Source organism: Micromys minutus, assembly GCF_963924665.1.
Source record: "Micromys minutus genome assembly, chromosome: X".
Taxonomy (NCBI): domain Eukaryota; kingdom Metazoa; phylum Chordata; class Mammalia; order Rodentia; family Muridae; genus Micromys; species Micromys minutus.
In genome coordinates this window covers 56301317-56445495 of record NC_137970.1, presented here as the reverse complement: position 1 = coordinate 56445495, position 144179 = coordinate 56301317, and the positions used below count along the sequence as shown (strand labels likewise).

Genomic DNA, 144179 nt, shown 5'->3' with positions numbered 1-144179 from the left:
AGAATCAGGAGTCAAATATGAAAATTTAATTACAAAAACCCAATATTTAAAAAATATATGATGTTGTGCATGGACACATTTGTAGTTATGCTGGGTCCCATGCAACCCATGTCCCACATTGGACAAGCCCTCAAGCTCATAAATGATTTAACATAATACTCTCAGTCCATACAGATACTATATTAATTACTCAGCTCATACATAATTTAGTATAATCTTAATCAATAAAGGTGCTGTATTAGTTGATGTGACAAAATGGCTGGCAAAAATAGCGTATGGAAAGAAAGGTTCATGATGGCCCACATTGGGAGGGTACAATCTATAATAAGCCATGGAAAGGATGAAGCAGTTGCTTGTGCTGAATCCTCAATTAGAAAACAGAGAATGGTGAGTGTTAGTGCTCAACTCACTTTTTTATTCATTTCAGGACTCCAACCCTTTATAATTGTGCTGCCTACAGCTATGGGGAATCTTCCCAGTTAATTTAGATAATCTTTGACATGTTTATCTACAGACTTTTCTCTTATGTGATTTTGTATCCTTTCAAGTTGACAATGAATATTAACTATAACTAGCATGCATGAAAATGAACTGTAACTAAAGTGTCTTATCACTCTAATTATTCCTCAGTGTAGATATGAGAGTAGTATCACTAAAGTCTGGTTTTGGGCCTCTGAGAACTGTACACATCTTTGACACCATCAGCAAGCTACTGGATGAAGGACATTACTTCATAAGCTCCAACTTATCATTTCTTGAATATATAAAATGATCATTTAACTTTTCCCTTGCCTGATGCCAAAACACAAAAACCTAGTCATTTATTCGTGTGATCAACAAGTATGTACTGAGTGCCTATTATGTACTAGTGATTGTGCTAGCATTTTGAAATATAATCATAAATAAGAAAGGCAGGCTAACAGTGTTGGTTAGTGTGTTTTTAACTTGACACAAGATATACTCATTTGGAAGACAGCATCTCACCAGATTGCCCAGTGGGCTAGTTAATGGTACATCTTCTAATTAATGATTGATACAGAAGGATACAGATCACTATGGGTGGTGTATCCTCTTGGCAAGTGATCCTAGATTGTATAAGAGAGCTTGTTGAGCAAGCCAGCAGGAGAAAGCAAGTAAGCAGCATTTTTCCATGGTCTCTGTTTTTGTTCCTGCCTTCAAGTTCTTTGCCTTCTTGAGTTCCTGCATTGATTTCACTAATTGCTAGACTTACCTGGAAGAATAAGATAAAACTAGCTCTCTCTTTCCTGAGTTACCTTTGGTCACGGTGTGTTATCATAGCAATCAAAATCCTAAGACCTTACCTCATAGAAATTACCATCTAGTGAGGAAAGTAAAGTTAACAAGTATGCAATACATAATTTAATGTCATACATACAATGGTAAGTTATATGAGTAAAAACTAAGGATGAGTAAGACTGCCAAAAGAAAGTGTTATCTCACTTAAACAGGGATCAACATAGCATATTCCTTTACACAGTATGCCATTTTGTTTTTAAAAAAAAAAATCTAAGGGGGATCAAGATATAATGATGAAACATTCTGTGGTCATGAATTTTTATTATTTTTAAGGCTTAGAAGTAATAGCAAACCTTACACAACCCTAGTAGCCACTCATAAAACTTATTACTCTATCACATTAAATATATTTTGTTTACTTTTTAGCAAGCAGTCTGGAGATGTAAGCGCAGATTGCCTGGTAGCCTTGTAGTTATGGTACAGTTGTATCAGATGTCAGAGGCCCATAGTTCAAAGTCATTATCTCCTGATAGGAAATAGGAAATAAGAACCATTTGTTTTTGTATACGATGTTTTAAAAGGATAGCATGATATAGGTAAGAATATGAGAACATCTCCCTTGTCCATTAGAAAGTATAAGATCATGAAGGGTTTGATTTCTTTAAACAAATTATTATTATTATTATTATTATTATTATTATTATTATTATTATTATTTAATGCTCAATACATGGAAAAGTGAAGAGAGAATAATTAAGCAACTCCTCATAGCTCAGATTGAACAACTGTCAGTACTTTGTCACAAATCCTTACTATAAATGTGTTTTTTGATTTAATATTTCAAAACAAACCTCAAATGTCACACATACTTACTCCATTGGTATATTTCAATATATAACTCTTGAGTTATTCCTATGTACTATATTTACCCAGCCCATAATTAAGTCTTACTATTGGGACTTTTGCTAAAATCAATGTGCATATCATATAAGCACAGAAAGCAATATAGCTAGAAATAATTTAGTTTTCTGTAAAAAATGTATATTTGAATATTGACTTTCACACATACAAGCTTTGTGATGTTAATGTCTCTATGATTTGATTTATATTTTAAAATTGGAGTAATAATCTCTTCTAAACTTTTTGTAGATTTTATATGAACAAATATATTTTGTTTTTAATTTATTTCTGTATATAGCTTACAGCTGTCATTCGATAAAATGACAGTGTTGGATGTTTAATTTAAAAGAGGATAAATCATATCTAAACATCTAAATGAGTATTACAAAAAGTAAAACCCTGATTGCCAAATCTTTATGCTAATTAAAGTTGTTTATATGAATTGTTTATCAATTTCTACTTTATTTTCAAAATGATTATTTATTTATTTTTATCAGTCATACAGACTCAACCCCTCGTTTTTGATTCTGAAGATTAAATGAGATGACATATGTGAATATAACCATTACAGTGCTAGTTTCATTGAAACTTAATAAACAGAAATTGGACTTTAATTTAAAATATGTCACTTTATATGTTTCACTTTGTTACAACACTAAAATATTCATGTAGGGTGCTTTCATCCTTTATTGTTCATGACATACACAGTTTAAAAATATCACAGGGGATGTTATCTAGGGACTAGTCTATGAAGAAAGTGAATACTTGACTAAAACACTAAATAAACACATGGGGTCTTTTTATAAGTCCAATAGTTCTACTGTAAAGAATTATGTTCCCTGGTCTTTTAGACTATCACTGTTAAGCTTTTTCCATATACAGATTACTTTTAAAATTTGAGGATATTGGTCATTGTCTTCAAATGAGTTTGTACAGAGCATACAAAGTAGCATCATTACAAGAAAGTAGTGATTTACATGCAGGTCTTACTCATAAGTCTATGTTGCCATCTTAATACCGGTTTTGGCCTAGCATTATTTTCAGTTCCATACTTTACATATTGTGTGAGTATCCACTTTCTCTCTCATATATGATCACTGAATTTGAGTCTTGATTTAAACATTCAGGCATAACGTTATTTAGGCAATACTCATGTATTCCTTGATCCACATGATATGCTAAAATCACTTGATCAATGTCATCCAGTACTACCCATCTAAAAACAACTTTCTCAAAAGATACATCTTTTAACCCGTGATTCCCAAGTACTCAATGGTGTTTTCATTCTTGCTGAAATAAAGATTTGAGTAAGAAAATAGATAGATGTAAGTAGGAAAAAATAAATTATAATTACTAAACAATTTAGTTACTTCAAAATATTTGATCTGTGAAAATATTCTTCTTAAATGTTTTAAAGGTTAATTGGTAAGATATGTTTTTATTCCTAATCACAGATGCATTTTCTGGTTGTACCTCATATTTTCATGGTAAGCAAATTAAAATTAACTAATCTTACTGAGTTAACTTCAAAATACTACTCTGTACTCTTATCTTCATACTCTGTCTTGGTATATGCTTAATGGTATTCTGGTCAGTGCATAACGAGTAGATTTTTAATGATGGGGTAGGCCTCATTTGGAGCACTGGCTGATTTTTGTGTTACAACCTCAACCAAGGCTGCATTTTACCAGAATGAAGTCACTAGAATTGAACTTATGAAGAGATGGAAATAATCAATTCTCCTAAGCAGCTATTGGCAGGCCCTAGCACATCTCTGCCCACTTAACAAACATCAATACTACCTAGGGGTCCTATCATTTCCACATATGGGCTTTGTCCAGATTTGTGGTATCAAGCACCTGTTCTGTCCAATGGATGTCAAATCAAGTTGAGAATTAGTCAATTAACTCAAGAACATTTTTCTTGCACTACTACACTGGATATTGTTTGGCAGATCAGAATTATAGCATGATGTCCACAGATGTGAAATATCACTGATGGTATTTCTTTCCCAGCAGTCTGGACAACATTTTTCAATACTGTGAACACTACTAGCTGGCAAAGAGGAAGTTTCCAGCTCAGTTCCACCTTTGTCCTGTGTAGTGCTTTACCATCTATTCCCAGTAACCAAGATCAAAGTCAATAAATTTGTACTGCTTTGGGAGCTTCCAGAGTCTTCTAGTCAGCTATTCACAGAGAGAGGAACCTCACATGTAACACTGGAATATTTTATTTAAAAATCTGTAGCTTCAAGAAACAGTATTATCAATCCATGGAGGTTATTTCTGTTCAAAGTATTTTTTACTTGGTTTATACAGAAGCAACTTTCCATGTGTTTTTTCACATACCATTACTGACTTCCACTTTTTCTCATCCCTTGCACCTTCTCCAACCCATTAAAATCCATTAAAACTACCCCTAGATTTCCTCCTAACTACTTTCATATCAAATGCATTTACCAAATACATATTTACTTCCCCTCACTGTGCCATTAAAGACATTTGCCTACACATACTTCTCATGTTCTGTTGACATTTAAAAATACATATTCCAACTTAAATACATAATCCTAAAAGTTTGAATGTTAGCCTCTGTATTTAGGCCTTGGTTACTTCAAGCAGTATAATACCACCACATTCCATTTATGTATCTGGAAATTTAGTAATTTATTTTTCTTTAATGCTAACTAGAATTTTATTTTGTACATGTACCACCCTTTTATTACTATTCATTACTTGATGGGAATAGAGCCTGATTCTCATTCTAGCTATTGTGAATAGAAAGCAATAAATGTGGTTATGCAGTTGGGTTTTGTAGCATTCTTTGGGTAAAGGATATGTCTTATATGGCTGGGTTATAAGGTAGTTCTAGATGTATTCTTGAAATTTTTCCACACTGATTTTCATAGTGTGTTCCACTCCCAAACAAAGAGTAAGGGTTTGCCTTTCTTTACACCCTTGCCAGTATTTGTTAGCCTGTTGTTTTTGACAGTAGTCATTCTAGGATGAGATAAAATCTCAATGTAGTTTTAATTTGCATTTCCTTGATAACTAGAGAGGTTCACATTTATAGATATTTATTAGTTTTTTTTTATTTTTCATCTTTTGAGACTATCTGTCCAGATCCATGGTCCATATTTGGTTGAGTTGTTTATTTTTTTGATGTTTAGATATTTTGGCTTTTCTGTGCATTCTAGATATTAATCCTCTGTCAGATGGACAACTATCAACAATTCTTTCCCATTTTGTAGATTGCTCTTCACTGACCATTTCCTTTGCTTAACAAAAGCTTTTTATTTTTGTGAGGTAAAATTTGCCAATCGTTTAACTTATTTTCTGCACAGCTAGAGTCCTGTTTAGAAACTCTTTGCATCTGTCTCTCTGTCTGTCTGTCTCTATCCATTCATCCATCTCTATATCTATCTATCTATCTATCTATCTATCTATCTATCTATCTATCTATCTATCTATCTCTCTCTCTCTCTCTCTATCTATCTCTATATCATACCTTTATCTTTAGGAGTCTCAGTATTTTGGGTTTTACATTGAGGTCTTTTATCTATACAGAATTGACTTTTGTGCAGAGTAAGTGAAAAAGATCTAGTTCCATTCTTCTACAAATAGATATCCAGTTTTTCCAGCACCACTTGTTGAAGATGTTGCCTTTTCTCCCAAGGCCACACAAGTCTTAGTATGCAGCTTTGGCGACATGAGGCAACAATTATGAAGGATTTTCATCAGCACCAAAAGTAGGCTATATTATTAATTGAACATGTTAACTATTAAAATGGTTCTGTTACAATAATTTCTGAATCCTAAATAGAATGTCTATGCTACTAACACTGAGAATTACACATAAGTGTACAGAATGCTGTCTTGTATCATACCACTTGAGAGATATTTGATTATATTGACTAACAGCTCAAAACAACTAATTGTCATTTGATTCCTATTCATCATGCTACCAAAAGTACTAGGTTGTTAAAGTGGAACCATAGGAAAGTGATCAACAAAGGTTATTTGTCTAGATAGCACAATACATATCAACAACCTGAAGCTGAGTAGAAATGTTTATGGAAGAAAAAATAATTAAATAATTTTATAGGACAAGTTTGTAAAACAGTGATATAATATTTTCACACAATCTGTGTAATGCAACTGGTAGTATGAAAATGTCATGCAAAGTTTTTGAAGATTTCATTGCCAAATAATTTTGCTACATGTCATTTAGAAAATTTACTCTAATGGGAAAATGATGATCAAGTTTGGAAGAAAGATTTTTCATCTTGATTAGACAGCCAAAAACACTATATTTTTTCTGGGTTTATTGTTGAAGTCTGACTGCTACAAACAACTCCTTTTTGGCCCACATGTATTTCATTGCAGACAGATGTTCCTGGTTATTTCCTCCCACCTTCAAGACTCATTGGGATTATTAAAGCTCCAACTCAAAGCTGACTAGCTTCTTTTATTTATTAGATCCACATTGAGATTGGTATTTCTTTTCCTTGTATATTTTGTTCTTTAACGTCTAGTATTTCTTTATTCATTAATTTGCATTGATTTCTAATTGTTTCTTTGTTTCATGTATCAAACTGACATTATTTGTACTTATTTGCTTCAGTCCCCATTTCACTTCTTTTCTGATTGACTTTTGTGTTTGCTTAATTTTTTTCTGCTAATCAGATCCTAATGCTGTCTGTCCTCTCAGGAATTTGTCTATTACCTGACTCTTAATCTCTTTAACTGTGTTCTTTTTTTTTTTTTTTTTGAAACCCAGCCTAAATATTTCTTTATCAGCAATCTTGAATATTGTCATCTGTTATTTTTCCCAAGTACCTACAATTTGTACTTTGCTTTTTGATGTGGGATGTTGAGACCTTTCTATTATATATTTACTGTGTTCAGGTGAATTTAGAACATTAATTCTACCTTGACTTAGCTCTAGTCCTTGAAGCCAGCTCATCTTGTCAAACCTTGGCTCTTCAACCTGTATCTACTATCTTAAGTTGGAAATGACCTGGTTGTTTAAAAATCATTTTCAAATGATTGTCAACTCTATCTTATTGAAAGATATAGTTTAGTAAATTATTAATTCATTGGCTTTGGGTAATAAATTTACTTTGTACTTTCCTATACTTTTCCACACTGGTAAATAATGATGCAAAAGGAGTACAAAATATATGATGGATTTTACTTTATTAAATATAAATATTTCAACACTTCATTACTTTTGCTCATTTAAAAGTTTAATTGACTAAGGACTTTTATTTTAACTGGTTGAGGTTCTTCTAATCACATTGTTTGGAAGGTGGTGGTGGAAGAACTGGGAGGGCAAGGGCAGGCTGGGATATAACTAGAGAGAACCTGTCTCAGAAGGAAGACTAGATGTGTTGATAACTAATAAGGGACTTGTCTATCAAGTGGAGAGCCTGGGATTTATATTTTAGCACTAGATAAAATATTATTTATCCTTTGCTTTTCTGTCTTCAACCTTCTCTGAACTCTATACACAGTTTAGCACAATTAGCCTTTTGCAATTTTTTCATATTTATTTTACTTTATATGTATAGATGCCTTACCTGTATGTATATCTGTGTACCGTGTGTGCCTGGTGCCCACAGAGAAGAGCATCAGACATCTGGTACTAGAATTACAGACATTTATGAGCCATGCTACATGTGAGTCAGCTACATATATGATAAAATTCTACAAATACATTGCTATACACTTGATAATAATTTACATTTTATAGTATCTGAGAATGGAAGACACTGAGAAATCAAGAGTTGATGTGAATTGAACTATGTTTGATAAAAATCCTAGGAGATTTTTTTTTGAGGATCTTTAATTCTCGAGGTTGAACCACACAGCTTTTGGTGGCTTTTAATTGAATCAAAGTTTTCTGTCTATTTTTAAAGTGTTTTATTTTCAGCCTACTTAATTTCACACAAGTTCTTACTATATACTCTTCATTGGTCAATCTAGTTTGATTTACAGCATATACATACATACATATATATATATATATATATATATATATATATATATATATATTCAGTTGACTATTCCTTTCTCCTTTAAGACAGTTGCTTTTTCTTATCTTTGTATCTTCTTTTAACCAACAATCAAATTAAAATATTAAGATAAAATGCTTCCCATCTTATTGATGCCTTCATTCACAAAACAATGTAGGTTTTAATGACAGAACATATGATCGTGTATTTATTTTATTGTCAATATTATTACATGCTAATTCTATCTTCCAAATGACATTGCAAATTCTGTAACAATGACTGACCAATAAATTCTATATCTCTCATATCACCCAGCAATTTGGGGTAATGCATCAAGCGTTGGCAATTTGACATAAGGCTTGCCTTTACTCTTTCCCTGTAATTTACAATTGATCACTCAGATTTTTTTGACCAAACAGGGATTGAGATTAATTGAATTAAGTCCATTCTGATTAAGCCACAGTCAACCAGTTACAAATGAGTACACTCATTATTATTGAAAACATTCCAAAGGGTCTTTGGAAACATTGATTTTAATAACATTGCTTATACACCTATCAATTGAACCTTTATGCTATCATTCAGTTTTGGTAATAGGGAACAATTTTGTTCAAAGCAAATCTCAAGTTTGAAGACCAGGCAGCACTTGACTCAAAGGAATGTCATGAAACTACTATAAGCATAGAGGTGCTGGATGTTCACAGCTATCCAGGGAGAGTTCACAGCTATCCACTGAAAGGCCCCGCCATAGATTCAGCAGATAAGTGCCAGGAAGAGGAAGCCCAACTACAGGAAGCCACCTCTCCTCCCCTCCCTCCCAACTCTTGGGTTCTGGGCTGAGGCCAGGGACTGTCCGGAGCTGATCTCGGGCTCCCATTGGTCGCTGTCTTTTGTGACGTCACGATCATGATGAGAGTTGATGATCGGACCCGCTGATTTCATTGTCTGAGGCGGCAGTGGAGACCCAGGAAAAAAATCTCGCGGATTTCGCCTACTCTGGCCCTGGTCTCATCTTGGATCCTCTAATCTTTTCCGTGACCGCACCACGCCCGAGGTAAGTGCCTAACCTGGCTGTCTGTGAAGGGCAAAGGAGGACTTTCAAGACCCTGGGATAATGTGCCCAGTAGGGGGCCCGTAGGGTCTGTGGCCTAAAGATAAAGCCAATAAATTGGTGCAGTTTCTGGGAAGCCAACTGCCTCTACTCTCCTAGCAAAGGCTGGCAAGAGCGTGAAATTAGAAAGGAGCAGAGGAAGGGGATAGTGTGGGTATTGCCACAAAGTGCAGGACCTTGCTCTGAAAGAGGGCGATGGCTGGGACATACTCCTGGCCCGATAGTAAGAGAAACTGGCGCCTCTGCTTCTAAAGAAAGGACAGGATTGAATTCTACCACTTCTAGATTTCACTGGACAGTAGATTTCTCATAGTCCCACTCAAACGCACCGAGGACGCTGCGCCTGCGCAAAACAGTCTGATTAGAGGGGAGGGGGGAGGTTCACTGCAGGGAGAATGGGCTTGGAAACTGCGCAGGCGCCTTTTCTCTTTAGCTGGAGGGGGAGGGGCTGAGCTGTGTCTGAACTAAATAAGCGAAAGGTTAGGGATTTGGCCTTGAGATGTTTCAAGTGCCCTTTGAAGTGAAGGGATCTGCTACTGATTTTTGCATCTGGCCTACTAAGTGCAGTCAGCATCAAAATGAACCTGATAAATTCAAGAAAACAAATTCTTAATTTCCAGATACGTGGAAAGGAAGGAACTTGATGAATTTGCAGACTATAGTTCTCAGATTAAAAACAAAAGTTTAGGATGGGGGCAGGGATTGGACACAATTTTTCAAAAAACTCCAACTTTCAATCTCTAAAGAGCTTAGGTTGGATATGACATTCAGCCATTTGGACCATCACTTTGGAGATTCAGAAAAATACATTTAACTCGCCCGTCTGTCTTTTTGTCACTTTAGCCCCATCGCATAAATCTTTAGCCTCTATCTCAAATTTGGTATTTTCCTTTCTTCTTCTTCCGGGGCGTTTCAATTAGAACCATCTAAGTCAAATTTTATTTTAAGAGACTTTCTTTAGCATCCATTCCTTGGGACGGACTGTGTCACCCCACCATTTGGAGAAACGATTGGCCTCTGTCCTTCGTGAAAGATGGGGTAGTTGGGTTATTAGTCCCCTCCACAATCTCCTCGTTTATTCCCATTTTACAGGAGAAAGTGGGATTTTCTTTAATTTTTAAAATGAAGATCTTGTTAAGTATTGGCAACTTTTCCTTTATATGTTTTCTTACACCATTCTTTGCTCACTCCTCGGTTTTATCTCTTACACTCCTCTGGTAACTAATGGAGCTTCCTAGCCGGGATACACCTTTCACCATACAAAACTTGTCTGTCAGCACTACTTCAATACTGTTTTCTCTCACAATACCCTTGGCTTCCCATTATCTAGTTTTTTCAAGCCACTTCTCGTTATTTTTAGACAAAACGAAACCCCAATCTAGCCGTTTTGAATGGTAGCACCTAATTTTTCTTCAATGTAAATTTCCCTAATGTTTCATGAACAATTTTGCTTCTCCCACCACTATTATAATCCTTTCCTGGGTGACTTTCTATTTTACATAATTTAAGTCTTGTCTTTCTGTTCAAATTAGATGTGCAATGCAGTGGCTCTATAGGTCACCTTTCCTAAAATTCTCACATCTGTTCTTTAATTTGTCACTTTCTTCTACCCTTTCATCTACCATCTTATTTTGTGCAGTGTGTGTGTGTGTGTGTGTGTGTGTGTGTGTGTGTGTGTGTGTGTGTGTGTTATTATGCACTCTTTAACTGGACTTTATATCCTTGAAGACTGGGAACAGAGCAGCCAGTTCTTTACCATCTTCCCACACACCTGGCTGACTAATGAAAACAGCTATAGTCCTTCACTTCTTTTTTCCTTAGAAAATAATCCCCTGGGGAGCTAAGTAATATTGTTTGGAGAGAACTATACACACACATAAATTTTAGTCATTATTAGTCAGGCAAGGACTCCTCTGGTGACTAAACAAACCTGACTGTGAGTCACGGAAAAGGCATAATGGAGATACCTGTTTCATGAGTGGCTTTCAAATATGCCATAAACAAGACCAAAAGCATCATTGGCTCAGAAGCAGATTTGTTTGTAATTCTTTCTGTTGGAAAGATACTGCTTAGAGACATCCCACCACTCTATACTTCTTTCTAATCACATTATGTCCTGAATTGCCTCTTGAACAATTTGCTACTAATCACTATTTATTGCATTATACTTTCAATTACTATGTTAGATTGACTACCCTTGACAGATCTGACAGCTGATCACCATAATGGTTGCCACAATTGCGCATATGTATGTGTGTGTGTGTGTGTGTGTGTGTGTGTGTGTGTGTGTGTGTGTGCATCCCTTGGGAATAAAATTTAATTGTTTCATAGAGCAGAATGATAGTGTAATCATAGTTTATTATAGAGAACTGTTTTTACATAAACAGTTTTTTTTTCAATTCTTATTTCATTTTAAGGCACCATCCCAATACTTTTTGAATATTGTGGTTTGAGATCATAGCTTAAAAACAATTCAGAAGGATATTACAATTTAGACATTTTAAAATAATGCTAATAGGTTATTGCAAGTGAACTATGAGTGCTATTTATTATTAAGGAATGTTCTTTTACTTTGACCTTTTCTCCTACTATATAAATTATTGAGTTCTTTCAAAGCAGTATTAGCTTGTCGACAATAAATATAGTAATTAATATCATTTCCTTAAATGTTCATTTGCACACCAATAGGTTATTCAGTTAGGCAACTCTGACTAAAATGCAGGGCTTAAGAGTGAACATGCTTTTTATTTTACATTGTTAAAAATAAAAGATCAAAGAAGAAAATGTGTCATGTGTTTTGATGTTTATCTCATGGTTCTTATATGTAGAGAAAAATATAGACTTTTTTCATTTAAGTTGTAAACTTTGAGTTAGAAGGAAGTTTCTAATGATAAGCCAATTTTTTTCATTTTACATAGAATAAATCTGAGGCCCAGAGATGTGAAGCACTTTGCTAATATTAGTACCAAACATTGTGTACTTTCTATACACTATCATAATCTTATACCATTTATTGCATTTAAATCATATAGCATGCCTTTCAAAAAGTTGCTAATATTATTTTTTCAATTTAGATTGAGAAACTGGGAGCTCGAAGTAGTTCACTTGCCTAGATTCATAGAGCTAGGATTCAAATGTCACAGTCAGGATCCAACTTCTATTCATGATCAATGTGCCCTTGAGAAAGGTAGCATGATGAATTCTTAGAGACTTAACTAGGATCTGACTCTCTGGCCCACTGTGGTATGTGTGTGTGTGTGTGTGTGTGTGTGTGTGTGTATGTGTGTCTTTTGAGAATAACTAAACAAAGATACTCATTTTGGATTTCAACTTGCAGTTTAGACTCTGAAAAGAGAAATGATGGCATGAGACAGGTGTGTATCTTCCATATTATGTGTGGAATGTCAGTCATGTGTAACCTTAACCCAATGGTGTGTGCTTATATTTGGTTTCCATAACTCCAGTTCCAATGACCCTTTTTGGCTTTTACTGATATAGACATGTACAACGAACATGTGCATATACACAAGCAAAACATCCATAAACAAAATAAATAAAACTTTAAGAAATGCAGTGCCTTAACTATAAAAGATTACAAATTTTGCATGAAATTATTTTTTAAAACCACTGAATTCATTCACTTTCAAATTGTATTTTAAAGAGGACATTAGCATTTTAAACAATGGAATCCTCAACATGGCAAAAATGCGAATTGCTGATGTTTAATTTGTAGTGGAATCGGTTAAAATTGAAATTAGTGGTGACATGTAATTTTACTGAGTATACTATATTTAGATATACTGTGTGATAGAGTGATAGAAATACAAATATGTATGCCATAGCAATTAATAAAAAGATGCCATGAATTTGAGGTAGACTAGGGAAAAGCATATGAGAAGGTTGGAGGGAGAAAAGAGAAAGGAGAAATGTAATTAAATTTCTCTAAGGGTGTATAGCACCCTCTCAGAGTGTGGTACACCTGGACCTTAAATCATTAATAATCCAAGAGCTAAGAATATAGCCTTGGCAATTTTGGGTATTCAAAAATCATATGTTTAATCTATACACACCAAGAAAACTCTGACTGTTTCCATGTTCCGTTCTGTCCTACATGTACTTTATGCTTATGGTAACTAGTAAGATTTCAATGCATACTATCAAACCTCTAAAAGAATTAAGTACTGACAAAAATATATTCATATAGTGTTATGCCAAAATGCCTTTAAAAATCTGTACATGTATCTCTCTTTTTAAAATAAAGTTGAAAGAGAAAAAAATTTTAAAAATTTAAAATATAAAAATAAAAATTGCTAAATGTTAAAAAAATTACTATTTCAAAACCAAAGGAGGAAAAAAGATTTATACTTCAAAAAAATTTTGTAACAGCTAGGGCTGGGATTTACCTCAGCATTGGAATACTAGCCTAGTAAAATTATATTTTGAGTTTTGTCCTCAACATTAGACAGACAGACAGACAGACAGACACACACACACACACACACACACACACACAAGGTAGAAATTTTAGCATTTTCAGAAATTGTTACAGGCATCCTGGAACCTTTCCCTTTTTTTTTTTTTTTTTTTTTTTTGGTTATAAATTATCTAACCTCTTCCATGTAATAGCACTTTCCTGGAACCTTTTTAACCATCAGTAATATCAAGGCAATAAGTTAAACTCATCTGTATAAGTAGAGTCATCCTTGTCCCTAATAGTTAAAAAACCTGTCAGGATTAACTACAGATATGATAGTGTACCATTTCTGTCAATTAAACGCTACATTTTCCTTCTTCCCCATGTAAAGGTGTATAAGAGTAGTTGCTCTACTTTCTTGGTCCCTTGTTGTTTTACAGTAAGCTTAATAAGCAATTGAACTGATCTATAACCTTCACTCCTTTTATTTTTCAGAGTGGCAAAAAATTCAGGAAACCATCTCCTTAGTTTCTCACTCTTTGGAATGGGAGAATTTTTCTTGATGTGTTTTAAGTGGTCTTGCAAACATGTGACTTACATACCCAGTAGAAACTTTTACCATAAACAGCCATTTGGGGGGTTGTTTTTATGCATGGTCATGCAATTAGTAAGTGGTAGAACTTGGACAAGCTCAATGCTTCACTATTGAAACCCACTTTATTTTTCAGATGTTTGCACAAGTATATGTTTGTGAATATGTGCAGTAATCTCTCTCTTTTTTAGCCTGTAAAGTCTATAAGTTTTCCATGTTTTTTTCTCAGTGAATACATGTTTTTCTTACAAAAAGAGGTCATCATATAAACCCTCATGGTCTCACATGGCATAAGGTAATAGATTCACATTCTTTACTATGTCAAAGGAGCCAGTGGCGAACACATTCCTTCATTGAGTTTTATGAAACATTACATTATTAGATTATATGCTTTCAACTACACTAATTTATTGCTTTAATACTTCGCTATCTGGTTAGCTGGATCTACCCTTTGTGTATTTTATGATGGACTAGCTGTAACATTTTAGAAAGTAATTATCTGTGACCTATCCTCAAAGTAGTTTTGCCCTTTTATAGACTAACAACTTTCCATGTCAAAATCTTCACAAAAGAACATGATTGGTAGAGACCTAGGAGACTGTAAAATGTGAAATAAGAAATATGTTGTACATTAGTGGGAAGTATCACAGTAGATGTCTGAATCTTCAGCCTTGACTCATCTTTCCTAAGGCAATAGCATAACCACTTGAGTTATTTGTTAATATATGCTACTTATTTTATTTAGAATCCCCACCCTTATATTTAATACTGATAAGTAATGTTACAATCGTGGACATATTGAAAAAGTCTGTGCTTGCTTCATTTCTAGTTAGATAAAAAAAAACAAAACATTTCAGACATACCTCTAGCAATATTAAATCATTTATAAGTAAATTGACTTTTCTGATTAGGTTTGGTGTATTTGCATCTATTAAGCCTTTGGTGGTCAAAGAATGCTCTATAGAGTGGAAGCATGACCATCACATTGAAAGGGCTTAAAAACTGAACATTTCTGACCCTACCCAGATAACTGGCTCATCATCTTTATTTTAGCAAGATTCCCCCAGGTGATCTATATTTGCATTAACATCTGAGAAGCACTGTTGGAAACCAAAGTCAGAATTTCTTCACTACCTAGACTTTTGAAACCTGGTGATCATAGACAAAAAAACTGAATTTTTATATACTTTCATAAATGTAAAGAAATATGAAATTAAAGTATTTTCCATCCTACATTACCTGACTGATTTATATAAGCTTCCTTCCATCATGAAGCTGATACTGTTTCATTAGGAGAGTTATAATTATATAATAAATCAAATTGTTGAGTCTAGATGGATCCACTTATTTTGATGATAGCAGTGGCCTCACATTTAAAATGATACTTATCATTATATGTGACTCATAGACAGAATCAACAGAGCTACATAACGGGGCTCTGACAGCATTATTCAATGAGGAAACTAAACTGTTTTTCTGTTTGTTGCTGGGGTATAGTACCATAAAATTAGTGACTTAACATAACATAAATTTGACATTGTGGAATACTATAACCTCAGCACTTATGAGACATAGGTAGAAGAATCACAAATTTGAAGCCAGCACTGGCTTCTTAGCAAGATCTTGCCTTGCAACAAACAAAACTTATCCCATAACTGCACTGTGCTATGAAAATGATAATTATCAAATGATTCTCACTGTATTAAAACACTTTTTTGTCAATAGAATTTTTATTTTGGGGATTCTAGGGGAAGAATCTATTTCCTTGCTCCTCCCGACTGTTGGAAGTTACCCACATTTCTTGTCTTATAGCTTAGAGCTGACCGTGATCTATTAGGTCTCTGACATTTCATCTTTCTTGAAGCTGTTATGGATCCATCTTCATGTTTAAGGTGCCTTGTGATTACATTTAGCCCACTCAAATAATGTGGAATATTTTTATTTATGGTTGATGACTACCAATCTTAATTCCACCTGCAAACTTAATTTACTTTTACAATGTAACCTAACATTTGCAAGTTCCTGGAATTAAGTTCTTTCTTACTTTCCCACTCTTTTATTGGATATTCTCTGTGTTTACATTCCAGAAGTTATCCTCATTGCGCCAATCCTATCTCCCCCCCCCACTGCCTCCAGGAAGATTCTTCCTCTCCCAACCTCCCTCTCTTACCTCAGCGCCTTGCCATTCCATTACACTGAGAAAAAGAGTCTTCACTGGAATGAAGTCCTCTCCTTTCATTGATGCCAGAGAATCTTATCCTCTGCTGCATATGCACCCGGGGCCATGAGTCTCTCCATGCAAACTCATTGGTTGGTGTTTTAATCCCTGGGAGCTCTGGTGGGTTTGGTTGGTTGATAATGTTGTTCTTCGCATGGGGTTGCAGACACTTTCAGGTCCTTCAGTCCTTTCTCTATCTCCTTCATTGGGGTCCCCATGTTGAGTCCGATGGTTAGCTGCAAGCATCCTCCTCTGTATTAGTATGGCTCTGGCTGAGCCTCTGAGGAGGCATCCATATCAAGTTCCTAACAATAAGTACTACTTGGTATCAGCAATAGTGTGTGGGTTTGAAGGCTGAATATGGAATGGATCCCAAGGTGATGCAATCTTTTGATGATCTTTTCTCCAATCCCTGCTCCTCTATTTGTTCCATCCCATTACTCTGAGGTAGGATTTGTCTTTGTCACTGAGGTTTGTTTCCTGTATGCTGCAAAATATTGGGTCCGCCTTATGTATCTAGTTTATTAGTTTGTGTCTTTCTATTGGGGAATAGAGTCAATTGATGTTGAGAGTTATTAGGGACCAATGATTGTTGTTTCCTGTTATTTTTGTTGTTAGAGGTAGAATTGTTTGTTTGGCTGTCTTCTTTTGGGTTACTTTAAAGAAGATTACTTTCTTGCTTTTTCTAGGGTTTGGTTTTCCTCATTGTGTTGGAGTTTTTCATATATTATCATTTGTAGGGCTGGATTTGTGGAAAGATATTGTGTAAGTCTGGTTTTGTCATGGAATATCTTTGTTTTTCCATCTATGGTAATTGTGAGTTTTGCTGGTTATAGTATCCTGGGATTCCATTTGTGTTTTCTTAGGTCTGTATGACACCTGCTTAGGATCTTCTCACTTTCATAGTCTCTGTTGAGAAGTCTGGTGTAATTCTGATAGGTCTGCCTTGTATGTTATTTGACCTTTTTCCTTTACTGCTTTTAGTATTCTTTTTGTTTGTTTTGTGCATTGCTGTTTTGACTGTCATATGACACAAGAAATTTCTTTTCTGGTTCAATCTATTTGGAGTTTTGTAGGCTTCTTGTATGGTTATGTTCATCACTTTCATTAGGTTAGGGAAGTTGTCTTCTATAATTTTGTTGAAGGTATTTACAGGCCCTTTAAGTTTGATATCTTCCCTCTCTTCTATATCTGTTATCTTCAGGTTTCATATCATTGTGTCCTAGATATCCTGTATGTTTTGGGTTATGAGCTTTTTCCATTTTGCATTTTCTTTGACTCTTGTGTCAATGTTTTATATGGTATCTTCTGCCCCTGAGATTCTCTCTCTTCTATCTCTTGTATTCTGTTAATGATGCCTGAGTTTATGACTCCTGATTTCTTTCCTAGGTTTCTATCCTTAGGGTTGTCTCCCTTTGTGATTTCTTTATTGTTTCTATTTTGTGTTTAGATCCTGGATATTTTTGTTCATTTTTTTTTACCTGTTTGGTTGATTTTTGTGTTTCCTCTGTAAGGACTTCTACCTGCTTACTTGTGTTGACCTGTATTTCTTTAATTTCGTGACCTTCTTATAGTCCTCTAACATCCTTATGAGTTGTGATTTTAAGTCAGAATCTTGATTTTCAGGTGTGTTGGGATATCTAGGACTTGCTGTAGTTGGGGGAACTGGGTTCTCATGATGCCACATGGCCTTGTTTTTTTGTCGTTTAGGTTATTGGACTTTCCTTTCATCATCTGCTTATCTCTTGTGTTAGCTGGTCTTGCTGATTTTGACAGTAGGTTTACCCTCCTGTAAGCCTGTGTGTCAGCACTACTTAGGGACCAGCTTTTTCCCAGCAGGATATAAATACAGAGAGCTGTGAAACAGGGTCAGCATAGGGTGCAGACAGAAACTAGAAGGATCTTGTCTCAAACTGCTTCTTGATTCCTGTGTCCTTGAAGGCTCTGGTTGGGTCTCTCAGAGTAGAAATGGTGGCCTTACCTGGGTTCTCAGGTGTGTCAGCACTTCTGTGAGACCATTTCTCTTCCAGCGGGATCTGGGTACAGAGAGCTGTGGCAGGGTCAGTTTAGGATGCAGGCAGAAACCAGAAGCAGCAAGTATCTTAAAAGCTGATAAATTATTATTGATGAAGCATTCTGATTTCCCAGGTATTTACTTGTGTAAACATTTTCCCCCTTTGGTACAAACATTTTTAATTTCATTAGAATTTAAACATTAGAGCTGGGCATCGTGACTCATATTGGTAATCCCAGCTCTCAGGAGATTAAGGCTTCAGTATTGCCATGGATTTGAAGCAAGGCTGTGCTATATATTGAGTTCTCAGCCAGTCTGGGCTACAAAGTGAGACTTTGCCTCCCCCAAAACAAATAGACTTGAATATTTTAAGTGTAACTACCCCTATGTATGCAGGTATTTCTGTAGTATCAATTATGTAGGTTTACATATACATAACTTGGCGTTACAATGTGTTTGTATACCAGAATAGATGTAAATGTGATTTTATGAATCTGGTAAACATGAATAATTATACATTTAAGTTATTTTAAATGAATTCAGTAGACACTTTTTTATGCTTTGAGGGATATATGCAGTAAGATTGTTTATAATATCTCCTGTTTCATAAATGACAGAAACAATTATATTTCTAAAAAAAAGACAAGAGGTGTATATAGGTCATGTCAGTATATAGGTCATGTCAGTAAATTGTGGTTCAATAAACAGATAATGAATATATTTTCATGCTATTAGAATATGTCAGATATCCAGTAGTAAACTTTATACATAAAGGATTTTGTAATTTAATTTTTATAACATCTGTAATGCTTGTAAGTTAGTAGTAAAATAAGCTAAGTAGAACAGTTTGGTTGAGGAGAAATTTACATGTAAATGATACCTAAAAGTTACAGATTTGAGAGTATTTTACATGTGTTCAGATTTAAGTTTGAAACAACTATTAAGTGCTATAATTTTATTCAAGTTTTCTTAAATAAAATTTAGCTTGTTTTATTGTGATATCCTTTTATGTTCGATATTTTTTACTAAACATTTGTATTCTTTGATATTAAAATAATAAACTCTTACAGATAGGAAGAATAGGATCATTCTTCCTTTTGTTGTTATAGTATAATGCTATATTTTCTTTGAAGTATTATGCAAATGGTATAGGAATGGAGTGGTATATGTTAAATTATTCCTAATCATGATAACCCATGCCTTTAACCCCATGACATGGGAGGCAAATGCAAACGGTTTTCTGAGTTTATGGTTGGTCTGGTTTATGGAGCTACTTCTAGGACAGTTGGGGCTATGCAGATAAATCAATAAACAAACAAACAAACACGATTTAAAGTTTAAGAAATGGCCTTTATATAGCACATTATACCTTAGCAGTTACTTTAGTGAAGAAAACTTGTCATGAGACATTTTTTATATCCCCACTATCCAGGTGAAGATGTTCAGGCCCAAGAGTTCAGTTATCTCTTCCAACTCTGTAAAATTACCAAGTAGTATTAAAGCCCATTGAATGCAAAGATGTCTTGTCTCCTAAAATGTCTCCACTCTATCCTAAAAGGCCACATGAATTTTCTACTCACAGCCATGATGAAATAACACTAGCAAGATATAGACATTAATCATAAATGTATAAAAACAAAACAATCACTATATATATATATATATATATATATATATGAATTAATGTACTTTAGGCCTATGACAGTAGGCAGCCCAGGTCCATGATTTCTGATAGATCAACAACCATCAAGATGAGTTCTTTCATCATTCCAACTCATTGCCTAGGGAACATTTAAATGATAGGTCAGAGAAAAACAACTCAAGCATTCTTGTTTCTTTGAGATGAAGAAACATAGTTTAGAGTTAAGGATAACAGTTTAGGTACCTTTGAGGGCAGAGGAATAAAAACAGTGATTCTGCACAAGGGAGGTTATCACACATAGATCTCAGGAGATTCTGTAAAGAAATTGCTCAAGTCTTAAGTTGAAGACTGATCAGTTCAAGTGAACAAACTGTTGAAGACAGAGAGGAGAAAAACATCACTAGAAACCCACAGGCCAAACTGTCTTCAAAGTTCACATAAGAGGCAGACATGGCAGCACCAGTGATTTCTGTACTTGGGAAGTAAAAGTAGTAGGAGCAGGAACTTAAGACCATTTTCTGCTACATAACACATTCAAGGACAATTTGGACTACATGTGACATGGTCTATTAGTAAATGTACAAAGTGTTCACTCACACAGGATCAATAATAATTAATGTTCCATCTAACCAAATTGGAAAGTCCCCATTGCATGATGCTTTTAGGAGGGTTCTCAAAAGGCATTATCTCAGTAATGGAGCAAAATGACTCTAGAATGAAAGCAATTTTATATTTGCCAACCTCAGGTCTTCAGACTACTTTCAGGTAACTTAAATATTTCCCATAGCAAAGTCAAAACATACCTAAAAACTACAAATATATTCATTAGAAAACAATAATGTTCATTGTATGTAGAATTAGCTGAGAATTCAGTATATTAGAATATACAAAGCAGGAAGATGTATACCTCACATTTCAAAGAGGAAATAATTAAGGCTCCTTAAGGAAGAAAGATAGGTCCCGAAGACTATTTAAACCACTGTTGCTATCACATTGTATATGTTTATGAAGATTAAGATGCAGTAGAATGAGACAAGAAATGGAAGCTATTTATAATGGTTTGTTTTGAAATTCTAGAAATGTAAGAGTACATGAAATGAAGGTTGTAACATGAAATGAAGATTGGGTGTGGTGTCTTAGCATTTTGAATTATCCAATGCTAAAATACAGAGGAACAGAAAATATGAAAGGCAGAAAAAGGAATGGGAGTATATACTTTAATTATAGGGATATATAAGTAAGAGTGAGGTACCTCATTGGAAAAAAAAAGATGGAAATCAGTGAAGCCATAACTTTTAAGTACTTAAACTAAAAATAATCTAAGTTCTGAGAATGCAGCTTACTTAATAGAGTGCTTGTTTAACATGAAACCCTGTATGCAATTTTCAGTACTGCATAAACCATGTGTGGTGTAGGACATTTTTAATTCCTGTTCTCAGGAGGGAAAGGCAGGAAGATAGGAAGTTCAAGCAAATCTGATATGATATCAAGCAAGTTTGGGATCTTCCTGGCCTACATGAAACTGTCTCAAAAAAAAAAAAATCTCCAGAAACTTAGCCTCCAAGATGGCTTAGCTGGGTGGCCTTGAGCACAGACCTAAACACCTGTTTGCGGATCCCACAAGATGGCAGGAGAGAACCAACTCTATCTAGAGAGCTATCCTCTAATCTCAAGGCAAGTGGATAGAAAGCAGAGAGGGAAAGGGGGAAAAGGGAAGGAATGAAGAGGAGAGGAAGGGATAGAGAAAGAAGTAAACTTTTAAAAACCTATAAATGTTAAAGATGAGTAAATAAATAAATAAATACAAGTGCAATGAGATCTTGTTCTTAGGGACAAAATGAGTCTTTGGCTGCAGAATGAGCCCAAGGTTATCCTGAAATACATGAGAGTCTGTTCTGAAAAAAAAAAAAAAAAAAAGATCAACCCAAATTCCTTATCAAAAAATGTCAAAGCGAAATAAATGTAGTTCGCTTATGAAAGAGAAAAATATTTCAAAAACATTCTAGCAGCAGGTGTACTCCATCAAGATTATTAAAGTTCTTTTTAGAGAAGAAGAGAATGAAAGCAAATTGAAATGTGGATGTTGTAATAGTAAAAGTAATACTGAAAATATTACATCTGTGGGTGAAAAAATAAAAGAAAGATTTTTCCACTTAAAAATCATATTAAGAAAGCACTCCTTAATTTTTTAATGAAACTTTATTGAGAGCTTTAAAATGCAATGAAAGTACATTGTTTGGCAGTAAAATAAAGGCTAGTGGAAGGAAAAATTAAAGGGTATCATTGCAAGATTCTTTCGTATGAAGTATCATATAATTTAATATGGCAATAAGTTCAACAGGCATATACCACTGTCTCCAACGAGTTAACTAAAATAAGGGAACAAAGAGTGATGACCAAATATGTTAGAATCGCAAAACAATGAATACAAGAAATAATAAAAAAATGAAGAATGGGTTAGACAAATAGGAAACAATTAAGCATATTATACACTTAAACTTAAATATATCGATGTTTATGTCAATTAAAAACTGTCAAAATAAGCCATCTAGAAGGCATAACCTGCCTATAAGCAACTTACTTTAAATACAAAGACATAGACAAATTGAAATGAATGAAAAGTATACCATGAAAAGAAAGCTGTATCACATAAGAATTAAAAAGAAAAATATTATTATGGATAAAGATGGCCACTCTTCTTAATAAAGGGATCAGTTAATTAAAATAATATAAAATGCTTAAAAATTTGTATAAAATATTAGCACTCTAAAATTTGAAACAAAAACATATAAAAGAAACTGACACTATTGTATTCTGAGAGCTTAATACCTTTTCTTAGTATTTGCTACAAATGTAGACTAAAAATCAATTACTTTTTAAAAACATAAAGGGCATTCTCAGTCAGGGTAAAATAGTTGATTAGTATATTCCATAAAATAATAATAAAATACATCGAATCCTAAGGTTCTCATAGAAATTTGATCAACATGGATATTTGTGGCTATCATACTCTCAAAATTAATAAAACAAACAAAAACCCATAGAAAGGATATTCTCTAGTCATAGTACAGTGAAACTGATCATCAGTAATTGAAATATTTGGGAGATCTCTAAATTTTGGGAAACAAAACATTATACCCACTACCAGGAAAAAGAAGGAAGTAACATTTAAAGGCAGAAATATATGGAACAGAAAAGTATTTAAGAAGTCAACATGCTATCTTTGAGAAAAGAGTATACTATATATAAATGTATATAGGATTGTAAACAGAAAACTGATTAATTAAACATAAAGCTAAAATCTATTTAAATGATTCAAAATAAATTGGAAAATCCTAGGTGTGGTTGCCCTCATCTATATCCTGAGTACCTGAGGGGTTGGTTTAAGAAGATCTGGAATTCGATGTCATCTTCAGCTATATGTGATTTTGAAGCCAGCCTGTGAGAAAAACATACATACATTCATCAACTATTACAGGATCCCAATAAACCAACAAGTGGGAAAGGAAGTATCAAAGAACAAAATGTCAGAGTCAAACAATGATTAAGTAATATACATTAGTCTAATTATTTCAGTATATTGAATACCAGTGCTCTAATAACTAAAGACATTGATTGCTTGCCACGTGGTGGCGACACGTGCCTTAATCTTGGGAGAAAGAGGCAGGGAGATCTCTGAGTTGGAGGCCAGCTTGGTCTCCAGAGTGAGTTCCGGGACAGCTAGGCCTACACATAGAGAAAGCCTGTATCAACAAACAAACAAACCAAAACCAACCAAAGAAAAAAGCTAAAATAAATAAAAAAGACTCAAATTATCTGCTTTATAAAAAGGACCACTTTATATTATAGTGACAGAAAATGTTATATTGAGACATAGACATACAAAAAGCCTGAAGTATATAGATAAATATAAAGTATAGTGGAATGCAAACCAAGGAAAAACACAGTATAGATGGCCTATAGAAAATGACTATTGAATAAAAGTTCAGTATACCAAAATATATGACAACATTCAAATGTCCATGTGCTGAATGACAGGTTTTTAAAATACATAAAGCCAAACCTGATATAAATAAGAATAGAAAAACATCATAACTGTATTTTCAGACTTCATTGTTTCAATAATCGATTTAAAAGATAAAAAAAAAATCAGTAAGTATATAGAAATTTCAACAATATGAGCTAATGTAATCCAATTGACATTTACAGAAACATTCAAGGAACAGAATACAAAGGCCTTTAACTGTATGTGGGACATTTAGCTAGAGAGAATACATAAAAATTAAAACTTCCCAAAGAATTTTAGAAGTGGACAAAATCAAGCAGATTTGGAAGGAAATCAGTATTTAGAGAAATGACTATATAGTTTCCCCTTTTTATGTAACTCAAAGAATATTCTCTGCTTTCTCAAGTAAAAATCAATAGCAAAAAAATATGATACCCACATATTTTAACTAAAATATAAATAAAGAAACTTTGAAGTACCTTAACCTGAAGGTCAACTTGAAATTGCTACTACAATTTGCAGAACATGAATGAAATACTACTTAGAAATTGAAATGTATAATAGTAATTGCTTATATTTGTGAAAAATAAATCTCAAAACAATGGTATAAAGTCTTCCTTAAGAATTTGTTTTAAGTGTAAATTGAATCCAAACAAACCAGAATAAAGGGAAGAGCAAACAGTAAATAGAGAAGAAATTAAACATAAATGTAAATGAAGACAGGAAAACTTTGACAAAAATCAATGAAGTGAAAAACTAGTCCTTTCAGATCAATATAAGTGATAAACTTCTTGCCAAGCTCACAAGAAAGAGGAAAGAAACACATTACCAATACCAAGAAGGAAAAGGATAAATCACTGCAGACTCTATAGTCATTATACAAGTAGAGAGGAAATGGAATAAATTAACCCTTTGGAATTCAGCAATTTAGATTAAATGATCCAGTTCCCTGAAAAACAGAAGACCAAACCCACTCAAACGTCTATCATTTAGATAATATAGGAATATGATTTGCATTTTAACACTTTACAATGATAGCAACCGTGGTTTTATTTTTAACATTTGTGTGTGTGTGTGTGTGTGTGTGTGTGTGTGTGAGAGAGAGAGAGAGAGAGAGAGAGAGAGAGAGAGAGAGAGAGAGAGACAGAGAGAGAGACAGAGACAGACAGAGACAGACAGAGACAGAGACAGAGAGACAGATGGAGAGTGTGTGTGGGGGCGGGTAGAACATATGTGGAAGGTGTGAAGGATAATTTTCAGGAGTTGCCCAGCAGTATGGATCCCAGGGATCTAAGTAAACAGTAGGTCATTAGGCTTGGTGCCAAGTACTTTTATCCTCTAAGTTATCTTGCTCACCTTTTATAGTTTTATCTGGTAATTATAAACAAATATTTAAGATGAAATATAGCAGTTCTATGTAATCTCTTTTAGAATATAAAGAGAAAAATTTATGCTGTTACTTATTCGAATGGTAACAATGTTAAATATAGTACAAGAGAACCAGGAATATTCCCCCAAAATACAGACTCAAAAGTGGTGATAGAAATATTTATAAGTCAACACAAGTGATATATAAAATCAAATACCTGTACCACAACTGATGTTTACGTTAGGAATGGAAGTAGTTTTATCATTTCAAAATCAAATAACATAATTTACCATGTCAAACTATTAGAGACAAAAAATACTGTCATCTCAATAGATATGCAAAACATTAAAAAATTAATCATCTACTGATGATACTGATGGTGTTACATTTAATGAAAATACAAGACATTCTTATTATCCTAATAAGGTTAATATTGATAATGATATTGTGTTTAATGGTGAAAGACTTAATATTTGCCTCTAAAATTAAACACAAGGGTGAAATGTTACACTTATTAAGTAAAATTAAAAGAAAATCATGCTGTAGTTCCTAACCAGTGTAGTAAGGCAAGATAGAGAAATAAAGGGCATAAATATTGGAAAAGAAGAGAGCCTGTGTATACGGTATAAGTTTAGAATGTATACCAAGCACAAAATAAAAGGCTTCTGTAAGTAGTGTGTGAATTGTGTAAAGTTTTCAACTGCAAAGTCAATATACCAAAACAACAGTATATCAATAAAATACCAAAGAACAACTGGAAATGTAAAAAATGAATAAAATTTACAGTAACACCCTACTGGCAAAGAAATACAAAATGTGGTTTACAAGTATTTGGTCTGTAAATTGAAAAGCCAGAAATTGGGCTGGAGAGATGGCTCAGTGGTTAAGAGAGCTGACTGCTCTTCTAGAGGCCCTGAGTTCAATTCCCAGCACCCACATGGTGGCTCACAACTATCAGTAATGGTATTTGTCGCCCTCTGGTGTGTCTGAAGACAGCTACAGTATACTGTGTAATAAATAAATATTTTTAGAAAAAGAAAAAACTAAACAAAAACCAGGAATCAATATGTAACTAAATACATCAATGAATTAAGAAACATAATAATGCTAAGATAATGGATTTCATTAAGCTGATCTATAGATTCAGTATAATCACAGACATAATCACAGCAAGATTCCAAACTAATGCCAAAAATTGTATGTAAATGCATTGGGTATAGAAGAGTCTTATTCAAGCAAAACTAATATAAAAAGTCAATAAAAGCAGAAAATTAAATAGACTTCATCAAAATTAGTCCGTTAATATATTTTTACATATTTATATATATTAACAACCCCCAATATGTTGAATATGTTTTTAAATTTAACTAAAATATGATTACATTATTTCCCCGTTCCCTTTCCTGACAACCTCTTCCACATTCCCTTCTTTTATCTTCTCTCAGGCTGCAGCACCTCAGTTCCTCTCAAATTCATATTTAACAATTTTTAATTTGAACATATATTTTTGATAAATTATATTTTGATTGTGGTTTCTCATTCCACAACTCCTCTAAGATCTTTTATACCTTCCCATCTTTCTTGTTTATATAAGTATCCTGTTCAAATATTTCCCAAATACTTTAGGTATTTTTTAAATCAAAAGCAATTTTCAGTGTTCATTGTATATACTGGATTATATATGCTTTATCAGAAGTAATGTCTTAAGGGCTGTCTTTCTATTTGATATCACTTTTAAATTAGCATTTTAAAACTCTAAAATATTAAACAAGAAACATAGATGACAAGTTAGTGTATGTGCATGTTCAACATCATGAACCAAAAGAAAAATACAAAGTAATCGAACCATAGTAATGTACAAATCACACATTTCCAAGCATATTTTCAATAGTCTTGACAGTAACAAATGCATATGAGGAAATGAAGTAATGTACCCTTTAATTAAATATTGCATTTGAAAGCATATAACTTAGACACATAAGCACATGACTCAGCAATACCACTCTTAGGTATTTATGCAAAAGAAGTGAATACTTGTTTGTATGCAGAAAATTGCACATAAATTTTCTTAGCCATTTTGTATATGATTGCCAAGAACTTGGAAGAACACAGCTGTTCATCAGGAAGTGGATATTTTAAGGAAGGCATATTCACATAATGAAATAAAACTCTGAAAGAGCAAACTATTGAAAACACAAATTAGCCTGAAATACAATATTCTGAATGAAAAGAACAAAGCTCAGAGACCATGCTGTGTGGTGTCATATATTTGGAATTCTTAGTGAGTGATTCAAACTGGGGTAGCTGGAAGCATTGATTACAAAGAGGTAGTGCAAAACATATTTGGGTGAGCTTGAAATATTTTATATTTTGACTACCATGATAGATTTATGACTGTATACATTTGCCTTACTACAACCATACTTTCAAAAGAGTGAGTTTTGCAGCATGAAATTTAAAACTGAATAACAGTAATGTGTAAAAAGGACAGTGCTAATACAGACATATTTGTTGAAGTTATATGTTGCTTTTATTAGGCTTGAATCCATTTTATAAACAAAACACCAATGGCTGACCTAAAACTCAAAATTTTAATGCTAAAAATGCATTATATTGGAATTAGTGATGTATTTGTCTACTCATCTTATTTATAAAAGTTTTAAAGATTGAATAGTTAATGAATTTTTAAATAAGCAGTGAGAGCATTATTTAAACATTGGGCTTTAGGTGTGGGTTTTAAATAGGGCATCAAATATGTAAAAGCAGTATATATCAGGATTTATATGAAATATTTCTACCTGAATATACAGTATGGGTATTAGGAATATCTAAGGACGAAGTCATTTCTAGAAGATAAATGCCTTAAGCACTCCTAAAGCAACAGATTTCCAATATTTAGTCATTGCTCTGGTGGTTTGAATATAATATACTGAGCATAATTTATCTTTTCTCATTAGCTCAGAGTCCTTATTAAAACACTGAATCTTGAAGCTAAAAAGAACATGAGAAATTTGATCCTTGAAATTAATAATTTAAGGACTTATTTATATTAACAATACAAATTATGTTGTTGAGAATTTGAGAAAAGTGAACTCAAAATGTTGTCTTGTAGGAACTGAGATTAATTAGTAGGCAAGTCAAATTGTGCAGCCCAGCATTTTACAGACCCAGAGCAGTATGCGCAGGAAATGAAGTGATTTGCTGAATAGTCAGCAGCTCAGCTTAAGTAGCATCCAGGCTGCCTTATTCCTATGGTCTGCTCTGTGTTGAGTGGATGAGGAGATGCACAGAATATAAAACTAGAATCTTGAGGTAAGACTAAATGATCTATGATTTCAATAATTAGTCACCCACTTCAGACTCTCTCCCCATGCTAATGCAATGACCGATTCCATGCAACCAATGGCATGCCATTTTTTACATAGATTATTTTAAGAGAAATATTTCTGATTATTGTTTTGTAAATGGTAAATAATTTTGGCCATGTGTTCATTTAATATAGACAAATGTAGCTATGATGGGTAGAAATAATAACATCTTTTTCAGATGGGTGATCTAGCTAGAAAAAATATAGTTTCCTTCAGTAAAGTGTCTTTTGCTGTTAGTGCTGAATTTAAGGAAAAGACTCAAAAAGTCCTTAGCATTTCTATATATTTGTTTGGTGTTCAGTCACTTACATTTGCATATTGGTTATCAGTGGAGAAGTCCAGCTGTTCTTTATATGGTAAGTGTAATGATTGTAGCCAGCCAATAGGAAAATAGTTTATCCTATATTTCAAGGGAGGTATGCTCACACTTGCGTATCAGCTGCATCCTGCAGTGTAGGATTTTACTGTAGATGATGCTGTAAAGGAGGGGGTTAGACTGATTTTCCTAAGTTGCATTCATAATTTGAATTCACTACCCTCAGAATCCATTCCAGGGTACCTTTACTTCTAAATCAGATGAGATATTTCAGGTATTTGACTTCTGTCTTCTGGATCTTCTTCTGATTGTGGTTGAACCAATTTAGGGTAAACTCTGAGAGTTGGAAACCATAATAGTACAAATTGCTTTGATGGACACTGTCCCTACCTCACTGGTGCAATCATCCTTGAGTGTTTGGTCAAGTTGACATCCACATTACTGAACATCCTTCAGAACTCTCTTACAGAAAGTTAATGGAGGTCTTTATTGCTGGATGTTCCTAAAAGAAACTCTACATTCATTTCTCCTGAAACCTCTCCTACATCTAATTTTCTTTAATCAAATCTCTTAAAAGTTAGAGAAGGGTTTGTGTGAGCAGGGAACAAACTTTAAAAACTCAAAAACAAAAACCAATAACATACTGTAGTCTATGATTACACTTTTTGATTCGTGAATTTTTATTGGATGGATTTAATATTGTAAGTATTAAGAGTAGGGAAAAATAATTTGTATTTTGTTATTGATGACCTTTATTGTTTCAATATACTGTTTACTAGAGAAAATGTTGAATTTGACTGGTAGCATTTTTGTGGCAGTTTTCTAATTCAAGGAATGATTTCCTTAAGACATTCTTTCTATGTGACAATTTTTTAACAGAAATCCAAAGTTCCCTTAATCAAATTACAAATGTTCTTTTAAAAAAATGCACCACTATAACTCATCCTTTAAAAATAGTGTTTGACCTGCCATTTTCTTGTGCGATACAGAAAATTCTTGGCCTTTTGTATTAAATATCTTGTCCATTGTCAGGAAAAGTAAACGTACATTGTCTAATTTTGATGGTGTTAATTTAATTTAATAGGACATGGTTTTAGTAAGTTATTCGTGTTTTGAATTTCCATTTAGAAACTATAGTTGTTAAAATTCTAATCCTTAATGAAATGTTTCATTGAGCTGAGTGTGTTTGTGAATCTTTGTAACACTAGCATTTGGTAGAGGCAGGGAGATAAGGAGTTAGATGCCAGCCTATATACTGCATGAGAAACCATCTCAAGAGCAAAATCAGAACAAACAAAATATTAAAAAGAGAGGTTTTAAAATACACGATAAAATTTCTTTTATCTCAGAATGAGGGGAGAAAAAAAAAGTCCCCTTGCTTCTTAGCACAGCTTCTGACTGTTAAGACATATGCCAGATGCTATTCTTGACAAAGACCAGTGAGTGTCCCTGTTGATAATTGACTGTATATGGCTAACACCATCTCTGGCTTTACTCGCCATAAAGATTTATTTCCGTGAAAACCATTTTTCCCCGTGTACTGACATAATCCAGATAAGAGCTTGACTCTTCTCTCTTCTTTTTCATTTTCTATGTTTCTGTCTTTGAAATTTGTGCTTTTCCAAGCAAATTAAATGTTTATATATATATTTTCAGGGGGGGGAGCTGTCTCCCTTTAGCCCACAAATTACTACCCATTACTGAGGATTAATTAATTTAAATAAATTATGCAGCTTAGAAACACTGAAATTGTACCAAAAACAAAAGTGTTCAAAATCTACACCTACCAAATTTTAATCCCAATTTTCAGAGTATCTTCTTTTATTTTTAGATGAATCTACGTTCTGTATTTACTGTAGAGCAACAAAGGATTTTACAGCGTTATTATGAAAATGGAATGACAAATCAAAGTAAAAATTGCTTTCAGCTCATATTACAGTGTGCACAGGAGACTAAGCTGGACTTCAGTGTAGTCAGGGTAAGTACTGAGGTCTTGCACTTGAATTTATAGCTTTTTAGTACAAATGATATTTGCTTACTATAAGAAAAAACAATTCAGGGTATGAAGTACTAACTTTATGCACAGCTTCATTTCCCTGATGTAAAAATACTGTTTTGATAAATAGAGAAACCCACCTAGTATCTATTTATTTTTATAAATACCTTGAAAACACTAAAACCCTTGCAGTATGGAGTTATCTCTTGTATAAATCTTTGAACTAATAAATACCAGTAACATTAGTTACAGATTGTTGATCATATGCTTTATTGAAACTCAATCTGCACAAGGCCTCCAACATGATTAGTGAAACAGATTTTCTGAAGCAATTATAATTACCTAGCTCTTTTGCTGTATTTAGAATTTTACCTCAGACATTTAGGATTTGAGAATTTCTTTTCAGGAAAGTACAATTTGGTTTTACGGTTATATTTTCTTTCTAAGTAAAATGTATATATTTAATGGTTAGTAAGTATGAGACAGGGAATCCCAAAGGAAAAAATTATTGCAACCATTTTTATTCTGTGTAAAAAAAAAAAATCAGATCTGCTCCATATTCCTGAACAGCAATGAGGTGATAGAGAAGAGGCAAGTGATAAATTTAATAGAACTAGTGACTGATTTTATTGGATGCATTGGTCCTTTCATATTTATTTAAACATTCTACAAATTCTTTTGGTGTGGAACCATGCTGTTTCAAAGATGAGCAACTTTCCTGTCCATGACTTTAACTAGGCTAATTTTGGGAAAAGAGGGTTATATATTTTTCAAGTTTATTTTGTTGTACAGTTGTACTTTTAAAGACACTAGAGTAAAGATCTTTAAATGGAACTGTTTCTAAATTATTTTTTAAGAACTTAAGAATTTATACACTTTCAATGAGGAAATTATGCCATGAATTATAGAGGAAAATATAATTGTCTAAGATGAACTATCAGACTCACATTTCTATAAAAACTAGAACTATCTCCTTTCATTAGCTCTAAATGCATCATTTAAGTTAAAAATAATAAAATATTTCAGGTTGATGGAAATACTGTATACAAATAAACTCTTCTTCCAACTGATATTTTCTTGGACTTTCCCCTTTGTCTCACCATTACTTTGAAGTAAATCACCTTCGCAGGCAGCTGAAATGTGGACCACCTTTTATATTTCAAATTTATTACTGAATTTTTCCCTTCATAAATAATGTTATTATTTTTGAATATAGAAATTATATATTTTACTGCTCGTGGAGTGAAAATCTAAAACAATGATAGTAATAGATTTCTATTCTTAGAATGTAGAATTGTATTCATTCTTTTTCCACTCAGAGCAGAGCAGTTTATATGTTTTAAAATCTACAATCTCCCCCCATCTTTTGCTGTTTATGTGTCCCACTTGAGAGAGATCTTTACTATTTTAATATAAAGTTACTGTGTTTTTTCTGAAAGTTTTAAGTCTATTATATTAGTTCTTACTCTGTATGTAAAGTGAACTTAAAGGGCTGAATAAAATATCCAAGTTAAAATAATTACGGTGAAGTAAATGGGCAAGAGAACACTGAGTTGTAGAAAAAGGTTAAGTGGTTTAGAACATAAAAGTGTGGAATTGCTATAATGAAACCCATTCTTTTGTGTGCTAACCCCTCAAAGCTGAAAAAAAAAGAAATATTTTGATGTTAAGTAATGGTAATGCTTATAAAATGCTGATAATATTAAATATCTCTATACTTTAAAAAAAGGAATTTAAAGTAGTACATTTATAAGAGAACTGGAAGAGGACTTTATGACCTCCAAATATTGACAATTCAAACATTTTCTTTTCTTTTTTTTATGTATAGTCTGCTTGCTAAATCCTCACCTTTGATTCTCATTATCTCAGTTTGTCTGACATGTTCTTTATTTTCCTTTTGATGAATGAGGCATTAACAAGGGCTGAACATTTATATCTGATAAGCATTGGTAAATTTTACTTTTTATCTGATCAGCTTTGGGTAAGGTTTAATTTTTGTAGTCCCCAAACAATGAATTTTTTCTTATTTACAACATTTTAGGTAGAAATATTTCTTAAGTATATATTTTTGTACTTTTCTTTGATAGGAAACTTGAAAAAATATTGTACTCTTTGTGTTTTGGTGTTCAGTGATATCTTATTAAGAATTTATTAGCATATGTCAGTTATACTTAATGAATTTTATTGCATTGTTTTTATGCTTCCCCTTCTGGATTAAGAGTGTTGTAATATTTTAAACACTCTATGGCTTATTCAAGTCCACTGCTGAGCTAGGTGACGCACACACAACTGCTGCACAAGTTCATGGCCAACCTGTCCACGTGGCCAACAGTATGTTTTTTAAAAAGCTGTACAAAAGTATTAACTTTGAAGATTTAAGAAAAGAGATATTGCCATACAAAAGTCATTAAAATCAATTTCGTTTTACAAAATACAAAATTTGCACAAATATAATCACATTATTTTTTCCCTCCCTTCATGTCCTCTCATGTACGTCTGCCCATTCTCCTTCAAACCCATGGCTTCTTTTTGCATTTGTTATTGCATGCATATAATTGTGTCTATGCATAAATATTTCTGACTATAAACTGTTCATTCCAAATAATTTTATTTATATGTATGTTTCTCGAACTCTGGCATTAGACCATAAATTTGTGTGTTCTTCCCTGGGGAAGAATACCTCTCCTGCTTCCAGGTTTAACCAGTTGCCTATAATTCTTTATATACCGTTGAGGCCTAGTATTTTTAAAATAAAGCGTCTAGAATCAGGTGTGCTTGGAGACACACCTGTAATCCTAGCACTTAAGAAAAAAGGAAGGACTCAGGAGATCAAGGTCAGCTTTGGGCACATAACATGTTGAGGCCATCCTGGCCTGCATAAGAGCCTGTCCTAAAAATCATAAGCATTAAGTGTACAGTGAGAATTCTTCAGGACTAAAATATAAACTTTACTGCTTAGGTCATTTTTTTTTTGTTTTGTTTTGTTTTTTTTTGTTTGTTTTGTTTTGTTTTTTCTCCTGAGATTTTAATACTTTACAAAATTTACCCCAAGTACTTTATTTCAATCAACTGGGAAACATTCTTACTCTCTGTACTAATAATTTTAATTTTAAATCACCAGTTCGAACAGCAAGGCATAGTCATGTACACCTATGACCTTAACAAATGAAAGATGAAAACAGGGTATTTAGAAGTTTGTACTCATCCTGTGCCACATAATAAAGGACAGTCTGGTTACATGATAGCCTGTCTTGAAAGAAATATAAATCACATATCTAAACTAATAAACAATAATAGTGCTATAAGTATCTCAGCTACATAAGTGCAATTAATATACTGATTCTTTTAATAATTGAGCTAGAAATATAGTTCAGCTGATAAACCACTTGCCTAGCATGTAAGAAGTCCTGGGTTCTATCTTCAGCACCACATAAATTGGGTGATGTGGTAAAGCCCTGTAAAAAGGTAGACAGGGGCAATCACAACTTCAGTGTTGTCCTTGGCTACATAGGCTAGCCTGTGCTACAGGCCTTGTATAAAGGAAATTAGAAATTATTAAATCAATAGAAAAAACAGATTTTCAAGATTTAAAATTGTAATTGCCTTGGTCATGGAGCCAGTATGACAAGGGAGGTATTCTTCTCTACTCATGTCATGTAATTTGGTAGCCATATAAGTAAGCACATATACGTACCCCAGAATGGTTTTCTGTTTTAATAATGATGTATTAAAAATAAACCTAAACCTTAATACTGGTTTGCTTTCAACTATTCTTCCAGCTGCCTACTATATACCACTTAAATCTTATATCTATTAATGCTCTAAACCTGTAAGAAGGATAATTAAGGAGTCTACTTAGAAACACAACACTTCACAGTGCTGCTACACACATCATTTGGGAAACTAACTGAAAACTTTGACTTGAAAATCTTACTAACATTGGTCAATGGTTTGGCTTTTGAAATGGGCTAATGGTGCTGTTTCTTTATCTTACTAATATGGTTTTACATTGTTAATCAACAAAGTAATTAATAAGCACAGCTTCTTGCATAAAACATTGTGAAGCATAACATTTAGATTCTTTTTTGTTTTGTTTTGTTTTGCATTTTTAAATAAAATTTGTAATCCAATGGACTTACAGAAGAAAACTGCACTGGGAAAACCAGTTTCGTAAATGAGTAAGTGTTAGGAAGTCAGGGAGAGGTCCAGTCACGGGAAGATGGAGTGGAGTGGCAGGTCTTTGTGCAAGTGCTACGTAACACATCCATGTTGCAGGAGCAGGGTCCTGTAGTAATGGAGCGCGCTTATGTGAATGAGTGATGGTACAGAGTCTGAAGAGGAAAGTGATTTTTCTTTGAAAACACATTTTTGGCACAGATTTGAAAAATGTATGTCACAGAACTTTGATTTAAGTCAATATTATATGTGTGTGTGTGTGTGTGTGTGTGTGTGTGTGTGTGTGTGTATACAGTATATTCATATATACACATCCCAAGTTCTGCACACCAGACCAAGAAAATTCTTCTGTTCACTTTTACTCATTCTGAAAGCATTGTTAGAATTTCACAATGGGACTCATTGAATAGCTAGCTAAAATTATCACTCCTAACAGTATATCTATCTTATATGAAGAAGCAAGATATGATCACTGTTTTGCACACCCAAGAATACTAGAAAATCTGATCTTAGAATATTTTCATCATTGTTTTTCTTCGCCAACATCTTCTGTATCTCCTTTTCTCTCCCCAAAGACCAGTTTTCCTCTTTAACATAGTTACTATCATCTTTATTCTGATTTTCTTTTCTTTTTCTGTCCTACATGTACTTTATGCTTATGGTAACTAGTAAGATTTCAATGCATACTATCAAACCTCTAAAAGAATCAGGTGCTGACAAAAATATGTTCATATAGTGTTATTCCAAAATGCTTTTCAAAATCTGTACATGTATCTCTTTTTTAAATAAAGTTGTAAGGAAAAGAAAAGAACCTTTTTTTTTCTTCTTCTAAATCTAATCCTGTTTCATCATTGTCCTTTTAGTCTTCCTCCTTCATTTTAATCAGTCTCCTTTTCTAGTCTGATAATTTTTAATCCTCTTGATTAAAAAACAATCCATCTAAGTGTGTGGTTTTCTGTAGCAGCTCAGAATTAACTTTATACCCTCCCAGTTCTATAAGTCAAGGGAGAGCTACTATACTGTGCTCCTGAAATTTGTTACTACTCAAATTGAGGTAGGATAGTTTTGGACATTTCTCTTCAAGGACTTCCAAACTCCCAGAAATCATGTTGCCACTAAGTTCTAATTTCCCAAGTATAACCCGGGAGTCTGTGCCACTTCATCTATGGTGGCTTTACTCAGAACTGTAGTTATTTAAGTGCCATTTGCTACTTCGGTTTTCCAATTGGCACAGAGCAATTTATCAAAACTATTATACCTCTTCTAGACTCTCTTTTTGAACCCAGTGTTCTGCTTCTGCTAGTCTGCTAGTATTTTATTCCTTCCTACTTACTTTTCTCCCTCTCACACTACCAAGGATCCTTAATCACTTTAATGGATTGGAAATGAATAAAAAGAAATGCAAATATAAACTCACATTGCCAGTAAATGGGTTTGGAGGAAAAAAAAAAGAATACTAAGTGGAGTCCAGGGAGTGGGAACTCATAACAACTACCTCCATTTTCTTGTCCACAAACACATACACACATCTTTAGTGGTTGCTCAGAGACCGAGTCTGCATCCTTCCCCCACCTCCTTTTCAACAAGCACTGAATAGTGTATCATTATCAGGGAGCCCTATCATCAGGAACCTTTATTAGTACTGACTCCACTTCTAATTTTTTAATTTGTGGGAAAGTATAATACTATATTTATTTAAAATACATGTAAAATTGGAGAAAGCGAGCTACAAGTTAGTATCACTGAGTTAATGAGCTCTATCGATTGATCTTGTGACATCTGTATTGACAGTTTTCGAGACAAATAGGTTTCTGGGTTACTGAACTTCTGAATTTCAGATACACATGATATTTTATTGTATTTTACTTTGAAGTGTACATAATATATCAAACTAACATGCTTTTATTTGTCATATACAGCTATTGTAAACAATAAAATTGTATAAATAAGACATGGTCTAGAAATGTCCTCTAGGTATAATAAATAGTTCCTGGATTCAAACTTTACCAATTTACTGTGCTTTTCCTATTTTTTAAGTTTAGTGGTATATATTTTTAATGTAAGAATACATCATTTTAATGCAATTTTTAATTGAAAATATAGAAACATATTTTAGATATTTGTGTTTATGAAATTCACCTTTTGGGAAATTAAGTTTATGTAAAAAATGTTTCAGATCCTGCTTTTCCTGTTGAAGAAAGTCAGTGTGAGTTTACAATTCCCACTAAGTCAAGTGAAGCAAAGGGGAACATTCCAGTTTCTGGAAGCCTTTCTTTATTGAAAATATCATGAAAATCAGATAGGGGGCTGGAGAGATGGCTCAGTGGTTAAGAGCACTGACTGTTCTTCCAGAGGTCCTGAGTTCAATTCCTAGAAACCACATGGTGGTTCATAACTATCTGTAATGGAATCTTTTGGTGTATCTGAAGACAGCTGCAGTGTACTTGTTTACACTAAATAAATAAATCTTTAACTAGTTCAGGAAGTTCTAATCACTTTATATGGGGTGATGGAAGAAGAATACATTTGAGATCAAGAAGAATCCACCTGGAATTGATGCTATTTGCTGACATGATATTTTCCCCAAAGCTATTATTTTTGGACTTCAGTTTCTTCATTTATATAATTTAAAAAGTAGCACCTACTAAAATAGCTATAATATATAAAGAATAGTCATTGCAGAATCTAGTACAGACAGTATTGCAGCAAAATTAATGTGTGTCTATGCATTGTGTAAGCACTGAAAATTGGGTAATTTGTGAGGTTTTCTAAAACACATCATTAAAAATTTACAAAACTAAACCTTACATCACTTGTATGTGAGACTAGTTTATTTAAGAATTTCATTTACTCATTTTGTTTAATTCTTAAGAGATTATAGTGTTTTAGTAGTTTATCATATGATATATATTTTTTGAATATAAAGTTGTATAATCACATTTGGACTGGAACGCTTTTATTGTGTATTTTAAGAAGAACCATGATTCAGGGAAATTACACTAAGGTAATTATAATAAATTACTTATATAAAAGAATGTATTTTATAATTAAGTCCTAAATGCCAACCTATTTTATTACTTTTATTTATAACTTTTTATGTTTATAAAGGTAATACATATTCATTGTATAAAACTTTTTAAGTAGAGAAAGTGCAAAAGAGGTAAATGACTACCATAAATTAGCAACAAAGCAAAACAAAGGCATTGTGTAATCAAGTTACTGTCTTTATAGAAAACTGCTTTTACAAATCAGTTTAAAAAGATAAATATTCATATATATATACACACATACATATCCATCTCTATACATATATATGTATATACACACACATATATGAGCTATCAAAATAATATAGTAACCACAAAGATCCAATCAAAATATTTACTTTTTATCAGTTCTCAGATTAGTAAAAACTACAGGCGATTCAAACTGGAAGTTTGAAGGAAACAAAATTTTGGTGTGTTGGAAGGCACTTAGAAAATACAGATTTTAGCTATTTATCTTCCAGTATTGCATGACAAGAAACCACCAACACAAAAATGTATGCAAAATAATGTATATATAAATAATGAACATTTCTGAGAATAATATAAATAGTAGTATGACATAAACCATGTTATTATGTATATCTATACAGTACAGGTCATTAAGCCTGACTATTATGTATGCATGTTTGATTAATAATACAATGAGTATTTTCTAATGAGTTAAAGAGCTGACCTTTAGTGTGCTTTCAGTTTTTGTTATTATAAGTATATGATGAATATTAGTTAAAATTTCACCTACATCTGTGCCTACATTTCAATAGTTATTAGCATATAGAAAATATGCATAGTAATGAATTGCACCATGACATTTTATATACGTAAGTAAATAATGTATTTTATCCTTCACCTCCTATTCCTCTTCCCTGTTCACCTCCCATTCCTGATGATCCCCTTGCTCTTTCTACTTCTACCTTCATCTCCTTTTTCAATTTCTTTTTGCCTGTTCCTTTGACTCTTTTTTATCTTTTTTGATGACTGTAAGTTTCACTGGGGCTGTTTTCAGGGTACTAGGTAAAGAATTACTTACAGAAACATGAGCCCATTACTAGAAGCTATACCACTAAAGAAAAAAAAAATGTGTTTTCCGTATCCTAGAAGCTATTAATTGCCTATAGATCTGCAGGAATGGTTGGAACCTGGTAAGCCCTTCTCATGGCTGTTATTATCTGCTTATAGGTTGGGGAATAAAGGGTGAGCTTAAGTCAGTTATGTGGATATCCATCTGCTTTGACCAGATATGAGTCCTGCCATATAGGAAGGACTCTATTAGTGTTAGTCACAATCCTGTGGCTGGGGAAGCTATTCCTGTTATTTTACAAAATGGATACTATGTCTGCATCAAATTGCTGTGTAAGTGACTATGTTTATACTCAGATTAATGTTCCCATCATTTTTGGTTAGAGATACTCCTGTTTGCTGTTGGCAGGGGTAAATGTAGAGCCTTATAAGTGGTCAAACTATAACTGTATTTTAAGCTATATTGCTAGAATATTATTTAATGGGTAAACGGCTATAAACAATTTTAGAATTCTTAAACATTTTTGCAATTCTCAGTTCATATTAATTGGATGGATCTTATGGCACAGAGGAGTAGTAATATGTTCTTACTAATGTTCTCAGGTTGCTAGTCTTTAATCATGTTTGCTCTTATACTTTGGTTACTTTGTCTTTTATTGGATCTTTTCCTTTTGCCTGTGTGTAAGGCTTTGTTTCTATGATAAGAATGCAATTTATCATTTAGAAATGGTTTTCACTATGTTTGTTATTAACTTTTGTCGTATTGCCTTTTTTTCCTTTTCAGACGTGGGTTGGCAATAAGCGAAGAAAAATGAGTAGTAAAAGCTGTGAATTGGGAACAGCAGGAACTGTGTCTGGTACCTCATTGGCAGCTCCAGACACTACAGTCAGAAATGTGGTTAATATTGCCCGCCCTTCAAGCCAGCAATCCTCTTGGACTTCTGCCAGTAATGATGTCATTGTAACTGGTATGTACAGTCCAGCAAGCTCATCAAGTAAGCAAGGCACTACAAAGCACACAAACACACAAACTACAGAAGCACATAAAATTCCTATTCAGAAGGCAGCCAGTAAAAATGATACTGAATTTCAATTGCACATTCCTGTTCAAAGACAAGTAGCACACTGTAAAAATGCTTCTGTGCTCCTAGGGGAAAAGACAATTACTTTGTCAAGACAGACAAGTGTACTAAATGCTGGAAACTCAGTGTACAATCACACAAAGAAAAGCTATGGAAGTTCTCCAGTGCAAGCTTCTGAAATGACAGTACCTCAAAAGCCATCTGTGTGCCAGCGCCCTTGCAAAATTGAACCAGTTGGGATTCAAAGGTCATATAAGCCTGAGCATGCAAGTCTGGCATCACATAACTTATGTGGGCAAAAGCCAACCATTAGAGACCCTTGCTGCAGAACACAAAACTTGGAAATTCGTGAAGTGTTTTCATTAGCAGTCAGTGATTACCCTCATAGAATTCTGGGAGGAAATACCACACAGAAGCCAGGCTCAGCAGAAGGAACTTGTTTGTCCATTGCAATGGAGACTGGAGATGCGGAGGATGAATATGCCAGAGAAGAAGAGCTGGCATCAATGGGAGCACAGATAACAAGCTACTCGAGGTTTTATGAAAGTGGCAATTCCCTTCGAGCTGAGAACCAAAGTACAACTTTGCCTGGATCAGGAAGAAACCTGCCAAATTCACAAATGGTGAATATTAGAGATTTGTCAGACAATGTACTGTATCAAACTAGAGACTACCATTTGACACCACGGACCTCAATGCATACAGCATCTAGTACTATGTACAGCAATACTAATCCATCACGGAGTAATTTTTCTTCACATTTTGTATCATCAAACCAACTGAGGTTATCACAAAACCAAAACAATTACCAGGTAAGGTATAAACTTATTTTATAAAGATTTTTATAGGTGTATTGTTTTAAAAACTATGGTTGTATACAGTTATATCACAGCCTAGGTCACAACTCATATCTTGAAATAATTTGAGGCTTTTATTTGAAAATGTTAGACTGTGACCAATATCTTGAAGAATGGTGTGTTTTATCAAGTTTTAAAATGATAAGGACTTTAAAAAAATAAAAGGAATATAGATATTAAATAAAATTTATCTGACATAAAAAATTTGTTCAAGACATGGTACTTTATAGGACGCATAGAAGTTCCCATGTCTAAAATAAGATTATATTTTGTTAAGTACCCAATTGCCTTCCTTGGATGCATAGGTAGGCAAATGAATCAACCAGCACTCTAGATATTAATGGTTGAGAACTTAGAATGGTTTAGCCAATTCATTTGTCTAAAAGTAGACAACTGATTAGTGAATTGAGCATTAATAAAATAATCTTTCATATGGTGCTTATTGGTAAAATATATATGTAGAATAAGACTTTTAAGAAACATTAGACTGGGAATCAAACAGTATTTACTTCTTTACTGTTTAACATATTCAATTGTTTAGTTATGTTTCAAATAATCTCATTTTTAAAAGATTTAATGCATTTCTATATATTTATATCTATAGATCTATATAGAGAGAAAGAAAGGGAAGGAGAGAGAAGAGGGAGGGAGGGAGGGAGAGAGAGAGACAGAGACAGTGGGTGAGGGCGAGAGCGCATGCCCACACGCACTGGAGAGAACACTGCAGTTGTTCAGATACACCAGAAGAGGGCATCAGATACCATTATAGATGGTTGTGAGCCACCATATGGTCATTGGCAATTGAACTCGGGACCTCTGAAAGAGCAGTTAGTGATCTTAACCTCTGAGCCATCTCTACAGCCCCCTTAAATAATCTGTATAACTGCAAACTCTAAGTCTACCTCTGAACCTTTCTTAAGGTCTTCTCCCTAAAGGGGGAAAAACAACAACAAAAACAAATGTGGATTTTGAGAATATGAATAATAGAATGTGGATATTTGCTGTTTCTCTGCTACTGGCTAGACATCCTTATCTGTTCGACCACAATACTGAAGGAAAGATGCTTCTAGGATACTCAGAATTTAACACACCATTTTCTCCTAGTTCTTTGTACAATTTTATAATTCAAAATGGGAAGCAATGTCTGATTGTAGTGGTATATATAGGTAGTCACTAAAAGCTCCTAGCCATTCTAATTTTCATAACAAATTCTAGGCCAGCCTGGGCTACATAGTGAATCCCTGTCTCAAAACAAAAATAATAAAGGGAAATAGTAAGGGTAGGGAAAGGAAATTTTTAAAAAACAGTAGTCAGTTACTTCTTATTAGTATCTGAGAATCTGATCCGTAGTAACTTCTTATTGAAAATCAATTCATTTCTCTGTTTATTCTTTACCAAAAAGCATACTTAATGTAGTGTTCAATTATACAATTAATATCCTCCTCACTTTATATATCTTCATTTCTTATCCTTTTTGTTTGCTTTTATTTACAGTTTTTTTTAACACAAGGACTTGATACACAGCTCTAGCTGACCTGAACTGTGTATGTAGTAAACAAGCCTGGCCTCAAATTTGCTATTCTTTTGCTTCTCCTCCTGTGTATTTCAATTATAGAAATATGCCACCATTTCCTGACAGTGTTGTTAGTTATAATAATAATATTTACTATTTGTTGAAGGACTTTCTAATATGTCAGCCCATGATTAGGCACTATCTTAAATGCAAACTATTGCATATTAAATGTAAATACCCTGCTTCTCGTTTGTTTATTACTTGTTTAGAGTATATTTTTTCTCTACCTTTAATTGCAGACTATTGGTGTCCTTGAATCTAAAAGAAGTATCTTGTAGCCAAAGGATTTTTGTATTGTATTTTTATTTTCTCTGTTCAGCCACTCTCTATTCTGACTTGAGAATCAAATTCATTTACACTTAAAGTAATTATTGACAGGTAAAACCTGGCTGTTCTGATAGGTTAGTTTGTAGTTTCTTCTATTCTTCCTGTCTTTATAACTTCATTTGATATTTAATTTTTTGTTAATAATATGTGTTTATTTTTTTTTTTTTTTTGTCTTTTGTATGTCCGTCAGAAGGTTTCTGGTTTTTTTTTTTTTTTTCCAATTACCATAAAATCTGAAGACAATTTCTTAAAGCTTTTTTTCTAACGAACTCAATGCATGCAGCTTCCCTTGAACTATTTTGTTAGATTTTTTTTCTCTGAATAGACACTAGTGTCCTGTTTCTTTGCATATACTAAGGCTTTTTTAACATTGATAATTTGGGGAGGGGAGAAACTACCAGTTTTAGTAATTTGACTTCCTGGAGACATTCGCTAGTGAGCCTACCATACAGTTTCAGGTCTTTTCAGCCTTTCCTAGGTTTTCACTGCACCCTTATCATTGAAACAGTCACTCTGCTTTAAAGACTGGGTTAAAATATTTAACTTGTCCGAATCTCACTCTTATTTCGTTTTTTCTTTTGTTTTAAAATTATTTTATAATCTTTTTGTGCCATCCAGACTTTATCCTCTTCTCGGTGTACCTTTCGACTGTTACTCATCCCATACCTCTGCCTCCCCCACTGCTTCTTGAAGAAGATGTCTCTCCCAACCTGCCAGGCCTCCCTGAGAACTCTAGTTCTTGAGGGATAGGTTCATCTTCTCTGACTGAACCCAGACCCTAGTGTCCCCTGCTGTGTACATGTGCTGGGGACTCATATCAGCTGATGTATGCTGCCTGGTTGGTGGTTCAGTGTCTGAGAGATGTGTTGAGAGGGTCGCTCTCCTCCTCAGCTTCTTTTAGCTTTTCCTTAATTCAACTGCAGGGGTCAGCAGCTTCTTATTGGTTGAGTGCAAATATGTGCATCTGACTCTTTCGGCTGCTTGTTGGGTATTTCAGAGGGCAGTCATGGTAGGTCTCTGTGAGCTACTCTGTAGCCTCAGTAATAGTGTTCAGTCTTGGGGCCTCCCCTTGAGCTGGATCCCTCTTTGGGCCTGTAGCTGGAACCTCTTTTTCTCAGGCTTTTCTCCATTTCCATCCCTGCAGTTCATTCAGGCAAGAACAATTATGGGTCAGAGTTTTTGACTGTTGAGTGGCAACCCAATCCCTCACTTGATACCCTGTGTTTCTGCTGGAGGTGGGCTCTACCAGTTCTCTCTCCCCACTGTAGGGCATGTCATTTAAGGTTCTTCCCTTTGAGTTTTGAGAGTCTCTCACAACCCAGGTCTCTGATACTTTCTGGAGGGTCCCCCAACTCTCACTTCTTGAGCTTGTATGTTTCTATTCTTTCTGAAGAGCCAGTAGTTATTCGTTTTTTCCTCAGTCACTAATGTCTTTCTCCAGGTGTGCACATCAGTTTCCCCCTTCAGAGTTTTACATCCTTTCAGCCTAAGTGCTTCGCTGCCCCACTTTTGGATATCTGAACTTCCAATTCATAGAGAAAGAGACCCTCAGACATTTGCAGACACATTACAGTAATGAAAACATTCCATCAAATTAAGTCTGCTTCTTGTTCACAGAAGAGACTAGGGATTGGGCCAAAACTGCTCTCATGTCATGTCACACTAAAATACAGTTCTGAAAATGGTTAATAAAAATACCCTACATTTTACAACCACTTTTTTGTGGCATTTTCTTAGTCATTTGCTTAGTTGCTGTAGGTTTTGAACTGTTTTCAGAGCTGCCACAGTGCTGGTTTAGTCCTTTGCTACTTGCCATTTTGTTTTGACATCGGGACCCAATATAATGGTGACTTGGAATTGCCTATATAAGCTTGCCTCAGTTTCGTAATCCTCCTGACTCAGACCCTCCAAGTTCTAGTTATGTGCTTTGAACTCCAACCTATCAGTTGTTTAATATTGTCTTAGCAGAACAAATTTCTGGAGCTTCCTGGCTCTTATTGTTGCTAACTTCAACCTGCCCTTTGTTTTCAAATTGTAGTTACTACAGTAGAGCACATAAGGTTAATGCAACAAGCAGCCATTGTGCCTAAGAAAACAAAATGAAACAAAAAACCCATATTTTGCTTCAATAAGGGTTGTATGCAAAGTAGGGATATGGTAAAAACACTAGGACAGCCCTCCAAAAATGGAAGTTTACTAACAAAAGCAGTGGATGTTCCATTGCTTCCTGGAGCTCTGATGAATAGTCGTGTTATAAATTTACTTCCTTTCATTTATAAAATGGTATTGAAAAATTAGTGCTACCATTGGGCAGGTATAGTTTCTGAAATTAGTAATGAACATTTATATTTTCTCAAATGTCTTTTTATGTGAGCAAAATTAGATAATAAGGTATTCTGGAGGGTTTAATTTCAAAGTTGTAATTGTATACTGCTACATGCCTTCCAATCAGAAAAAAAAAAACTCTTTCCAGATAAAGTTTATATCATTTTGCTTATGATTTTGCAATACTTTACAGCCAGTATTTCAAGAATTGGGAATGAAATTAGTTTTTAATGTTATATTTGAGGACCTTTTCTGATTTTAATTAAACATCATAGAATTCCAAGTTTCTCATTATTTATTTTTGTAGCTCATAAAATTTAACCACTGAAATTATGTATAAATGAACTCAAAATATCATCTTGGTTGTGTATTAGAAGGATTTTGGTAGGCTTATAAATGTTCCTAAGCATCATTCTATTATCAATTAATGGGAAAAAGATATCTATATCTGAAGCGCATTAGTTGCTTATCCAAAAATGATAACATTAATAAATAATTTGTAAAGCTAATCTACTTCTCAGAACCCTGATATACACTGGGTAGGGGGGAAGTGGAAAAAATTGATAATGTGCATCACGATATTGTTTCTTCTTTATTTCTAAGCAACTTCCACTCAAAAAGACAAATACCTAATGTTCTTTTTCATCCGTGTTTCCTAGCCTCTAACTGTTAAATATGTGTATAGAAGAGGTCACACGTGTTGGATGAACTAGGAAGCTACAAAGGACTTCATGAGACTGGGAAAAGTGGATCTTTAAGGAAGGGAGTGAGGAGATACTAGAATACTGGAGTGAAAGACAGAATATTGGAGTAAAAGCCTATACTAGGGCAAGGGAAAAGTAGGAAGATGAGGAAGGAATGGGTAGAATAGCAATTAAGAAAAATTAAGTATGTCTAAATGCCTCTTGGGAACCTGTTAATCTGTTACTTTGTGAGCTGATTTAAAATATATATAAACTAATTTTAAAAGTAAAATGTTCTTTTCTACCAGAAGAAATTTCTCCTCCTGTCCCTATGTTCGTACTCTATAAGAGTATTTTGCTTGTTGCCATGCTTAGCTTTTCGTAGAGTTTCAGAAATAGCAAGTGAACAAACAGTGAAGGCTATAATTAATTCTATTAATTGAGAGAGTATTTATTGACTTCCTATCACATGCCCAGTAATATTCTCATGTTATACACCTCATAACCTAAAAAAATAAAAATAAAATCTAGAGAACTTTGAGAATTAAGCATTATGATTGGCAGGCATTGGTGCTCATCTAATACAGGAACAATTGAAGGAAAGCTAAAATTTTGATTTATGAATTTCTTACTGTTGACCATTATTGCCTAATTGTTTCAGTTAATCAAAAAACATTTAATGAAATGCTAATTAATAAAAATTTAATTTTCCTAACTCACATAAAATAAAACATATTTTAGTTTGTAATTTCAGTGGTTTGAAATTTTAAAAATAGGTTATCTATCATGTGTATAGAATTCTTTATAGACGTCATAGATATCTATTGCTGTGAAAAAGGTCATGACACAAAGCACTTTGGGGAAGAAAGTTTATTTGGCTTATACTTCTGTATCACCATCTATCACTAAGGAAAGTCAGGGCAGGAGTTCCAGCAATAACCTAGATGCAGAAACTGAAGCAGACGCCATGAAGGATACTGCTTACTGGTTTGCTTCTCTTGGCTTGTTCAGTTTGCTTTCTTAAATGCTATAGGACCATCTGCCCAATGATGACATTACCCACAATGGGTTACACTCTCCTACACCAAAAATTAGTCAAGACAATGTCCTATAGGCTTTCCTACGGACAAATCTTATGGAGGCATTTTCTCATTTGAGGTTTTCTTTTCTCAGATGAGTCTAGCTTCTGTCAAGTTGACAAAATTAACACAATTGACCCTTTGTCAACTTGGCACAAAAACATATCACTATTAAACTATAAGATTTTTTTTCTTGTTTGTCTCCCAAATGTCACGTTACTATTAATATTACAATATAAAACATAGAGTAACTTTAAAAGTTCCACAGTCTTGAAAAACTTCAACAGATTAAAAGCCAAGTTCCCTTTGAAAACTCAATGTCTCTTTAAAATTTTAAAGTCGATAAAATATTCAAGGTCTCATAACTGTGGGTTTCCATAAAATAAGAAAACATTCTAAATCCTTTATAGCTCCAAGAAGTAAGAACAAATGTATAGTCACAATCAAAGTGAAGCAAAGCTGACATCCAGCAGTATAAGTCAAATCCTGTAGCTGAATGTCCCAAAGCTAGAATTCTCTCCTGATCTTCTGGGCTCCACAGAACCTAGGCAACTTCCTTTCTTTTTTCTCTGCCATCCACAGCACACATAGCTTATTTCATAGACTCAATTTGGCTCCATTCTACAGCTATTTCTGTCCTTGGTGGGCATCTGCTGGCACTGGCATCTCCAAAATGCTGCAGTCTCCACATGTTGCACCTTCAGGGACTCCAAACCTACTACTTGGTGCCAACCCTCAGCCTTGTGGTTTTTACTACAACACAGAATTTACCTTCACTAGTGACCTCTCCTGGACTTTCATAGTGCTAAAGTTCAGTGCTTTGGGTGACTCCTTCATGTCTCATGTCTTAAAATCCAGTACCATGTAAGCAGTTCCTCCTCCTCCTCCTCTTCTTCTTCTTTTCACAAAAAGGATTTTATTAAATGGACGAAGAATCTGGTAGGTGGAATATGAAATATACAAACACTTCACATCAGATGTCCTTCAGGGCAGTCCAGACCATCTCTCATTACACTGCCCGCAGTGGCAGCCCATAGCCCAGGCAGCCCAGGCTGCAGACAAGGACCTGAATCAGGACCTCTAGGCCATCTGCAGATCCACACAGGGACTATATGGTGGCTGGGGCCCTCGGGCCTTGCCTGTGAGTCTTGGTGTCCTATACAAATGTATGCACACTGCTGGCTTGTAAAGTTTCAGCGTGAAGTCTTTACTGGGTTCTCAAAACTTCACTCTAAAACTTTACAAGCCAGGCTTTCATTCTCTGCATTTTTTTCAACATTATCTGTTAAGTTACCACAGAACAGCTCATAACTCTGAGTAATCAATGACTTTTCCAGCCCAGTGTCACAAAACACATCACAGGATTCCTAAGAATGGCATGGTCAGGTCTGCCCAGTAATACCCCATCATAAAACACCATAACCAAAGCAACTTGGGGAAGAGAAGGTTTATTTGGTTTAGACTTCCACAACCCAATTGATCATTGAGGGAATTTAGGCCAGGAATACAAGCTGGAACCTGGAGTGGAAGCAAGAACTGAAGCAAAAACTTACAGGAAATTAGTTTGGTTCAAAATTTTTCTTTCTTTTTTTTTTTTTTTCTATTAGATACTCTGTATTTACATTTGAGCAGTAATCCCTTTACCCTGCCCTGCTCCCATCCCCTTTCCCCCTCCATTTGCCTTCACAAAGGTGCACTTCCTTCTAATCCCCCTCTTCACCCCAGTGCCTTGGCATTCCCCATACATTGGGAAAAACAAGCCCTCCCTGAACCAAAAGCCTCTTCTCACATTGATGCCAGACACTGCTATCTTCAGCTACATACACAACTGGATCAATAGGTCTCTCAAAGTGTGCACAAAGGCTGGTGTTTTAGTCCATGGGAGTTTTGGAGGTTTGGTTGCTTGATAATGTTGTTATCTTTCCATGAGGTTGCAACCCCTTTCAGCTCCTTCAGTTCTTTCTTTAGCACCCTCATTGGGGTCCCCGAGTTCAGTCCGATGGTATTTTTTTTAATTTCTCTTCTGTGTTCCTACTTCTATCTTTCCAGCCTGGATTACCTCTTGTACAAATTCATATAGAGGTCTCTGTACTTCTTATTTATGGACAGTCATATTAAACTTCCTAGTATATAAACTTACAGTTCCGTTACATAACAAGTATACCACAGAAATTTCAATAGCTCCATATTTTCCACAGAATTAGATAGAAGGGTACATGGCATTCCTCACTTCCACAAAATGATTTCAGCCTACCGTAGCAGTGCTAGATGAATTGACAGGTCCTCAGGTATAGCTAGCTGTGCTTTCGTGCCACAGTGGTCATCCTATTCTTTTTCTCTGGAATGTCTCTTTTTTATTTCTATCAAAATTCTACTCACTTTTTAAGATTCAGCTGAGATATCAATCTACAAGTGGGTGTAATTTCGCCATACTTTGAACTGCTATTACTTTATTTATTGGCCATCCATTATAACTCTTATTATAGTTGTCTTTGTATTAAAATCTTTCGTGTACCTGTCTTATCTTTTCCTTTCAAATCATAGTTCTTGCCCTCCAGGAAATTAGGTTTTACCTATCTTTTTATTTCCTGTAATGGCTAAAATGGCATCTCATATAGGAGATACCTGATTGATAGACATTTGAACAGAATCTAAATTAGATATCTTGAAAAGTTATATCTACTTATTTTAATAATGTTCAATTTGTCAAAAAGTTTTTGAAGTCTTTTACAATTGTTTTAAGAACCTGTGGGATTCTTTTAAATGCTTTTACTGATGACAAATCATCACTAAAATTTGATTTTAGAAAATAGAATTCATTCTGAGCCACATTTAGTGAATAGTATGAATGTTTAATCTAGGCAGTGTTTTTTAGTTACAACAAAAGGTGTGTGAGTAATGAGACAGAATCTCTAGATGAGGTGTGAACTGACATTTCCAAGTTTCCCAAATGCTTTCAACAATGACAACATTATTGTAGTGAGTTTATAATATCATAAATTTTCTAGTTTGAAATATAGAGCACTCATTTGGCTGTGTAAGTTCTGAAATGTTTCTGAAATCCACCTTGTAGATTTATTTCATAATTTTCTAAATCAGGTTGTTTATATATACAATTAAACTAACTGTCCATTTCATTTGAGTACTATGTTTTATGGGTTCTAGTGCATGAGAATCCTGTCTTTCAATCTTGTACTAAAAAAGACTCCTGAAAGTCAAAGGAATGTTTGTTTGTAGGATTAGTCAAATTTATCTTTATATAACCTGGCTATTCTAGCTAGCTGTTCTTTGGACTGTGCTAGAAATGTAAGAAATTAAAGAATGCATTACAGTAGATGTTAATTAAATATAAATTTTTAGTATCATCCAACATTTTAGTAGTTGATGGTTTAGGATTCTCTTTTATCCATAATTCTTTGTTGTACTATACTTGTTTTCTAGAGGTTCTGCATAGCTACTTTTGAGTTATTCTCACTAATAGAAATGTGGAAAGTAATAATTCAAAATAATTGGATATCTCTATTTGTATGGAGCACATGGTGTGATTATTTCAGTTAATTTGTCATATTTATTTCTAAAATGAAAAATCAATTATTTAATCTCTGCCACGACCTTCCACATTCAGCTAATCACTATTTTATTATACATTTAGTGAAAATATTTACCTTAATAAAATAATTTTCCTTATGTTAAGTCAAATTTACATGTCCATTATAGAGATAATCAAAGTAAGTATAGTCTTAACCCTCATCATTACTATCTTCCATTTGTAAATGTTAAAAATCTCTCAAAATTTGGAGACAGTATTAGAAAATAATTGCTGGGATATGAAATACTTGTACTATGAAAGATGTATCTATCTGTTATGACTGCAGTGTTGCAGAACTTCATTATCAACACGAAATACTGGACTGTAATTTAAAAGGAACAACTTCTACTGGACAAACCTTTTATCTAGAGAACTTTTATGTATAGATTTCATAGCTTAAAATTTCACCTTTGCTTTCTTTTACAGTTATGTATTATTTATACAACAGAATCATCCTTCACATCAGTGGTCTTAAAATCTACATTTATCACTTTGTGATAAAAGATGGAAAGCATATCAAGATAATTTTCTAATGAGGACACAATTTAAAAAAAGGGTTTTTAGTGATTTGTACTGAATCCCTAAGATTACTTATTTCCTAAAATATCAATATATCCTAATCCATATTAAGAAGGTACTGTAATAATATTTATGTTAGTAAGTACCTAGTGTTCAAAGTAAATACTACTAATGTGTTTCATTTATAGTGTCGTCTCCTGTTTTGCAATGATATGCTATTTAAAATTCTTTTCTCTTAATCCACAGAGCATTGAGGTTTTAAAAATAATTTTGTTTTTTACATACTTTCATATTCCTTATAGAGCCCAACAAGTATTTTTGCTTTAATTTCTGGAAGATTCTACACCACTTCTAATTATCTTTTTTCTACAAGGGAAGGCCCTTTAAGTTTGTAAGGAATGAATGCCTTTGATTTGAACTATGTTCTATATACAGATCTCTTTTCTCCACATCATATACAATGCTTTGTTTTAGTGTTGATCAACTGTACAAGCAATGTTAATACTAAGATTATATTTGTTGTTTTCACAGATTTCAGGAAACCTTTCTGTGCCTTGGATTACAGGGTGTTCTAGGAAAAGAGCAGTAAGTAATCTTTGGTTTAACGCAACAAATGAGTTTCCTGTCTTATTCTTAGGGGGAATGTTATTGAAATTTTTAATGATTTTTATAGAACTAATAAAACTTAGCTTTGATAAAACTAAATTGTCTCAAAATGCATATTTTTAGATCATAATATCTAATTTTCAAAGGCAACCTTAATTCTAGAAATCAATATACTGAGTAATCTGTGGGCAGGACTTCTTTCTGTTTAAAAACAAATTCAGAGATGGGGCGGGGGGGGGGAGGGGAGGAAACAAATTCATATTTTTATTTGCAAGATTTTTTATACTAAAGTTTATAAAAGTTTCTATTTAGCTAATCATAATCTTAACAGACAGTAAATATTTACTAATATATCTCAACACTGTTACTACTTTTCAATATTTTAGAAGTGATATGTAGTTAATGTTTATAACTACTCTAAGTTTTGTTCTGTAATATTATAGAAATTCAGTAAGATTGCATTTTCCCTTAGAATTTGGACTTTTTCTGTGTAGGCCCCATAAAACTGTATTTAACCAAGTACACAGAATACTTTGTTGTAACTGGTGCATACAAAAAACTATAAAGCTGTGTAAAAATACACATTTATAAAGGTACTTAAGTTACAAAATCATTTATAGATTTGAGGACAAATGAAATTAGAGCCAGGACTTCAATATGCAGACAAAACTGTTCAGATTCTTTTCTTCCCCCTTCCTTTCCCTGTAAAGTACATCTATATTGTGGAAAATAATGTAAGATATTTCTGAAAGGTGGGAAGAAGAACTGGTTAGAGTCCAGGGCACGGAGGAATCATAAGGTACTTTGTCATTTACTTAAGAACAAAAGTAGAAGGCCACCTACCTGATTTAAATAACGTGTAACACACTAGCAACAGGAAAACCAAACCATACAGCATTAGTACGATCCCAAAGAGTTCCATAGAGTTCCATAAATAAGTTTGGGAATTTGGTAAGGAAGATCAGCTGGAAAGAAGCTTTTATTGACACATTACAGCCAGGGAAGTGCTCACCTTCCCAGCTGGGACTGAGCTTATTCATTGTCCCAGAGACACCCAGATAGAAAGCAAAAAGGGGACACTTGAAACAAACATCTTTGTCTGCAGAGCCTCTCTCTTGTCCTATACATGACACAGCACTGCATTCCATGTATTCAACAGGGTTTCTTTTCTTTTTCTTTTCCTTATTTTTTATATTTTCTTTATTTTCATTTCAAATGTTATCCCCTTTCCTGGTTTCCTCTCCAGAACACCCTATCCCAACCTCATCCCCTGCTTCTATGAAGGTGCTCACATACCCACCCACCCACCGACTTCCACCTCTCCGTCCTGGCATTTCCCTACACTAGAGGATGGAATTTTCCCAGGACCCTTTCCTCCTACTGATGCCATACAAGGCCATCCTTGGCTACACACACACACACACACACACACACACACACACACACACACACACACACACACGAGTGGAACCATGGGTCCCTCCATGTGTACTCTTTGTTTGGTGGTTTAATTCCTGGGATCTCTCGGGAGGGGTCTGGTTGGTTGATATTGTTGTTCTTTCCATAAGGTTGCAAACCCACCCCTTCAGCTCCTTCATTCCTTAACTCTTCCACTGGGGTCCCCATGCTCAATCCAATGGTTGGCTGTGAGCATCCACTTCTGTATTTGTCAGGCTCTAGCAGAGCCTCTCAGGAGACAGCTATATCAGGCTCCTGTCAGAAAGCACTTCTTGGCATCAGCAATAGTGTCTGGATTTGCTAAACTGGGTTTCTAATTGGCATCATCAAGAGGAATTAAGCCACAAGATGAAGTTTCTGAAATATTGTGAATCCATTTTTCTTTGTACAGATATAGGTCTGTAGATTGGCATTTTAGGGAAGTTACCCTTACAAATGCCTAGGTATCTCTCACTTTAGATGGGACTAACATGTATCAGTGATGTCAGATCATATGAAAATACCATCAAAGAAGATATAGAAATCAAAGAATTACTAAAACTATAACCTTATTAAGTTTCTAGAGAATGCCCTGAGATAGACAAAGGGTTAACTGAAGTCAATCTTGAGGCAGTGTTTGAGGTAAAGGTACAGCTTACTTAGAGAAAGCAAAGGGTGTTGTTTTTGTTTCCTTTGGAAGGGTAACTATCACACCACAAGAAGTAGGTCTTAAGATAGCTGACATTACCATATTAGGTTAAAATGCACTGTGAACTCTGGTTTAGGGCTAAGGCAGATGTTTGCAAAGTTCCAGGCACATCCTCCGGTTAAGGGGTGAGTGGAAAAGAACACAGAACAAAGGTCCTAGATAATATATGACTTAACAATGTGACAATGGTCGGCCTGTTCTGGGCCTGGGAAGCAGGGAAACCGAGTGTGTTTTTGCCCTGCTAAAGCCCTACCAGAACTTGCTGGAAGGCTGGTTTCCAAGATGCATGGGCTCCCCAGTCTTGTGATAGGACAAGACTGTAGACGCCACCAATAAGTCTAAGTCAAACCTAAGCAGATGGGTATCTATTAAAAAAAAAAGATAAGACTGAAAGCCCAGGAAGATAATGGTTAAGATATCCAGGAAGCAGGTGAAAATCCCTCAGTATACAAAGTCTTGGGAATGTTTCACCATAACTGATAAAAAACCAGGCTACTGGCACGAACAGATGATGGTATTATCTGACAAGGCAGAAGAAAATCGTGAAAATTATCTTCAGTAGCAGCAGACCAGTGTTAAGCTAGAGGCTAAGGAAGGCTATAGCTTGGTTAGTACAGTGCTTGCTTGCCATGCATTTGGCGCTGGCTTCAATCCCTAATACTTAAAAAATAATCTAAAGAAATCATTAAACATTACCAGAGTAAAATAAATGAAGGCATAGTGTTGAAAAAATACATCCAACATAAGCGACTTGCTAGTTGGCTCAGTATAGACATGGGTATGGAAGGATACATAAGTAAGTGAACTGAGAGCAAGTAAATAGAATTTAAGGCAACAACAAAAAATAAAAAGAAAGCTTCAGAAGATAGACTAAAGTTATTGAAGTGAATTTATACTGTATCTTAATTATACCCCAATTAATTTTTAATGAATATTCCATTCAGTTGCTGGTACACCTGGGTATTTTAATATACTTTAAAACTCTTTATACTTTTATTTTATACTTTATACTTTTATTTTAATATACTTTAAAACTCTTTTATACTTTTAAACTTTAATATACTTTAAAAACTCTTAATATTTAAAAACTCTAAATATCATGAAATATAAATACAGTCATAGTACATGTAATAATAATGCAGCCTTCAAAAATGGCATGTGGACTGAGTGTAAATTACATATTGGATTTCAAAAATTTAGTGTGGTAAACAAGGCAACACTGCCTCAGTAATTTTTATAATGATTTTGGAGAATTGCGTTAAAATGCAACATGAGATGTTAATACTTAAAAATGTGTATGTAATCAGGGTGTGTGGTTTATTGGTAGAGCATTTGCCTAACATACTCAAAGACCCATATTCTAGCTTTGATATCTTGGAGTGGTTTAAATGCACAGAACAATATTATAAAAATGGGCACAGCATAGTGGCTGGAGAGATGGCTCAGTGGTTAGAAGCACTGACTACTCTTCTTGAGGTCCCAAGTTCAAATCCCAGCAACCACATGGTGGCTCCCAACCATCTGTAATAAGATCTGATGCCTTGTTCTGGTGTGTCTGAGACAACTACAGTGTACTTATATATAATAAATAAATACATTTAAAAAAAAGAATAGGCACAGCATATTTCCAGAACATACTAATTTTTACTTATTTAAAAATAATTTTACTTTAAAGGATATTATTACACTTACATTTTGCAATGCAATTTTTATAAATTTATATGTTAGAGAGTTAGCTATATGCATCTCATATATTTATCATTCTTGGTTTGTTTTGTTTCAGAGCTATGGATTAGATCTAAGACCTTGCAAAGGTTATAGGCAAATGCTCTAATGACTGAAGTTTCTTTTCTGTGGTGGTAGTGTCTGCAATCTGTTTAGGTAAATTCCCAATATATAATACAATTTTTGGTAGTGTTACATATTTAAATGATCTTGGGCTTCCAACATGCCTCAGCAGGTAAAGACACTGCCCTGCTTTAACATCTGAGTTTGGTCCTTGAACCCACAGGTAGAAGGAGAGAACCTACTCTTACGGGTAGTTCACACAAAGTTCATGGCATGTTTCATCCTGCCATGCAAACAAATGAATGTAACTTAAAGTTTAAATGATGATCTTTAGTAGTTCTCCTTGAATTTATGAGACTCCTTTCAGGCATATATTTTTTCAGTGGATGGTATTTCATAGTCCCCTTACTCTTTCTTCTTCCTTTGCTAGTAATTCTTTTCTTTTTATTCTCCCACTGCAAAATTTAAAAACATACGTTCATTTTGTGTGGATTTTCCAGTTCTGTGGAGTATAGGCTTTTGTAGTAAGATATGATTGCTTTTGAAATTCCTCAGTTTCTGTTGTAAATTTGGATACTGTCTCTGTGTTCTTTAGTTAGTTTGACTAAGGGTTTATATATCTTGTTGATTTTCTCAAAAATTTTAGAGTTCCTTATTGGAGATGAATTTTGGGGGGGGACTCATCAACTTTTTAATTTGAGTACAATGTATATCATTTTAAATGCTGGTGAATGCAAGTAAAACTAATATTAAAGAATGATAACAACATATAGGGTAAGAATGAATCTGGCAAGTCTATTATACAGAAGATATGATGTTAATTACTTTTATCTTGATTCCATATAAACGAACTGAAAATTAACTTAAACTGTAACACAAGATAATAATGATAATAAGCTTTCTATTTCTAGGTATTATCATACTCCTTATACATATATTTATATCAAAACCATACTTATCTTTTACTAAAATTCACTAAGACATTAAAAATGAAGGTGTTGACCAAGCCACACATGTAGCCAACCAAGTTTCTAAACCAAATGGCCAAGGGCACAGCCAGTGCTCATAACCACTGGTTATTGGGCGCTTATTTTCAGACAATAAGAACAGATTACAATAAGCAATGGAGATTTTTCTGATATTTATAACTGTAAAACTGGTCTTAGATTTTCCTCATTCATAAAAATAGCAACATATCCACATTCTGGCTTTGTTTCCCTTCTAAAGCCAGCACTGCCTAAGACACTCTTTTAACAAGGAGGTACCTAACCCTACCTTAAGTATTGGAAAGGTCACAATTCTTAGCAAGGTATGGGTGAATCAAAACAAAAGAACATCGTAAACAAATCCAAAACTTGGTGAGTGCAATATCCACCCCACGTAAAGACACCTCTGATCCATATGGCCGCTCATTTTAAAGTGAAAACAGCCCTCCCCACAAAGCCTGGATCAAAGTTTTACTATTTATAAGAACTTTTTAGTATGGCTATTGTTTTCCAGTACCTATCAGGCCTTAATTAATATTTTGTTAATTTGATGTTTTTCTTTTTCTTAATGTTCCTAGTCTTTATACATGTCAGTTTGTGTTTCTATTTGAAAAAATAGCCCTCTCCTCTATGTAGAGTAGTTATGTGACTCACATTTACCTGTATGCCTAGCTAAAGAGTCCAGGCACAGAGTTGGTTTGTTAGCTTTCGCACGTATGCAGACTTCATTCTCAAGAAGCTGATAATCTCTGTCTCCTTCAGGTCTTTGACCTTGTCATGTCGTCTCAGTAACTTTTCTATGAGAGATGTGAACAAACATATCCCATATAGGACACCACCATCAAAGTATGATTCCACCAAAGTCTAACTTGAGTACCATGCTATGTAAGAAGTATATAAGAAGATGTTTGTATTTTTCTACAATGTCAAAATTTACTGAACAGCTACAATCTTAAGCAGTTTCAATGCTTGCTTGCCAGACTTTCCCCCTTTCCTTGGTAACCCTTGTGAAAGGACCACGGGTTGCTGTGTTCTAACTTTAATACTAATATTTATTTCAGATCCCACATAACACACTGTAAAGTAAATATATTAGTCTGTCTATCCATCTGTATGTCTGTGGATATGGGGATGTGTAAATGCTGCACAATGAGCACAAAGGGGCAAGGAATTTTGAAGAGGTCTGGGAAGCAGATGTTGAGAAACCAGTGGGAATGTTAAGAGTCTCTGTGCTGATAAGATAAAGAAGCAGAAGGGACCTGAAGGGAAGAGGTTTCTCAAGTGAGTCATTGCAACTGCACAGCAGGAACAAGGAAAGGCTGAGTCAAGATGGACAAAAAGGTCATGCATACAGCATAAAGGTCTACAACATTTTTAAGTGTATCCCCCCCTTTTGTTCTCTTTTATAAATCAGTCCTGATCTAAGGTAGCACCTTTCTGGGATAGCCTCTACTCTAAATGTAGATGAGTAACAAAAAGGTTAAAAGACAGCACAATGAGAAGAATGGAAAATGTGGCCTGAAATTTAGCCTCCCTACTAGTCTTCGGCTTTTCTAAGCTTATAGGAGGATTTTGGTTCTGATGTTACCCATGATGAAGGATGGCTACTTGCCAAAACAGGGGGAGGGGTATGGGAGAGGGGGAAAGGTGATAACATTTGAAGTGTAAATACATAAAGCATCCAATAAAAAATTTAAAAAGGAAGGTCATAATACTTTTAGGATTAAGATGGTGTTAATTATGAGATCTCTTTTGAAAGAAGCTCCTCTCCTTCCAAAATGGGAGTATGATTGTGGATAATATTAAAGGCATATATAGAATTAGTGTAGATACTTTATTGGTGATCCCTTGGCTATGGTTATGCCAAGTTAGTTCAAGAAGCTGAGAGGTTGTAAAATGATTCCAGATGGGAGGGGTCCCCAACTCCAGAACTGAGTGTAAGGTAGCTATAGCATACCGTTTCTTAGGTGGTTACCTGAATTTTGGTTATGATCCCATCTATTAACTGTTTAGGAACTATAGCAGGTAAAGGAGAGGTAGATATGTTAGGAACAGGCTTAAGAGCATGGTCTAATATCTCAGAGAAATCATAAGAAGGGGTTTTGAGGGGGCAGTAAATAAGGAGATAAATAAAAGTTAAGTATAGTTGTATTTAGGGAAAGACATGTGGCTTGCTTAGCTTGCAGTTGAAAACAGGAAATCATTGAGACTGGTGGGTTAAGAAAGTTTGTAGACTGCCCTCCTAAAGACCCAACAAGCAGCGGAGTCAGATGCAGGTATTTATACCCAACCAATGGACAGAAGATGGTGACCCCTGTGGTTGAATTAGGGAAAAGCTGGAAGAAGCTGAGGAGGAGGGCGACCCTGTAAGAGGGCCAGCAGTCTCAATTAACCTGGACCCCTGAGATCTCTCAGACACTGGATCACCAACCAGGCAGCATACATTAGCTGATATGAGGCCCCAACATATATACAGCAGAGGACTGCCAGGTCTGGGTTCAGTCAGAGAAGATGCACTTAACCCTCAAGAGACTGGAGGCCTCAGTGAATTTAGAGGTCTGGTGGGTGGGGTTTGGGGGATAGGGACATCCTCATGGAGATTCAATAATCTACACATTGATTTATACTTGTTGAATTATCCCTGCATTTTTGAGATAAGCCAACTTGATCATGCTACATAATCTTTCTATGAATTATTAAATTCAGTTTACAAGTACTTTATCAAGAATTTTTGTATTTTTAATTAGGAATGTTTTATTAATGTTTCTATCTTATTCTTTGTTATGCATCTTTTTATATTGTTTAGTTCACCTTAATTTAGCTTTGGCAGGTCAAATGCACCTAGAAATTTGTGCATTTCCTTTAGATTTTCCAGTTTTGTGGAATATAAGTTTTAAAGTATGTCATGGTTCTCTAAAGTTCCACTGTGTCATAATTTTGATTTCTAAAGTTACTGATTTGGATTCTTTCTTTTGGTATTTTGTCTAAAGAGTTGTAAATCTGTTCAGTCTTTTTAAATATACAATAATTTCATTGGTTCTTTTTATTTTAGTTTCCAATGTCTTTAATTTCAGCATTAGTATTGCTCTTTTTTTTGCATATACCAAGTTTGGGTGTTGATCTTTCTCCAAAGATTTCAAGTACATTGTTATTAATTTGTGATTTGTTCAGGTTTTTTTCATGTAAGTACTTTATGCTATATAAACTTTTTTCCTAGAACTGCCTTTACTATGTCATATGTTTTAGTATATTGGGTTTTCATTCTCATTCAATTCTAGACATTTTACTTTTTTCTTGAACTATTTCTTAACCCAATTTTCATTCAGTGTAGTTTTCATGACCTTATTATGTACTTTGTCTTTCTTATTTATTTATTTGTTTGTTTGTTTGTTTGTTTGTTTGTTTGTTTATTATTTATTCCATTCATTTACATCTCAAGTGATATCTCATTTCCCAATTACCCCTCCACTAGCCCCCATCCCACGCCCACCCTCTCCTCCCTCCCTTATGAGGGTGCTCTCTCACGCACCTACCCTTTCCCACCCTACCCTTCCAGCATCCCCTAATGCTGGTGTATCAAACCTCCATAGGACCTAGGGCCACCCCTCCCATTGATGTCAGACAAGGCCATGCTCTGCTACATGTGTATCTGGAGCCATGGATCCCTCCCTCTACACTCCTTGGTTGGTGGTCTAGTCTCACTGACTCCTTGATTGGTGAGAGCACTGGGTGGTCTGTCCAGCTGATGTTGTTCTTCTCTGGAGTTGTAATCCTCCTCAACTCCTTCAGTTCTTCTGCTAACTCCTCCACCAGGGGCCCTGAGCTCAGTCGGATGTTTGGCTCTAAGCATCCACATCTGCATTGGTCAGTTGCTGGCAGAACCTCCCAAGGAGCAGTCACACCAGGTTCCTGTCAGCAAGTGCCTCTTGGCATCAGCAATAGTGTAGGGTTTGGAGTCTGTAGACCCGATGGCTCTCCAGGTGGGGCAGTTCCCTGATGGCCCTTCCTTCAGTCTCTGTTTCATTTTTTGTTCCTGTTCTTCCTTTGGATAGGAACATTTCTGGGTTAAAAACTTTAAGAGATGGGTAGGTGACCCCATCTCTTGAGCAGGGGCCATGGCTATCTACTAGAGGTTATCTCTACAGGATTTATCTCCCCTTCTCTGCTAAAATCATCTTTGTTGTGTGCTGGAAACCTGTTTCTCTGGCATCTGGGACTCTCCAGTGGCTATCCCCAGTTCTTCATTCCCCCTACATATTTTTATTCAAAATCCTGATCCTCTATACCGCTCTCTTGTCCTCTCCAGTACCTGATACTGCCCCTTCATTTTCTCCCCATTCTCTCTCCCTCCCAGGTCCCCCTCTATCCACCTCCCTTGATCATCCTATTCCACCTTCTGTCATTTTTTTTATTGTTAGTAATATCCAGCTTTAATCCATGATCATCAGATAGGATATAGGATAGTATTTCATTTTTTTGTATATTTGTTGAGATGAGTGTGTGTGTGTGTGTCTGTCTGTCTGTCTGTCCGTCTGTCTGTCTGTCTGTCCTAATATGTAGTCCCTTGGAAAAATAGTTTTGTGAGTTGCTAGAAGAAAGTATATTCTTAGGTGTCTGGGTAGAATGTTCTTCAGAGATCGGTTAGATCCATTTGATATATGATGTTTTTTGATTTCAGAGTTTATCTAATTATTGCCTGGATAATCTGTCTACTGGTGAGAATGGGCATTGAAGTCACCCACCCTCACTACATGAGGGCTAATATGTGATTTTAGATCTGATAGTGTTTGGCTGGACTGGCAGATATGTTTTTTCAGAACACAAGCTTTCAATGTATCCATTCAAAAGTCAGGTCTTGGAGCTAGAAAGAAGACTCAACAGACGAAAGCACTGTGGACACTTCCCGAGGATCCAAGTTTGATTCCCAGGACCCACATGTGACTTACCAAAGGCTGTAACTCTAGTTCTTTTGGATCCAATGCCCTAACCTGGACTCCACAGGCACCAGACACACACGGCATACAAAGATAGACAGCAGGCAAACATTCATCCAAATAAAAAATTCTTATCTTTTAAAAGGGTGTTAAAAACCTGCTTTTATATGTGACTTAGTGTTTCTTACAGCTTTTAAGATCCTTTATTCTGTACATTTAGGTTTTAATTATGATATGCTACAGAGAGTTTCTTTTCTGCCCTGCCCAATTGGTGTTCTGGATATCTTTTGCGCCTTGATAGGCATCTCTTTCCTTAAATTTGAGAAATTTTCACCTGTAATTTTGTTGAAAATTATTCTTTATGCCTTTGACCTGGTATTCTTCTCTTTACTCTATTCCTATTATTTGTAGATTTGGTGTTTTCAGAGTGTCCCAGATTTCTTAGCTGCTTTGTTACTATTAAATAATAATAACAACAACAACAAAAACCCTTCTCTTTGACCGAGGTATCTATTTTCTTCTATCCTGCCTTAAGTGCCTGAGATTCTCTCTTCCATCTCTGTTCTCTATGGGTCAATCTTACCTCTGAGGTTTTTGCTTCACTTTCTTTTTTCTTTTCTTTTCTTTTCTTTTTTTTTAAACAACTTTATTTTAAAAAACAAAGATAAATGTACAGATTTTAAGCATTTTTTGCATAAAAGTATACAATACATTTTTGTCAGCACTTGTTTTTTTTTAAAGGTTTGATAGTGTGCATTAAGATATTACTAGTTACAATGAGCATAAAGTACATGTAAAACAAGATGTAACCTGGAAATAGTCAAAGTTTTCTTGGTGTGTAAAGATTTTTTTTTTTTTTTTTACAATGAGCAAACAGTACATGTAATACAGGGTATAACCTGGAATTTGTCAATGTGTTCTTGGTGGGTAAGGATTGAGCATGACTTTTTTTTTTTGTTTTGTTTTGTTTTTTTCTTGGACTTCACACAGTCTGTGAGTTGTTTCTGGGGCAGTGCGAGCCTTTCTCAATCTTTCTTTTAAAGTTTCATTTTGGGTTGGCTTTTCTTCAGTGATTCTTTTTGTTTAACTCTATTTTCATATAGTGACTTGTGTTCATTTTTTCACTCAACTGTTAGTATTTTTCAGTCTTCATGTCCTCTTTGGACTGATTGTATTTATAATTGCTCTAAGTCCTTGTACACCAACTAAATTGCTTTTCTCAATAATTATTACACTTAGGGTTCTGGTTTCAAAAGGAAGCATATTGTCTTTGCTGTTCACGTGTTTTGTTGTTTTGTAATGAGATCCAAACATCTGTGGTGAGGTCATTTTGTGGTGTTTTGTGGTATACATATCTTCCCTCACATTTGTTGTGTGGGTTATGGAGCAGCTGAATGATGCTTGGCTTTCAATCTTGGGGCTGCTCTTAGATCTGGGTGGAGTCCCCAGTAGTCACAGAATAGAGTGATCAATGGGGTTGCTTATTAGGCAGACCAGACCAGAGAAGGATCCAGGGTTTCTAATTATAATCCGGTGGCCCTACACAGCCCCAGAGGCCATGGACTGGCTCTCGAGCTCCTACTTAGAGTTCTGGTTCAGAATTAATTCCACAGAGTTCCAGGTCTGCATCAAGGGTTGATTTTTGGGTGGCTTTGAGTTTTCAGTTAATGCCACGTGGGCAGGAAATAGAGCATGGGGGTTTGAGTTAATCAGTCAGTGGAACCAGAGATAGAAGAAAAGGAGGGTGGAAAAGGCAGTTCTGAAGGAGTAGGAGAGGAAGCTGGCTTGGAGGGGGCCAAAAGGAGGAGGGTCAGCATGGTCATCGGGTCAAAGTTAGTGGAGTCCTTGGAATGAGTACATTTTTCCACAGCAATGTGTTTTTCATTTAGTCACAGGATTTGGAAGGTGGTAAAAGATTGACAGAGAGAAGGTCAGTAACAGAAGATAGCCTGCATGTAAAGAACTGCAGACAAGTTGCAATTGTTCTATATGAAGTTCTTTAAATCTCTAAGAATGTTAAACACTACCATTTTCAGGTCACTCGACTCTTATTATTCATTTTGTTTGTGGACAGACAGTGTACTCAAGGAAAATGATGTTTGATATCTTCCCCAAAATCAAATGCTTTGAGGTTATACAAAAGGCAGTAAAGTGAGAATCTTTAGTTAGGTGAGATTTGGTGGTACTCATTAAGAATGCTGTTGAGTTACCTGGTAAGAACAAGAAAAACATCCCTGTGTCCCTCAGGTTTCCTTCTAAAACTGTGGACAGCCGACTGCCATTAGGTTTTGTTAAGAGAACAAATCAACAACCAGAGTAACCCCTGACCTCTTTTAGGATTTCCCGAATGGATAGTCAGCGAATCCTGGAGACAAAGGTCTGCTGTTAGGTACAAACACTGCAACGGCGTAGCAATCCCAGAGCAATCGACCTGTCTCAGGTGTGGGCACCAGAATCTTAGATTGGGGAGAGAAAGAGAGGAGTGTGGTTTAAGGGAGGCATGGAGGTGTTGAAGTTGCCCATTAGGCGAAAGGTATTAATTAGGTATGGCCGCACAGCAGGGTCCAATGAAAAACACCAGCTCACCTGAAGAAAGAAGTGTTCTTTTAAGGTTCTTTAGGAGGTGAGAGACAGGGCCAACAAGGTGAACCACAAAGTAGGTAAAGATCCCTTGACATTATCGAATTAGGTTGAAAGGCCCCACATGCTCTGCTACTGGGTTAGGCCAGGTGCTTGGAAAGTCCTTAGCACACTCCCAGGTAAACTTTCAGATGGAGATGTGTGCAGAATAGTTGACCTGGTTAATATGACCTGTGCACCATGACATGTGGGATACATGGGCATGGTAAATGCATGACATGTGAGACAGGACAGTGGTAATGCTGCCTGTGACCCAATGCTAGAGAAGCAGGATGCATTTTTAGTCCTGCTTAATAAGCAAAGCCTTGTTATCTGGAAGGCCTCTTTTTTTTCCCTAGGAGGAAAGAGTTTCTGCCTATTTGAGGTAGTAATACAGTGTTTTATTTTAATTTATTGAAGAACTGTAGTTTTGATTATCATTTCCTTAATAATTAGTGGTAGCACTTTTTTTTTTTTTAATTACTGGTGTTGTCCTGTGGCCTTTTTCACTGGGCATAACATGATTTCATCACCATGTTAGAGATGAGACTATCGTGTCCTGGTAACTATGACAACTAATTGAGCTAAATAATGTTGTGATAGTTAGGTCTGTAGTAATATAATGGAGGTGTTATCACTCTTTAGAAGAAGGGGTTTGGGGAAGGGTCACAAAATCTTCACAGAGATTCTGCCCAGTATTCCCTTCTACTACTCTCCTAACTGCAGGTAGCCTGGAGAGGTGCTAGAATATACAGGAAGTGGAAAGTTGACTGAATGGGGAATTCTATGGTGTATCTTACATGAGCTAGTCATCTGTAATGAAGTGAGACTCTGGTATTTGGGGGGTCACTTATGCTCATTTTGGTCACTCTTCACCCATATTCACCAATAACTTGATTACTTCACCAGGGTTTGGTTTTGCTGAAGTCCTAAATTTAATGTATTCTTGGTGTCTTGTCTGAAGTAAATGTTGGTTTACATCTCCCTAGGTAAAGATAATGCAACATTTTACTGCTCTTTTGTATACTTTCCTTGAAAAATATCCTTTCCAATAACTTGACCTTTAAAAAAATTAATTTATGTTTGCCGTTGCGTTATTTCAGTTTCTTAATGTTGTCTGCATATTAATCATTCTCCATGTGTATAGCTTGCAGATATTTACTCCAACCTTTTATGTTATCTCATCGTTCAGTGATGTTTTCTTTCTTGTTGAGTGCTTTTTACTTTTATTTAACAGCATTTAAGATTATTTGCTTTGTTGGTGGTATTTTGTTCCGATAGTTTCACAGATCTGTCTCCTCCTAACTTTGTGTAAAACATAGGACTAGCTTTCATTGTGATTCTGTAAATGAAGAACCCAAAATCACTATGGCTAAGATATTACATAATTTTTAAATGATTAGAGTAAGAATTCGGGTTGTTTTTCATTTACATCGCATGATCGTATTGTTTTTCCTTGTAGTATAATCAGGAAAAGGGAAAAGCAATAGTTTGTTTTGAGCATGAGTCTCTAGGTTTTTATTCTCTTTTTTCTCTCTCCTTTCTTTTCTTTCTTTCTTTTTTTGTAGAAACATGGTTTTTAATTTTATTCCTTTGTGGTTTTGATAGGCTTGTATAATGAACAAGTGGAATGATGAAGTTGGTTAGGTGTCTGTTCATTGAAGTTTGGAAGGATAATGAAGTCTATCTACTCTTATCCAGACACCTGAAAACAAACCTGGAGGAGTCGGTAACTGGAAGATCCACTTAATTGGGTACATTGTCTGACTATAAGAACCACTGAAATATGTATGTTGGCATGGTGGGGTCTAAGGGCTTATTAAAAGTTGGACATGTTTATTCTCTACCCACTCAAAATCTCCAGAAAGAAACCTGGAAAGTATATTCTTAAGATATGCCTCATGTGATTCTTATGATGATGTAATGTTGCTGAATACTCTCCTGGCTTTACTGATTGGGATCCACTGATCAGTTTACTGCCTGGCATTAATTAAACCAAGTTAATCTCAACAAAACTTTTCCGAAATGGTTAATAGAACTATGAAGCCTTCTTCAATTTATTTACAGTTATAATGGTGTTCTTCTTAATATTTTTCACTTTCATAGGGACACTGATATTTTCTTAATATATTATGTTACAGATAACCATCAGGAAAATAGTCAGAAAGGAAAAACATTAAAACATAAAATCATATGAACTAGAAGCACAGGTGTGTGTACCTCTGTGAGTTCGAGGTCATCCTGATGAACTTAGTGAGTTCCAGGATAATCAGGGCTGCATAATAATGTGACCCTATTTTTAAAAAATCATAGATTTGGCTTGGGATATAGCTCAGTTGGTAGAGTGCTTACCTATCAGGAGCAAAGCCATTGGTTTGTGTTCAAATGAAATAAAGATTTATTTAATATGCTTGAAGGAGCAGTGGGCTTGATAGTAACAAAATTGCAAGTACTTCCTGTGTCCTTTATATACATGTTATTAGAACATGATTTTCTGTGTTGAACCACACTCATACTTCTTTAATAAATCCAGATTGATCATAGTGATCAATATATACTGAACATGCTTAGTTCCATTTCTCTATGATTAGATTAAATAATTTTATGTGTTCATAAAAGTTACTCAACATGTATGAAACCATTTTGTCCTTATCTGGTATGGGTTTCAGATAATACTGGCCTCAGAAAACAAATCAGAGTGTTTTACTCTCTGCTCAATGTTTTCTAAATGTTGAGAAGAATTGATGTTATTTCTTTCTAAATGTTTGAATGAATTCACTGCTGACCCCATGTCTAGGCTGTTGTTTTCCTTCGGTGGGGGGGAGTATTATAAATTCCATTATTGCTTCTTATTGGTCAGTTTAGATTTTCTTATTTCTTTTTAATTCATCATGGTTGGTGTATATGGTTTTCAAAATTATTTATTTCTTCTCCCATTTCCAAATCGCTCATATTAATCCCTTATGATTTGTATGTTTATTTCTGGAAGTTTCTAGGAATAGTCCCAGTGTCAGTTCAGCTCTAGTGATGATCAGCCTTTATCTTAATGAAGGGAGCAAGTGTAAAAGGGAGAAATCACATGACAAGACAAGAAGCTATAGAGAAAAGTGGCAATTTTAGTACAAGCAAAATAGGTCTAAGTTCAGGCAATTTAATGAGAGGAACTATCTTAACACTGTCAATTTGAAGCTATTTGTGTTTTAAATATATTGTCAGAGTAATTACCACTATTTTGTCTTCCACCTGGGACTTTGAGACAAGTGACAGAATGGCAAGATAATTTCCTGGTACATGCATATTTTATTAAATTGAACTGCTTGTTGTATATTATAACTGATATTTCATATTTATTGCAGAAAATTTCCCATTCACAAATGAGAACACAGCTAACTCATACCTATGATAAAGCTTTGAGAATTTAAGTACATTTTACAAGATGAAGTTCTCATTTCTACCACTTTATGAATGAGGCTGAAATTGTTTAAAGCATAATATACAAGGCTCTTTGTGGCACACTTGTCTCCATTATGCAAGGACCCAGTAGGAAGGCCTTCAGGATTCCATGAAGATGTGCAGACTGTGCTCTTGGACTTCAGGGCTGTGAACTAAATCAATATTGGTTTTCGTTACATAGAGAAAACCAGACAGAGAACAACAAAAATCTATAAAATGGATTGGTAGTAAAAGAAAGAAGAGTTTAAGGCAAACAGCTATCAAGGTTCAAATTTATTGTACAGAATCTTGGGTCATACATAGATTTTAGTGGAAGGAAATGTAATGAAGCTTTAACTGCATCCTGATGATACTGTCAAGAAAACAAATCATATTCTTTCCGTAGTCAAAATGATCCATGGGCATCTTGTTCTATAGTGTGGCTGAAATGTAAATAAGAAACACTTTGGCCATACTTATTTCTGGGTTGTTGTTGTTTTTTTTTTTTTTTTTTTTTTTTTTTCTTATTGAGCCTGGTGTGTTTGTGGAGTGTGTGTGTGTGTGTGTGTGTGTGTGTGTGTGTGTGTGTATGTAGGATTTTTTAAAATTTATTTTGTTTATATGAGTACTTTATAGCTGTCTTCAGATACACCAGAAGAGGGCACCAGATCTCATTACAGAAGGTCGTGAGCCACCATGTGGTTGCTGGGAATTGAACTCAGGACCTCTGGAAGACCTCTTAACCGCTGAGCCATCTCTCCAGCCGCCGGGATTTCTTATTTAATCATTTTAGTGCTGCTAAGAGGTAGTCTTGATCACATCATTATAGGATAAAGAAAGTAAGTCTTAGAAATTAAGTCACTTGCCCACAATTAGAAGAGAAGTAGCTAAGATTTAAATTTAGGATAGATTCCCATTAATTTTCATTTAAGAGAAAATTGCAATATATATATGAATGGGGGAGGGAGGGAGGGAGAGAAGTTATAGGGCTAAATATTTGGGGGGCTTTATTATTGTTCTAGTTTTCTAGATGTCTTATACATGTGGAAGATCAATAATCATAACCCCCCCTTATTTTGCTGTTTCAATAAGCTTTATTTTTTTCTTGGTCTAAGACTTGGGAGAGGCTCCAGGGGGGTTACAAAGCGGCCTAGTGGCTTTAGAGGTTCATTCGGGTGGAGGTCCTGAGGCTGCTGGTGCAGCAGAGGAGGGAGCCCCTTGGAAGGCACAGAGGCCTCCTAGTCCTGCTTGAGAGTGAGACACTCAAAGAGATACTCGCCCAGAGATCCCTGGGGCACGCCAGTCTGCGCTGGCTGTGGCCCTGCCAGCCGACGGAGGTTGGTCAGGTGGTTGCTCATCTTCTTGGAGCTTCACCTCCTTATCCAGGAAGTGGCTTTCTAGAAAGTCAGAGATGCGGGACTGCGCGGGCAGAACCCAGAGCATGCAGATCCAAGAGGCCTGGTTCAGGTTCTTCTCCAGGGCCAAGGCAGCTTCTGTGGCCTCCTGAGTTTTACCCCATTCATTTTGAGATGGCTTCTGCACCTCTTGGAGGAATGCACGGCCCCAGGATCATTCTGCAACTTGAGAAGACGCTAGGCGCCCTCGCGCTTCTCCTCAGGCAATACACGGAAGAAGTGGCCTACGCCCTCCAAAGCCACGTCATCCTGATCGAAAAGAAGCCCAGAGAGAGGTAGGGTAGGAGGCCCGCAGGTGAAAGGTGACCAGGTGGTTCACGCCAGTTTCCACTTCGGTGGAATAATTATGACGAATCTGAGAGGTCATGGCTGATCAGGAATTCAGGGCAAACCGCGAAGTCGGTGCTGTCTGGTCCTAGGAGCCAAAGGCAGCAAAGAGATGGTCCCGGAGGCTGTGACTGGAGAGACTTGTAAGGCAGCTGGAAGCTAATAAGATGGGAGCCCCTGGGTCTGTTCCTTTCCAACACTGTTGAAGTAAGACACAGATCCATGGGTCCTCAAAGGCGCTGCTATTTCCCCCTTTTAACGTTAAAAAAAAAAAATCATGTAGCTTAGTCGGTCCGGTCCTCAGACTTACCATATCGCCCAGGATGACCGTGAAGTTCCGATATTCCTGCCTCCACCACTCAAGTGCTAGCATTATACCTGTATAACATTACACCCTATTTATGAGGTGCTGAGGAATGGACCAGGACTTTATACATGTTAGGGAAGCAGTTTACCAACTGAGCCATATCAGAAGCCACAATTCAGTCAGCTATGCAGTTAGAGGGTAAACAGCTGATATTTTATAGTTCTGGGTTACTAAACTGATGTTCAAGAGGTTTGATATATTAAATATATTTAAAACTTATATTTTTATTCATAATGTGTTTATTGGTGTGCTTGGCTTGGGACGCTCTGTCCTAGAAACCTGATGGACTGGGGCTGCTTGCCCCCTCCTCTCTCTCTTGCTACTTCCCCCTCTTCTGTTGCTCTTACTCTCTCCCCCATTCCCTTCCCCCCTCTCTCCACGTGCTCATGGCCAGCCTCTACTTCTCTCTTCTCTCTCTCTCTCTCTCTCTCTCTCTCTCTCTCTCTCTCTCTCTCTCTCTCTCTCTCTCTGCCCCTACTACCCTCTTAACTCCCCTCCCCATGCCCTGAATAAACTCTGTTCTATACTAAAAAAAAAAGAAGGAAGGAAGGAAGAAAAAAGAAAGAAAGAAAGAAAGAAAGAAAGAAACAAACAAACAAACCTGATGGATATCAAAACCACCCCATACCAGCAGCTTTTAGGTTCTTTTCTCAGAAATTTGAAGAATGAATTTCATAGACCCATAGAAATATAATTTTAGAAAGAAGTATTTTTATTATAGGGAGCTTAAGGGAAAACAAAACAAAGGAGAAGGAAGAGTCACCTTGAATGGTACCACGTGAGGCTTATTGCCCTAGACTTAATGAGGTTTCTCTGGAGGCAGTAATCAAGCTGGGAGTGAGCTGGTTGTTCTGGTTTTCCACTTCTCACTTCAGGTGTTCAGGTGCCTCACTGTCTCAGGAATGTTCTCAGGTCTGTTTCAAGAAAGGGGTAAAAGAAAGAGATAAGGAAATTACTGCCTTGGCTTCCTGGGTCTCTGGCCTGGTGCAGAGGCAGATGTCCTTGTTATCTGTCAAGGACAATCCCAGCTTCTAGCTAAGAAAGAAACCGATTTCCTTACTTTTTTTTTTCTTTAAATTAAAACTGCATAGGCATTTTGTGTCTTCTGTTCCCATCAAGTGAAGACAAAAAACCAACTCACTCAAATATGAAGGAAGAGAAGTCTCAAAATTTGTGGTGGTACAACCTCAATAAAGTTAAGATATTTATTCTGAAATGTATAGGTACAAACAAAGCAAGTCAAGTGTTGGCGAGAGTGTAACAAAATCAGTCTTTATTAACTGTTGGTGGAATTTTTTATTGAAGAGAGGGACATTAAACAGTGAATGGAATATGTCTATGTAGATTTTCTATGAAAAATTATATACATAATTTCAAAGGGGACTCTACTGATGATCACAGAAACATTTATTTGATGTAATGTGTCCGCCACCTTCACCATAGAAACTTACGTTTGCAGTTGATGGTGATTACCACAGAGACCCAAAACTGTTCAGGTTGCACAAACTAAAGGCATTTATTTTTTAAATTATTTTATTGGATATTTCAAATGTTATCCCTTCCCCGTCCCCGCTCACATCTCCCCTTCCCCTCAACTTGCCTCCAGGAAGGTGGCCCCTTTCCCAGTCACCCTCTCCACCTCAGTGCCTTAGTGTTCCCCTATACTGGGAAAATGAGATTTCACTGGACCAAAGGCCTCTCCTCCCATTGATACCAGACACTGCTATCCTCTGCTACATATGCACCTGGAGCCATGGGTCTCTCCATGTGTGCTCAATGGTTGGTGTTTTAGTCCATGGGAGCTGTGGAGGGTTGGTTGGTTGATAATGTTATTCTTCCCATGAGGTTGCAAACCCTTTCAGATGCTTCAGTCCTTTCTCTAGCTCCTTCATTGGGGTCCCCATGTTCAGTCTGATAGCTGCAAGCATCCTCATCTGTATCAGTATGGCTTTGGCAGAGCCTGAGGGAGACATCCATATCTGGTTTCTGCCAGTAAGCACTACTTGGCATCAGTAGTAGTGCTTGGGTTTTGTGGCTGCATATGGGGTGGATCCCCAGGTGAGGCAGTCTCTGGATGATCTTTTCTCCAATCCCTGCTCCTTTATTTGACCTTGTATTTCCTCCCACGAGTGCTTTATTCTCCCTTCTAAGAAGGACTGAGGCTTTCACCTTCAGGTCTTCCTTCCCTTTGAGCTTCATAAGTTCTATGAATTGTTTCTTGGATATTCAGACCTTTCTGGGGCTAGTATCTGCTTATCAGTGAGTGCAAAGACATTTATTTTTAAAATTAAGATATGAGAATCTCAGCGCGGCGGTTGAAATTCAAAAGTGGCGGGTGTGGCGGGTGGCCTGGCTTCAGCATTGTGTGGCGCAAGCCCATGAAAGGACACGGGTCTCTGGACACTGGCACCCTGTCTGCTACCTTTGCATCCCGTCCTGTGCCGACCACCGTGGACATGCAGGCGCAGAGGCCCCCTTTGTTGGAAGTGAAGAGGAACTTGGAGCTGAACACAACCCTGGTCAAGTCCTCCTCCGACTGCCCATGCCAGGAAGCAGGCTCAAGAGGGGCCCTGACCAGATGGAGGATGCCTTGGAGCCTGCAAAGAAACGAACACGAGGCCTGGGTGCAGTGACCAAAGTTGACACGTTCCGCACGAGAGGACCAGTCCTTAGCACTGTGTCACAGACCCAGGGCCACACTGCAGCTCAGAAAGGCCTTAAGAAGACAGGACCTCTTGGGTGTTCTACTGTTGGTACAGTGCTGAGGAACCAGAAGCCAGCTCCCGCTGCTCCTGCCCAGAAGCCTGGCACAACAACTGCTCCTATGGTGGTAGGGAAGAAGCCTGGTAAACGTCCTGCCTGGGACTTAAAGGATCAGTTGTGTGACCTCAATGAAACACTATCGGGAGAAGACTCAAACGCTAGACCGGGAGAACCAGGGGCTTCGGGAGCAACTCAGAGAGGTTCAGGAGCAGGCCACAACCCTGGGGTCAGAGTGGAACACCTTGGAGGGGGAAATGGCCAGTGTACGCACCCAGGCTGAGCAGGGCCAGCAGAAGTTGGAGACTCTGAGTGCCCGTGTCTTGGAGCTGGAGAAATGTCTGGGTACCAAGGAAAGGCTGGTTCAGGAGCTTCAGAAAGAGCGCCTGCAGTTGCAGGAGGAACGGAGCACACTGAGCACCCAGCTGGAGGAACAGGAGAGGAGGCTTCAGGCCTCAGAAGCAGCTCTATCAAGCAGCCAAGCAGAAGTGGTGTGTCTTCAGGAGAAGACTGCAGCCCAGGTGACATTACTGGCTTGAGCAAGGAGACCGGCTCCATGGGTTAGAGATGGAGCGCCGTCGAATCCACAACCAGCTGCAGGAACTGAAGGGCAATATCCGGGTATTCTGCCGGGTGCGCCCTGTCCTTGCAGGGGAATCCACACCATCTCCTGACTTCCTCGTATTTCCTCCTGGCCCTGCTGGACCCTCTGATCCTCCAACTCGCCTTAGCCTCTCACGGTCTGATGATCTGCGCTCTACCCTCACTGGGGTACCAGCACCCACTACCCGCCATGATTTCTCCTTTGATCCGGTGTTTCCACCAGGAAGCAAGCAGGAGCAAGTGTTTGAGGAGATCTCCATGCTTGTCCAGTCAGCACTGTGTGCATCTTTGCCTATGGACAGACAGGCAGTGGCAAGACCTTCACTATGGAGGGTGGGCCTAGGGGAGACCCCCAGTTGGAAGGGTTGATCCCTTGGGCCATGAGGAATCTGTTCTCTGTGGCCCAAGAGATGGGTAGCCAGGGCTGGACATACAGTTTTGTGGCAAGTTACATAGAGATCTACAATGAGACCGTCTGAGACCTGCTAGCTACGGGGACCTGCAAGGGACAAGGGGGCGAGTGCGAGATCCGTCGGGCAGGCCCAGGGAGTGAGGAGCTTACTGTCACCAATGCAAGATATGTCCCTGTTTCCTGTGAGAAAGAGGTGGGGGCTCTGCTCCATTTGGCCCATCAGAATCGGCTGTGGCCCGCACTGCCCAGAATGAGAGATCATCCCGCAGTCACAGCATGTTCCAGCTGCAGATTGCTGGAGAGCATGCTGCCCGGGGCCTGCAGTGTGGCGCCCCCCTCAACCTTGTGGACCTGGCTGGAAGTGAGCAGCTAGACCCTGGCTTAACCCTAGGCCCTGGGGAGCGTGATCGTCTTCGGGAAACACAGGTCATTAACAGCAGTCTGTCTACATTGGGACTGGTCATAATGGCCCTGAGCAGTAAGGAGTCCCATGTGCCTTACCGAAACAGCAAGCTTACCTACCTGCTGCAGAACTCTCTGGGTGGCAGTGCCAAGATGCTCATGTTTGTGAACATTTCTCCTCTGGAAGAAAATGTCTCCGAGTCTCTGAATTCTCTACGCTTTGCTTCCAAGGTGAACCAGTGTGTCATTGGCACTGCTCAGGCTAACAAGAAATGAAGATGGATTTGGAGCCTGGCTCCTCTGCAAGAGTGTTTGCATGTGTCTGTTGTGGTGTATATGTATTTGGTGAGGGTGGGTGGGGTTAGACATGATTTTATTGGGTGGACAACACTATGTATCCAACTATCAAATAAAGAAAATTTGTTGTAAAAAAAAAGATATAAGAATCGAACTCAGTGGGAGAGCACTTGCCATCTATGAACAATACTCATAGTTTGATCTGTAGCACTGCATTTAAATTTTTAAGTCTTTCCTTCGGATAGGAACATTTCTGAGTTTAAAATGTTGAGATGTGTGGGTGGTCCCATTGCTCAACTGGGGGCTGTGCCTATATACTGGAGGTGGTCTCTGCAGGTTCTATCTCCCCTTTGTTGCATATTTTGGCTAAAGTCATTTCATTGAGTCCTGGGAGCCGATCTCTTCCCTAGAGTCTGGAACTTTCTAAGTGGCTACCCCCAGTTTCCCTTTCCCCACTGCTACATGTTTCTATTCAATTATCTGACCCTCTGTACTTCTCTCCTGTCCCTTCCAATACCTGTTTCTATTCCCCCTTTTCCCTACTCCTCCTCTCTTCCTCCCAGGTCCTTCTGTCTACCTCCTGTAATTATTTGTTTCCCTTCTGTGTAGGACTGAAGCATCCACACTTTGGTCTTCCTTCTTTTTAAGTTCTATATGGTGTGTGAGTTGTATCATGGGTATTCTGAGCTTTGGGGCTAATATCCACTTATCAGTAAGGATGTGTGTGTTCTTTTGTGACTGGGTTACCTCACTCAGGATAATATTCTCTAGTTCTATCCATTTGCCTGTAAATTTCATAAAGTCTTTGTTTTCAATAGCCAAGTAGTACTCCATTGTGTAAATGTGCCACATTCTCTGTATTAATTCTTCTGTTGAGGGACATCTTGGTTCTTTCCAGTTTTTGGCTATTAAAAATATGGCTGCTATGAACATAGTGGAGCATATGCCCTTTTAGAACATCTTTCGGGTTTATGCCCAGGAGTGGTATAGCTGGGTCCTCAGGTAGTAGTACTATGTCCAATTTTCTGAGGACTCTCCAGACTGATTTCCAGAGTGGTTGTACCAGTTTGCAGTCCCACCAGCAATGGAGGAGTGTTCCTTTTTCTCCACATCCTCGCCAGCATCTTCTGTCATCTAAATTTTTGATCTTAGTCACTCTGAATGTTCCTGTCCAAAGGAAAGACAGATAAAAAATGGAAAGGCCATCCAGAGACCACCCCACCTAGGGACCAATCCCATCTGTAGACACCAAACTTCCACACTATTGCTGATGCCAAGAAGAGCTTGCCAATAGGAGCCTGGTATGGTGGTCCCCTGAGAGATTCTACTAGCACCTGACCAATACAGATGCAGATATTACCAGCCAACAATGAAAGAGCTAGTGGAAGGACTAAAAGAGCTGAAGGAGACTGCAACCCCATAGGAAGAACATTATTAATGGGAATACCAGAGCTCCCAGAAACGAAACCACCAACCAAAGATTGTTCATGGAAGGAGCCATGACTCCAGCTACATATGTAGCAGAGGATGGTCTTATCAATGGGAGCGGCAGTAGGCTTGATGCCCCAGTGTAGGGGATGCTAGAGGGGTGAAACAGGAGTGGATGAGTCGGTAGAGGAGCACCTCGTATAGGGAAACGGGAGGGGCAGAGGAGGTGTATAGGATGCGGGTTGTGGAGGGGTAACTTCGAAGGGGGCTATCACTTGAAATGCAAACAAATAAAATGATTAATAAAAAATTTAAACACACATTTACTAAAGTGAAAGCTTCATTCTGCATGCCTAAGCATCTGTGGAAACCTGGGAGTGTCTCAACTGGTCAGCTCCATTGTGTTGCTGTAGTTACATTATTTAAACAACCTTGGCTATTAAAAATATGGGGCACTAGGAACAATGCCTTATTTCAGAGTAACAGGTCTCAGTTTGCTACTAGCTCACAGAATATTGAACTATACTTGGGAACTGGTTACCGTGGGTCCTTATCTCTACCAATTCTATCTCCTAACACTTCAGGATATTTTCTTTGTTCCCATTAGTATGGCTTTACATAGTATACAGTATCTGCAACTATAAGCAAATGTATTATTGCTCATCTCATCTACTTAGTATTGGAAGTCATGATTTAAGCCATTCTTATGACCCAGTCACAGGAATCTGTTTATAACAATATAAAGAGGAAATAATAAAAAATTAAAAGACACTGTTAGGAATTTCTTTCCACCATAGACAGCAATAGATAGCCTTTTTATGGGTGTATATATAGGATGGAGCACAATGTGTTAGCTAAAAATTGAAACTGAAAAATGAAAAATAGAAGTATCATATGTTTAAGAATTGCCATTTATGGATATATAATCAAAACATTTGAAAACTGGCTCTAGAGACAGGGCTCAATGGCCAAGAGTACTTACTGTTCTCTTAGAGGATCCAAGTTGTTACCAGTACCCTTGATTTACAACTGTAATTCCAGCTCTCTGGAATATGAGACTCCTAGTTTTTGTGGGTACTTACACATCCATGCACACATAACAAAAACAACAGCAGTAGCAACAACAGCAACAATAATAAGTTTTTTAATGGATTTGAATGGAAAATCTCAAAGAGATATATCTGCCTTACATTATTCATTGCCGCATTTTTTTTGAAATAGCTAAAATATGGTAACTTAAATTTTATCAAGGGATGAATAAATAGAGAAAATATGGTATTTCTGTGTACATGAACTAACATTATATTGATTATGGGTATGTGTATAGAATATTATTCATCCCATATAAAAGGTAACCTTGCTACTTATAAGTGTATGACTAATGATGAAAAGTGTCATGATAAGTGAAGTAGGCTAGGCACAGAGTGACAAACACTACATAATTTTACTTACATAAATGATTTTTTTTCAAATAATCAAATGTGTCAGATTTAATGCTTTATACCTATAAACCCAGGACTCAGGAAATTGAGCAATGGGCATTGGGAGTTTCAGGCTCGCCTAGGCTATAATGTATGTATATCTATAAATGTTGATATAGAAAATATAGCATAATATGCTATTATGCAGAAAAGTTTAAGTTATGGTTTTATCTCTATATATGAAAGTACTACTAGTGGTTGACTTTTGGTGTTACATTTATAGGTTTTCAGGTAAGACTATACATGTATACATGCACATGCTATATGTATCTGTATATATATATGTGTGTGTGTGTCTCTAATCTATATATATTAGAGATAGATAGATACATACATACATACATACATACATAAATACATACATACAGATATGCTGAGAAGCAAGAAGGAGAATCTCACACATAGCCTGTGCCTGTCCTAGTGCTTCCTATGCAGTTCAGGCTACAATTCAGAGTGATTCTCTAATGATGGCATTACAGTGTAAGCCATTAAGCCTGGCTCTATATATGTGCATTTTAGTCCTAGGATGTTACTGAAGAATCTACCGCTAGTGGTTATATTGGGTATTAAAATTAAAGGTTTTCAGGTGAAGAAAGGGAAAACAGGAATTGATTTTTTATCCTTTTGTTTTTATTTGATTGTATTTCATATGAAGGGATTCTTGGAGGGCAGCACACTGATGATGCTTTTATTTTTTAATGTCACATAGGAAGCCTTCGACTTTCGGAATGCAACCTTTACACAAAATCAGCAGAATTATTGACAGTGTCCTTTACCTAAGCAAGAACTTTAGTTTTCAGTGTATTTCCTAAAAGGAAGTTGACCTGAGAGTCCAATAGAAAGACAATTTTGACTTCAATTTCAGTCTTCCTTAGGGGAGAATTCACCTTATCCTTTAATGTCCACTCGCTCTATTCCCTCTCTAAATGGGTCTTCGCAATTTTAATGCTAATTGATTTTTATTACCTTATTTATTTTCTTAGTTAAAATATGCTCTTAGGAGCTTTAAAAAGAACTGCACTTCTTTCATAAGCTTCTATTTAATAGGCATTGTCATAATAGGTCGCCTTTAGCATTGCTAATGCTTAGACCCCAGCACATTTCTAGCAAATAAAATCAGGTTTTATTTAGTTCAATTTAAAGAATGAATCAGCTTTGGATGTCCTCTAAATGAATTACAAATTAATTGGCTGAGTGTGTTCAGTGTTCTGTTCATTACTTCTTCCATTCTGATAGTAATGTAGGTTAACTCGCACTAGAGAATTTGGTGCAATGGAAATTCATTGGAATATTTATGACAGCAGTTGCAGTGAATTATTTGAGCCTTCCTAGAATCTCCTACAATTGATTTTATTCTGGGTTTTGAGAATTTTAATTCCACAATTGTTGCGCAATCAATATAGAATGAACGAGTGATGTGAATTTTATGTTGCAAATAACATTAGACCCCTTTGAGAAAAAAAAAAGCTGTAAGTGGCATGTTTAAATTCATTCATTGAAAACATATGATTGAATAATTGTGCTTACAATAAATATTAATTTTTAAGTAAGGAGAAACAAATTTAACTACTAATCATTTTCAAGTTTTAATTTCTAATTTATGTATGTTTGTATTTGAATACATGCTTGTGCATCACATGTTTGCAGTTGCCTATGGAGACCAGAATAGGCAGTCAGATTCCTTGGAAGTATGGTAATAGGTAGTTATGAGACGCCCAGCATTCGTGCTGGAAATCAAATCTGGATTCTCTGAAAGAACAGCATATTCTTAGCTTTTGAGCCATCCTTCTATCCCTTTGTAACTGAATTTATTAATATACATGTTTACACACACACACACACACACACAGAGAGAGAGAGAGAGAGAGAAAGACAGAAACAGAGACAGAGAGATGGAGACAGACAGAAATAGGAAAGTCTCATTGAACCTGAAACTTGCCATTTAGCCTAGATTGGCTGGGTAATAAAGAACAGGAATCCAGTTAGCTCTACATTCTGGTACTGGGGTTATGGGCACACTTGGCACACACTACTTTTACGTGGGAGCTGGTGATTTGAGATCAGGTCTTCATGCTTACACTGCAAGTGCTTTTTCTCATTGTACCATCTCCCCAGCCTTTGTTGTACATATTTTATTTCATACTTCTGAGTCTGATTTAGGAGGTCCTCCACATTAAATAAAGGAGTGTATGTGTAGGAAGTATGTGAAGTTCTTAGTGTGGAACTAAATAATCTTCATCTTAGGCAAACGGTAGCACTGGAGCCTCTATTACATTGCTTTTCCTGTGGAGATGTGAACAATTGTCTATTCACTCCAAATCCAGCAACAAAGGCAGACCAAAGGCATGATTCAATTTAAATCTATCCTGCAGAACAAGTAGGTTTATTGGGTTTACTTACTAGGCAGTATGACTCAAAACCACCTGCATCATACAAAAGGCCCATCCCAGCATATGTGAGACCAAACTCACAGAGCTGCCTCATAGAGTTCTGCATTCAATTACCCTGCACTATACTTTAGCACTTCTGAAGGCCACTTTCAGTGAGGAGGCAGGAGGAAGTACTAATTACATTCCCAGTTGAAGTCCTATACCCTTCCATCTGCCCTACTAGAGACTACTGGCAGTTCCACTACTATTAACAGAGCCCTGACTATGAATATATTTAATATATTGTTTTATTTCATTGCCTGATAGGGGGTTCAGGGTTATCTCTGCTCTATGTTGGTATTGAAAAAGTCATGTTATGTTTATATGAACTAACTATACTAAAACAACTGGATACCCCAAACATCATGATTTACAACATTTTAAAAATCACTCTTATAGTCTCCTATCTTTCTCATCTATCTACCTATCTACCTGTCTGTGTATCTATCTATCTATCTATCTATCTATCTATCTATCTATCTATCTATCTATCCATCTATCCATCCATCCATCCATCCATCCATCCATCCATCCATCCATCTATCTATCCATCCATCTATATATCTATCATCTATCTCTGTATCTATCTCCTTCTCCCTCCATACTCCCCCATCTTTTGTCTTTTTCTCCACCTGTCTACCCAGCTCCCTGTTCTTTCCCTCCGCTGCATCCTACCTTCTCTTTCTCTGCCTTTTACCTCTCATTCCTTTTTCCTTTCTCCTTTATTTTACCACACAAACATGGATACACACAGAATATATATATATATATATATATATATATATATATATATATATATATATATATATATGTATGTATGTATATGTACAGCCCATTTTAGATTTTTCTAGTAGTCTATAATATCATATATGTCATATATCATAGGATATATCATAGGATATAGGGTATATCATTGGATAAACTTTACAGAAAAAGAGTTAGAGATATTTCTATTTCTACCTCTGCATTAGACCCTTTGTGACCTACTGAAGAAGTTCTTTGACCTTTCTTTTCCTGATGCCTTATCAGCAAAAATGGAAGTCATTATTCTATCATTTTTCTAGTTTACTTCCCAGGGAGACCTCCAAGATTCATTGGCTCATACAATGTATAAAGCATGTACTATATTGGGTTTTTTCAAAGCCTCAGAGTAAAAGGGATTATGTTTATAGGAAACTTTTGGAGAATATAAATATTTTCGTAATTACAATGTCCTCTTACATTTTTACTAATTTGTCTATTAAATTTATCATTTTATCAAGGATTCTTAAGTTTGTAAACCTGCTGCATTGTAAAAGAATTAAGCAACAAATTGATAAAGCAAATAGATTTGTTTGCAATTTGGCCAAACTGGGTGGGAAAAAAAAGAGATTCATAGTTTCTCTATACGTTTTCTGTAGCAGTGTTAGAATTTTATAGAAAAGATGAAATAAGCTATGAAATATATACTGGCTAATTTAAGTTGTCAGAATTGTGTGAAATTTCTTTTTGGGAAGCAGATGCTTTGGGGGCCTTTAGAGTTTTTCTCCACCTGTAAGATAACTTTAGATTAACACCAAAGAGCAGGCAGCACAATGGTACTAGGCTATCTTTGGTGTGTGTCTGTTTGTCTGTGTCTGTGTGTGTATGTTTCTATGTTTCAGGTGTACACAAATGTATAAATGTACACAGGCATGTACACCAGGAATAACATAGACTTTCTTTGAGACAGGATCTCAACAGTTAGGCTAGGATTGGCTGACCCTTGAGACCCAGAAAATCTTCTGTCTCTGTCTTCTCAACACTGGCTTTATAAGAGCACACCATCATTTTGGGCTTTTATATGGGTGCCTGGGACTCTAAACAAAGCCATCCTCCTGAGTGCAAAGCAAGCACTTTATTGAATTAGCTGTTATCCACAGCCCCTATCTCTGTTGCTTAATTTTGTATAATATATGAGTGGGAATGTGTGTATTATAGGTAAACATTTGAAAGAATATAAGTCAAAAAGTTGAGTGTTATTCCAGGTTGTTAATTTAAATCATCTTCTTGTTTATTTGTTATATTTGCTATAATGATCATGTTTGCAGAGTGAAGAACATTAAATGCTGTCACTTAAAAGGAATTCTATTTCTTTCACCCTAGCATACTTATTATGGAAATTTAAAACAATGAAAATGTATATTTTAATAATGAAGAAATATGGCAAAACTTGTAAACATTTTTTTATCTGTTATTTTTGCTGGAAACTTGGGTTCATAAACTCAGAGTCTCAGATTCTCTGGATTTTAGACAATTTAAGAAACAGATATTAGTCAAAGCAAATGGATTTATTTATGTTTTGGCCAAAGTGTGGGCAGTGTCTAATTTCCTCCCCACCATACCTATAGGCATCTCATAATTTATAGATAGATAGGAAGCTAGGCTAGAGAATATATAATTTAACTCTGAGCTAGACCAACCTATTCCAGGAACAAGGAGACCTGGGTCCTAGGTTTTCTCAGGGAAAGTGATTTCGTTGTTGTTTTGTTTGTTTTAATTTACATCCAAATAGAGAAACATGAGATTTTAAAGACCCACCACTTTGAAAGAGAAAATAATCTTGTTAGGTATAAGATTCTTACCCATTCTGAGCTTGCTAAGAATTCTTTGTTATAAGTCTGTTATTGCTTTGAGAAGTGGAGAATGCAGCCTTTTGTACCTTTTCTTAGAAGGTCAATTTGTACTCCTGACACCTGTGTTCCTTTTAATTTTGCAAGTAAAAAATCATGGTCTGACGATTGAAAGAAGAGGCACAATTGTCTCTTAGAATATGTCTGGATCACTGTCACAATGTTATATGTTGAACTTAGCTTGCTACTTCACACCCTGTTTACCTTTTTGTATTAAATTTTAAATATATTTTCTAGCTACAGGACCGCACTCAATTCAGTGACCAAGACTTGGCTACTCTTAAGAAGTACTGGGATAATGGTATGACCAGCCTGGGCTCAGTATGTAGAGAGAAGATTGAAGCTGTTGCAACTGAACTAAATGTTGACTGTGAAATAGTTCGGGTAAGACATGTTCAGTAATGAACAGCAAAAAATGAGAGCTTGAAAAGTAGCAGCATGGGTACTGCAAACAATATCATTAGTGACACGAATAGTGGGAGATATTGTTTCTTCTACATTATTTATTTATTTATTTACTTTACATTCCAATATCAGTCCCCCTCCCCCCAGTCCCCTTCACACTTCTCCACCCATCCCTTCCCCTTCATCCATCCTCCTCTTCTCATCTGAGAAGGAAGAGCCCCTACCCCCATTATCACCCCATTCTGACACATCAAGTCACTGCAGGACTAAGTACATCCTCTCCCACTGAGGCCAGACTAGGTGGCCCAGTTAGGGGAACAGGATCCACAGGCAGTCAACGGAATCAAGGAGAGCCTTCGCTTCAGTTGTTGGGGGACCCACATAAAGATTAAACTACACATCTGCTACATATGTGCCAGTGGCCTAAGTCCGAACCATGCATGCTCTTTAGTTGGGGTTTAGCTCTGGAATTCCTCCAAAGGTAGAGGTTAGTTGACTGCTGGACTTTCTGTAAAGTTCCTACCCTCTTCAGATTCCTCAATCTTTCTTCCACCTCTTCTACAAGACTGAGCTTCTAATATTGGGTGTGGATCTCCGCATTCTTTTCCATTGACTGCTGGGTGGCTCTCAGAAGATAGCTACGCTAGGATCCTCTCTGCAATCATAACAGAGTATCATAGTGTTAGGAATTGGTTCTTGTCCATGGGGTGGGTCTCAAGTTGGGCCAGTCATTGGTTAGCTCTTCCCTTAGTCTCTGCTCCATCTTGGTCTCTGCATATCTTATAGGCAGGACACATTTTGGGTCTAAGGTTGTGTGGGTGAGTAGTTGACCTTATCTCTCCAGTGGGAGTCCTGCCTGGCTACAGGAGGTGGTTACTTTAGGATCCATATCTCTCACTGCTAAGAGTCTCAACTAGTGTCACCTCAAACACACCCACTCCACCTCTGCCCATTGCCAATTTCTATTCTCTCTCCCCTGCTTTCCCTATATCTCATCCACTCATCCTGTTTCCATCTCCATCCCCTCTTCCACTGAGTTCCCACCCTCCATATACCCAAGAGGCTACTTTCAAAATCTATATTGTTTTGGCAGTTAGTTGGACTACTCTGATCAACCATTCAAAAAGAAGCCTGGTACTAGGGTTTTTATTAAGCTATAGTTCCTGTGGGGAGCATTGTCAGGGCAATTGTCTAAAAATCCTTTAAGTTATTTATTTAAAACTGCTAACTAGTTTTAAAGGTTTATTAAACACATAGCAAGTTCTGTAGAATTTGTTTGAAAAACTCTCCCTACTCCTTCCCTCCTACCTTTTCCAGTAGCTAGAGCCAAACATTTTTTACTCAATTAGATAGTCTCTTTGGTACTTACTGCCAATTGTGAAGGATGTCCTACATTTATTAAAATTAGCTATGAGGCACAGAAAGATTCAAAATATCAGTGGTTTAAGCAAACCTCTTTAATTCTGTCCAGCTGATATGCTGTCTACAGCTAGTATAAGATTGCTAAGGAAGCCACTTCTGTGGTGCAGTGCCTCTTCAAGATCCATTATGGTACCATATATAAGTCCAAGGTGTACAGCAGAGAGAAGAGAAAATATCAAGCGTATATACCAACTATTTTTCAAAAGGAAACTGTAGAATCTATCATTAAACACTTTCACTACCATCAAGTTGGCTAGAGTTTAGTCACATGGTCATAACATAAGTGCAAGGGAAGCTACAAATAGAGTTTTACTGTGTCAATCTTGTGTTCAGCTAAACCTGCTATTACTTTAGAAGAAGGGAGAACATGAGGCATATCTACCTAGCCCTCACAAGCCTCTTTATATTGCCACTTCATTTTTTCCATGCTAACCATTGTCTATTACATTTGCTGTATGTTCCAAGGCTTTAAAAATATTCTGACATTGTTTCATTAATCTTTTCATTCACCTTTGTTTATTTTTCTTCCCTCTCATCCTCCCTACATATTGGTTAATGTGATATTCATTATTAACATTGGGTTTGTTGGGGTGATCTGACCTGAGAAAACAGGGGCGATTCAGCCACTTTGGTCGACTATGCAAGTACTTTTTCTTCCTTACCTCTTTGTATATAGTCCTCCTGAAACAAAGGCTTGGTTAAAGACAGCAACCATTCTCAACAGAGATATACAATTCTTCTGTGAAACCAAATTAAGTAATGGCATTCCCTTGCTAGAATCACGAAACAAACATATAAAATACTAATATGATTATAATGTAAATACATAACACCTTTGAGTTATGTGCTATGATATTGTTTTTTATTACCTTTCATATACTTCATTCCCTTGGAATTTATAATTTATGTAGTTTTTGCTTTGGGTTTTTTCAGTTTTATTGGATTTTTTTGTATTTACATATCAAATGTTATACTTCACCATTCCCCTCTATCCTCCCCATCAACTTGCTTCCATGTGTGTGCAAGTCCTCTCCCAGTCACTCTCTCCACCTCAGTGTCTTGTTGTTGATGGTGTTGTTCTTCACATGAGATTGCAAACTTTTCATCTCTTTCAGTCCTTTCTCTAGTTCTTTCATTAGGGTCCCCGTGTTCAATCTGATGTTTACCTCCAAGCATCTGTATCTGTATGACTTTGGGAAAGTGTCTGAGGAGACATCCATGTCTAGTTTCTGCCAGTAAACACTTTTTGGCATCAGCAATAGTGCTTGGGTTTGGTGGCTGTATTTGGGGTAGTTCTCCAGGTGAGGCCAACTCTGTAGATCATTTCTTCAATCTCTGCTCCTCTAATTGACCTTGTATTTCCTCTCCTGTCTGTTTTCCCTTCTAAGAAGTACTTTGGCATCCACATTCTGGTCTTCCTTCTTTTTGAGCTTCATAAGTGCTGTGGATGATTTCTTGGGTATTCCAGGTATTCCAGGATACAACCCCCCCTCTTTTGGGGGGGGGTTGTATCCCCTTATAGTGAGTACATACCATGAGTGATATTTTGTGAGTGGATTACCTCACTCAGGATGATAGCTTCAAGTTCCATCCATTTGCCTAGGAATTTCATGAACTTGTTTTTAATAGCTGAGTAGTACTCCATTGTGTATATGTACCACAATTTCTTTTTTTTTCCAAGTTTATTTTAAAAAACAAAGATAAATGTACAGATTTTAAGCATTTATGCATAAAAGTATCTGCTGTCATCTGAATTTTTAATCTTAGCCATTCTTGTTGGTGTGAGGTGGAATCTCAGTATTCTTTTGATTTGCATTTCCCTGATGGCTAATGATGTCGAGCACTTCCTTAGATGCTTCCCAAACATTCGATATTCCTCAATTGAGAACATTTTGTTTAGCTCTGTACCCTATTTTTAATAGGGTTGTTTGATTCTCTGGTGTCTAACTTCTTGAGTTCTTTGTATACCTTGGATATTAGGCTTCTATCTGATGTGGGCTTGGTAAAGATCTTTTCCCAATCTGTTGGCTGCCGTTTTGTTTTCTTGGCAGCGTCCTTAGCCTTACAGAAACTTTGCAATCTCATTAAGTCCCATTTGTCAATATTTGACCTTAGAGCATGAGCCATTGGTGTTCTGTTCAAGAAATTTTCTCATGTGCCTATGTGTTCTAAGGTTTTCCCTACTTTCTTTTCTAATAGTTTCGGTATAAATTTAGTGTAAATTTAGTTTTGTCCTGGAATATCTTGGTCTCTCCATCTATGGTGATTGAGAGTTTTACTGAGTATAGCTGCGTGGGCTGACACTTGTGTTCTCTTAGGGTCTACATGATGTCTGTCCAGGATCTTCTAGCTTTCATAGTCTCTGTTGAGAAATCGGGTGTGATTCTGATTGGTCTGCCTTTATATGTTACATGACCTTTTTCCCTTACTGCTTTTAATATTCTTTCTTTGCTTTGGGCACTTGGCGTTTTGACTATTATGTGTTGGGAGGAATTTCTTTTCTGGTCCACTCTATTTGGAGTTCTGTAGGCTTCTTTTATGCTCATGGTCATCTCATTCTTAAGGGTAGGGAAGTTTTCTTCTACGATTTTGTTGAAGGTATTTACTGTGCCCCTTAGTTGATATTGGTCTTCTCATTGTGTCCTGGATCTCCTGGACATTTTGGGTTAGGAGCTTTTTGGTTTTTGCATCTTCTCTGACTGTTTTGTCTATGTTTTCAATGTTGTTTTTGGCCCCCGAAATTCTCTCTTCCATCTCTTGTAGTCTGTTCGAGATGCTTGCATCTGTGACTCCTGATTTCTCTTTTAGGTTTTCTACCTCTAGGGTTGTCTTTTTTAGTGTTTTCTTTATTGTTTCCATTTCTATTTTAAATTCCTTCTTCCATTCCTTCATCTCTTTTGTTCTGTTTTCCTCTAGTTCTTTGATTTCTTTGAGTGTTTTTTTTTTCTTGTTTCCTTTTTAAAAGCTTCTAATTCTTTATGCTTTTCCTCCCGTTCTTGTTTAAGTATCTCTATCATCATCTTGAGGTATGATTTCAGGTCTGAGTCTTCTTTTTCTGGAGTGTTTGGCATTCCGCTGTTTGCTGTATGTTCTTTCAATTTCCTCTTGCCATCTTGCTGTCTGTGATTATATGTGGTCTTGTTGTCAGTGATTGATTTCTGCCTTTCCTGTGTACCTGGCTTGTGTCCCTGGATCTCTGCTGTTCCTGGTGGCAGATGGCCTGAGCACCTGTTCTGCACACACAGGCCGCCTGGTGGAAACAGAGATCCTAAGGCAGGGTTCCTGCTCCCCTGAACCAATCGGGAAGGGGTGCACTTTATGAACACTAGGCACAGACCTCTCTGCTCCCTGGCTACTAGGAGCGCTTTCTCATCAGGCCTGTGTCCCTGGATCTCCGCTCTCCCTGCTGGTAGATGGCCTGAGCACCTCTTCTGCATGCACAGGCCGCTGGGTGGAAACAGATTCTAAGGCAGGGTTCCTGCTTCCCTGAACCAATGGGGGCGACACTTTCTGAGTGCCCAACAGAGACCTCTCTGCTCCCTGGCTACTCGGAGCGCCGTCTCACCAGGTCTGTGTCCCTGGATCTCTGCTGTTCCTTTTTAATCTTTTGTTAAAGTCCAGTTCTCATCACCTCCCTGGTCTGACCACCCCTGCCAATAGATCCTCATCCTATACTTCCCCTCACCCCACTCCCTGGGGCCTGAAGACTCTCCAGGGTTTGGTGCTTCTTCTCTTACTGAACCCAGACCAGGCAGTCGTTTGGGGCTGGTGTATCCTGCCTGGTTGGTGGCTCAGAGAAGAGAGGATGGGTTTTTAAAGGACTTTTTCTGTAGTAGTTGATAAATTGCTCTTAGGAAGAATTTTTACCAAAAAAAAAAATCTTCTTGAGATTTCAGGAGAAATCTTGTTAAGTACAGAGGATGTTCATGTTCCTTATTACAAAAGTGACCTTAGCCTCTAGATGACTAGTCAACTATTGCGTATGACAAAATTTTGACATTTTAGATATTTTTCTTGTTCTGTTACATTAAGTTACATCCTTGATTCATGGGAGCATTTCAAGACCTCCAGTGTATTTCTGAACCTGAAACACTTTGTATATTGATTTTAGTGTATGTATATATGTCTATCATAAAGTTCAGTTTCTACATTAGCTATAAGATATTAATGACAATCACTGATAGCGAACAAAAACAATTATAACTCTATATTGTGATTAAAAAGCCACTTGACTGTGGTCTCATTAATGAAAGTCAAGACAAATGTTTCTATTCCCAGACTGCAGTTGACTACTGGTAACTGAAGCTATAAACAGCAAAAGCAAAGATATGAGAGGATTATTATACTTGTAAGAGGCCTGGGAAGAAAACTTGGCATACTATTCATGTGATTTTAATTAAACAATATAGTAACAATGCACATGTTTCTTTAACTTGAAATATTTCTAGATTCCTGTCTATTGTTTATTAAATTATTCATTTAACAGCTGTGCATGGTGAATCTACATTTATCTTTTCCTTAGCTAAGCTATTCTATTGTTATTGTCACATTTTTTGGAATATCAAACATTTAATTATTTATTTTTTTAATTTGTTAACCAATCTATGCTACCACTCCACATTCAATCAACTAAAAATGTCTATATATTTGTATGTTTGTATATTATACTTATCTGTATTCTTTATCTTTTTTTAAATTGTAGATTTTATTTATTTACATTTTAAATGTTATCCCCTTTCCAGGTTTCCTCTCTGCAAACTTCCTATCCCATCCCTGTTTACCCTGCTTCTATTAAGATGCTCCCCCACCCACTCACTCACTCCTGCCTCACCTCTCTAGCATTTCTCTACACTGGGGCAACAAGACTTCAAGGAATCAAGGGGCTCCCCTCACATTGATTCCAGATAAGGCTCCTTCAGCACCTAACTCCTCAATTGGAGTTCATATGCTTAGCTGCAATCATCCTCAACTGTATCAGTAAGGCTCTGTCAGGGCCTCTGAGGAGACATCCATATCAGGCTCCTGTCAGCAAGCACTTCTTTGAATCAGCAATAGTGACTAAGTTTGGTGTCTGCATATGGCTTGGAAGCCCAGGCGAGGCAGTCTCTGGATGACCTTTCCTTCTGTCTCTGCTCCACAGTTTGTCCCTGTATTTCCTTTAGACATGGGCAGTTCTGGGTTAAAATTTTTGAGATGAGTGGGTGGCCCCATCCCTCAATGAGGGGGGTGCCTAACCTTTGGATATGGTCTCCACAGGTTCCCCCTCCCCTTTGTTGAAATTTTTAGCTAATGTCATCTGCATGAAGTCTTGGGAGGCTCTTGCTTTCCTGGCATCTGGGACTTTCTGGTGGCTACTCCCAGTCCGCCAACCCCCATTGCTACACACCTCTGTTCAATTTCCTGGCACTCTGTAAATCTCTTCCATCTACTCCATCTCCTCCCATACCTGATTCTGCCCCGCTTTTTCTCCTCCCCCTTTTCTCTTCCTCCCATGTCCTTCCTACCCTCTACTTTCCTTGATTATTTTGTCCCCCTTCTAAATAAGACTGAAGCATTCACACTTTGGTCTTCATTTCTCTTGAGCTTCATGTGGTCCCTGAGTTGTATTGTGGGTGTTCTAAGCTCTTTGCATAAAATCTACCTATCAGTGAGTACATAACATGTGTGTTCTTTTGTGAATGAGTTAGTTACCTCACTCAGGATGATATTTCCTAGATATATTCATTTGCCTGCAAATTTCATGAAGTCATTGTTTTTAATTGTTGAGTAGTACTCCATTGTGTAAATGTACCACATTCTGTATCCATTTCTCTGTTGAAGGACATCTGGGTTTTTTACAGCTTCTGGTTATTATAAATAAGGCTGCTATGAACATGGTAAAGTGTTTGTCTTTGTTAGATGTTCTGTATATGTCCAGGAATGTTATAGCTGGGTTCTCCAGTAGTACTATCTCCAATTTTCTGAGGAACCACTGGACTGATTTCCAGAGTGGTTGTACCAGCTTGCAATTCCACCAACAATGGAGGAGTGCTCCTCTTTCTATACATCCTCACCAGTATCTGCTGTGATCTGAGTTTTTGACCTTAGCCATTCTGACTGGTGTGAGGTAGAATCTCAGTGTCATTTTGAGTTGCATTTACCTGATTAAGGATGTTGAACGTTTCTTCAGGTGCTTCGCTGCCATTCAAGTTTACTCATTTAGGAATTCTCTGTTTAGCTCTGTTCCCCATTTTTAATAGGGTTATTTGGTTCTTGGGGTCTAACTTCTTGAGTTTTTGGTATATATTGGATACTAGCCCTCTATCAGATGTAGGATTGGTAAAGATCTTTTTCCAGTCTTTTGTTTGCCATTTTTCCTATAGAATTGAAGACCCAGAAATGAACCTACACACCTATGGTCACTTGATTTTTGACAGAGAAGCTAAAACTATCCAGTGGAAAAAAGAGAGCATTTTAAACAAATGGTGCTGGTTCAACTGGTGATCAGCATGTAGAAGAATGAAAATTCACCCATTATTATTTCCCTGTTCAAAGCTCAAGTACACGGAATCTAATAGAGAATGTGTAGAAAAGCTTAGAACACATAGGCAAAGGGGAAATTTTTCTGAACAGAACACCAGTGGCTTATGCTCTATGATCAAGAAGCGACAAATAGGACCTCATGAAATTGCAAAGCTTCTGTAAGGGAAAGGACACTGTCAAGAGGATAAAACAGCTACTCCCTCTTAGACCAAAAAATCCTGTTTATAAGTTCTCTGGGTCTCCCTTCACTCAGTCATGTGGCCATCACAAATTGCTAGAGCAAAATAATGTTAAGTGCGATGTTGTAAGCAAGTGGCAAAAAAAAAAAAAAAAAAAAAAAAAAAAAAACCTTGGGGACTGCAAAATCTAAGATTAAGATGCCAGCTAGCATATGTAATGTCCAGCCAGGGCCCGTTCTAGACAGCTATTTTTTTTCATGGTGGAAGATATAGCATCCATTTGTTTTTCCTTTTAAGTAGCAGTAAATCTATTCTTGAAATTCACCCTCATGACCTAATTACCTCTAAAGGGCTCCACCTCTTAATACTGTCTGTCACCTTACAGGTTAGAAGGTAATCATACTAATATGGTTAGAGAACATTAATATTCAAATCATAGAAGATTACTGCATTTGTCTATTAGTCTTTACAATCAAAATCTTTACCATTACATTTCTCTTTTGAATTGTTCCCATTGCCTTTCAGAGTGAACACATTGAAGGCAGACTATATAACTTGGGCTGGCTGGAAACTCATTGTAGGTGCATTTTGCCACTCTGGGTTCTGTTGTTTAGTTTTGAGGAGCATATAAAACTATTTTGAGCCTTAGAATACAAAGAAAAAAAAACTCAAGTATTTCCCAATATTCACATCATATATTTTCCTTTGTGATTATACATGAGAGACTCACCACTTCCAGGAAAGGTACAATAGATGAAGATAAGCAGAAACTTGATTTCTCTTTTTTTTTCCTTTTTCTTCTCCTACTTTCAGGTTTTTGATGTAAGACAAGCATCCTAAAGAGAATGTATCTTCTTCCAGTTGTGTATGCCTTCATTTACATAAGATCTTTGGCTATAATTATTGTAGAAGAAAAAGGTCTGCATTACATTTTCATAAGCAACAGTACTTACTCACAGATAGGAAATAGAGAAAAAGCATGACAAATAAAAGGAGCTTTGGTGAGAAGGTCAAGTTCTTGAGATTTTCTGAAGTCGAGCAATTTATTTGTAATGAGGCAACATTACGGGAAATGAAAACTACTTTTTAAACTAGTGTTTTTCCTTAGTGGCAAAACTAGCCAATTTAAGAAAATTGCTATATAACATCTATAAGAATTTTCTCTTGGATTACTTTTCATATAAGACAATATGTTTGTTTTAGAGTTCATGTTTAGTATACACTGCTAAATAAATCTAAAGTTCTATATTTCCTGAATTTGCTTCCTTAGTCCCAAATCCAGCAAATATAAACAAAAGCTAGCCTTCTTAAACTAACAGAATAATTCTTCTGTTTTGGAAGACATATTTTTATTGGATTTTTTTATTTACATTTCAAATGTTATCCCTTTTCCTGGTTTCTCCTCTGGAATCCTCCTAACCCATCCCCCACCCCATGCCTTTATGAGGGTGCTCCCCTACCCACCTACTCCCACCTCAATGCCCTGGTATTTCCTTCACTTGGGCATCAAGCCTTCACAGGACCAAGGGCCTCTCCTCCCTTTGATGCCCGTTAAGGCCATCCTCTGCTACATATGCAGCTGGAGCAATGGGTCCTTCCATGTTTACTCTTTGGTTGTTGGGAGCTCTAGGAGTGTCTGGTTGGTTGATATTGTTGTTTTTCTTATGGGGAAACTTCTTCATTCATTTCTCTAACTCCTTCATTGGGGACCCTATTCTCAGTCTAATAGTTGGCTGTGAGCATCAGCCTCTGTATTTTTCAGGCTCTGACAGAGCCTCTCTGAAGACAGCTATGCCAGGCTCCTGTCAGCATGCACTTCTCGGCATCAGCAATAGTGTCTGGGTTTGTTGACTTTATATGGGATGGATCCCCAGGTGATGCAGTCTCTGGATGGCCTTTCCTTCAGTTTCTGCTCCACATTTTGTCTCTGTATTTCCTCTTGTGAGTATAACAAAGAATATAATAATAACAAAGAAAACATGAAGTTGGTAGGGCATATGTATTAGGAGGGTTACAGGAAAATTGGAGGGGTAAGTAGGTGTTGAAAGGTACCTATAATCATATTTTATTTACATGAAATGCTCAGAGAACCAAAATTAATGAAAAGTAAGAGTTTTAGAATCCAGGCATGGTGACATACACACCTGGAATTCTAGAACAGTTAAAATGGATTCAGGCAAATCCCTGGGGCCATCAGTCCAGGCAGACAAGACTTGTCCAGACATTACGCTCCTGGCTAGTGAGAAATCCTGTCTAAACAGGCTGGATGAAGTGACGTATACCATTTGACTCTAGAATTTGGGAGTCAAAAGCATTTGTTTTTCTGAGTATGAAGCCAGCCTGTTGTACATAATGAGGTTAAATAGTGAGACCCCTTCTCAAAAAGACAAAAAGACCAAGTGTGCCTGAGGAACAACCAATGAAAATGATACCCAAACACACCTACAAAACTACAGCTTAGAAAAATGACTTAGGAGCTTAGTTCAATGAGTAAACATTTGCCTTGCAAATGTAAGGACCTGAGTTTGAATACCCAGAACTAGTGAAAAGCTTGTATGATAATATGTGTCTATAATTACACATTCCAATGTGAAAGCCAGACTGACACCCAAAGTTGTTCTCTGACCTCCACAAGCACAATGGGACAAGAATTGATCTTTACATGTGCAAATACATACGCACAGAGATACACATAGTAGTAGCTTCTAGCATATGAGTCCTACACATACTTTATTAAGTTTATACATATAGTTCTTGACGAATGGAATATAGTCTAGGACTAGGGGTAAAAACTTTGCCTACTATGCATGCTGGATTTAATCCTCAGCACCGCAAAAAGAAGGGATGTGGAGAAAATAGTGTAATATTTTAATTATAACTTTAATACCTTCACTTTTTGATATAAGGTCTGACTTATGTACCCTGGCTGTCCTGGAACTCACTATGTAGACCAGGATGTCCTGGAACTGACAACTCTTCCTGCCTCTGCTTCTAGGGTGCTAGGATAAAGGTGTGCCACCACACTCAGGTTGGTATAAATTTAGTTTTAATATAGGAGCACAATTGGTTTCTTTGTGTTGATTAGTATTCTCACATATTGCTTCATTTACTTATTATTTGCAGGAGTATTCCTTGGGAACTTCTGTATAAACTATATCCTATAATCTGCAAGTGTGGAGAGCTTTAGTTCTGTAGTTCTTCCTCCCTGATCTGAATACACTACTATATTTTCCTTAATTAGTGTGTAAGTTAGTGGATATCTTGTTTACTCTCATTCTTAGAATTTTTTACATTCTACTTCCTATCATTAAACATAAAATTATCTACAGGCTTTGAGGTCCTGGAGATTTCTTTTACAGAGTAGTTTTTAATGATGAAGTAAATTTTCTTAACAGTTAAGATGCTGTTCAAGTAATTTGTTTATACTTCGGTGATTTGCAATTTTGAAAGAATTGCTCCATTTTATCCAAGTCATCCAATTGTGTGTTTACAAATGTTTATATGTCCCCATATTGTTTATTTTGTGTCTACAAAGTCTACAGTGATATACTCTGGTGTATTAATTCTGATATTAATAATGGGGACCATGTCTCTTTTGCTTTGCTAGTCTAATTGCCAATGTCACTTATCATTTCAATTAATTATGTTTCATTTTTATTCATTAATACATGTTTCTTTTTTATTAATTATTTGATAATTCCATACATGTATATGGTGTATTTTGATCATATTAATCCCAACACCGCCATAACTTCTCTCAGATCCACTCCCTCCCAATTTTATGTCCTCTTTTACCCTCTCTTACATAGATTCTTTTCTTATACAATATAATTCGAACACTTTATCCCCTCCCTCTACTCCTCCCAGTTCCTCTCCACCGCCTCTCCCATCCTGATGCACTTCCTTTCTCTACTGCATGTCCTCTTTTAAAAAAGAAAAAAAAATAAGCCACTGAGTCCAGTTTGTATTGCCTATATACTGTGGATGTAAATCCATCAATAGGAAGCTGTCAACCTACCTATAACTTCACCCTTAAAAACAGCTCACTTTTCTTACCTCAGAAACCATCAACTGTTAATAGCTCTTTAGCTCAGGGTTCATGAGCCACTCTACCCTCCATGTAGAAAAGGTGGTTGGCTTGAGCTCATGCAGGTCTTGTGCATCCAGCTACATCTGCCACAAGTTCATGAGTACAATAGTTATGTCATATCCAGAGGACACTATTTCACTCTAGTCTTCCCAAACTTCTAATTCTTACATTTCTTCACCTCCTTCTGAAATGTTCCATGAGCCTTGGAGGGAGGGGTGTTAACACTGCTTTTGAAACAGTAGATCTCTGCACTTTGACTAGTTGTGAGTTCTGTATTAACTCCCATTCACTATCCATGCACTTCTCTAATAAGATCTGGGAGCTTCACTAATCTGTAGGTAGAAAGATAAAATTTTAGGGAGTAGTTTGATGCCCATCAAGTAAAATAATAACAGTATGTTCACCCATACTCCTCACCCATGTGTTCTTAATCAGATTCATAGAACTAGGTGTACATTTCTTCTCATGGAGCAGACCTTAATCCAAGCAGAAAATGGTTGATTATTTCTATAATATCGGTGCCACTATTTCAGATAAGAGAGCATTTAGCCATGCTGACCATTATTGTAGCACACAGCAGTCACAGCTGGATAAGACAGTTGTTGACTTTTTGCTCTCAGCAACCAACATAATACTTTCTGGTTCTATTAAATCTAGCCAGCAGGAGGAAGCTTCCTAGTCAGTATCAACGTGATTTCTCCAAGTTCTGTGATCAGCAATAAGGTTCTACCATCAAGTTCTGGTAGGCAACTAAGAGCAATGGCAGTAGTCTCCAAGTTCTGAGGGCATCTGACATAACCCTGACCAGCAACTTAAGGGGAAGTGTCTTAAAATTTTAAAGATGTTTTATATTTGTGCTACAGAAAACCCAGAATAGAAACCTGGGTTACACACTGAGATAAAATATTTGTCAGTCAAATATCTGACAAAGAATTAATACATAGAGTATTCAAAGAACTCTTAAATCACTATCTTGGATATTCAGTTAAATACCTCAATTAAAAAAAGAGAAATTTCATCAAAGAGGGTATATGAGTAGCAAATAAATATATGGAATGGTGTTTAAGATTCCTAACCATTAAGAGAATGAAAACGAACTCCATGAATTTCATTGATGGAGTACTTAGTTGATGGAGTGCTTAGCATGATGATTACTGTGGTTTTATAGAATATATATGGCTATATAAGGCTTTTTATAGAAGCTTTATATGAAATAGCCAAAAGCTGGGCAAGGTATATATCTAATTTTTTCATATATATCTTGCTAATTAGCCCTGGCTGGCCTGTTAACTCCTTGTGTATCCCAAGTTAGCATCAAATTCACAGAAGTCTATACTTCAGCCACCTCAGTGCCAGAATTATTGGCATGCACCACTATACCCAGACTACTGTTTTGAACAGTGTTTTATAATTCTGTAAGACATGTCACAAGAAACAATGTTAACGTTAACAATAGACCAAATTTGCTCTGAATTTTTAATTTTTCTGACAATTGGTTTTACTTTAAGGGGAGCACAAGTTACATTGTGAGCTCCTGCCCTGACTGGGTGACAGATTGAGACCCTGTTTCAAAAACAACAAAAATAACAAAAGTCAAGTCTAAGGATGTAGCTCAGTAGTAACATATTTTGCTCCCTGGATTTAATTCCAAATACTGACTAAAAACATCTTCAGTTGGTTCTAAATGTAATAAAACCAATCATTTAGACTATTAGAAACAAGTATTTTTGAAGCCAGGCATACACAGAGAGGGCACAGTTTTATCTAGGAAGAGTAAAATTTGGAGTGGATTATGAACTATATTATAGTTATAGCTATAAGCCTTATTTCATTGAAAAAAACACTTTTTCCTATTTAAATATTTGGTGAATTGTTTTCCTTGGAAACAATCAACAACAAAAACAATAGAAACAGGAACAAAATCAATCTTCAGGAGCCTGTATATCATGTGAAAATCTAAATATTAAAAAGAAACACTTCTGCTAAAAAATTAATGAAATTTTCATTGTTACATTTCTTTTCTAATCATATTTTTTGCCTAATTTCCTTCTTATTCTAATGCCCAGATTTTCTGAAATTTCTTATGTTTTTCTTACAAAGACTTGGATTGGGAATCGAAGAAGAAAATACCGCTTAATGGGAATTGAAGTTCCACCTCCAAGAGGAGGCCCTGCTGATTTCTCTGAGCAGCCAGAGTCTGGGCCTTTGTCTGCACTCACACCAGGAGAGGAAGCTGGGCCTGAAGTAGGAGAGGATAATGACAGAAATGATGAAGTGTCCATCTGTTTGTCGGAAGCAAGCTCTCAAGGTACTTTACTGCACCTCCTAATAACAGCCTTTGGAAATTTGATGTATTTTTACTTGCTTTTCAGTGTACTGCACTTTAAGTCTAGAGTGTTCAAAACATATGACCAAGCATTTGAAAAGAAACAGATTTATTTTTTAATGCTTCTATGTAAAAAGTCTTCTATATCAAGTCATCACAAAGAACATTCATCTATCACAATAGTGATGCCCTACTTTAAAAAATGTTAGTTATTACAATAGTCCTTATACAAAAAGCAGGTAAATTATTATATTTGGCATGCTCAGTCAGTTAGGTGAGAGCTTACAAATACTTGAATAAAAGAGAATATGGTATATTATAATAAAAATAGGCTTGTGATCTGAAATACTAGGTGCCACTCAAAGCTTTTCTACTAGCAAATTGTACAATTTTGGGCAAAGCATTTAACTCAACTCATTAAACTCTTTTCTTTACCTGTTAAATGAAGTTAAACTAGACCATCTTTACAATACATCCCTGAGTAAGACTGTATCCCATAGAATAGATTAATACCATTTACCCAAGAAGAATATTTTATTCGACTTCAAGCATATAAATAAATACTCCTATTATAATTTTATTAAAATGTTTATTAATATTTACTTTACATATAATAAAATATTCTCTGTAAATACACAATCCAATTATTTTCAGCAAAGTTTATGGATTTGCACCACTTAAGTTTAATTTTAGATATTTTTTATTACCCCAGGAAACTTGCCATGTTTAGTTATTGTCCTTTGTGTCCTCAGCTTCAGGCACACTAATCTGCTTTCTGACTATGTAAGTGTCATTTTTATGTTCTTTCTTTGAATCTGATAATAAATCTGTAGTCTTCTTGGATCTGTACTTAAGGAATTTAGAACCACTCATTTTCATACTTACTTGTTTCTTTTTCTATTTTTCACTGCTATCAGTTCAGAATACTGGCAATTAGTTTCTGGTTTATTTCTCTATTTCACATCTGTATATGTGTATGATGTGCAGGTGTATTTGAGTGTGTGGGGGGGTACCCATGAACCCAGGGGTCTCTTTTTCATTCTAGCCAGCATGTTCTGGGAATTCTGTCTCCATCCCACACACTGAGCTGGAATTGCTGGTGAACGACCATACTTAGTTTGGTCTTTATGCTTGTTTATATGGCAAGTGCTTTACTAACTAAGCCATCATCTCTCCAACGCCTTGTTTAATTTATGCCTCTTAACTAGAGGTTGGAGGAAGAGAGAAACACACATACATTTTTGAGACAACTAGCCTTGAACTCACTCTTCTTTAAAGATTGATCTCAAATGCCTGAGCCCCCATCCTTTACCTCCCAGTAACTGGGATTGTTGCCTTTTTATATTAGTCATCTTCAAGGATGGCATTATTTGTGGGGTATAAGATTTTATATTAAGGTAACTACTGGTTATATAAAATCATTTTTAGTAATTAGGGCAATAATCAAATTTGACAGTAGCCCTAACTTTTGTGCTATTACTGAGTCTTTCTGTGAGCTCTGAAATATTGGCCAGTTACTTAGGATACCTCAGAAGCTCCAGTGAAGAGTGGATTCTGGATCACTAGGAAACATTATCACCCTAGGTTGAAAAGTGGGCTGAACATCTCTTTTTTTTTTTTTTTTTTTTTTTGATTAGGAAAATAAATAACATATTAATGGAATAGGTTTATCAAAGTGACATTATATAGGAACACAAGATGTATTATTCAGGTGATGATATTTGAATTTTACTATTTTGAGGTAGAAGCTCTCATTACTCCTGGTCCTCCTATCACCACCTCCTGTTTGGGATTTTGGGTGGTAGATTTTTCGCATATAATTTTTACATTGTCATACATAGCAGTATTTTTCCTTTGTGGTTTCTGACTTTGCAGTCCTAATTATAGACTCTTCTTGCCCTATGGATGTGAAAATAAGCTCATATATTTGACATCCTTATGGTATTAGTTTGGCAATTGTATAAAAATTTCATTGAGAATTTACTTCACCTTAAGATTATGAGGAAAATACCTAATTTTAGGTTTTCAAATAGTTAAGCAATTGGTGCACACTTATTTATTGCATGATTCATTGTTTAGTTAGTTGCAGTGTAGCTTTTAAAATGTGTCCATATGTATGTGCAGGTATACATACATATACACATGTGAAAATTATAAGCTTCATATTGTGTTACATTAATCTCTTTTTAACTGTGACTTTATAAAATCTCTTAATATCTGATAAAGCTTTACATTTTAGCTCTAGGCAAACTGTAAAATTATTTAGCTCTATGTTTTTTCACAGTTTCTTCCTTAACTTTTTTTCAAAATTTTTATTCCCATCACATTAAATAGACTATCATTAGGAAGATTAATTCAGTTCGCAGTTCTGAATTTTAGATAATAACGGAACATAGAGAACTGTTGGGTAATATTGGTCTGGCGCTCAAAAGAGATCTTAAATCAGAAGAAACATGGTAATCTGCCAAACTGAGGCCAATTAGTACCTACCCACAGAAGTAGAGTTTTAATTTAGAAAATTAAAATCAAATAAACAAACAAGACAAGACAATGGAGAAGGGCTGTGTGTTGAGAAATATTTACATTCTGGGTCCCCAGGAAAAAAATTAGCCACTGAAAGAACATTCACGAACAACAGAACTGGATAGTATGCCATTACTAAATCCAAGGAAAGAAAAAGATTTCAGAAATAAGAGGGGTCATTATCTCAATGATCTCATAGAAATTGAGTAGAAAGGAGAGGCCATTGAATCAGTCTTTAAGAGGTTCTTTGCAAAAGCAATTAATTGCATGCCCAGGGGACAGGCAGGCAAATTGTAATGGGGAGAATAATGAAAGGGAGAGAAAAGCTGTCACTGTGAAGAGGGCAATGAATTTTAAATCCAGGTGTTTCAAAGATTATCAAATGTGCATATTCTTTCTCTCCAGCTTTTTCTCTTTACTCTCCCTTCTCCCTCTTTCTGCCTCTCTTTTCTCCTCTCTCTCTCACCTGTGGTTGCAAATGATAAAGGAGCTCAGGGTGTAGGCAAACTGATGTAAGCTTAAACATCATCAAGAAAAATAAGTGTTTCGTGATTTCTAAGGTGGTTTGTTCTCATATAGTTGGTCCAGTAAATATATGTTTATCTTCTGTTAGTCTTTCCAAAATAAGATGAGACATGAGATCCTTGGGTTATTCCCAATAATTATATGATGGGGTCTTTAGAGCCTAATGCCCTACAGCTATTTGAAGTGGGTAGGGAAGATGGGTTTGTCTGTTTATCTGAAAGGGCAGGATTGCGCTGAGGAACTATTCTGATACTTAGGCCCCTGAGTGCACAGTCCCATTCCCAACTGCGGCTTCTCCTTCTGAAACAGAATTTTAGAAAATAAGCACTTAATGGGGAAACGGCAAATGTTAATTTTAAAGTCTGCGTTAATGGTCCCCATTTAATAAACCGCTGCTTCTGTAGTAGGGTCCTTTGTCATATAATAGTGTGTTGTCTAGATAGCTGGCATAGTAATCAAGACCTAATGAGAAAAAGGGAGAGAGAGAATTTAATGTATGAATCAGAAAATACATGATGAGAAGTAAGCAGTTGCCTAGAATTTCTCCCGGTGGCTTGTTTTTTACAAGCACACAGTAACCTTTTCATTCTCCTCAAAAATTGCTGCAGAAAAGCATTTTCAAGGACTGGAAGGAGCCCTTTTGGTGCTGTTTCCTACTAGGTCTGTACAGCGTCTTCATTTCACTGATGGAGAATACTAATCTGACTGTGTTGACAGTGTTTGTGAGAACTAGTTGTATCATCTGGCTGAGACTAAAACCTACCTTTGAAATATACTGACCTATTCTCTTCCAGATCACGAAAATGTAGCTTGATTATGTTTACATTGAGATTTGCATTGATTCCCTCTAAGAGATGTAGAGATATTTTCAACCTAACAACTACAATTCAGACTACTAAAACACAGTTAGTTGTTCATTTAAAAAGTTTGGAGTGTTTTAACTATCTAAAAGAAGAAATGTCTTTAAATTAGTGCTTCTATGTTACAATACGTGTGAAAGCAAACATCTGAACGTAATATACAGTTTTCTTTCCGGGTCTTTGTAAGGAAAAATATTATCCTTCAAACTGTAAAAGGACACAGTCTTTGTCAGTAATAAAATGTATGCATGATGCTTTAACAGTTTCACATGTAACTCTTTGTTTCTGAACAAGCATGTAGGTCTCTGACACAGACCTTCTGAATCACCTCAGTTCTGCCTTCACCTTCCTTTCCCCCTTTCTTTTGTTTTCCTGGGAGGGAGTGAAAATAGGCATGGTAGGATTGATTTGTGCAATATGGAAACTTTAACAAAAATACTTGGGTAACTAAGAAAATTTAAAGGTTTTCACTATCCTGAGAGTCAAATTGCTTAAAGTAAATAATATTTACAACATTATGTTTCTAGCAGTGAATCTTTTACAGCTGTATCTTAATATGTGGGGTATATGTGGTGTGGGCATCAAAAGATAAATTCTCTATGGCTTCATGTGAGCTTAAGCTACCACCTAGAGTGCCCTCTGGAGTTTTCACTGATTAATTCTACATTTTATTTTCAATTAGCAAAGCTGCCCTTTGTGTGTGTGTGTGTGTGTGTGTGTGTGTGTGTGTGTAAAATTACCAAGACACACTGACAGTTTTTATATCTCAAACCTTTGCTAATGTTGAAAGTATCTATATGCAGAAGAAAACATTCCTTATTTAGAGTATTGTGTTTGTGTTACACCTTATTTCAGAAGCCTGAAAATAGCTTTTATATAAATTTTCTAAAATAATCAAACCATACATAAAAATGCTGCCAGTGAACTGAAACTATGTATAAAGTTATCAGTAAATCTGAAGAAGAAGATACAGCAATCCTATAAGGAATAGTACCAGTAATGATCTTGTTTCTGAGACCACTATCCCTAATATCAGAACTGCAGCTAAATCTAATGACAATTTTTCCTCTTTCCGTTTCATTTCATCACTGATTATGTAGGACTTGAAATGTCTGTGACTTGAAATGTCTCACTAATGAATAGGTAAACTTTTCTTTGTCTAGGAATCATTGTTTTTATAAAATTTTAAATTGACTTTTCTTACATTTCACAAATAAATGGGATCATGCAATTTATTTTCTTTCTTTCTTCCTGCCTGGCTTATTTCACTTAGATAACATCCCCTGGGTTCATTCGTGTTGCAGCAAATAGCAGGGCAAGGAAGGTCAAATATATCAAATGTAATAAAAGAGTGGATTTTTGAATGGGGTAGGAGAATGGGGAGATGGAACTCAGAAGGTACAAAGTTACAGTGTGTGTGATGAATAAGGGGAAAGATCTAATATAAAGCATGAAGACCATAGTTAATGATAGTGTATTGTGTATTCAGGATTTTCAATAAGTGACAATAGCAGCTGTCACCTGGGGGATGGGAAACTGTGAGATGATAAATATGTTAATTTGTTGCATTGTAGCAATCTTTTTTGCTATATATATATGTATATTGTGTTATATACCACAAGTACATATAATAAAATTAATTTAAAATATATGGTAGAGATAAGAAAGTTAAATTGAATTTATACAGAACATTGTATTAAAATTCAGCTGAAGTTTTCTTGGATATCATACACTTGAATTCTCATAAACAATTTTGAAAAGTGAATTTCTCCTAATCCTTCTTTATGCTTATACATGGGAATGAATGGACTAGAAAAATCTTAGGAGGGATGATACATATCTTTGTTCTGCTTTCTAAGTTGAACTGAAATGTTATTTACCAAGGATCTGAGAAATTTTACTAGTATTTATCCAAATAATCTCCATGAAATTGCTGTGTAGAAAATAGAGACACAGAGATAAACATTCCTACTCTATTTAAGGTATCTGGGTGAGGATATAAAAAATAAAGGGGCAAAGGAGTAATGTATGTAGACATACCCAGTGCCTTGAAGTAAACACTCACTATAGCTCATCACAGACAGCTTTTATTGGTTTCTCTGAATGAATTTCTCTCTTGCTGTTTTATTATTTTCTGTTTTAAAATAATTGATTTTATCAGAAAAAAAAAATGTCCATTGTAGAAAGTATTTGGAAATACTGTGGGAACAGAAATAACCTTACTCCTTAGAGAATAAAGGTCTACAAACAAAAGCAAAGGGATATTTTCATGAGTAGTATCTCTTTGCATATGTATTAGATGTACAGAGACAAGTGTGTGTATACAAGTGTTGACATGATCCTGCCTATTAATACAATTGGATGTCTGCATTTAAAATTTTATACCATTTATTGAGAAATTGTTTTTCTGCATTCATTTTATTATAATGAACAAAGCCAAGTGTGGTGGCAAAGGCATGAAAACATACCACTTAGGATGCAGAGACAGAAAAAGTATTGAAACTTTAAGGTTAATCTCATCTATATAGTAAGTTCTTTGTCAGCCAAGGCCATGTAGTAAGACCTTATCCACCAAAGAAAAGAAAAGAATAGTGAGTAGTATTATGGAAAAGGCTTAACTGAACAAAATTTAAGAACTTAAAAATAAAAATAATTTATAATTACATAAAATTATATTCAGGTATAATAAGGAAAACAATAATTGGAAGATATTGTCATCTCTTTTTTTATTTACTAAGCACACACATATTTGTATATGCACACACACACACACACACATATATATATACATATGTATGTATATTTTACAAATATAAGATAGTGAGTACCTAGTCTATAAATTTTATCTTTCATTTTTTTTCACTTGCTAGTAGCTCATTATACTTAATTTTAGCAGCTTCATAACACGTAAGTGGCTTCTGTATTTATTCATTGTTGAAGATACAGGTTTTTCCTGTCTTTTCTATTATAAATAGCAGAGTGATGGTCATTCGTATAATTCTACCCATCTATATAACTAACAAAAATGTATATGGCTAAATAACAATACAGTCAAAAACAATGTGCATTGGTGATTGCCATGTGTATGTTTTTGGCAAAACAGACAAATTAAGTATTCTTTAAAAATATATACTAATGTTTTGAAATACAAGATATGGATTCTATTTTGTTTTTTGTTTTTTTCTCTTTAGAGGAGTCAAACGAACTTATCCCAAATGAGACGAGGGCACATAAGGATGAAGAGCATCAGGCAGTATCTGCAGATAATGTGGTATGTACAGTTTGAAATTCTCTCCTCTTTATAGGGTGGATTTCAAGGGCACCAGTTGATGATATCTGTATTGTCAGGATAAAGTCTTGATTTACTCTGTAAACCAAAACAGAACTTTTATGTATGAATTTAATATCTCTTTCACTACTCAATAATTAATTTCACATACTTTCTTTTTTAACTTTTAGAGATTTCCAAGTATGAAAACATAATAGTTCAAATATCACATATTTTATATATAACAAGTTTCTTTCTTCAACACACTGAGCACAGAGCAGATTTATTCCATTGGACAAATGGCACAGTTGAAATGGAGTTTAGCTTGAGATTATGAAGGAAGCTTTTGTATCCAAGGGTTTCTTTGTTTAGGCCATACCTATCTGTCTGAGTTAGGGTTTTACTACTGTGAACAAACACCATGACCAAAGCAACTCTTATAAATGACCACATTTAATTGGGGCTGGCTTACAGGTTCAGAGGTTCAGTCCATTATCATCATGGTGAGAAGCATGGTAGTATTCAGGCAAGCAGGCATGGTGCAGACAGAGCTGAGAGTTCTATCTGAAGACTGCTAGCAGAAGACTGACTCCCAGGCAGCTAGGATGAGGGTCTTAAATTCCATACCCATAGTAACACACCTACTCCAACAAGGCTACAGTTCCTAATAGGGTCACTCCCTGAGCCAAGCATATTCAAACCATCACACTATATCTATATTGTATTTGGAAACTCTTATTTTTTTCTGGTTAACTTGGACTCTGTTAATTGCTTTAAACATCACACCAAAGATCAAAAGGAAGTATTTTAGAATTTGAAGAGCAGCAGGGACAAGCTGTATGTGGATTACATTGGGGTTTATAAAAATATAAAGATGTAGTGATGTTCCCTTAGCAGCTGTTTTAGCAGAATTTGTTTATATGTTGGCCACATAAAGTTATATAGGAATCAACATAGTATTAAACCAAGTAAGACACAAAAGGAAATGCAATTATGTTTTCCTTTTGCTTTTGAGTCAATGCTCTATGAGTGATTCTCATTAAACAGATGTTAAAATGAATTTTTTTTCTGTTTCAAAGTAGCTATGATGTCCCAATTTACTCTGGATTCTATCACAAACATAATTCCTTTGCAATTATAATCCTGAGCACCTCTTCAATAAAAACAGAACACATAAAATATACATTTGGGCTCATATTTGTTAAAATACCAACAATGTCTAACGTTTTCTACATATAAAATAGCCTTCAGGATTGCACTTCATTGCATTTTTTTTCTTTTTAAGTCCAAGTTTAAGTTCATGTTTGGTTTTTCTAAGCACAAAATTCAACAGGCATATTGAAAAGTTAGGTTTAGTTTTGAGGCAGTCATTTTTTTCATCAAGTAGCTAATAATCATTGTTTTCCACAAATAACTGTCCTAATATTTTAAATCTCAGCAAACATCTCCTTCTGCTCTAGATGTGAAATATAGTGTATAAAATATAAACAATTATTTACAATTTAAATATATTTTCCCCTAAAGATGTGTTCATTTTAGCCTGAATTTCTCTGCATCACATCTCATCAGCAGCACACAGCTGAAAATAACAAATGAAGCCGTGAGGTATGACTCAGAGTCACTTAGGCACCTAATTTTTCAAGAACAATTGATTTTCAGAGACAAAACTTTCAAACTTTCAAAGGCTGATCTCCTCTGCCTGTAAGTTTTGAGTGCTCCAATTATTAGTCATGGATGACAAATCTGAGACATATAAAATCTATTTATATGCACAATCTATACAATGGCCATTGGGGCCTCCTTCTCCTAAATGCCTAGCTTCATTTTTCCAAGAAATAATCCAAATAGGTAGAAAATCTAAAGACCCTAGAAGAAGTATGATGTGATTAAGACTTAGGTTTATAGTGATTATAATAGGAAACTAAATAATCGGCTACTGTCCAATCAGTGTTAAAAGGCAGTTTCACTGCAGCTGTCCTTCACACTTGTAGACTGCAGGTCAGAAACACTGATGGTGTCATATCCTCAGCAGCAGTATACCAAGTTTGTTTGTGAACATATATATTCATATCTATACATACATATATTTGGGTAAGAAGTCTAATTTTATATTCTGCTAAATAAGGTTTAGTTTCCTCCTTTCTTTTGGGTTGGTAGTGTTTAAATGTTTTAACATAAAAAAATGTTTGAACATACAGTTTACTTTGCCTTAACTACATTTTTTACATGCAAAGGAAAATATTTTAATTGATCTTATTGTTTTTTCCTTTCTTTTTGAAAACAGAAAGGCTTTCTAATTAAAGAATTTGCTTTGCCTTCCTGATTGGAGCTTATTGGTAATTCTTTTCTTCAACACTGTGCTGCATTGTTTATTTTGACAGATATTAGTTAAGTACGCTCTGTGCACAAGATACTGTACATGCTTTGCTATGAGCTAATTCTGAAGCTGAAGGAGCCTCTCTCTGTCTTTGTCCTTTCTTTACTGTCTTTGTTACTGTCCAATGAAGAGAACAAATCACCATGTGATTTTCATCATCATATCATAGGTGTCTGCCTTCAATTGTCTAGCTAATGGAGTGCACTAAACATGTGAATTTTTAGACTTTGTATTTTCCTTTTGGATGCATGCCATATGTTAACATTTTTCATTAGAAGGAAGAGTCTTGTTGGAACAGAAAGGAAACCTCGTGTGTGTGTGTGTGTGTGTGTGTGTGTGTGTGTGTCTGTGTGTGTGTGTGTGTCTGTGTCTGTGTCTGTGTGTGTGTGTGTGTGTGTGTGTGTGTGTGATTAAAATAGATTTCCCTTACTGACAGCTGGTTCCTTATCACTGAAGGGAGTTATCAATCACCAATTAAAGATATAAGGGTTGACACACATGCTGTGTGTAACACGGAGGAGCCAATTATCAAAGTTTAATCGATCCAGATAGCCCAGATCACTCTGTCACCAAACAAAATATTGAAGAGTTATGATGTATATTTTGTATGTATTGATCTGATATATATTTGTGAAAGTTTCTCTGCTTGTGTTACAGAAAATAGAAATTATCGATGATGAAGAAAGTGACATGATAAGCAATTCTGAGGTAGAACAAGAGAATTCTCTCCTGGATTACAAGGTAAAAAGAAATTCAAATTCTGAATTTGTTAAGGGAAGTTAGTGAGTAGAAAAGATATAGAGTACTTCTCATTTTTCCATCTGATAGACTGCTCCTCTGTACTGATTTTTCTCAGGCATCTTGAAAATTAGTCAAAATATTGGGCACTTTCATAGTTCTAGCTTATTTGTTATGGTTTTAAACCAACTGTTTACTGGCTCAAAATTTAGCATCGATGGTATTCAATAAGTGAGAACAACACATAGAGACATTTTTTTATCATCAAACTATTGGCCTTTAATGGTAAATTTCTCTATTACATTAATTTCCAGGAAATTAGATGGAAATTCAATTTCCAGGTATTGTTTTTGTAGAAGTGTCTTCATAAAAGCACGACTTTCCTCTCTCCTTGTCTGAAGTACAACTAGACTTCCCACTGTGACCACATAACCTTGTTATTGTCTGCACTCGGGAAAGGGTTTTGACTAAATTTCTATCCCCAGCCTTCCTGGTTTACTCTGTAAAACATTCTGAGCTCACACACACTTTAGGGAGCTTATAGTCTAACAGCAAGCTAAGATAGACAAGGGGATTCAAGAGCCACGTACGCCTCTTGCTTTCCTTCAGCTGCATTTGCAGAAGATGGGAAGGACATCCTGTCCTACCTCAGCAACCATCCTGAGTGCTGACCACAGGCAGAGCATATTGGGTGCTCCACAATGGTACCTGGAATGTGTTTGCAGAAATGCCGTCAAGATAAAGGTGGTGGCATGGTAGATAACTCCAGTAGTTCTTTCAAATAACAGGAATTTATAAGTGCATAGAGACAATTAATGTGAAGTTTATGGTAAAGACTGTTTTCTTTTAAATGGTAGTAAAGCTGCTAGAGGTATCTGTGTGGAACCCCACCTATGTGGAGGGATAAGGCAGGAACATCTGTTTAGTCCAGAAAATTGAAATCAGATTGGGCAGCATTAAATCTACCTCATACAAAATAAACACAACAGTAACATGTGTGGGGTAAGTAGTTAAGGAAAGAATTTCTTCTTCAGTGTTCATGCTAATTTTCTATTGCATTGCAGTTTCTTGAAAGACTGTACCTGATACCCATTTTTTTGAGAATTAAAAAAAAAACAAATTTCAATGAAAATACGGGATGACTATGAATAAAGATGGCCTTTTTTTCAGGCAAATGTACTCAACATACATTATTGAAAATGACTTTAACAAAGATAGTCATAGATTTCCTTGTATTTATATCTCAGAATGCATAATATAATTATCTCAAAAGCAGCAAATATTTATAGTATATAACATGTACATTTGATGTCCAGATGCAGTAATGGTCCTTTATGAAGTATGTGTTCAATTCTGTAGTATGGATACTAACTCAATCCTGTATGCAGCTGGGCCTCACATGACTGTATCATAACATAGCTATTTGATATGCTGAGGCCTAGCTAAAATGCTACAAACTTTCTATAATAAGCACGTACAATATGAAATGCAGAATTAATAGATGGACTAAATGGTGTCTTTATTATTTTATTTTCTTTTTCTTTCTTAAAAAAAAAAAACAGACTTATTCCCCTCCCAGTTCTCCCTCCCACTGTCCCACATCCCATTCCTTCCCCAGCCTCCATCTGTCTCCAAGAGGATACCCCCACCCCATCAGACCTCCCCACTCCCTGAGGCCTTCAGTCTCTCAAGGGTTAAGTGCATCTTCTCTCACTGAGCCCAGACCCAGCAGTCCTCTGCTGTATATGTGTTGGGAGTCTCATATCAGCTGGTGTATGCTGCCTGAAGAGGACCTTTTCTTAATGTCACTTTGTTACTAAATTGGAAGGCATCCTTTGATAGTGTGTCTGTTTATCTATACGTTTTTCTGCATAAATGTAGAGTGCTCTCCCAGTGATATTCGGTAGCTGATCTTGCTAGGAAATTTTGGTCTTTCTGAAATTTTGTCACACAATGCTTCTTTCTAAATACAATTTTTTTCGGAGCATAATCGGCATTTATAGCTTATGATAGTAACAAAGACCACCACTTAATTAGAAAACAGCTGTCACTCAAAAAAAAAACTTTCAGTTTAGTATAACTGAAATAAATGCCATTGTGAAAATTGTTTTTCTAATGTTTATAACATGGCTTTAAAATATTGAGTGTTACAAACACACGGGGAACTTTTTTGTTTTTTTAATTTTATTTGCTAAGTAGTGAAAGGGCACACTAAAATTCTGTATTTAAGCTACATTTATGGCTAGATATTGTAAGTCATACTTGGAATCTCAGCAGTCATCAGGCTGAGACAGCAGGAGTTTCATGAATTCAAGACCAGCCTGGGTGATATAAACTGATCTTTTCTTAAAAATAGATACATACATTTTCAATAAAAAAATAAACTTGTATTTCAACTAGCTGAATTATAAAGTCACTGGTTCTGAATTAGAAGAGATCGTTCTAATGACTCCTCGTGGTCATATAATACTTTTAAATACTGGGTTCGGGATTAAAATGACTCTGCAGGCCAGGTCATTACTTGGCACAGGCTGTGGAAAGTCCAGGCCAGAGGACTGGATTGCACAGCTGTTAAGTGTGTCCCACTTAGCACTCTTGAACAGGTCAAATGGGGTTGGGCTCAAGACTTAGAGGATTCCTTCCAAGACCTCTCCCCCTTTCAGTGTCAGTCTATTTGAGAAGGTTTGCAGCTAAAGACCAAGGAAGGCAGCATAGATTAGCCATCCCAGAAATGTCAGTGAATGCTTGCACTGAATTCTAAAGGACAGTTTAGTGACCTAATGCTTTTAATTGTGAGAAATATTGTAGGAACAAGGGATCCCATAATATGTTATTAGAGACAGACTTTTTAATAATTTCTATCATATTTAAACTTCTGTCCTTGAATTCTGTTTGTGCATATAGAAAGAATATATATATACATAATTATATATATATATATATATAATATATATATTATACACATCATTTTAAGATGCTTCCATTTACCATCTGTGAACTTTGTGATTGGAGTTGCCATTGTATGTTGTGGTGTGGAAAATGCCAGTTTAGAAATTTAATATCTTGAAAAAAATTGCTGTACTCTATTTAAATATACATACCATTGTGAGGGATGAAAGGTTTTTTTTCATTTCTTAAGTATATTCAACATAAGTTTCTTGAAGGCAGAAACATATTTTAATCACCTCTGTATTATTTGGTGGGAGACTCTGGCACATATTTAACACACAGTTGATGAGAGAGTAATTGAATAAATTATTTTGTCTCTGGAAATCATTTTACTATCATTTCCCAAGTATTTATTTATGTAAATTTATTTGGTATTGAGGGCTACGGCATTTTTAAACTTTTCCACATTGAATTCATTTTCTACACTTGACAATTATTATAGCAATCTAAAAGAATATATCTATAGTGCATTTTATGTACCCACAGTTTAGATGTGGTAACATTCTTGATTGATATATATCATTAGAAACTCATATTTCTGAGAGTTGTGACTAATTTCAAATCCTTAGGAGGCATGTTGATGGACAGAATACGTGTGGCATAAATGACTGTATCATAAAATAGGACATCAGACTTGGTAGCCATTAATAGCCTTCCCAGAGATCAAAATTCTGGCACATTTGCAGCCTTGTGTCTCATAACAATCATCTTGCAAAATATAAACACTTTACTGGGAATGTAGGGAAGATTTTTAACAAAATTAGGTAGGCATTATTTTGTAAAACTTGGTGACTGTTATTGTCTTACTCGATGCTTTCACAAGTACTCCATTTACTAAGGAAAATCTCTAAAGTACACATAAATTACTGCCTGTAATCTAGGAAGCGTTTAATAGGCTTGCAAAAAGCATTTCTGAGAAGAAAATGTCTGCAATATTAAATTACCTTAAAACTGTTTATGCTTTTTAAACATTTCACAAATACCAAAGAAGGAAAATATTTGCATGAAAAATTAGAGATCTGCATATGAAAAGATGCTTTCATGACTTTTGCCGATATGAACTAATATTTTAAAAATGTTTTCTGATGGACTATAAATACAGCTCAGAAGGACTGTGTGTGCAAATAAGCCACCATTTAATGATGATTGATACTGCCTCTATTCAAATGACTTTCTGCCTAGTGTGCTTGGTGCATCCAATTTAGGAAGTGGAGGCAGAAGCATCAGAAGCCCTGAAACTATTACTGAGGGTATGGCATATTCACAAAAAGGGACCTACCATGACTGCCCTCTAAAAGACACAAGAAGCAGCTGAAAGAGTCAGATGCAGATATTTACACCCAACCACTCAAGAGAAGCTGCCGAGCCCTGTGGTTGAATTAGGGAAAGGCTGGAGAAAGCTGAGGAGGAGGGAGATCAGCAGTCTCAATTTACCTGGACCCCTGAGATCTCTCAGACACTGGACCACCAACCAGGCAGCATATGAGGCTCCCAACACATATAGAGCAGAGGACTTTGGGGTCTGAGTTCACTCAGAGAAGCACCTAACCCTCAACAGACTAGAGGCCCCAAGGGAGTGAGGAGGTCTGGTGGGGTGGGTGGGGTGGGGACATTTTTGTGGAGAAAGGGGGGCAGAGAGGAGGTATAAGATGTCAAACAGTCAGAGGGTGGGCCATGAGGGGAATAAAATCTTGAGCGTAAAAATAAAAATAAATTAAGAAGGGTACTTTCTACTGTGCAGCAAGTTCAAGGCTAGCCTAGTTATATGAGACTCTGTCTCAAAGAGACTGAAAAATAAAAATAAGAAGTCATAAACCTCAAAGGCAAAACAGGGACTGAGAAGATAGCTCAATCTGTAAAGTGCTTGCTGTGAAATCACAAGGACTTGAGTTTGGATTCCCAGCTCCCATGTGAAAAGTCCAGTGACACATACTTAAAACCCAGTGCTGGAGAGACAGAGACAAAAGGCTAACTAAACATAGCTGGAACAGCAGGTTTCAAACTCAGTGAGACACCCTGATTCAAAAAATAAAGTGGCAAGCAACTGAACATATGCTTTCGTGGGTGCACACACACGTACACACTCATGCAGATTCACATGCATGCATACAAAGACACAGACATGAATTCACATGCACATAGTGCAAATATATATCACACGTACGATCCATATAGATCCATATATCATATCCATGTACATCAAATATGAAACAAAAGCAAAACTGAAGAAAGCCATTTTCTGGCCAAAATTTACTAACACTCTGACAATGACGTCTAATAAAAGCAAAGGTTTAGAATTTGCAAAACATATCAGGGCAGAAGCATGTTGAAGTTTTGTAGAATGGTTACTTTTAACTTAGCTGTATAGTGACTGAACAGAAATTTAGCTTGGACAGATGTTTTACTTATTAAGTGGCCTGAAGGAAGCAGTCTCATCACATAAATTAAGATTTAAACTGAACTAATAAGTAGCATAGGAAACATGTTCACAGATTGGATGTCATTAATACCACAACATCCACTTGACTGAAATACCAAAATAGCCATACAATCAACTCATTTTAATACATCTTTAGGAAGCATTTTGAACAAATCCTGTTTCAATTCCTTTCTTGCTGTACTCCCAGACCAGATCTCCAGCTAGAAAGAATATTCAATCAAATTCTACAGTTTTTCTCAAGGAGGATGATTGATAATTTATTCTTTTCTATTTATTTTTATTAGTGATTTATATTTTAATTGTAAATTGACAAACTATACCTTTATATATTCATGAGATACAAGGTTATAGTATGATTTATGAATACAATGTAAAATAATTAAATTAAGTGAATTAACATATCCATCACTTTGATAACTTATTTTCTATGGTAAGAATTTTAAATTTTGCCTTTTTAATAATTATGAAATGCTTATTATTCATAATATTATCTACATGTAATTTTCAGCAAAAATAATATTTGCCATTTGTGAAACCATGAATAAAATTTGAGAACATAAATTATGCTAAGTGGAATAAGCCAGCTACAGAAAGATAAATATGAAATTTTCCCACTTACATTTGGTTTCTCAAATAATTGAACTCAAAGAAACAGAATAGAATAACGGCTACCCAAGGCTGCAGTGAGAGGATCAGGAGATGGGTAATAGTCAAATAGTGCAAAGCTTCTATTAGACAACAAGAATTGTTTCTTTTATTTGGTTGGGATTTGAGCCAGGTTCTCAGTGTTAACTCCCGAGTGCTGGTATCAATAGAAATATGCCACAATGTTCATCCTAAGTTTTACTAATGTTCTTCTTATTATTTGAGACATTATGTATGCTTCTATTTAATCAGTGTACATAGCTCTCAAACAGTAAAAAATATCTATACAGAGACAGACATTCACCTATTTAATTTAATGTACTATTAAGCAAATTTGACAAATTGTTTATTCATTTGTGTATTAGTTACTTTTCTCACTGCTGTTATCAAATACCTGACAAGAAGCAATTTATGATTTTGTTTTGGCATGCAGTTCAAAGGGACGCAGCCTATTATGGCAGGAAAGCCATGGGCACAGAAGTGTGAGGAGCTTGATCACATTGCATGGATTATCCACAGACAGAAGACAGGAAGTGGTAGCAGCTATTAACATATTAGCTTCCAGTGACTCGCTTCTAGCAAGGCTCTAGGTCATAAATGTTTCACAGCCTCAAGACAGGAGCCTAAGACAGGGATTTCACATTCAAACTACAATATGGAATGAAGCCTGAACTATTTGGATTTGGGGGCTATTGTGAATAAAGCTGCAAAAAATAATGTATTTTCATTGTCATAAACTAAATAATAATAGAACTACTAAGAAAGAACATCTTGAACTTTATGGTAAATGTTTGCAAAATCACCTTGTTATCTGCTATCCCATAAGCCATGTTGAGACATTTCATTGCTCCATATTCTGACAAGCAACTGAGAGTTGTGGTAGTAGCTCACTGTGGTTTTCATCTGCATTTCCTTGATGAAAGATATGTTAAGTATGATTTGAATATATAACTTGCATGAAATATCTGCTTAAATATTTGGCCTACATTTGTCTGTGACTAGTTTTTTTTTATAGTTTGTATTTTATTGGTCTCAATGTCTTCAATATTCTCAAATTATATTTGAAATACAACCTTCAGAACATTTAGCTGAACCTTTCCACTTCAGAAATACCTTTATTTTTCCTCCTGATATTTATGAAATTGACTTGGGTATGGGATTCTTATTTTTTTTCCTCTTACAATTTTATTTGAACAAAAAAGAGGGATACATGTACAGATTTTTAAAGGCATTTTGGTATAAAACTATATGAACATATTTTGTCACTACTTAATTCTTTTAGAGGTTTGATAGCATGCATTGAAATCTTACTAGTTACCATAACCATAAAGTACATGTAGGACAGAACGGAACATGGAAACAGTTTTCTTGGTGAGTATAGATTAAGCATAATGATCTTTGAATACCAAAAATTGCCACAAGGCTATATTCATAGCTCTTGGATTATTAGTGATTTAAGGTCCAGGTAAACCACACTCTGAGAGGGTGCTATACATTTGTTTTTTATCCTAAGAAGGACTGAGGCTTTGATTATTTGGCCTTTGATTTTCTTGAGCTTCATATAGCCTGTGAGTTGTTTCTGGGGTGTTCAGAGCTTTCTGGGGTTAGTATACAATTATCAGTGACTGCATATTATGTCTGTTCTTTTGTGACTGGGTTACCTCACTCAGGATGATATTCTCTAGATGCATCCATTTCCTTAGGAATTTCATAAAGTCATTGTTTCTAATAGCTGAGTAGTACTCCATTGTGTAAATATACCATGATTTTGTATCCATACATCTGGGTTCTTTCCAGTTTCTGCCTATCATAAATAGGGCTGCTCTGAACATTGTGGTGCATGTGCCCTTATTGTATGTTGGAGAGTTTCTGGGGTATATGCCTAGAAGTGGAACTGGGTCTTCAGGTAAGACTATGTCCAATTTTCTGAAGAACCGCCATACTTATTTCCAGAATAGTACAAGCTTACAACCCCACCAAAAGTGGAGTAGTATTCCTCCTTCTCCGCATCTTCGCCAGCATCTGCTGTCATCTGAGTTTTTTATCTCAGCCATTCTAACCGGTGTGAGGTGGAATCTCAGGGTTCTTTTGATTTGCATTTCCCTAATGACTAGGGATGTTGAACACTTCCTTAGATGCTTCTCAGCCATTCCATATTCCTCAATTGAGAATTTTTTGTTTAGCTCTGTACCCCATTTTTAATAGGATTGTTTGATTCTCTAGTGTCTAACTTCTTGAGTTCTTTGTATACAATGGATATTAGATCTCTATCAGATGTGGGGTTGGTAAAGATTTTTTCCCAATCTGTTGGCTGCTGTTTTGTTTTCTTGACAGTGTCCTTAGCCTTACAGAAACTTTGCAATCTCATTAAGTCCTATTTCTTGATTTTTGATCTTAGAGCACAAGCCATTGGTGTTCTGTTCAGGAAATTTTCTCCTATGCCTATGTGTTCTAAGGTTTTTCCCCACTTTCTCATCTAATAGTTTCAGTGTACCTGGTTTAATGTGGATATCTTTGATCCACTTGCACTTGAGCTTTATACAAGGAGATAAGAAAGGGAATATTTTCATTCTTCTGCATGCTAAGTGCCAGTTGAACCAACACCATTTGTTGAAAAGGCTGTCTTTTTTCCATTGAAAGTTTTCAGTTCTTTTGTCCAAAATCAAGTGACCATATATGTGAGGGTTCATTTCTGGATCTTCTATTCTGTTCTATTGATCAACCTGCCTATCTCTGTACCAGTACCGTGCAGTTTTTAACACAATTGCCTTGTAATATAACTTGAGGTCAGGAATGGTGATTCCTTTAGATGTTTTCTTGTTGTTGAGGATGGATTTGGAGGCACTCAGAGCTATGAGTTTTCCTCTTAGTACTGCTTTCATTGCATCCCATAAGTTTGGGTATGTTTGTGCTTTCATTTCCATTAAATTCTTAAAAAATCCTTAATTTCTTTCTTTATTTCTTCTTTGACCATGCTATTGTTTAGTAGAGCATTGTTCAGCTTCCATGTGTATAGGAGCTTTTTGTTGTCTTTTTTGTTATTAAAGACCAGCCTTAGTCCATGGTGATCTTATAGGATACATGGGAATATTTCAATCTTCTTATATCTGTTGAGGCTTGTTTTGTGACTGACTATATGGTTAATTTTGGAGAAGATGCAGTGAGGTGCTGAGAAGAAGGTGTATTCTTTTGTTTTAGGATGATATGTTCTGAAGATATCTATTAATTCCAATTGTTTCATAACCTCTGCTAGTTTCACTGCATCCTTGTTCAGTTTCTGCTTCCATGATCTGTCCATTTATGAGAGTGAGGTGTTTAAGTCTTCCACTATTATTGTGTGTGCAATGTATGTTTTGAGTTTTAGTAGGGTTTCTTTTATGAATATGGGTGCTCTTGTATTTGGAGCATATATGTTAAGGATTGAGAATTCCTCCTGATAAATTTTCCCTGTAATGAGTAAAAAGTGTTCTTCATCTTTTTGATAACTTTTGGTTGATCTACTTTATTCAATATTAGAATGGCTATTCCAGCTTGTTTCTTGGGGCCGTTTGCTTCGACGGATTTTTCCCCAGATTTTTACTCTGAGATAGTGTCTGTCTTTGTCTCTGAGATGAGTTTACTGTATGCAGCAAAATGCTGGATTCTGTTTATGTATCCAGAATGATAGCCTAAGTCTCTTTACTGGGGAATTGAGTTCATTTATGTTAACAGATATTAAGGAATCGAGGTTGCTAGTTCCTGCTATTTTTGCTTTTAGAGGTAGAAATATGTCTGTGTGTCTTTCTTCTTTTGGATTTCTTACTTAGTTATTTTCTTGTTTTTTTCTAGGATGTAGTTTCCTAACTTGTATTGGGTTTTCCATCTATTATTCTTTGTAGGGCTGGATTTGTGTTCAGATATTGTGTAAATTTAGTTTTGTCCTGGAATATCTTGGTCTCTCCATCTATGGTGATTGAGAGTTTTGCTGGGTATAGCAGCTTGGGCTGACATTTGTGTTTTCTTAGGGTCTGCATGATGTCTGTCCAGGATCTTCTAGCTTTCATAGTCTCTGTTGAGATGTCGGGTGTAATTCTGATTGGTCTGCCTTTATATGTTACATGACCTTTTTCCCTTACTTCTTTTAGCATTCTTTCTTTGTTTTGAACACTTGGTGTTTTGACTATTATGTGTCGGGAGGAATTTCTTTTCTGGTGCAATCTATTTGGAGTTCTGCAGGCTTCTTTTATGCTCATGGTCATCTCATTCTTAAGGGTAGGGAAGTTTTCTTCTACAATTTTGTTGAAGATATTTACTGTGCCTCTTAGTTGATATTCTTTGCCCTCTTTTATTCCTATTATCCTTAGGTTTGGTCTTTTCAATTGTGTCCTGGATCTCCTGGACATTTTGGGTTAGGAGCTTTTTGGTTTTTGCATCTTCTCTAAATGTTTTGTCTATGTTTTCTATGTTGTCTTCGGCCTCTGAGATTCTCTTTTCCATCTCTTGTAGTCTGTTGAAGATGTTTGCATCTGTGACTCCTGATTTCTTTTTTAGGTTTTCCATCTCCAGGGTTGTCTCTTTTTGTGTTTTCTTTATTGTTTCTATTTCCATTTTCAATTCCTTCATCTCTTTGGTTGTGTTTCCCTGTAGTTCTTTGAGTTCTTTGAGTGATTTTCGTGTTTCCTCTTTACAAGCTTCTATTTGTTTATGGTTGTCCTACTGTGCTTGTTTAAGGGAGTTATTCGTGCTCTTCTCAAAGATCTCCATCATCATCTTGAGGTATGATTTCAAGTCTGAGTCTTCTTTTTCTGGAGTTTTTGGCAATCCACTGCTTACTGTGTTGGGAGAGCTGGGTTGTGATGTTGCCAGGTTGTCTTGGTTTCCATTGATTAAGTTCTTTCATTTTTCTCTTGCTATCTTCTAGTCTGTGATTATACGTGGTCTTGTTGTCAGTGATTGGCACCAGTCTCTCCAGTGGACCTGAGGGCTTGTGGGCTCAGGACGAAAATTGCTTCTGAGTGTTCATCTTTTAGTGGGAAAGCAGTGAGTTCTGGTAGCAGTGACTCAGCTGTGTCTTTGTGGGCTCAGATGTGGGAGCTCTTGTGAAGCTGTTCCGGTAGCTCATCCCTGTGCCCCCAGGTCCTGAGTACTACTGGCAGGGACCTGGCACTTTCTCTATGTCACAATGGACCCTTTTCCAGATAGCACAGTACTTTCTGCTCTCTGAGAACTCCAGGTGTGCTCTCCCTGGGCCTATGTGTAAGGCTCCTCTCTGATCCACATGTAAGAGGATCTGTAGAGTTGAACTTCAAGCACTGCCTTTCCAGGCAAACTCCAGCTCCCACTGACAAAGGACTGTGCCTTACTGTGGGTCTTTGTGTCCAGACTTTGAGCCCGGGCTTTCTGGGTGGGTCTCCATTCCATATGCCAGAGGTCCAGCCCCACTGTGGACCGGAGGGGAATGCTTTCCGGGTGCTCTGCCTAGCCCTCTCTGTGCTTTGGTTACTAACAGTGCAGTATCACCAGGCCTGTGTCCCTGGATCTCCACTGTTCCAAGTGGCTAAGGGCCTGAGCCTGTGACTAGTTTTAAAATGTAAAAATTTGGATATCTTTTTTCCTTTATGAGAAGTAGAGTATTTTCTTCCAGTATTTAGATTGTGTTTTAGTCTTAGTGCATATGTCTCATGATTCCTTCAATTCTTTTTGCTTGTTTATTTTGGTTTTGTTGTTTTATTTAGGTCTCCATGTAGCCTTAACTCAGTAAGCAGGCAAGACTGGATTTGAACTCCTGATCCTCTGCCTTCTCCTCTTATTTTATTGTTGTTGTTTTACTATTTTGGATTTTACAGTCAGTGAAATGTATAGCTAAATGTTTAGTAATTTTAGTCCCTTCATGGCACAAAATAACTGTTCTAGAGTTTGACTTTATGAATAATATACTTAATATTGTTTCATTTTCTGTTGTTCTTGGGATTAATTGGACTGTATCTTTAACACTAATCCAAATGTTAATTAAGTTTGCTATAGGAAAGTTGTTTCCAGGAAGATAAGTCTTTCTTGTTTTTTCCCTCTCTTCCTGGAATCTATTTGCAAATTGTTTTCTATTGATGATTTGTTTAAAACACAGTTTTGAGTACTAGGATAATTTTCTTCTGTGTTTTATTTAAGGTAAAATTGCATTCTCTGTTTCTGTCCTGTGATTACTTTTGTTCTTTATTGTTCATCAAATGTGTACAGGCTTGAGTTTACTGGGGGTAATTTTATTGCTTAATGTTTTCTCTTTTAGAATGAAGAAGTCAGATTCATTGAAAATGAGCTAGAGATTCAGAAGCAAAAATACTTTAAGCTCCAGACTTTTGTTAGAAACTTGATTCTCGCCATGAAAGCTGATGATAAAGAACAGCAGCAGGTAAGTCCCATGAGAGATGAGTAAGCCATGATGTGTCAAGTTGAAAAATGGCATGTCCTGTTTGGATTCTTCATATCTCTTCATTTCTAGTCTCCATTCCACCTTCGAATCTCATGGAGCAAATGGTTATTTTATGATCTTTTTAAACATATATTTTTTGAGGTTCAGATTTCTGTGTGTGTGCTACTATAATACAAAGTCTAAATAGCTGGCAAAGTATCTCTGTTTTGTGAATCTAAGCTTATTCTTTGTATTAAAAATAAACGTCTCATTCTGATTAATAATACAAATAATAGCTGGAGAACACATGCACACACGCACAAATAGGCTCCAACTTTAGACTAACTTAAAATGTATTTCTTATCTGAAAAAAATCTTTTATCAATTTTTAATTCAGTTCTAGAAGTAGTTAACTAGTAGCTGTCATTGTCTCTTGACATCTTAGAGTAATTCAGAGTCTTAATTTCTACTTCTAATTTCACCTCTTTTTTCATTCTTTCCCAAAGATTACTAAAAACTAAGAAAGGAACATGCATGTTGCTTTTTTTTTTTTTTTAGCTTTCTTCTGATAAAAGACTTCTGAAGTAAGATAGGAACAAAAAACATGGGCTGAAATAGAAAATGACACAAAATTATACTAAATGTCACAGCCTATAGAGTCAGCAGCTTAAATTAAAACTGATTTTTTTATACTTCTGATTGAGTATAATGAATTTCAAAATAATTTCTATAAGAATAAAAGACACTAGATATGGTGGTTACACACACCTCTAATCACTTAGAAACTTAAGACAGGAAGGTTATGTGTATAGCCTCTAAACAGAAAAATAAATGAATTATACATGTAATCACATATGTATGATACAAGTAGTGATAAAAGTAATCCAGTTTATATCTTAAACTAATGATGTTTAACCTTTGAAATATTCAGAAGTTTACTTCTGGAAATACATTTTATGCTATTTAGTAAAATAGAAACAATTGCTATTACTTTCTTATTTTAAAAATTATCCAGTATTTCTTTCATTAATCTTTATTTGGATAAGTTGGATGAGATAAGTGATCTATGGGATATTTTGCCCTATAAAGACCAGGGTTTAAAATACATATATATGGTACTTTCCAACTGAAACCATAGATTACCTAAAGGTTGTCTTTTTTAAATCAATAATAGCCATTCTAACATCCAGATAATGTTGGCAACATTGCTCTAAGTCATTAGTTCTGGTCTTTCTTCCCCTGATAATTCACTGTGTGATCCTAGCCAGATCGATTGCCTTTCTTAAACTTCAATTTCTCCACTCTGCAAGGAGAGTAAGAATGATTATCAATTTTACATTCACATCTTAGAGCCTAGAATAAGTGTTACAGACACTGAGCTTGTATTTGGAGGAAGTGTTAATGATCTCTTAGGAAAAATGACATTTGGTCAGAGCTCGAAAATACTTGTTACTGATAAAAAAACATGTAATAAAAAATATTGAGGCTGTAGATTCGAGTCATTGGCCATGTTTTTCTCAGAGTAAATGAGACCTTAGGTTCAATCTGCAATATGGGGGATGGGAGAATAGAAGAAATTTAATTGTGTCTACTTGTATCTTTGTGAAAAGGGCAGTTTCAATCATTGACAAAGAGTTGTTTAATGTCCCAATATTGCTGTCCAGTAAGATATTGAAAGAATTTTCTAGTGAAATCTATGTATCAACAGTGCTATGAACTACCTCATATAATGAACATTTTAAGCTCTATTCTCAATTTCAGCCAGTCATCTGTATGTATACAATGCAATAAGAAGAAATAAATAATACCACATCTCTAGTTTGATGGGCTTTGATTAGAATTTAGAATATCATGAAAATTGCTAATTCACTTGATTTTCCAATATATGCAGCTTATATTTAATTAGTGCCAATTTGAACTTCTTTCCATCATTAACATTGTTATGTTTAAACTGCAACATGAACTGAATCCACTGATGTTACATTCTGAGTAGTCCATATTAGTAAAGGCCCATTTGCACCTGAACTGGAACAGCAGTAGCTCAGTGTCCTAGAAGAAAGTGGTATGTTTCATATTTCAGCATCTTAGTACCTCAGAAAGCATGTGTTATCTTCAGTATACATCAATGGATAATTTAGTGATACAAAAATAAATAACAACTTTCTTCACATATGTTAGTTTTTCATTATATAGCCTGACAAAAGGTAGAATATTTTCTTCTTACTTGTGTGCTTCAAGGCAAAAGTTATAGGATGTATAATTGTCACCATAATATTGAAGAAGGGAATCAGATCTTATTTCACCAGTATATATCTTATGTTCCCTTAGCATGCCCTGTCTTTCTCTTCCTTAATTGGGTTCTAGTCTGGTTTCATTTCTTTCTATTCCCTTGCATCTTGTTTGTTCATCTCCCCAAACCCACAATACAAGTAATGCTGCTGACAATTTTCCACATGGACTACGTTATTTTAGGTCCAAGTTCTTATGGTCAAGTGAGTACCAGTACTGTCAGGCACGTAAAACTTGACTACTTCTCTAATATAGATACATGTTCTAAAAATACAGATGAAACAATTAGAACATGGTTAACCTTAGCTCATAGATGTTGGCATATTCTAATTGTTCCAGTAAAGAAATAAGTGGATACATCATTAAGACAGCTATAATCTTATACTGAACTGTCCATAGTCGGTGCTTCACCTCCTGTATGGACATAGTCTATGGAAAGGAAACAAACAAACAAAAAACACACATGGTCTTTTCAAATTGTTAAACTTTTGTCTGAAGTAAAATAGAAGAATATCTTCCCTAACTGCTACATTTATTCTTTTTGTTTTTTTTTAATTGAACATCTTTATTTAAAAAAAACAAAGATAAATGTACAGATTTTAAGCATTTATGCATAAAAGTATGCGAATACATTTTTGTCAGTACTTGATTTTTTTAAAGGTTTGATAGTGTGCATTAAAATCTTACTAGTTACAATGAGCATAAATTACATGTAAAACAAGATGTATTCTTTTAACAAAACAAAATAGGTCTTTGTTGAAATGTTGGTTTCCTTAAAGGACAACGAGGTGTGAATATTTCCAACAACTAATAAGATTTTAAGCTTTTTATGAGTAAGCAGTGAGCACACAAGACTAGAATGAAAACTACTTGCCTCAACCACTTAAAAGCCCTTCACTAAGGGTTCTTGGTTTGAAAAAGTTGTTCATGTCTACACCCATCCCTTCCTAAATGTGTCTGGTGTCATCAGAATAGCTCCTATTTTCCCTCTTGATTTCTCCCTTGCCTAAGATGCTATTCTACTTAATCCACACACTTCGCATCTATATTTTGCTCTTTTCTAATATTATATGAAGATTTAACTGTTTTACGTAAGGAATTGTGTAAAGTCCTTAAAAATAAATATTTCTTTCTTTAAATCCATAATAATAAATTAAAAGAAAAGAACTACAGCTATTAACATAACATTGAAAAAAAAAAAAGGTCTCAACTGCATACTAATCCAATTCAATTGATTTTGTTTTCTGACCCAGGCACTGCTGTCAGATTTACCTCCAGAATTAGAAGAGATGGATTTCAGTCATGCCTCACCGGATCCTGATGATACCTCATTCAGTGTGTCTTCTTTATCAGAGAAAAATGCCTCAGACAGTTTGTGATTGGGGGTGGGGGATATGATATAGTCTGTTGGTTCCCTAAAAGGTGTGCGTTTCAAGATAACTGTACTATGTTTCCCAAATAGTCTTCAACTGGAAAAACTCATTGTGAAAACAGACATATGCTAGGAAGGAATGGCTACAATACAAAAAAGCATGTAAAAGACTTGAAATGGTGTGGTTTTAAAACTTATATAAAATCCTAGAAAATCGTATTTAATTTTGACCAACTCAGCTATGAAATTTATTATATCTGATTTCTGAATGATTTTTTTTTTTGCTTATTCTTTAAGAAGAATCTCAATTCTATCCAGAAATATCGACATAAGTATATCTTAACATTACTATGTTACTAACACTTGGTTAGTTTTATTTTTGTAGCCATTGCATCTCTCTGCCTACTTCATTTTCTTATCATTCGTATACATTTTTACTCAGGAAAGTGGGCTGAAACTTTAAAACAGACCCAATCATATATTTAACCTTGATGAATCATGGGATTTAGTTTTCAGCTTCTGTGAGAATTTGACCTAAGATATTGATTGAAAATTGAAGCGATTGCTAGGATGTAATTTTAAGTTATTGGTATTCCCCTGACACTGGGGAGAGGGAAATATCCTTGGAAAAGTCAATTCATCGTCAAAACATTTAAGTACACAAACAAAAACTGTATTTTATAAAAAACACTTTTAATCTCAGTTCTTGTATACAGGAAGTGATAAGTATTGGTGATTCATATTCAACCATATAGTCAATTTTTATAATTGAGTCAGACAAAATATTGCTTAAAAACTTCAAGTTTACCAACATTTTCATAATATTTTTCATATCTTACAATTTGTGAAACAGAAAATCTAAGTATGCCATTGATATTTGGTTGTTTTTATTTAATTCTAGACATACAACTTTACTACAGGGTTTACCTCATTTTCATATGAGGCCTGCACAGAGCCAACAATAATGTCAAAAAAATATATAATACCTTGATTGTAAATCAAAGTCCTCTGAATCTCCTGGATGCTATTCTATGAATACACATCTAAAATGGACATGGTACCCAGGTGTTACTATTAGCATCTAAAATGGGCATGGTACCCAGGTGTTACTATTAGTAGGTACCAAATGGCAGCACACTGTAGACATCTTTTTTGCATCTTCCCTTCTAGAATACCAGATGGTATTACTAAGTTCTGTACATGAGAAAATACTAGTTTCTGCCTAAACTCACAATATCATATATTTCTAACTAGATTATTTAGCACTGTATTACATGATTAAATTATTGTCTATTCCTGAAAGATACATGAGGCATCTAGATAACTGTTTCTACTGTCGAGTTTCAGATATGTTTAAGTTTCTTAACTGCAGCTATTCTGATCTCAGAATTTATTGATACCAATTTATGATTACAGAAAGGGCTTCATAAATCCCTTTAGCTCAGAAATGTCCCTTCTCGTTGATATATACAAGTAAAGTTCATTAATGACCATTCAGTTCAACAAATGTTTGATTTTACACTGTTGCCACACAACCTGTATGGCTTCCTTGTCAGCAGAAATATTTCAGTAGTCAGCTAAACATGCCCTTTAACTGAGAATCATGTGGTTCTTTGCAAACAAGTTTGGGTATTCCTTGCTGACAGACCAAATTCCATTCAGGAAAAAGACCACTGAGCAACAGAAGCTCAAACATTCAGATTAACCTTTTCAGTCCCATAAATTTCCCCATAAAATAAGAGTCCTCCCTATATACAACAAATACACAAACCTTTATCTTATGATATGGAGGATTAAGACAAATTCTCCTGTAGCCCAAGCTGGCCTTTAATTCCCAATATAGCTGAGGATGACTTTGAGTTCTGCTGTTCCAGCCTTTTTTCCCAAATACCGGGATGGCAGATGTGCCCCTACCATACCTAGGTGCTGTTTCTTTTAGTATGAACACATTTCTAGTCTCAAGTCTCTCTGTGATCTTTAGCATCATTGAGTTTCTCTTTAAATTTAAACTGCTTCAGTTTAAGACACGTCCTAGTTGGTTTTTAATCACAGAGTGAATGCAGGTGAGTCTTTCCTATGTGTTTTAACAAAAAAAAATATTTTTCACATCTTAGAAATGTGTCACTACATTTAAAAAATTCCTTGGAGCTCTCTCTATAGGAAAGATACTGTGCCAGACACTGGATTTTTAAATAATCTATGGACTATAAAAAGATTTACTTCAGACTGGGTACTGGGTAGGCTGAGGAAAGCTGCCCTTCAAAACACAAAGAAACCTTTCCTCTTAACCTTTTCATGTCTATTAATAAAAGTTTTTCAACTAGCATTTATAATTGATTTAAGGATTCTTACAGATGGGGTTCTTAGAAAGAATCTTACATCTATAATTTTGGGAGAATGCATAAATTGTTCTCTTATTCCTATTTAAAGTTTCATTAAAATAGAAGCTATAGGTCCTAACAGTCTAGTTAGGACTACTTTTATCCTGGTGTTTTTCTTCTAGCCACAGGTTTATATCTTTTATGAACATAGGAATTAAAACATTTAAAAATATTAAATGGCAGATTTGTTTTGTTTTTGTTTTCTTAACATTTGTTCCTTTTATTAACAAAACATAAGTCTTACCCCTTTGTTGAATCTCGCTTCTTTATGATTTTACACAAAGGACCTTGAGATATATCAATTATAAAACATGTCAAAAAGAAAACATCTTTAAAATTTATAAACAGGTACTTTATTCAAGAGTTTGATGTAAAATTCATCAATGTAAAAAAGACATTGGATTGAATGTAAGGCATGTTCAGTTGTCATTAAAATTATTTTTGTTTTGTTGGAGATTTTTCTCTCCCCTGGTCCTGTTCTCTTTGATTCTCTAGAATGTTCAGGGTATCTTCTAGGTTTTTCCCAGCGTCTCTTGGCACTGTTCTGACAACTGTCATGATCTCCTTTGTGACCAGAATGCTTTCTACTCCTCTCCTTTAAGTTGAAGTGATCTTTTCTTCTAACGTTTTCACTGTCTTGATTTTGAGTTCTATGTTTCTCATTTTCAGAAAAAAAATCTCCTCTCTTGCTGCCTCTTTTTTGGCTTGCCATGCTTGTCTTCTGGCTCTCTGTGGGAGCCTTGTTCTCAGCCATTGCCAACTCTGCTGTAACTATTCTCATGGCTTCTGTCCTCCATGTGCTTTGCTAGGGGATCTTACCAGACTGTATCTCCTGAGTTCTGAGTTCTGTGTCTTTCACTTCTCTCGGTCCTCCCTTCTCGCCCCCTCTCATGTGCCTGGTAGCCCCCTGGATAACTTATCTACTTCTTTACCTCTGGCCTTCCCATGTCCCTTCTTTCTTGTACCTTTAGCTGAGTAAGAAGAAAAGCTGCGTGCTCCACTGAAGGACTCACTCTGAGCTGCTCTCTCCGCTGTCAGAATCTGAGTCAGAGGAATCGGACGCCGAGGAAGACTCTGAAGATGAAGATGTCAGGGTTGGTTTCTTTTGCTCAGCTTGTGGTTTCTGGGCTACAATGACGTTGGGCGTATTTTTCAGATATTCTCAAAGTTCATCCATCAAACATCGGAGATCTATGGAAGTGAAGAAGTGGATGGCAAACCAGGTATTGCGTGGGTTGTCTCAGGGTGATAGTCCTTCAAAGAATGGCCGAAGAGAGTTTGATCCTTTAACCTTGCATTCAGTTTGGGGAGATCCATGTATTCACACAGTTCCTGGAAGAAGATCTTGACAAAAATCCTTCTACTAGACGATGTCCTGGTCTCTTCACTCAGCTTTTTATACATTCCAGAACACTCCATGGGAGTGCTTCTGTGAATAAAAGGTGAGCAAACATCTTAGCAACATTTTTCAATTTGTTTCTAAGTGATGGATAGTGTCCTACTGTTTCTTGACTATATTTCAAATGATTCCATGTATTCTTTTTTTTAAGCATACAAAACCACCCAGCTAACAAGCCAAAAAGTTTTTTTTCATAGGTCCTTTTTTTTTAAATTGGATATTTTATTTATTTACATTTCAAATTTTACACCCTTTCCCCGTTTTTCCTCTGAAAGCTCCCTTGCCTATCCCTCTCCCCCTGCTTCTATCAGGGTACTCCCCAACCCACTCTACCTCACTGCCTCAGCATTCCTCTACAGTGGGGTATCCAGCTTTCACAGGATCAAGGACATCCCCTCCCATTGATGCCAGATAAGGCCCCTTCAGCTTCTTCAGTCCTTCCCCTAACTACTCCATTGGGGTCCCTGTGAATAGTCTGATGGGTTGGCTTCAAGCATCTGCATCTGTACTGGTCAGGTTCTGGCAGAGCCTCTCAGGAGACAGTTGTATCAGGATCCTATCAGCAAGCAGTTCTTGGCATCAGCAATAGTATCTGGGTTTGGTGTCTGCATGTGGGATGGACTCCCCAGGTGGGGCAGTATCTGGGTGGCCTTTTTTCAGGCTCCACTTTTTGTTCCTGTATTTCCTTTAAACAAGAACAATTCTGGGTTAAAATTTTTGAGATGGGTGGGTGGCCCCGTTCCTCAACCAGGGGGCCATGCCTAATCTCTGGATATAGTCTCCACAGGTTCTCCCTCTCCTTTTGGGGTATTTCAGCTAATGTCATCATGTGGATTCCTGGGAGTCTCTTGCTTTCCTGACATCTGGAACTTTGTGACTGCTACTCCCAGTTTCCCATCCCCCATTACTACACACCTCTATTCAATTTCCTGACCCTCTGTACATTTCCTCCCATACCTAATTCTGCCCTTCTTTTTCTCCTCCCCACTTTTCTCTTTCTCCCAAGTTCCTCCTACCCTTAACTTCCCATGAAAATTTTGTTCCCCCTTCTAAGTAGGACTGAAGCATCCACTTTTTAGTCTTTCTCTTTCTTCTTGAGCTTCATGTGGTCCATGAATCATGGTATTCCAAGTTCTTTGACTAAAATCTACATATCAGTGAGTACATACCATGTGTGTTCTTTTGTGACTGAGTTAGTTACCTCACTCCGGATATTTTCTAGTTCCATCCAGTTGCCTAAGAATCTGATAAGGTCATTGTTTTTAATAATTGAGTAGTACTCCATTGTGTAAATGTACCACATTTTCTGCATCCATTCCTCTGTGGAGAGATGTCTGGGTTGTTTCCTACTGCTGGCTATTATAAATAAGGCTGCTATGAACTTAATAGAGCATGTGTTCTTATTACATGTTAGAGCATCTTTTGGTTATATGCCCAGAAGTCGTATAGCTGGGTCCTCAGATAGTACTATATCTAGTTTTCTGAGGAACTGCCAGGCTGATTTCCAGAGTGATAGTACCAGTTTACAACCCCACCAACAGTGAAGGAGTGTTACTTTCTCCACATCCTCGACAGCATTTGCTGTCACCTGAGTTTTTGATCTTAGCCATTCTGACTGATGTGAGGTAGAATCTCAGGGTGGTTTTGATTTGCACTTCACTGATGACTACGGATGTTGAATATGTCTTTAGGTGCTTCTTTGCCATTTGATACAAATTGGAAAAGAAAGAAGTCAAAATATCACTATTTGCAGATGATATGATAGTATACTTAAGTTAACCCAAAAATTCCACCATAGAACACACAGCTGATAATCAACTTTAACAAGGTGGCTGGATATAAAATTAACTCAAACACATTAGTAGCCTTCCTCTACTCAAAGGATAAACAGGCTGAGAAAGAAATTAGAGAAATGACACCCTTCATAATAGTCACAATTAATATAAAATATCTTGAAGTAACTCTAACCAAACAAGTAAAAGATCTGTATAAGAACTTCAAACCCCTGAAGAAAGAATCGAAGAAGACCTCAGAAGATGGAACGATCTCCCATACTCATAGATTGGCAAGATTAATATAGTAAAAATGGCCATCTTGCTGAAAGCAATCTACAGATAATGATAAAATCTGCATGGTATTTGTACAGAGATAGACAGGTGGGTCAATGGAATAAAATTGAAGACCCAGAAATGAACCCACACACCTATGGTCACTTGCCCTTTGACAAAAATGCTAAAACCATTCAGTGGAAAAAGCATTTTCTCCAAATGGTGCTGGTTTAACTGGAGGTCAGTATGTAGAAGAATGCAAATTGATCCATTCTTATCTCCTTATACAAAGCTCAAGTCCAAGTGGCTCTCCATATAAATCCAGATAAAACGAAACTAATTGAAGAGAAAGTGGGGGAAAGCCTCAAACACATAGACACAGGAGAAAATTTCCTGAACAAAACACCAGTGGTTTATGCTCTAAGATCAATAATTGACAAATTGGACCTCGTAAAATTGAAAAGCTTCTGTCAAGCAAAGGACACTGTCAAAAGTACAAAATGGCAACCAACAGATTGGGAAAAGCTTTTTATCAATCCTACATTCAATACAGGGCTAATATCCAATATATACAAAGAACTCAACAAGTTAGACTCCAGAGAGCCAAATAACCCTATTAAAAAGTGGAGAACAGAGCTAAACAGAGGATTCTCAACTGAGGAAATTCAAATGTCTGAGAAGCATCATAGGTTCTTTGTTGGGCACAGCAAACAAGTATCATGTTGTAGAGTTCTTGTGTTGGGCTCTCAGCAAACTATTTTCAGCAACTTTTGTGCACATTCTTCAATATCTAAACTTGAGTAAATGGCAAGATATATTTTATGGTAAAATGAGACTAGGTTGATTTCTGTTTTGTTATTAATAGCATTGTACTTCTCTTCATTCTCCATAAAATTAGGATCCATCTTCAAAACATTAAGAACATCTTCTGGATTGTAGTTATCCTCCAAGGGGAGCATATATGTAAACTGATCATCCTCTTTCACTAAATCAAGTCCTTCAGGAACAACAGGGTGATCCTTGAATTCACCCTTCTGTACAGCAAACATCTCCTCAGTCATTTACTGAATTCTTTCGTGGATCTCAGACTTGTGAAGAATGTGTTGCAGGCATTCAAAGATTGCATTGCTTCCCCTTGGTGATACTTGGGTTAATATGAGACCACACTCCTTGAGGAAACGAATAGCTCCTTCAAAACTGTCATTTGTTGGTCTCTCTAAGAGCAAAGTGAGCATCTCCAGGCACAGAACCTCATGTGCCACATTTTAGTTAATAAGATGTGTCACAAATATTGAAGCAGTCAGGCAATGTTACTTATCATTCCTTCAATATCCTTTCCAAAAATCAAGAATTAGTCTCTTGAGAATCAATTCTCCAATCTGTGGGAATTTTGGGTTGATTATTGTGACCAAAGCTGCATAAACATGAGTGAAGATTGGAGAAGCGCTCTGCTTACAGAACAGATCTGGACAGCAATTCTCTCCCTCTGACTATGTTCTCTTAAAGGAGCTCTTGGATAATAATACTTATAGTGGAGATGTTGACCTTGTTGATGAGATCATTGATTGATTTCTTCAGATCCTCCCAACTCATCCTCTGGTATGCTAAGCTGTTTTATCTATAATTTGTTCCTGCATCATCCTGAGATTTTCAGGAGGAATATATGTTTCCCAGTACAGGTTTGCAGTGGGTCCAGTTTATCATCCTCCCCCTCCTCCTTTTTTCTTGTTCTTGTTCTTCTTCTCCTTCCTCCTCCTCTTCTTCCTCCTCCTTCTTCTATGTAGGTTATTCCTGAGTAGAACTCTGGGTTACTCCTTAGACTGGGCTCCTTATTTCAGGAGATGGGGATTTCCTGGTCCCTATTTCTTGATTCCATGCTGTCATCCTAAGAGTATCCTCCTCTGGAATGCTCATAGTCTGAAGGGCTGTAATCAGAGTAGTCTCTGTGGGGGGTGCAGTACTTGTTCTGCATATCTGTCTTCTGGGGAGGAGCTCCAGAGATATGAATTATGGTTTTCCCTTCTGTTGTGACCAGAGGACTGTTTCTTGTGTGCCACACTACTTTTCATTTTCTGCTGTCAACTGACCCAACAAACCAGATGCGTCAGGTTCATTCAAGTGACATGTATTCAATGGTCTGAGTTCCTTGACAGTTTTCTTTTTTTGTCTCCACACATCACCCAAAGCTCCATTGGGCTCCCATCACACCAGAAGTGCCAACTGGTGGTATTCTGTAGCCAGACACAAAGAAAATAGCTTTGTCATTGAAAAAAAAATCATCCTTGGCAGATTGGAAATATAGCAATGACTTTGAAGAAGTCAAGATCAAGTATTATAAAATGATTATCAAACTGAGACACTAGTTTAATATGTACACAAGGCCTCAAGATCAATCCCAAGCACTTCAATAGGAAAACCACTATATATATAGTGGATTTGGTTTTGAGATTTTTTTTTTAAACAGGAAAAAAATGATAGCTACTGGCTGTTTTTATAAACATATTTGTAGCTAACAGTGAAAATCAACTAACTGGTATTACCTTGATAGTATTACAGTATCAGAAGGGTCACTTCAAGAAGCAGAAGTAAATGGGATTTCCCCCCCTACTTTACTGCGTTTAGATGCTTAACTTAGGATATCAAGGACTTTCTAATGTATAGCCGAGAGTACTTATCTTCTAAAATTTGAGTTAAAAACACAACACTGAAACTACAGTGACAGCAAAAAGAAGGTACCTTCCTCATTCAGTGAAGCTAAAATTCATTGGAAGAAATGAAAATTGCAGTTGCCCTGGAGAATAGGAAAATTAACACATGCAAAGAAAATGTTAAAAGAAAATTGGTCTGTTTAGGGAACCTGGGGATGTTTTGTTGTAAGGTCAGCTATCAGCAGGACTTTTACACAGCAACAGTAATGGGTGTTAGCAATGTTTGTTACTATTGGAGAAAAAAAAATGCTGTGGCCCAGACACATCCTGTGTTCAGTAGATTGTTAATATCAAGACCCCAAAAGATGTCCAAGAACTCCTTTCTGCAAAGACAGAAACAGCTACTTTTAGGGCTCTTATTTTAGGGAGTCTTACGAGTTTGTAAGAGAAATGTGAAGTGGTGTATATAAACAGACACTGATTAATCAAAATTACTTTGTCTCCCTATTTTGTAGAGGGATGTTCAGCCACTTAGACTGATTGTTTATAATCACCGTTGAACAAAACCCTGGAAATTTGAACTGCTGCCTTTTATCCATGATGTAGTGATGAAATACCAGGAATGGTGTGTCCTTTTAATACAATTTTTAATCAAATCCCCAAAATTAGAAAAAAAAAGTGTTACCTGTGCCACTGTTACTAAATGGTGGCTAGATTTCTTTTTGAAGTTGTGTTAACCTTGACAGACATCACTGTGCCATGCCCTTTGCCAAGCTATGCTTTGTAATGCGCTAATGAAATAGCCTACTAACTTGTGAACCTACAGTCGACATGAACAAGCCTTTATTAAGAACAGATTTGCCAAGGGGTGGGAGAAGAAAGGGATATTTTCATGCTAATATAATTATGATTGTTCCATTAAATTGTATACTGGGTATATTTTGTTCTTCATTGAAATTTTATTTTGCATTAACTTACTGAGTAATCCCTTTTAGCAGTCCTGCATCCCATTTTACTGGTACTACCTCTTTAAACCATATCGAATTGTAATGTGAATTTTTGTAGAGTTTTTATTTAAACTTTTATAGAGGCAATAAATGATTTCCAACTAACAGGCCTCTCTTTTAAAGTTTATTTTTCTTTGTGTTGTGTTTTTTCTCTTAAAAGTGAATAATTTCTTCCCTCAGATAAGGTTCTGATAAGGAAAGGAATAATAGGGTGTTTGGGGTTCAAAGAAGGGAGAACATATAATGTTCAAGTGAAAATTTGGTGGATGTCTTAAGTGCTCAAGTATATCTTTCTAATGACCTTTACATGGTTAAGTATAAAGCCAGAAAATGCCAGAATCAGTGGGATGAAGTGAATATTCTGTAAGAGGCAACAGGTTTGTTCTCAGTACTATACTTAAATGGTAAGGCAACCAAATACACTGCTACAGTATAAACAGCAAATAAAAAATGGCAGTTTTATAAGATTTTTGTTAACTGCTGAAGTGGCATTTTACTTGTCTTGCTCCCTCTGACACTAATTTGGCATGCTTTTAATTTGGATAAAATATGCCCATGAGTAGTTTGTTAAAGTCTGATACCAATTAAAACTCTCGTGTTGCCTAACTAGTGGAGAAGGGAAACAGGAGGGCAAAGTGTGAACTTGAAGTAGCCCAGAAGCAGCTTTCCTTCCCGGCTGATAGACTTTCAAAACTGTCACAAGGAGAAATAACACATACAAACTTTCAAATGATTCAGGTCCTTCCAAGATCTGTAAAAGGATTGACTTAAGATAGTAAAAAAAAAAAATTGTTTTCATACAAATGAAGGAAAATCATTATAAATCTCTTTAAAAGACAAATTCATGGCTAAATATGTTCATAAGACTATGTGATAGTTTTCATATTCCTCAAAGCTAAAGAAGTTTTAATATTTATGTTAGTACTTTTTAAAATAAAAGACACTTGGTTTTGTTTTTAATTTTTATTTTATGCATATGAAGATCTTGCCAGCATGTATGTCTGTGTAGAGTATGCATGCCTAGTACCCACAGAGGCCAGGAAATGGTGTCAGGTCGTCTAGAACTGGAGTTAAATAGATGGTTGTGGGATACTGTGTGGGGGCTGAGAATTGAACCAAAGTCCTATGAAAGAGCAGCAAGTGCTTTTAATTTCTCAGCAACTTCTCCAGCTGTCGTTTTGTTTTTGAGACAGGATTTTGCTCTGTTGTCCTGGCCATCTTTGAACTTGCGGCAATCCACATGTTTTGATCTCTCAGATTCTGGGATTATAGGCACTCAAGCGTGCCTAACAAAAGTAATAGATTGTAGGGATATAAACATAAGGTATTATACCTTTAAAAATAATTACTATTTCAAGCTATTAAAAGGCCTTTTCTGCCCATGCCTCCACTGCTTGATGTTGTATCAATAATTCTTGTTAGCTTAATTTGTATAGCTCACAGCTATAATACCTAGGGCACAGCTTTGAATGCCATTTAGATAAGTTTATTTATATAAGACAATCCCTGTTTTGTAGGGTCATAATGCATTTGTATTCAGAACCTTGTCTTTTAGTCTATCACTAATCACATAGGAACAGTAGGCAATATAGTCAATCTTACATGTTACTTCAATCAATAAAGTGCTGGATGTTGAGGAGGCTATCTTATATTGTCTCTTCTACTACACACCTTGGTGGGAAGTTTACTAGTTGCTATTTATTGGGGATAGTTTGTGATAATATGTCATCCCTAACAAAAGTTACAGGTACCTACCATACATTCATTCATATGATGTATTTACTTAATTGACAGCATTCTTTACAATATTTGAATGAATAGTCAGAATTCTGACAGTTGAGGGAGTTAGTGATTAAAATTAAAGACACATCAATAAAGAACCTCTATATATTATATATATTATAAAAAAGATTATATATATATAGATAGATAGATAGATAGAGAGAGAGAGAGAGAGAGAGAGAGAGAGAGAGAGAGAGAAGACAGTAAGTGACACTGTGACACTGGTGGGCAGGGGCAAGAGAAAGTCAAGATGCTGGATCAATAAGTGTATAATGCTTGATAACCAAATTGAATAACTGTTTATATTAATTATTATAGGAGTTAAGATATGAGGGTGTAGGGCTTAGCAGTTAAAAGCATGTACTATTGCAGAAGATTGGAATTTGGTTCCAGCACCCACACTGAATTGATCATAAATTGTCTGTGGCTCCAGCTTTAGGAAATCTGATAAAGTCTTCGGAACTCTGTGGGCACCTGTACACTCATATACACATTCCTACACATATGCACATAATTTAAAACAATTTAAGAGGCTAGAGAGATGACTCGGTGGTTAAGAGCACTTTCTGTACTTGCAGAGGGCCTAGATTCAGTTCCTAGCACCCACATGGTGGCTCACAACTATCTGTAACTCTAGTTCCAGGATATCTAACACCTTTTAACCTCCATGGGTGCGGTGCGCTCCTCGACCAGCGAGGAAAGACGACCACCACCAGAGGATTCTTCTCAGATTACGCTTTATTATGGGAGCCTCTTGATTGAAGGGGAGAACAGGAAGCAAGGGGGCCCCCGAACTACCCTAGCTGTCCACTTATATAGGGAGAAGCGCATATGAGCTTGCCATGATTGGTTGTCACTAGTCTGCCCACACCAGAGGCCTCGGGATTGGCCGGAGATAGGTTATGTACTGCCCATGAGCAGGGTGCAGCGCCTTAGCTGACAGGAACATTACTATATATGGAGTTGTTTACCTCAAACCGTGGGGGAGCCAGCGCCATCTTGTAATGGCGTCCGCATTCGGCTCCCCACACATGGGCCCCTGTATACATGTGGTATGCATAAATTCACAAAGGCTCATATACATATAATAGATAAATGTTTATTTTTTTAAATTGCATCAATGTGGTCAGTTGTTTGACCTGTCTGTATAGCAGACAGAACAATGGAACAATGGTAGTACCTATGTGGTAATGGGAATGTGACAACCTGCCATGCAGTGCTCATCACAATGCCTTATAACACAAAATATTTAGGATACCAATATTATTGTTATTGTTTTCCAAAAACAAAATGTAGGGAGGAGAGATTGAAGAAACTCAAGGAGAACTTTGATTTAAGAATTTGGCCCTGCTGTCTCAAGTCTGTTCCCTTCCACTGGATCCCCTCCCCACTACAAGGACTGCCTTTTTGGGCCTCAGCAGGAGAGGATGTGCCTAGACCTGCTGGAACTAGGTGCCCCAGGGTGGGGTGGTACTCTAGAGGGGTCCCCTTCTCTGAGGAAAAAGGGAGGGACAATGGGGGAGGGACTTGTAAGGGTGGAACTGGGAAGAGAAGGGGGACTGTGATTGGGATGTAAAGTGAATAAAAAAATAAAAATAATAAAAAATAAATTGGCCCTGGACTTCTTGCTTTGCAATGAATGAGGTATTAATGCCATGTAACATATTTCATCCACTTTTACTGCCCATTATCTATAGGTATCTTTACATATTTGATAAAATTGCATGAATTAGACTCACTGTAGAAAAGCTATTTCTTTAAAACTCAATTCACTTTATCAAATGTTGCTCTCTAATTTAATGCATGTGAAAATGATGGTAACTTTCTGAAACTGGTTTTTTAAATGACTTACAGAAATTTGAGTGCAGTTGTTTTTTTGTTCTACTTCATTATATTTCCTACTGGGTAAATTTTACTCAGTTATTACTGCTTCTAAAGCAGACTAGCATCCTTTGTTCAAGTATGTTTCATTTCTCATAGGGATCCGCATCATTGCCTTCATAAGTGTGGGTTTGGTACTTGCATGCTTTCCTCCTATTTTATGCATGAACACACACTTTGCATACCATTTCAAATACTTAGTTTACCCCTATATAAAAAAATTACATAACCTTTATCTCTGCTGATGCAGTGAGTCAGAGGAAAGGGTCACTTGACCTTTTGTAAAGTCTGTTTAGTGCACACAAAGCTATTTTTCTAAGCATGAAAGAGGCTCTGGACCAATTAAATATTTTAAGGGATTCATTCTTACTTAACCTCATAACTTTTGTTCCTTCTATTTTCAGATAATTATCAGATATCTTAATTGGAAAAACAATAGCAAAAGGTTAAGAAACCCCAAGTTCATTTGAAATAAGCTGATCTAGTTGAATACAAATGATCACTACAAACCCAAAAGAAAAACAAGAATTCAGCTAAATAAATTTAGAATACTTTAGAACTAAGACATTGTAATTTGAAATCCAATCAAACTAGTACTCACAAATTAATGTTTCAAATTGTCTTGGCTTAATTCTTGTTTCTCCCTTTCCTTTTAATGATGCAAACATTTTTACTAGAAAGTGATGAAATTTTTGACTGTAGAAAAAAATTGTGATTGTAAATGCTTTCCCTCAATATATCATTTGTCCAACAAGAAACCATATACTCTGCTATTATATAACTACAAAAAGCATTAGAACACTAAGCTTGATGGTTCATGCCTATAATCAGCACTGCAGACTGGGGCAGGAGGATTGTTCTAAGTTTGAAGCTGGCCTATTAGGCGAGCTGGGCTACAGGGTTTATATTTGCCTTGAGGGAAAAGGGGGGAAAGAAAGAAAAGGGAGGAAGGAGAGCAAGAAAGAATAAAGAAAAGAAAATCAAAGAAAACAGGCTGGGGCATGGAGAGTGTTGGCATTTTTACTGTTGCATGAACTCTTTCTTGGGAGACATAAATATCTCCTGATTTCTGATGAGGCACTAATAACCCAAACTAATAGTTCTATCCTTGTGTACTTTGACAAACCAGTGTATTGTTTGGGCCTATTCACAGAAATTTGGATGTCCTAGTTTTCTTTCTGTTGGTGTGATAAACAGCAGGACAAAATCAGATTGGTGAGACAATACTTCATCCTACACCTTATAGTCTATCATTCAGAACAGGAGCTCAGACTTTGGAAGTTGGAACTAACACAAACTCCAAGAAGAAATAAGGACTGCTGGTTTACTCTCGATTCCTTGCTGAGCCTTTTTTTTCTTATACATCCCAGGACTGTATAACCATAGGTTTGGATTACCCTTATTGGGTTTGGCCCTCCCATGTCAACTATCAATCAAGAAAATGTCCGACACTCATATCTGCAGGCCAATCTGATAGAAGCAATCCCTCACCTGAGGCTCCCTCTTCTCAAATGATTGTAGTTGTGTTGAGTTGACAAAAAAAAAAAATAATGACCAGCATATGGGAAGGGGATTACTTGCAGGAGTATAAGTCATTGCAAAACAACAGTATTCCTGAAAGTTCTTACCCCAATATGTGTGACTTCCCCATAGCTTAATAGATGGAGTCCCTACATCAGTTAACCTTCCACACTCTATATATTCTATCACTTTCCAATACCATGAACGCTATGTGCATCTAGGACAGAATTGCACAAAACTTGGGGAGGTGTGTAGGAAGAAGTAACTAGAACCTCATGTAAGAACTTCTGCATGCTATAACATTCTTTCATCACCAGTTTCTTAAACTATAAAATGGTAATAAATATACCTACCTCCTCTGGAAGCCTACAACTCTGATTATGGATATAAAAGAAACTGGTGGGAAGAAAGCTTTATAACTTAAAGGACACTTTGAAATGTAAAAGATTAAACAATTGAACAATCATACACCTGGCCATTTCTTCTTCCAAAGAAATTGTAGTACCATGTATACAGCCCAAAGTTCTGCCCATTATCAAGGTTTTCCTTCGCCTGTATCTTTCAGGGTTGTCCCAGAGAGGGGTTGTAATGCTGCAGCTGTCCACTCCTTAATGGTGTCTCTATAATACGCAGAGCCATCAGTAAACCAGGTCCTAGTCTTCTCTTCTTCAGTCAGCCTATCACAGGGAACACCCCATGAGGCTATAGGTGCATGCCTGGCAACAGAAGGCATTGTAACAGGAGTAGAAAACATGAATTTGGCAACTTCTTCATGTAACTTGCTTGTGCCTTCAGGACCTGCTCAGGCCCGATCACGTATGTACCACTTCCATTTGATAATAGACTGCTGCTGTGCACATCCTACTTTATGAGTTGGAGGATCTGATAATCCAGCTCATGATGGACAGTTCAGGTTGCATGGTAACTTGTCCTATTTTCAAACATTCAGTTTCCACTAAGGCCCAATAGCATGTCAAGAGCTGTTTTTCACAGGAAGAATAGTTGTCTACAGATGATGGTAGAGCTTTGCTCCAAAATCCCAAAGGTCTCTTCTGTGATTCACCTACAGGGGCCTGCCAGAGGTTACAAACAGCATCTCTAACTGCCACCAATAACTCAAGTACCATCATATGGTCTAAGTGGTAGAGCAGCATGGATCTGTTGAAGAGCCTTCTGTTCTAGGCCCCACACAAAGCTAGCAGCTTTCTGAGTCACTTGGTAAATGGGCCTAGTAACACACTCAAGTGAGAAAACTGAAGTGAGAAGTATGTTGTCTTCAGAATCCAAATAGACCCACTAAACATTGTGCTTCTTTCTCGGTGTTGGAAGAGGCCAGGTGAAATTAATTTATCCTTAGAAGGGATATCTATGCATGCCCCACACCACTGGATTCCTAAGAATTTCACTGAGGCAGATGGTCCTTGAATTTTGGTTGGATTAATTTCCCATCCTCTGATTTGCATATGTGTTACTAATGAGTCCAAAGTCTGATATTTTTTTTCCTTTTCCCCAGTGCACAGTTACCTCTGGGGAAGAACTGGAGAAAGGCTAACAGTAAAACTTTTAGTTTTCTTCTCAAGATCCTTCCTCAGGAACCTGGCCATTGCTCATTCAAGGGGTTCTGGGTCTGCAAACTGGTTCTTCTGGAAATTGATTCACTGGTTGTGATGCTTTGTATATGGTTGGACTAGGGATTGGCTCTATTAGGAGGTGTGACCTTGTTAGAGTAGGTGTGTCACTATGGATGTGGGCTTAAGACCCTCACCCTAGCTGCCTGGAAGTCTGTCTTCCATTAACAGTCTTCAGATGAAGATGTCGAACTCTCAGCTCTGCATGCACCATGCCTGCCTGGATGCTGCCATGCTCTTGCCTTAACGATAATGGACTGAACCTCTGAACCTGTAATCCAGACCCAATTAAATGTTGTTCTTCATAAGATTTGCCATGGTCATGGTGTCTGTTCATAGCAGTAAAACCATAACTAAAACACTGATCAAGATTGCCTTTTGCCACAATTCAATGTAGCCTTTCTTTCATTTGTTTGAGAATTTTTCTACTTATACAAATCAAACTGATATGCAATAGGCTTCATATCTATTTTATGTCTGGAAACACCATGACTGATTAGCCAGTACCAAAGGTCTCCATATGAGTCATTCCATATAAATTTCACCTCTCCTGTGCTGACCATTACAGACTAGGTCATTATAAACATTGTTTTATCTAAGCTGCCCATTATAGTAACTATGATCACTTTGTCTCTGGCGATTCAATGCTGCCACCTGGTCCTTACTACCTCGGTGCCAAATCAAACTCATTGCATTTAATTCATCTAATTGAGCAGTAGCATCTCCAACCATAAGGTCTGGCAGAAAGTAAAGGGCAAGAACAAAACTCTTCAAATGTGCTGGTGCCCCTATCACCAGTTTGCTTCTTCTAGGATTCATGAAGGGCATATCTTCTGGGCCTTCCATTTGTCGAGAATTAGGTTTTACACAACGTATCCACTCTAGCATTGCAATTTCCCTGAGCCTTAAAAATCCCTTTGTCAACACTAAGCCAAGGGATATCAGGCATCTCCAACTCCTTTTCAGTAGGCTATCTTTTGAAAAATGTGTCAGTCACCCATTCAAACAAACTTCTGACACCCTTTTTAACTGTGCTTGCTTCCATATTAAGCCTAGAATCTCCACTCAGCGGGCCCATGTTAATAAACACAGCCTGATCTAGCTGTATGTTCCTTCTACCATTATCCCACACTCTTAAAATCCATTCCCACACATATTGCCAGACTTCTGCTTGAATGACTTAGCAAACTCATTAAGCTCCTTAGTAGTGTAGCGCATTTTCTCATGGGCTACACTTTCTATCTCCCCTCCAGGGGCCAGTTTTGCCTTGAGTATGGTTATGGGTCTAGAAGAAACTATTGGTAGGCCTTGAGGAACATCAGTATTGTCTGGCATTTTCTTCAGAGAAAGTCACTGCTAGTTTATCAGACTCCAAGGGATTAATTTCCTCATGGAAAAGAGGCATTATTTCAAGGGGTGGAGCTGAGGGTACTACTTTCTCAGATGGGGTAAACCCTTGGGAATCTGAAGACTCAGAATTCTCAGCTTCAACAGGGTCTTCCCACACATCCTCATCCCAAGTCATAGAATCCCATTCTTTGCCAATTAATGTCCTTTCTTAACTGCTGACACCCTCTGAGGTTGAGACTTGAATTTTCATTGTAATTCAGCCAACTTTATAATGGGGGCTTCAGTTTGATTTTCTGAAATCCTGAGATCTATTGCTGCTGGAGAGACGAGTCTCTTCAAGGACACACCTAGCAAACTTTTGATTGTTTATGGAGCAGTTCAATTTTATCATTACAGCTCATTCTTTTCCTTCATCATTTTTTCCAGACATACTAAGAGCAACAAGCTAGCAAAATCATTTTCCAGTTTTTCTCCTAGATTGTAAAACATTTGGTACACCAGGTCACCTAATTCCCCACCAGTTACAATCCATGGATAAAGATAATTAAAGCCATCTGAAATGCAGAGAATTTCCAATTAAAAAAAAAAAAAAGAAGAAAAAAGATAATCAAAGGCATTAGCTTAAGTTTGAAATATAGTTTGCACCACGGGCCTTCAATATTCTCCAAGCTCCCAGGACAAAGAATATCTGAAGAGGTTTCAGTAGTTGAAGGAGCCGGTGAATTATTAAACCGACTCCAGATTCTTAAAAGATTCATCCTTATATGACTGCTCCTCTAGAACCAATCCCAGTACCAACTTCTGTATTAGTCAGGGTTCTCTAGAGTCACAGAACTTCAAGCAGTCTCTATATAGAAAGGGAATTTGTTATAATGACTTACAGTCTGGAATCCAACTTCCCGACAATGGTGAGTGGGAAGTCCAAGGATCTAGTAGTTGCTCAGTCCCACAAGGATAGTTGCTTCAGCAGGTCTTCTATAGGAGTAGATTCCAAAAGATATGCTAGCAAGTAAGTGCAAGCAGGCAAAGAGGATTGAACCTTGCTTCTTCCAATGTCCTTATGTTGTCCTTCAGCAGAAGGAGTAACCCAAATTGAAGGTGTGTACTACCATGCTTGGATCTGGGACTTGTTTTGTCTCAGGCTGACCGGGAACTCAGAGATCTCCTTGCCTTAGTCTCCTGGGATTAAAGATATGTACTACATTGCTTGGACCTAAGCTTTTCATAGCCACTAAGCCTCAAGATCTCCATGCCAAGGTCCAGGTCAGAAACTTGTGTCTCCCAGCCTCAAGATCTGGATCACAGATGTGTCCTCTAATTCTGGATTGTAGCTCATTCCAGGTATAGTCAAGTTAACAAACAGGAACAGCCATTACGATAGCCCTTGTTATTTTAGGAATATGTTGGTCTTCCTTAATGGTGTCTACAACCAGACTCTCTTATCTGGTGCTAACATTTTTACATTGTCTATGGCTCTTTACACAAGTGATTTTAGTGTAATCTCTCCTCATGTCATACTCAAAGAAACTTTGAATTGAGGTTGCAAGTAGTGACTATACATTTTTTTGTGATTTTATGTTAAAAATAATCATCATATTAGGAATTTCTTATATATTTATTAGCCTTTGCTTTTGCTGCTAGGAAGAGTCTAAATTTTAAGTTCCTTCTTAATACTGAAGTATTTTGTACCATTGAGATTTCTAGTTCCTCTAGCAGAACTGGGTAACTCACAACCACCATGGCAATGAGCCCAGACTGAATTGTTACTCATAAATCAGTATCTGTTTTGGTGTTTCCAAAAAGTAAGAAAGAACTCTATTATAGTGGAGCACCTGGTGCTCACAAAATCTACAACAATGTCTTATAACAATAAATGCAAGCCCCATGGAAAGGGCCATTACAATTCTATTAAATGCAACACTTTTGACTAGAGATGTAGCTCTGTGGTAGAGTACTTGCATAGCACAAACAAGTCTCTCAGATCAACCCTAAGCATTGTAAAAGAAAATAAAAAAAATACAAAAGAAATTTACAAAAGATAAACAGTACCTAGAAAATATGAAGTGAGGAGAAAGATGAAGACCAGCATTATGGAGAGTTAAGGAGACAGATATGATTAAAAATACTTTGAAAATTATAGGAAATTTTCTAATTTTAATAAGTATCATTCATAGATAAACTTCCATGCATTTGTTATTCAGCATCCTAGAAAGAAAACCAATGCAAAATAGCATGCACATAGCACCCATAATAACAATTCACAGAAAGGTGTCACTAAGTACTATATTCAAGACAATAACCGGGTTACCTCTTTCTACTTTATGAGAAAATTACACATGAAAATGTCACCGACGAGGCAGGCATAGTGGCTCAAAGCCTGTATCTCAACAGAGGCAGAAAGATTGATGCAAGGTAGAGGCCACAATGGAGGACAAAATGAGATTGTCTCGATGAACAGACCTCCCCCACCAAATAAGCAAATAAAAAATAACCATTAGTGAACATTGGTGTGTGAAGATTCTTTCTCTAATTATATTTTATTATTATGTATGTAGGCATGCCCATGTCATATATGCGTGCGTGCGTGTGTGTGTGTGTGTGTGTGTGTGTGTGTGTGTGTGTGTGTGTGTAGAGGACAGAAGA

General features: G+C 36.2%; 1 protein-coding gene and 3 pseudogenes across 4 annotated transcripts; 2 read left to right on the top strand and 2 right to left on the bottom strand.

Annotated features, from left to right (window-relative positions):
• Positions 1 to 31054: 31054 nt before the first annotated feature.
• On the top strand, positions 31055 to 123898 carry HDX (highly divergent homeobox; the record flags this gene model as incomplete). The annotated part of the gene is made up of 9 exons (XM_080910504.1): positions 31055 to 31201; positions 40244 to 41353; positions 52025 to 52078; positions 82814 to 82960; positions 97295 to 97502; positions 104620 to 104699; positions 107731 to 107814; positions 120108 to 120230; positions 123773 to 123898. The coding sequence occupies 9 exons, from the start codon at positions 31055 to 31057 to the stop codon at positions 123896 to 123898; spliced, it is 2079 nt and encodes a 692-aa protein (XP_080766630.1).
• LOC308415791 (ferritin light chain 1-like) lies at positions 69243 to 69786 on the bottom strand (annotated as a pseudogene). Its single transcript has one exon. The product of its transcript is annotated as a ferritin light chain 1-like (transcript).
• Positions 72570 to 74566, top strand: LOC308414788 (kinesin-like protein KIFC1; annotated as a pseudogene). Its single transcript has one exon. The product of its transcript is annotated as a kinesin-like protein KIFC1 (transcript).
• Positions 123899 to 127281: 3383 nt separating the features above from the next.
• Positions 127282 to 131788, bottom strand: LOC308415343 (pre-mRNA-splicing factor CWC22 homolog; annotated as a pseudogene). Its single transcript has 2 exons — positions 130412 to 131788; positions 127282 to 127871 (listed from the first exon to the last, which is right to left on the bottom strand). The product of its transcript is annotated as a pre-mRNA-splicing factor CWC22 homolog (transcript).
• Positions 131789 to 144179: the final 12391 nt, after the last annotated feature.